The sequence below is a fragment of the Mytilus trossulus genome, unplaced genomic scaffold (genome assembly GCF_036588685.1).
Source record: "Mytilus trossulus isolate FHL-02 unplaced genomic scaffold, PNRI_Mtr1.1.1.hap1 h1tg000138l__unscaffolded, whole genome shotgun sequence".
Classification (NCBI taxonomy): Eukaryota; Metazoa; Mollusca; class Bivalvia; order Mytilida; family Mytilidae; genus Mytilus; species Mytilus trossulus.
This window is the reverse complement of record NW_026963302.1, coordinates 1,451,127-1,595,305: the sequence shown is the minus strand read 5'-3', so window position 1 is coordinate 1,595,305 and position 144,179 is coordinate 1,451,127. Positions and strand designations below refer to the sequence as shown.

Sequence of the window (144,179 nt, the reverse complement as noted above, 5' to 3'; positions counted from 1 at the left end):
TTGTATGGTCAGCGAAAGGTGTCAATTTTGATAGAAGTGAATTAACAAAAATACCAAACTCCAAGGGAAATTTAAAATTTAAAAATATAAATGTCATAATCAAAAGCTCAAGAACATCTAACGATTATGGAAAACAACTGTCGTATTCCTGTTTTGGTACAGGCCTTTTTTTATGCAAACAATTTAATGGTGATTTAAATCTGATTTTATTGCCAGCTAAACCTCTTAATTGTATAACTTTATAAATTTGTTTAGAAATTGAAGTCACATGGTAAAGTGACCATCTTTCAACGGAGGTTGTTTATGATACCATGCCCATCGTTAATTTAGATCAAATTTGAGAAAATTTAGAAGCATTTCTGGAGAATTCCCCCCAAATGCTTCTAAATTTTCTCAAATTTGATCTAAATTAACGATGGGCATGGTATCATAAACAACCTCCGTTGAAAGATGGTCACTTTACCATGTGACTTCAATTTCTAAACACAATTCCTTTACCACATGGCAAAATAAAAAAGCTCAAACGCATCAATCGAATCTGAAACAACTGTCATATTCCTGACATGGAACAGATATTTCCTTAAATAGAAAATGGTGACTTATATTAAATACAATTATATTGACAACAATCTGTGAACAAAACAAACACAAACGAAAGGTAAAATTGTCAAAAATAGGAGAACCGCAGTCAAGATTGTGTTATAATCTTAATCACTATAAAAACAAACGATTGTGTCAACCAAAATGTCACATAAGCGATAAAATAAAAAACAAGACAAGAATCGAAAATTGACCATTTAATGATTTTACTACTTCCTAAATAGCTATCTTTATGATTTGTATACTGTTTGTCGATTTGTATCTGTACATTTTGTTTACAATCAGCCAATATGCTGTCTATATTGAAATACTTATCTTTTCTTTTCTTTTTTTGTTATTTCGCACACAGTTTTTAAAAGTAATGCAACTACTTGTGATATTTGCACTTTCGCTTCAGTTATTTCATAAGCTACAAGATAAAAATACATTATACAATGATTAGGTTATTTCTCGAAATATTGATGTATATCGAGTGCCCCCGTAGAATATATATATGCGTAAATGAAAGCATTATAAGCTGGAAAAAAAACTTTTGAAAAAAAAATGTGTACGTTATTTACATATCATGAACACCTTTTACCTTTTATGATTTTTAAGCCGTATGGAATATTTACTTTCCTGGCATTTGTCTTAAACGGCAAGTATTTTGACACTGTAGTTACCGACCTTGAATCAGCATGCAGCAATATCCGGAATTTCAAATTGTATGTTGGATATACTCAATTACCATTCGTATTAGTATTAATATTAGTAAATATGCAAAACATAAATAAGAAAAATGAATAAAGAGCTGCGCAATGAGCGCATGATTCGCCTGTCGCTTTTTTAAAGAATAAAGTTAATCAATTTCATATCAGAAATTTATAAAAAAAAAAAAAAAATATAAAGGGAGGATATTTAAATAGATATACAACAGTCACCAAAGTTCCATGAACTCCGCTCAAAGCAATTTTGATTTATTGTCCATCAACTGGAAAATTCCCCTTTTTTATGAATAAAATCCCATTACTCGGATTAAAAAAATCTTAAATTTATAAAGATCAAAAGGTAGCTTATGTCAATAAATTTAAACAATTCACAAAAAATTCACGAAAACTGTTCAAAGCATTTATTAGTTGTTATCCGAAAACTGGAAAATATCCCCATTGAATTTTCGCAGAAGTTTGAAACACAACTAACCGGAACGATTATCGATGAACCACATCAACGACCGTCGGAGATTTACATCTCGAGTATTCCAATGGTGAAACCATTACGACTAAGGTAGATTAAAGATAATGTATAACATACCATTTGGTGGGCTTAAGTATTTGTCATCTCGGTCGTACCTTTTGTGCGCTTAATGCCAGAACATAGTCACAATATTGGGTCAGTTTTAACATGTGACCCTTTTCGCTAGCTATTATTTAACATTAAAGCCGTCAAGTGACTAAAACCTTAACTGTCTACCCGTTTCCAGGGCAAAAGCAAAGTTAATCGATTAGAACTCATTTTTCTTTTTATAAAATTCTTATATTATAATGACAGCAACCCTCAAAATATGTCATTAGTAATTATTTCGTTATGATAACGAGGAATTTGGAGTTAAACGGTTTTTTATTCTAGAAAGTTCCTCATTATATATTTGATCAAGTTTGGTAGTCTTGGTTGACCATAGATTTTGCAAATCAAGATGGAAATACATTATTTTTTTCAAACTTTTACGGATTTATATGCTACAACGAACAACAGCTGTGTATAAAATATCCATTTGAATGTATAAATTTAATCACTCTACATATGCATGGATTCAAAATTCGTGTATCCTAGAAATAATGTTCTTTATATTTATCAATAAATCCCAGGACGCAATGCATATTTATATCAAAAGTTTGTTAAGTCTCTAACAAATGATGAAATGAGCCAAGTATGATTGCAGCAACGAGATTTGTCATTATCATTTTTTTTATGAGTATAAATATTCTGTGCCGTTTACATGACGTGTCATATTTTGGAAAAGAAATTGTAAAGTAAATCAATGTGCATTACTGTAATGTAAGTAGATATCACATTTGTTGAGGAATAAAGTAAGCAATCACTTAAAACTTCACTTGATGTGCGTGAGTTAAATATTGAGTTCAAGTTTTTTTTCTTTATTTCAAAGAAATGTTAAGAAAATAGACTGCTGACTGACAAGGGGCCACCTATTCTATAGAAGCTCTATATTGCATAGATGATGTCAATCAAAAAGTCTGGAATCATAGTTTTAATGTAGGTTTATCTTCTATTTTCCCAATGATGAGTATAATAAGCATTTCATTTTACTTTATTTAGTTGCTTGTTTTTATAACATAGTTTATGAAGAAGATTTCATTCGTCTTGAACATTTCAGATTTAGAATGGTTTATTATAACAAATTATTACAAAACAAAGAGGAGTCCGTGTGGTTATATGTTTAGATAATAGCATAGAATGAGATTCATAACAATGTAGCTACGGCCATTTATTGGCTGGACAAATTAGGTGAACGTTCGTCTGTAATGCCCACTGCTCACGACGTACTTATGATAGACATTTAAACTGTGAGGTCACCAAAGGTTTTCAACGCCTAAATAAAATAATTAGAAATATATTATCTGGAATTACCTTTGTGATTTGAATTTAGATAAAAAAAAAAAACACACCCTTCAACACGGAGCCTTGGCTCACAACGAACAACAAGCTTTATGGTTGAATACTTAAACTTTTTTACTTAATTTTTTGTAATGTTTTGACAATCAAGTTTTCTTATATGAAATCGCACGTTCTTTTAGAAAAAAAATGACTTAATAGCTTTAAAAGTTACAATGCATGTTGTCGTCTGTTTATGTAGTTCATAAATAGATTGTTCCCTTGGTTTTCCCGTTTGAATGGTTTTACACTAGTAGTTTTTGAGACCCTTTTTAGCTTGCTGCTCGGTGTGAGTGAAGGCTCCGTGTTGAAGGCCGTTCCTGGACCTATAATGGTTTATTTTTATAAATTGTTATTTGGATCGAGAGATGGCTCATCGGTACTCAAACCACATCTTCCTATATCTATGTGTTGATTGCTCGTCTTTTTGCGGACGTCAAAGCAATTAAACAACTGCGGTTGTCGAATTAATGCATCTTTAAACTTCTATATGGTCTTAAGTTTTATTTTAGAACGAATGCATATACATGTATATAAAAAGAAGATGTGGTATGATTGCCTATGAGGGAACCGTCCACAAGAGATCAAAATGACACATAAATTAACAACTATAGGTCACAATACGGCCTTCAACAATGAGCAAAGCCTATACCGGATAGTCAGCTATAGCTTGGCCCGAAATGAAAATGTAAAACAATTTCAAAGATAAAACTAACAGCCTTATTTATATAAAAAAAATAAACGAAGTTACTGGACAGTCAAAAAGCTATTTGGATGAAACCTTGTGAAATTTGAATTAACGTTAATGTATTTATAAAATGTAAAAAAAAAATGTATATAGGAAACTTGAAATTATTTTGTTATTTTGTATCATAAATTTGTATTGATGCCATTTCGTGTATGTTTTTAAATATGAATAAAGGTGTAGTCAGTTTGTCTCAACGTCAATGAGACACAAAAAAGTGCAACATTCTTTCTTTAAAAAAGAATACATTACAAACTATAAGTTTTGTAAAAAAAAACATGAGAAATTGTTTTGGACTTGAAGATAAGGCAAAGTGACATATATCTGAATGAATGAACCGTTTTATGGTATTAAACCAATTAAATGATTTTTTAATTATCCGGAACTCTTCGCAAACAAAACGCACATGTATATGCATTAAATAAATAGTAGGGCATTCTGTAATGATCACAATGTAGAAGTATTTGTTATGTTAATCAATATATTTTGTGAATTAACTCAATCAACATTTTTAAAATATTTTTTTTAGCAATGAATAAACCTATTTTTTTTATTAACCCAGCTCTAAACATTATTATTCTTATAAATGACACGGTTGTAATTGTGATGAAATAACAAATATTTAAAACAAATTCCTTAAAAACTTTGGAAAAAGAAAGTTTCATTTTATGTATCGAAATGTGTAGTATTTCGAGTCCCCACTGGCAGGCCTCATAAAAACTGGGTGAATATAAAATCATAGTCCTTGGCAAATAAGTTACAACTTACAAACATTTTACCGTCGACCAAACTGTTATGAAATTGATTCTATTAAAATGGGAATGTTATTCGAACTTATCACTTCAAACAGTCATCGTTATATTTCACATGACTACTTGTCAATAAATAGTGGTTTTTTTTTTAATATTTTTCTTGATTTATAGTTGCCTATAATTACCTCAAATGAATTTGCGAAACAATCAGCTAATTTCTTATTTATCGTGTTAAATCCTATATTTTGTCTTTTCTTTATCTAAAAAATGTTGTATAAAGATATAAACGATTATTTTTCGGTAGGTGACTATTCTATTTAAACAAATTTGACTCCGGTCAACTTTGCAATAGGGTGTTAATACCTCAGTTTCTTTAAAATTTAAAACTTGAAACGGAAATTTGTTATAAATCATGTCAATACCGAAGTACTGTTTTCTGAGCTGATGAAACCCTCGTGAACTATTAGTCTACCAGCAGAGGTATCAACACTGTGCGGTAAAAAAATGAAAACAACACTTTATTAATTTAATGAGTTCGAACACGTTTCTGCTTGCAATAAATATGACATTAAAATACAAGATTAGATTATTAATGTTTCACGTCATTTCAGTCTTGCAAAACACAGAACAACAAGAAAGATTAAGAACGCAGAAGGGCTTGTAGATGAAAGCGTTGCCCTTGGGGATTTCATGCTTGTTGTTTTAGAAAAAGACAGTTGTAGGGGAGGTATTTTGCTGCTGTTTTCCACCTTTTGGCAGATAATGTTACTATTACAGGTGCCGTAAGTTTATATATATATTTATAAAACATAAGAACAAATTATTATATGAAAATAAGGTTGCCAACGAGACAACAGTAGTGGACGTAAGCAATTAAAGGTAAATGTGTATTTTTTTGCAAATAAATTCATTCCTCCTTTCAATATGTTATCAATATCTGATTACAAAGTTTGTTTTTCAAAGACTTTAAGACTTTATATTGCTACGGAAATTTGATTTGGATTTTTTTTTTATAACATATTTTCTGTAAGTCTTGCATAAGGTTATTTATTCGTTCTTATTATCAGTTTTTTCAGTTCATTGTGAATATTTTATATAAAACCAGCAAGAAAATGTCCACGACATCTAACGCAAAAAATAATACCATTGTACAGAAAAAAGACAATATATGTATGTATGTACTGGTAAATGCCTCCGTTATCCGAAGAACCCCTCGAAAGCTGCAAGGGTACAATGACATCCAGGTAGACAACCTATCGGGATTAATAGAGATATGTCTGTGTCACTAACGTATATTTATACAACAATTATTTTTACAAGGACAATCAATCCCCAACCAACACAAACGGAGTGATTGGACACTAGGAAGACTGTAATTATGGGGGAGGAAGCCAAAGTACTCGGAGAAAACCACCGGACCACTCGGCGGAAATAGACAAACCAGAGAGATATCAGAAGATTGATCTCCAGGTAAAAGTAGGGGTCAACTTTGACCGACCGAGGCCCAAAAAGTACTCGTTACAGTTTAAACTCCGGTCTTGGTACCAGAGATGTGTGTGAGAAGTTGAAAATTACCCTTCTGATGTGCTGATTTTTTTAAGCACCCCGAATGAGAATCGAACTTGGAACCTTCAGCACTATAGTCATCAGTCTTAACCACTAGACCACGAAGTCCCACTATATATAGCGTTGAGAAACATCACGAGGCACATCTAGACATTTTTTTCTAGTTGACATGAAGATTTCTGACTTCGTGATCCTCACATGATATATATACGAGAACTCGAGTTAAGATAGATCTGAATATATATCAAATTTGATATTTATTTGATATCTTGGTAGAAGACTTTTATATATCTATGGCAAACAAAATTGTGTGTACTCGATCATGCGTTCAAAGAACTGTTGCAGGTCACCGTTGCATGAACGGTTTGTATTTCAGATTCAGATTTTTACGCTTCATACAATGTGTGCTTCGGTTAACGCTTTTACACTCCAGTGAATTTACAAAAAGAATCATTCAATTCTAAAAAGAGAATTAATACTTTTGTTAAGATTCTACCTATTACTCATTGACATTTTCATTTCAGTTTCAAAAACAATTGATAAAGTTAAAAGGACATTGGGAATGTGTCAAAGCGACTAAAACCCGATCATAGAACAGACAACATCGGAGGACCAACAATGGGTCTTTAATGTAGCGAGAATTCCCGCTGTCGTAGGTATCCTTCAGCTGGCCCCTAAAAAATAGGTATACTAGTACAGTGATTATGGATGTCAAACTCCGAATAATACACAAGAAACTAAAATTAAAAATCATACAAGACTAACAAAGGCTCGAGGCTCCTGACTTGGGACTTATACCTGAAGAAACAAATTTAAGCATTTACCAATACTTTTTTTTTAAGTAATGTAGGTTTCAAACGATGGTATGTAAACATATTTCATACGCCAGTAACTTAGATCAAGAGGGACTCCAAACCTATCCAATGCTACGTTTTTAAAAAGTACTAGAACACACCCGTGATATCGCGGGTCCGTGACTGAATTAAAGTATATAACTATGCGTAAGCCTTATTTTAGTATTGGTATTATCATCTGATAAAAGTCGTGCCGATTATATGATACAGTTTCTCTGCTTTCAAATCTTTCTGTTTGAACCCGTCGACCTAGAACTCTTCAATTATTGGTAATATTCAGGTCCTTGAATTGAGTATTTTTTTCAACAGCATTGTCCAATAAAGTTCAATTCTTTGATTCGCTGTTTTACGTCATGTCCGCTAACAAATTGAAAACTGTACCTATACGCCTTATTTCAAGTTAAGTCCACATTTTTAGTATTCGTATTGTTATCTTAGAAAGTCTTACTAATTAAAAAACTACAATAGGGAACAATTTGACAATGATTGAATTTAGTTGTGTCGACCCTGTGATTGCAAAATCAAATACACCATTTGGTGGTGCGCCTGTCAGATGCGGAACGTACATATAAGGTTAAAGTAACAGGTGAATATACTAAATTGGTATCGGTATCGGATTCGACCCGGAACTTGTTAATTATTGGCAATATTAATTATCTGGAAAACAAAAGGGTCTGGAGTGGTGTAATTTTTAATCTACACCATTGTACTTTATTAGTTATAAATAAAGTTGAATTCTTTGATTGATCGTTTTAACGTGATGCCGGCTGATAAATTGGACCTCGTAATTTTAGTATTATAGATATAATGAGTCATAGGAATGTGTCACTGTTTAGGTTACTATACCAAAAGAACAAATAGTGTAGATTTATGATTTCATGTGTTTTTAACTTTTAAGCACAGCTTTTGGTCTATTTCGTAGCAGCAAAATGATATAGATTTAGGCAAATATAATTATAGACTACACTATTTAAAGGAAATTGATGCATACAATGACTGCCTATTACCCATGTGAACTGCTTTTGATATCTAATGATTAAATGAATTTATTAGTTTTTCTTTCTTCTGTTTTAGACATTTATTATGTCATAATTGAGTCTTTTGGTTTTATTATGGTTTTTTTTGTCTGTTTGATTTGTTTTTAAAAGTGTTTATTTGTCCTTTTTACTTTTTATTCCGAGAACCATTAAAAAAACTAATGATTTACTATTTTGTAACATGCTGTTCATTTTGGCGAGTGTAACGGTTGGTTTTGCTATGACTTGGTTTTACAGGGTTAAAGATGTTGTCGCTCATTCCACTTTCACATTGGCGAGACAAATCCATACAAAATGCTGCTAGCTGTTGTAAATTTAATTTTTATTCAGTTAAAAAAAGCAAAATCTACATGTATATATTTCAAAACATTTTTTTCATCTTTAACCCTGAGAAGAGTCTTCGGTTATCTTACTCTTCTTTGAAGCGGCGCCTGATAAATTTTCTGAAAAAGATTGTAAAGTACGTTATATCAAAAGAAGAATGTATTTTTTAGAAACTCACAATGCATTTAAATTTCATATCTCTAGTGAGATCTAGCCTTAAAAACTTTTCAACTGAGCAGCTTTGTGTATGGTCAGAGTAAATTTTAGGTAAAATCCAGCTATTTGTTATGATGAACCTTAAATTCATATAATACTTCAAAGTTAAAAATGCTTAACACGTTTTATCTACACGACTCAAGGAGGAGACCGATTATATTGAGCGTCTACTCTTAAAACATACAAATTCTGAAATATGTGTGATATGACGTACAAATCTAGTGTTTTGTTCTTCAAAATTTTTTCCTTGAAACAACCTTTTTTTCACAGAAAACGCCAATTTGTTGAGAAAATAATCAAATTCGGAGACCGTTTTCGATCCATCGATTTGTGACTTATACGCTTTCGTGCATGATCAGTCGATGAACTGCCAGCAAATTGCGAAATGACCAGTTTGGGAGTTGTTCACATATTCACATAAAGATATATTTATACTATTGCTAATTAAATTGTGCAGCTTTAGTATATGAAACGGTTGACCCCTTTCGGTATTGTCAACAGATTTTCAGTAGCTCATACGGTTATTTAGTTAAAAGTGTTAAAACTACTGATAATCAAAGTTTGCCACACTTTTCATCTTTTTTTCAATGTTGTATAATTTGATTTACACTTTACACTTTTATAAATATAGTACCTATACCTCATCCCGGCCTCATTTACATTCGTATATAGCATATCAGTTGTAATGTTAGTACTTGTTAGTACACAATATATATATAATATTTCACCTAATGATTAAATGCAACTGAATAAAAATTAGATAACATAATAAATTTCATTTCAAGAAGATAATCTATTCTTTTCTGCAACAAAATTATGGAAGTTTTGACACTCGCTTTCTTTATTTGTCAATATTTTGTAATGTTGAAGATATTCCGTTTTGAAAATTTCAAACACATTGATTTTTTTTTTTTTTTTTGCGCGGCTGAATAATATCCTTTGAATACAGTAAAAATATATATTTTGTATCCATACAATAGTGATCAAAGTAATATCATATGATGTCCTATTTTAAGTTTATCAAGTAAAAGTTTTATTTGATCTTAATATTATTTCAGAAATTGGCATGTTAAGAACAACCCTTCATAATCTTAAATGACATAAGATACATTGCATAGCGGAGTTTAAGTTATTTTTCAAGAGAAATGTAATTGTTTGGTTCGTAATCGTAATGCGGAAATTTCCATCTTAATATTTTCAATCAATTGTGTTGTTTAAAGTTAAAGATAAAGTACAGCATTTTTGTCTTTTTATTGTATTGTTTTCTAAAATAAACATGTTGTCCTATTTTTGCAATTATATTATTTATTCAAAATTACTATTTAGGATGGAAATGTAGGTGTCTTTGGAGGAAATGTTTTTGATTGATACCATTTTTCCTTTTCTACCTTTAAATTTGAATTTGGAGTGTGTAGCATTTTTTTTAAATTAAATTGTTTATGTGTCTGTTATTACCGATGTTTTGATATTGCTTTCATCAATTTTAAATATTCCGAAAACCAATAAGCATGGCAAGATAGTCTACCTTAAATCATATTTTGATTAAATTTTGTTATGTCATTTACAAATTAAATTGTATTGTTTATTCAGTTTTTGAAAATGAGACATTTACTGTTTAATTTGATATGTTTATTGCTTCATTTAAGTTGTTGATAATCTAATAGTTGATCTGCTTCTTTTTCAAATTTTGAATTTTATGCATAATATGATTATTTTTCAGTAAAATTGTGGAATAATTTCTTTCAGTTTATTAATCAGATTAATATTGTTGAAATTCACTTTAAATAATAGGAATTCTTGTCAAAATTTATCAAAATATGATTTTTGGTAAGACTTTCCAGTTGGGTGATTGGTCTTTGTTATCAATGAGTTTTTACCATTTGATATTTATCGTTTCGAGATATATATCTATTTCTAGCAATTTGAGCCCCCCAGCAGGGTAGTTCTTACTTATTATAACTCTTTTAACTTTTTAAGGTTTATTGCTTCATATAAAACTATCTATTTATTTTTTTGAATTTGGTATTCTTTATCAATTTCGATTAATGATGCAATATGAGTGATATTCGTTAGGATTGTTGATTTAACAAAGCTACCTTACCTAACATAGATACATTTCTTTCCATACCAAATTCAAAAAAATAAATATATAGTTTTTATATTCTTTAATTATTTTTTTCAAATTTTTTGTATTGTCTTTGCATATTTAATTTTTAAAACCTCATTTTCGTTAAGTCCAAAATAAATTCTCACAACTTATATCGGTTCTTGTATCCACTTATGTTTTCAACATTTTCTTTTGAGGATTTTAAATTGCATAGCCATATTCTCTCTGACTTTTTTTTATTGAGCTTTAAACCTGAAACTCATCCGAATATTTCGATAATAATCAAAGTTAATGAAACTTCATGTTTTAAATTAAAAAAAATCTTTTCTTAATCTTGGTCATTAAATGATCCTGATCACAATTGTCAATAAACTAATATAAAGAATAATAATTTCCTTCCAAACTAGGTTCTGTTCCATTTATCCTTGTATTTAAAAGTAAAGTGACGATTGACAAGCGGAACCTCCCTGAGTTTATGAGTAAATATTTATATTTTGCTCTCTCATAACAACATTACGCTGACTTATAAAATATACTATGTATTTTATATCAAAACCTAGATATGGACGATGCTGCACTCTGTTCTTCTCTGTCGTGTGCATGAATATAATTCTACACACTTTGGATTGACAGTGATGTTTAAGTACAACTTTATATAGTATTGCAATGTCAAAAATGATAAGTTATGTATGATGATCATTCTTTTATTTTTATTTTAAATGTGTACACTTATAGGACTGATATTCAGCAAAATGTTTCCAGTTTATATGGTCACCAAGTTCAACTTTATTATTCCAGTGGTCACCAAGTTCAACTTCCTAAGATATTTGACAATGCTATAAAATCTTATTTGTTGCATAAGGGACATTAAAATATAGCACTACAAACCATCTTTTCCCGCGCGTCTGGCGTAAATATAAAATTGTAATCCTGATATCTATGATGATGGAGTTTCCCGAAGGTACCACCAGCCTTGTTGTCAGCACTTTTTTGTTGACTTGAGTTATCATTGATGTGTTCATAATTATAAATTTAATTAACATTTTTGAAATACTAAGGCTTTTTTATCTCAGGAAAAGAATATCTTAGCTGTATTTGGCAAAACTGTTAGAATTTTTTCCTCCTCAATACTTCGAACTTTATTTGGCCTTTTTAACATGTTTTTTATTCGAACGTCACTGATGAGTTTTGAAGAAGACGAAACGTGCGTTTGGCGTAAATATTAGAGATGAAGCTCAAAAACTGTACGAGATGATAGCCGGACAAACCATGTATCTTTATCCGGACGGACAGTTGGCAGACGTATACGCGTAAGATAATATGCCTCTTGTCATCTTGTCACGGGGGCATAAAAGATGCTGAAAAAGTTATTCTAAGGGAATTGATACCAAAACAAAAGATTGCATAAACTGAAAGTTGCCTATGAATTTCTGAATTCTACGTCGCAAAGTATTGATATTTGACATTAACGAATGTGTTCATCACTTTTGATGAAATATATTAGGCTACTCTCTACGTTAATTTACCACTTATGTTTAACTGATATTTAAAGACAGACACAAAAAGTGGTTAATTTAAATCAATCTTGACTGACTGTATACCGACACACAGATAATCAACGCTTTGCATTATTAAAATGTTGGGTTCTTTTTACAATAAAGTGATTTTTTTTGGCGTTGTCTAACTTTCTGCTGTTGTTTTTTCTATGGTCGGGTTGTTGTCTCTTTGATACATTCCCCATTTCCATCCTCAATTTTATTATTCATTCTATATAATAGGAGAAACTCAGATAGCGTATACATGAGTTTTCTTTTTTACCTTGCAATTTTCATGGAAATAAATCTAAATAACAAACCGTTCGTGCAACGGTTGCTTGAAAGCATTATCGAGTAAACTTAGCGGTTTTTACCTTATATTTATTTGTATATTGAAAGACAAAAACAATAAAAACCGAGGAGTAAACAAAGACTCAAAAAACCAAAAGACATTTACATCAACAGTTATATATAATAAATAAGAAACAACACGAACTCCACCTAAACCCGGGAGTGAAATCATTTGCGTCGGAAGGGTAAGCATTTCCTGCACCGTATACGGCACCTGTCGTGTTATTTCTTTGTTCTGATGCAACCAATTCCGGTAGAATTATTTGCAATATGTATACGAAATTTTCTCCAAAGATATTAAACAAATATTCAATCTGTGTAAAATTCAGATCCATATACTCGTGTCCACGTATATATATATATAATATAAGGTTAACGAATTTAGATTTCTATATTTCAACTAGATTGACAAATATCTTGATGTGCCATGTGTTTTTCTAAATGATATGTATTGATTTTGTACTTCACAATGACAGTATTGGTAACTTTGTTTGTCGAGCAAGTTATTACTGTAATTTTAAGATGTTTTTTTAATTAAAAAATATTGACATGTGCTGAAAGAAAATACAGAATGAATAAACACCGGTATGCAATAAAAAAAACTTAAAGAAAGGGATGAAGAACGATTTAAAAAAATTGTAATCATATGCAAGGCATGTTGCAAAATCAAATGTCTTTTGCAATATAAAGGCTTTAGTTTATGCAAATTAACAGTTTCAGTCAGATCAACATGATATGACAGAATTGATACATCTATTTGCAAAAATCATACATATGCTATAACAAGTTTGTTCTAATGTTTTATAAACTTACGACATGTGTAACAGTAACAACCTCTGGGCTTTGGGAAAAATCGACGGCAAACTCCTCCCTTACAACCGTAATTTTTTACACAACAGTTATGACAACCACAACCGCAACGCTTTAAGTTACCAGCCCCAGAACAGTGCGTCGAAGACCACGTAAGAGAGCTGCCTCCGTTTGTTCCTTGCACAACTGAAATGAAGCATTAATCATATGAGTATAATTGAAAGTTTCTCAAATTACAAATTGAAATATCTAACAGTATGTCTTTTGTGTCATATATTTTCATTTCTTTAACTCTTCCCCTACATCAAATTTTGGAGAGAAAAAAAAACAGTATGCGCCTAAGTATCTAACAAACTATTTATATTTTCGGAATAGGCGGATTCGATCGTTTTACCTTAGTATCTAGCAAACTATTTATATTTTCGGAATAGGCGGATTCGACCGTTTTAGACATAAACATTTGTTCAAAATCTGATATATTTAATAATAATATTATACTGCTAATAGATTAATTGTCAGTTTATTTTAACAGAATGTTGGCTGTGCAGGCGCTTTTCTACCTTTAAAAATCTGATCGTCACGAATTATCCAATAGTGATGAAAGTGGCTTCAAACACCAATAAATCAATCAATCAATCAATCTACATATTAAAGAGCTAAACAAAAGTATGCATTACCGAAACCCTTTATGAGCTAGGATTCGCAATAAAAAAATGACAAAATGTACAATTTAATTATCGTATTATCACTGTGCGGAATAAACTAAGAAAGTCGTATGTGTACTTTGCGTTGTGTTTACTTTGCGTATAATATTTACAATGGCGAAGCCCATACAAAGTGTAAGCAACGTCACAAGCATGTGAACGTAAATACGGGAAACGTAACGTTAAAACTTCGAACTATTCTCAACATACTGGGGCCCGCAAAGTGTATTTATGTACAAAACAATAGACTATTACTTTAAATGTTCATAATTGAAACGAAAAAATATGATTTAAAATATGATGGGCAATTACAGTCTCTATAACGATTTGAAAATCGGACACAGAATTTAATGTCCTCTAAGAATTTGTCCAAAATTTAATGTTCTCCTTTGCACGCATTGCTGCCTTTCGCATAGGCAGTGTTCTTTTGGTATCGACTTCTTTCGTCTCCTCTGATGTATTTGATAGTTCATCTTCGTTGATCTCTAGCGGATAAAGTTTGACGATCGGTCGTGAAGTCTGGCCACTGTTCGTTCTGATTATCGCCGAACGCACTAAACCATCGTTACCAGTAACAACTTCCTCCACTACTGCTGTTTTCCATTTAATTCGCGGTTTATCGTCATGCACTTGAACTACATCTCCTACTTTAATGTTAATCTTATTGTCTCCAGTCTTTTTATGAAATTCTCGAAGTGAGGTTAAGTACTCAAATCTCCAACGGTTCCAAAAATGTTCAATAAGAGTAGATAATCTTTGAGCACGTTTTGAAATATCTGAAGCAGTCAATGCATATGTTTCGTTAATGTTGTCTATTTCGGTACGTGGATACGGTAATGTTGTAACTCGGCGTCCATACAACAGGTGCGCGGGTGTTAACGGTTCACTATCGATAATGTCTGTAGAAACATATGTTAGTGGTCGATCGTTCAGAATTTTCTCTATTTCTGTGACAAATGTCTGTAACATATCCAAATTGATTAACGCACGTCCTAGTGTCTTTTTCAAATTTGTTTTTGTAAGTGCAATTAATCTCTCCCACCACCCTCCGAACCAGGGTGCACGTTTCGGAATGAATCTCCATTCGACTCCAAAAGAAGATAAAGCTTCTTCAATTTTCTTTGACTCACATAGCCGTTTTACCTCCTGTGACGCTGAAATAAAAGAAAGCGCATTGTCCGACATAACAATCTGCGGTAATGATTTCCTACTTGTAAATCGTCTAAATCCAAGTAAAAAAGATTCTTCGTTCATAGTTGGTATAATCTCCAAATGCACGGCTCTTGTCGACGCACACGTAAATAAACATATGTAAACTTTTTTCAATGTACCATCATTTTCCTTGACTTGAAGCGCTGCTGTAAAGTCTATACCTGTAACTGTGAAAGGCGGTGCTTCTTGAAGTCTTATTTTTTGTAATGGTGGAGGGTCTGGTGCCCTATACGGTTTTCCGTTGACCTTTTTGCAAGTTGTACATCTGTGAAGTAATTTTCGGGTGAATTGGCGCAAAGACGCTTTCCAGAATGTTTGACGGATTTGTGTAACGGTGGCATTAACTCCAGAATGCATAACTAGTTCGTGTGAGTTCAACACTATAAGCTCTGATAATCGGTGATTTGCTGGTAAAATATAAGGATGTTTTGCTGATTCGGATAATGGCGCATTATGAATTCTACCTTTACATCTCATTAAATTGTTTTCATCTAAATAAAGTTGAAGTTGTCGAAGTCGTGGAAATTTAGTTTTTTGCGCATTTTTTAATGTGAGTGCGCGTACTTCACCGGGGTATGCCGTCGCTTGGCAACATCGTATCCATAATATAGTTGATTGCTGTAATTCATCTGGTTGTATTTCCCCAGTGTTTCTAATAGACTTAGTTGTCTTACAATTTTGAATAAAACGTTGGACATACGTTGTCACTCGCAAAAGCTTCTTGTAAGCTCCATACCTGTTAACATTTATAATTTTGTCAATTCCAAAATGAAGATTATCATTTTTGTCAGTGTTGCTTTCTTCATCTAATGTCTCCTCATTGTCGTCTGCTAATACGGATAAAGCTGTGTTAATAGGTAAATGTGTTTCCAAGTTGGCTGAATTTTGAATTAGGCAAGTCGGTCCTGTTTTCCATAATACGTTCTCCATAAACTGTTTTGCGGTTATACCACGAGTGAGCAAATCAGCAGGGTTATAATTTGTCGGGCAGTATTTCCATTTGCATTCTTCCGTTAATTCATTAATCTCTTTAATTCGATTTGATACGAAGCGTTTCAACGGTTTTGACGTTTTTAACCATTGAAGTACAATTTGGCTGTCCGACCAAAGTGTCACATCTGTACATTCCAAAGTAGATTTTAGATGTTGTGTTAGGCGAGCTCCTATTACGGCGGCCATTAATTCCAATTGTGGCAATGTCAGCGTTTTAACGGGTGCAACGCGTGTTTTTGCCATCACTAATGCGGCACTATGTCCTTTCGATAGATACATGTATGCTACCGCTCCATACGCTTTCATGCTTGCGTCGACAAATACATGTAGTGATCTTGAGTTTGTATTTCCGGTAAAGTATTGTCTAGGCAATTTCATACTTGTAACGATTCCTATGTCTTTTGCCAGATCCTTCCATTGTAACTGTAGATTTTCTGGTAGGGGTTCGTCCCAATCATAGCGTTGTTTCCACAAATATTGCATCAAAATCTTTGCTCGGATACTAACTGGGCTTAAAAATCCTAGCGGGTCAAATATCTTTGAAGATTCTTTCAGAATTTCCCGTTTTGTAATATTTGACGATACAAACGGTAAAACTCGTTTTGCGTAAGATAATTCATCCGTTTCGACATTCCAACGCATTCCCAATATTTTTGCTTCTTTGTCGGTATCTAACACGTCCTCCTTGATAGCTAGATTTCTCACATTTTCGTTGTTTGAGGTCCATGAGCGAAGGTTAAATCCTGCATTTAACATCAGTTGTCGCGCTTCCTTGAAATAAGTTACGGCTTGAGTTTCATTGCAAATGCTAGATAAAATGTTGTCAACATATAAATCCCTTGTCAGTATTTTAGTAGTTTCATTTTCTGTTTGCTGTAAGTGTTTTAGCAGGACAGCGTTTAAGATAAACGGCGAACACGTCGCTCCAAATAGTACAGACTTGAACCTATATGTCGCTAAATCGCTTTGTGGGTCAACAGGGTTATCTAACCATAAAAATCTTGTGACATCACGGTCCTGTTCATGCAGTCCGACATGTAAAAATGCCTTCTCAATGTCAGTTACTATGGCAACCGGGTTCAATCGAAATCTGATTAAAATCTTTGTAAGGTCGTTTAAAATCGGGGGTGTGTTCATTAAACAATCATTAAGACTCGGTAACTGTGATGACTGTCGGCAGCTACAATCGTAAACTATCCTTATTGGTGTAGTTGTTGAATCCTTTTTAACGGGATGGTGTGGGATATAATGTACAATACCTTTACTAATATCGGGATCCTTAACCTTTTCAATAAATCCTCGGCGTTCTTGATCTTTGATTATCTGTCCATATACATTAAGCATTTTGGGATCTTGACTTAATTTTCGAATGACGTTTTCAGTTCTTCGTTTTGTAACAAAGAAGTTGGTAGGCAAGGGTTCATGATCTGGTTTCCATGGCAACTTTGTTATGTACTTGTTTTCTCGAAATTCGATTGCTGACTTTTGATATGTTTCCATATAATCTACCGTTTCAACATCTGTCGTGTTGCTATCTATTCCTAACGACTCTAATTCCCAAAATCTTTCTAAATTGAACCCCTCTGGTTTGTGCGATGTCAATATGTTGAACAAACCTACATTACTCTGTTGTCGATTAGACGTTGGAATTGGACCAGACAACAAATAGCCAAGTTTGGACTTTACGGCGGTTGGACCATTTCCTCTTAATATTGTATCCTCTACGAAATCCCAATAGAAATCAGCTCCGATGAGCAAGGAAATTTCAAAAGAAGAGTTGTCTTCTGTAAACGGATGAGCTAAACGTAATCCTTTCAGGTACTTTAATTCTCGTATACCATTACCGATGTAATTGGTTAACGGGTTGGCGATGTTCGGTACTACTAGAACTTCAACTGGAATTTTCGTTCTATTTATCGACTCTACGTATACGCGTGCTCTTGACAAATGACGGACTTTGCTGTCAGTACTTCCAAATGCCGATAAATGTATGGTTTCTGTTCCTAGTATTTCTAAATCTATTTTCGATGCTAACTCCTCGGTAACAAAAGAGCGCTGTGCTCCTTCATCAAACAAAATGTGCTTATCAACATATCGATTTCCCCCAACTGGTCCAACGCCAGTTTTTAGAAGCACGTTCGAACGGGATTTTTCTTCAGACGAATGAAAACTTGTGGCGATCAATGTATTTTCGCTATCATCAACTACGGCATTAACTGACATTTGTTGATCACTAGTACATGTATTTCCATGGCAAAGACTTGTGTGGTGCTTTTGATGGCACTGGCGGCAGCGAAATTTCGATTTACAATGTACGGAACGGTGTGATCCTAAACAGTTAAAACATAACTTCTTTTCTTTGACGATTGATAGGCGTGTATCGTGATCTGTAACACTTTGGCATTTTGCAGGGTCATGTAAATTCTGGCAGAATATGCAAAGTTTTTGTCGAATATTTGGTGTTTGTCTCTCACGGTTATCGAATGTAACTACTTTACTCGGTGTACCTTTTCTATCAGCGCTTGTCAAAAACGATGCGGTCATTGCAGTAGGTTGCATTGAATCCATAAACGACGACGAGCGTTGTCCAGCTTCAATTATAGTGATTTCTTTCAAAATTCCACGTCTCAAATCAATCAATTCCCAATTATCGGAACCGTTTTCACGAGCTAAGTGTTGTCGTATTTCTGACGGGAGCTTGTTCAGTATTATCGGAATAAGTAATGCACCATACGATTCTCCGGAACGGCCTAACGATTCAAGACCTCTTATATAAGCCTCTAACTTGTCATAATAAACACGTAGACTGAGTAGGTTATTTTGTGGTGCTCTAAGTTCTAGCATTAAAAGTTTAATAGCTTCCATGTAATTTGAGTTTGTGAGCGGTAACCCGTCAATAGTTCTTGCAGCATCATTAACAAGCTGGGATTTTAAATAACTAAATTTCTGTACGTCTGTGAGTGTTACATTGTAACGGACGGAAGATTCAAAAGAGTCCCAAAATGTTTGCCAAGTCAGAATTTCTCCGTTAAACATAGGTAGTGTAAGTTTCGGCAAATGGTGATTTTGGTTGCTAGGTGGCTGAACGGGATACATATGTGTCGGGTACGGAACAGAACTGTGTTGGTTAATGTTTTCAAAAGTGTAAGAAGGTAATGCGTGATCATGCTGTGGGATATCATTATCAGTACATACTTTGTTTGCGAATGTTTTCCGTAAATGTCGTATTTTGGTGTTCAAAAAGAATTTGTACTCATCTGCATTAAGAATTTCTTCCTCGATGTCCTCCTCCTTTAAAGAATTCATAATATCTTCGTCCAATGTACTAATAATTTTCTGTTTTTGAATTAATGTTTCTAAAAGTTCAGCACTTTCTTCATTGTCCAAGTTTGAATCATCTTCCGTTTTTCGTAAAAGTCTCTTTACTGCACTTTTGTGACCGGCTCTGACTGCTTTCAACTTGCTTTCCATCTTTTCCAATGGTCACGGCACCATAAATGTGCGGAATAAACTAAGAAAGTCGTATGTGTACTTTGCGTTGTGTTTACTTTGCGTATAATATTTACAATGGCGAAGCCCATACAAAGTGTAAGCAACGTCACAAGCATGTGAACGTAAATACGGGAAACGTAACGTTAAAACTTCGAACTATTCTCAACAATCACAGTGAACAACAAAGGTATCGTCCAACGTGAAACAACAATGACAATAATCAGAAATACGACTGTTGACAAGTCTGTTTTCCTGTCCTTTATCTGTTAGGCTCCAACCAGGGTTAAACAGATATCTGTAAGTTCAGAGGAGATAACCAGTCTATGCTGTTTACTAAGAGAGCTCGTATTTACCAGCAACAACAGCCACAATGATAAGGATAATAGCAATTGTTCTCATAATGTTGAATGTTTAAAATTATCAATCCTGAAAAAGACCAATATATCTGTAATCGTTTGAATTTACTTAACTAAGAATTCGACAAAAAATAGAATGTGTTTATTTTTTTTTTTATTTATTTTTTTTTTGTACACACATTCATTTAAGCGGAATAAAAGAACTACATTATATTATTAGTAGACAATTTCGTTCAGTTTTGTCCACATACACCAAAACAAACATGTTTTTTTTTAATTTACTTGCAAATTAATTTTTCAACTTATTTACATACGTATTCATTCAACCTTTTAATTTGACAACTAAAAAAGACGAGTGTGCATGCCAGTGTTCATCATGTAGCTAATTCATTTAAAAGAATAAAATGACAGTACTGAAACAAAGGAACGTTTAAAAGTAACCATTTTGTTGACTGATCAAGCCCAACAAAAGTCATTCTTATTCAGGTAAAACGAAAGTTTACATATTATTTTTTGAACATATTACATGAAATCAAACAGACCTAGATAAATCCAATTGCACATGCTCGCCATCCATGATTTATATATCAACTGTAGCTGTGCTATTTACGCAATCAAATTGCAATGATTGTATTTTCATGTGTGATATGTCACAAGCTGTACATCGCCTTGTTTAAGACGTTGGTAAAGCATTTCCTTGGAGTTCTATTCATGCAGTCAATACAGATTATGGGCTCGCGGAATATTAACTCCGGCGATTCAAATTGAAAAAAAAATATATGGTTTTCTGTTTAAGAATTTTTGTGTGATTCGCTGTAATATATTAAGATATATGACATTTACATACTAGAAATAACATGTTTTCCTATTATATATGCTATTTTTAGTTTACTTTCAATAATGATCACTAACAATCTCTATATTATCAGTTACCGTTGTAAATTAGTATCTAGAATTCATAGAAAAAAATTAACATTACATTTGAGGGATGAAAAGATACAAAAATAACATATCCAATTTAACGCGACAAACCGGATATACTTTGTTTGTATTGTTCGTAAGCCCTTTTGAAGTTAATATAGAAAAACTTGAATTATTCTAGTAGAACGAAAACAAAAGTGACTATTGGTCAATAGCAGTGTGATTTATAACGATGGCATTACTCGAGTAACCGCTTAATTTATTCATAATATATATAATATCCTGGATGTTGGAAATAATACATCCAAATAGCATACCCTTTTTTAGTTTGTATCTTAAAAATATAACCACGCCGAACCAAATTTGTTATAATATGATAGACTAAACTCTCTCTATCAAAACTATTTCTTGCATGAAATTGTTTTCATAAATTTTAGCAATAATTTCCGCGCATGAAAACCTGTTAATTCCTAACAAGGCAAGAAGGCTAATGATAACAGCTTCTTGAACATAGTAATAAAACCAACCAAACACATAAACTATGTGTTACAAAAGTACATAGATGTGAGGTCAATTTCACTTATCTCATACGAAAACAAGAGAGTAAATTGGTTCATGCACCAGATTTTTGGGACGGAAATATGGAGTTTGTTGGTGTAAGAAAAATACAAAGTATTACACAATCTGTTATATTGAAATGACTCTGATCCTCAATTGCCAAATCCAATTAATTATGATAATGGTATAAAATATGACTCAATTGTGCAAATCGTATATCTTTTTGTGCAGTTGATAAAATGGAATTGAAATGAAAACTTTATTTTGAAATTGTGACTTTCAATGTTGCATCTACTGACACAATGTTTATATTTCCTCATCAACGTAGCCTTTCACCTCATTTACTCATCTGTAAATTAAATGTCAAGATGACATATTTTTTAGGACCCTCGATTCTGACTTTTACAGACTGACAAAATATCATTTCTGTACGAGTTGTATCTCAGATATGGACACTAACGCAAACTTTAATCAGTCACTCATTTGTGAAATGTAGGTCAAGATAACCTTATTCTAATCCTGACTTCTTGGTATTTTAAGACACATCCATGAACAAAATCTCAAAAAGAACTATGACTTATACTTCCACAGATAGATGGACTTTAACTTTGTGATGGGCAAATGAAAAACTATATTCCTTCCCTAATTTCGTTTGACAAAACATATAAAAATCTTATAGCAAACAAATGTCAAATTATTCCTCTCAATAAAGACTAAACGTAATGTTTTCATTTCTATTCGGTTTTGGAGAAATTTAAAAGTATCAACAACCAGTCATAAAAATAAGAATGTATCTTTATACGATATTAAACCATCAATTCTGCTCAAACAGATGCGAAGGATCACCTTGAACTTACTACTAGTTATAAGAATTATTGATCATCGTTGAATGCCTCATGGTAACTTGAGATGAAGGACAACAATAAAAACGTTCCATATTCGGGTTTTACCACGCATTGATCATGTTGATATTATTATTGTAACGAAAACCAAGCGGTCAGGCTTTTGTGTTAAACTATAAATGTGTAACCCTTAGTGTGTTGCTATAAGAATGTGTTTTATAACAATATATAGGTATATTTATGAACTAAATGGTAGCGTGGTACTCTTGTATCGTGGTACTCTGTAGTATTCCGGTAGATCTAAGGTTGGTTTTGTATAGGTTTTTGTGGTACTGTGTGGTATTCTTGTAGATCTCAGTTTGGTTCTGTTTAAGAATAACAGACTCGTCAAATAAAAGTCAACTTGTATTTACTTTAAAAGAGGGACGAAAGATACCAAAGGGACAGTCAAAGATGCATTAAATATCAACGTCTCATATAAATAGTATATCTGTCAACAGTATTCTAGTCTAACAAAAAAATACTTTATTTACCTTAGTATATCGTGAATTAAAGAAAATGAATAGCGGAAATATATACACCAAAAGTTTACGAGCTGTAGTCTGGTAATCGGCAAATGGTAAATCAAATCCAATGTCATAAGATAACGTTTCTCTCGAAAGTTATTCTCTAAATGCAACTTGTTCAGGAACTAACAAGCCCACATTATACGGAAATAGTATGGTTACTATTTAGTCTGGTAAATGATTTCGGTACATGTATATTTAAATCGCTTGGAATTAGCATGTGTTACTTGCCTAGGGTAAAGTCGTACTGAAGTCTTATCCATTTTCTCCGCCGTATTTATACTTGGGTAAACCAATCTACCGATTTGGTTTACCAATTACCATTTCGGCTTACCATTTACCATTTAGGCTTACCATTTACCTAAATTACCAAATTCAGACCCGACGTCATAACACAAATAGGTTATGACTTCATTGTGTTGAACGTCGTTTGAAGTAAACAATTCACAGATGTTCCAATTGTAAAAACATAGACAAGAATAATAAAAAGTTAACAAACATGATTAAACAAGAAATATGTAATTAGAACAGTCAATTAACGGTAAGGTTTAAACAACATCATCACACAATTTAAGGGAAAACATGTTCCATTTCAAGGGACCCCCATTTCGTTACAATATTGTCTCGTGTACATTTACTCCATATCCTTTCATATTTTCATTGGGTATACGACAGACTAAAATACTGCTGCATACTTCAACTTAAAATCAGAAAGCTTAAGACAGTAAAGCAAATTATTCTCTTCATGACAATTAACAAATTCTTCACAAAATGTTTTCATTTCAATCTGTTTGGTTGCAGTAAAATTGCAGTATTAACAAACACCGAGTGGTTATTTGAGGAGTTTGAAATTCACTTTCAGTTTCTGAAGCATGATTTCTATAAAAAAAAATCCGGAGATCGTCGTTTAATTTTAATGTACCGGAGAAAATAAAAATATAGATCCGCAGAAACGCATGTAACAATATCAAACCCATATCATATAATGGACCGGCTTTGTGCCGGCACATAATAAATTGAACCAACAATTAATAAAAGAAAGTTTATTTACATCAGAGACCGATTTTATCCATATCAAACTATAGTAAAACATATAACAAGCTTTTTGATACCAGATTTTTTTTATAGACATCATGTACTCAATATAAATGTTCTGTAAAGAATATATCTCAGTTCATTTTCAAAATATCTTTGGACATTGAAAAAAGGTACAAAAACACAAACTCAGCATTCACCAAACACAGAAAGTTTTAAAGTGACTTCTTTCTTATTTTTCAAAATTAGACATTTATTTCCCCCTTCTCTACAATAATGAATAAATCATTTACCTTAAAGTCTGTTCCAATATATGACACGTTAAATAAACTAAACAGTCTATTTATACAAATATTAAAAAAAAAAAAAAAAAAAAAAAAAAAACATGTTGCTACAATAGACCACTTTCGAGTTCATCCGTCACCGGAAAAAACTCGTCAATTATACGCGCCTTTATCATCGTCATTTGTGCGTTTAGGGGCGTCGTCACTTCCTTCCAATGTTGAGAGAGTGGTTGGAAAACTATAATTCTATATTGTACGAATTATTCGGCAAATTGAATTCTCAAAATTGACAATCAACACTGCTGTCATTAGGGAAATGTCAGTAAGTACCTACATAGCAACCATTATTTCTAGTTTATCCTGCACAAAGACGATCACTAAGACGCTTGATGAACGTAAATAGTGCAGGGATACAGGCGAGCCCCTCTATCTGGTAAATGACGTCATAAAGGCGTGTATAATTGACGAGTTTTTGCCGGTGACGGATGAACTCGAAAGTGGTCTATTATGTTTGGATCATTTCGTAATTATTCGTTAGAGATTTAAAAACAAATATAGTGTTAATGCCAACATGCATTATTAAATAATTAGGTCTTTCCACTTTTCTGTGGAAAGACCTATTGTTTTTCTTCTGATTATTTTTTTTTTTTTTTTTTTCTTCCGCCTAATTTTGTTCTTGCAATAAATATTTGTTTCGCAACATGTCGCTTAGATATTTGGTATATTATATCGAACAGTTTATGCGCTTTTGAAATTTACCCTGCGTTAACGAATACTTTTCTTTGTTGGAGTTATCTACCCAAACACTGTTTTCCTTGTTAGCGCAACTCCTTCGCAACCGTAAAATATTATGACAAATTTATTTTACAAAATTGCTCGTTATATCCTTCGCATGATTTGTCCTATTTTGACCGAAGCGATATGAACGCTCCATATGAGAGTTATTTCCCCTCATGCATTTGTTATAAGTGATATGCATTTCTATCTTGTAAACCATTAGTGCTAGAGACCTAGGATCTTTTGATTTGAGGTCCTTGGTCCAAAAAAATGAAAATAAGGTCAAGGTCAAAGGTCAAGGTCAAATTCAAAATTTTGATTTTGGGTTATTTTCACTCTTTTTCATTAACTTTATAAGATTTCGACAAATTATTTTTACTAAATTGTTAGTTGCGACATGTCGTAACTTAAAAATTTTGATTAGAAGGGTGCGTAGACAATAAATGGGAGTTTTTGCCCCTTTTATATTTAGAATTATGCGTAAAGGGATATTACTCATGAACCATACATAATACAGACCTAGGGTCTTTTGATATGGAATCCTTGGTTTATGACCTTAAAATTGAGGTCAAGGTCATAGGTTTATTGGACGTTCTAGATTTTGACCTTTGCTTGAAATTCATATTTATACATCATTAAGCCATAGGAACTGACATTTTCAACTGAATTTTAATATTTTCATATCAAAATAGATACTTATTGGCGGAAAGACCATCAATTGTTCTTTGAATTTATTTTTTTTTTCTTTTGCCTAATTTTGTTCTTGCGATAAACATTTGTTTCGCAATATGTCACTTAGGTATTTTGGTATATAATATCAAACAGTTTATGCGCTTTTGAAATTTACCCTGCGTAAACGAATACTTTTCTTTGTAGGAGTTATCTCCCCAAACACTGTTTTTTTTGTGAGCGCAACTCCTTCGCAACCGTAAAATATTATGACAAATTTATTTTACAAAAATGCTCGTTATATCCTTCGCGTGATTTATCCTATTTTGACTGAAGCGATATGAGCGCTCCATATAAGAGTAATTTCCCCTTATGCATTTGATATAAGTGATATGCATTTCTATCTTGTAAACCATAAGTGCTAGAGACCTAGGATCTTTTGATTTGAAGTCCTTGGTCCAAAAAAATGAAAATTAGGTCAAGGTCAAAGGTCAAGGTCATATTCTAATTTTTGAAATTGGCTTATTATCTCTTATTTCCAGAAATTGTATAAGAAAACGACAAATTATTTTACCTAAATTGTTTGTTGCGACATGTCGTTACACGTAAATTTTGATTGCAAGGGTACATTGAACGTTAAAGGGAGTTTTCTCCCCTCTTGTATTAAAAAATATGCGTATGGTGATATAACTCATTAACCAACTATGAATAAGACCTATAGATTTTTGATTTGAGTTCCCTGGTTTGTGACCTTGAAATTGAGGTCAAGGTCATAGGTTAATAGGACGTTCTAGATTTTGACCTTTGCTTTAAATTCATATAAATACATCATAAAGCCATAGGAACTAACATTATTAATTGATTTTTCCTATATCAATATCAAAATAGTTCTTTACTAGTGGAAAGACCTTCAATTGTTCTCTGAACAATTGGTTTTTAATTATGTTAATGTTTTATACCACGTTACGTTACACGATTATGAAGTTTACAATTCTAGTGTGTGATAACACTTTGTGATTTTGTGATGGAATGCGATATTTGCTATACCACTCTTCATTTCAACGCACTTTATGACAATATCAATCAGAATGATTATTTTTGCAGTATTCTAAGAAATGACTTTATAGTTTTGTATAAAAGAGCGAATTTTCTGTATAAAGTCAATAAGTATGTAGACTTTTGAAGCCTCAAAATTTCTGTTGTCTTAAATACGCAAATCAAAGATGCAAACACTTTATCAATACTGAACGACATTTTTATGAGATAACTTTGATTAACAAATTTGTATTCGTTATTGCAGAAACATTAACTTAAAATATCCGACATTCTCCGCCTCAGAGTTTATCCCTATTACTTATTATGATTTAGATCAATGTGATTGAATAAAGTTATTATTAGTTAACCTTCAAACTGTGCATGCGTTTCATACATGACTATTGTTTGAATCACAATGTGCATAGATGTGTATAGTAACTCAAATGACCTTAAAATGTACACTGGTCGAGAGTCTTATGTTTAATCAATGAAAATAAAGGTATGAAAGGTAAGAACTGCCACTTTCTCTATTTGGACCAAATTTACCGAATACCTAGTATATAAAAAAAGGGGAAGATTACAATGAGACGTTTTATTCCATTAAACAAGTAATTTTTCGAAGAGAAATGCCGAAATTCATTTTACGCACGGCTATGCCAGGTACAATTATTGTTTATCTTATCCAAAAAACAATCTGTCTCATTGGAATGTAATTATAACAATTAATCTCAAACTAAAGTACTCACTTCATTAAAGTCAAAATATGTCTGATATGTCTACTTTTTTACGTTAAAACTCAATACGATTCTTTTAAGGTCAATTTTGTCTACCTCAGATAATCATGTTATAATTATAATTATAATACGTACAGTCGTCAGAAGGGTTTCTTTAATTCAAAGTTCCAGCTCTGCAGTTGAAATTACTTCTTCATAAGTATACAACAAATCATTCGGTAGCATAAAAAATACCACTGACTTTCAATCTCTTATGTATTGCATGTTTTGGGATTAATTTGTTACACTTAAAAATAAATTAATTCATCAGGTGCTCGTATTTGTCTTACCTGTAGCAAAGATCTGACCAGCAAGACATAATGACGATAATCCGGCGTCTGCGTTAATATTGTATCAACTTTCGTATTTTAGAGAGTGGAAACATACAGATTGCTCATAATACGAGGTTTCCGTCTTAGGAATGACAATTTTCTTTGAACTTATTTTCATAGTTCATTGACCATTTAGAAACTGTGTGATTTTTTTTATCTCTTGATTCTTCTATCTGAATTGTTTAAAATTTTCTGAAGAATAACTAATTCAATTTAACAGTGTCAGCTGTAGACGTATTAGTTTATGGTTACCCTTTTCAAATAAACCATATCACAGCTTTGCCTTAAAATTTATGACACAAAATAAATACAGCGCGACCCTCGCCCCATTGTCCCCCTTCCCCATCACCATGATATCTTCTGTTTTGTAAATGGAGTATCATGAGTTGGATTAGGCAGGTGTTAAGTGGGGAAATTAACAATTAATGCACTACTATCAAATGGTGATGTCAAAGATACACGTACACCTCTATTTAAGTATGGAATTAAAACATACAATACCGCGCCTGCTAAGTATTGTTTTTTTTAAGTGAATAAACAACAGGCTCTTTTAGCTCAAAGAGAATAAAATTGAGAATGGAAATGGGGAATGTGTCAACAGGACAACAATTCGACCATAGAGCAGACAACAGCAGAAGGTCACCATCAGGTCTTCAATGCAGCGAGAAAATCTCGCACCCGAGTGCGTCCTTCAGCTGGCCCCTAAACAAATATATATACTAGTTCAGTGGTAATGAACGCCATACTAAACTCTAAATTGTACACAAGAAATTAAAATTAAAAATAATACAAGACTAACAAAGGCCAGAGGCTCCTGACTTGGGTCAGGCGCAAAATTGCGGCGGGGTTAAACATGTTTATGAGATCTCAACCCTTAGTTGTGCCGAAATATCTGTCAATACGATTTTATTGTATCTTGTTCGTAAATACTTTTGAACATCGTTATACTACCGTTTCCTTTATGTATCTTTTATCTGTGAATCCCATTGTAGAAACCTCAATGTTTTTATGTGCAATATATACATGTTCGTATGCAAGGATTCCTTTAAATTTTACCTCATTTCATGTACCAGTGAATAACGTTACTATACTTTTACTTGATTGTGTAAATTTTTTATATATCATTGACTGATTTTATTTGGTATTTAGAATGGTTTTAAGGTGTACAATTAAAAAAAAAAGAAGAAATGTGGTATGTTTTCTAATACAGTGTGCTTCATTGATTTATTTAATCATGATAATGAGAGGTTTGCAAAAAAACTGATAAAAAAGCACAATTATACAACAGATTGTTTGCTGTTGATTTGGGAAAGAACAAAAAGAATAGCAAATATGCATCCCCTTATAGGAAAATTGATACCATTAATGTGATCATATCTTACCTGTAACACATATTTGTTCTTCCCTGTATGGGAATTGAAACATCTATACGAGCGTTACTGGTGAGTCTTAATGTAGACGAAACGCGCGTCTGGATTGCTAAATTATAATCCTGGTACCCTTGATAACTAGGGCATCGAATGGACTAGCATATATTGAAACGAAAACCGAGCGGTCAGGCTTTGGTGTTAAACTATAAATGTGTAACCCTTAGTGTGTTGCTACAAAGATGTGTTTTGTAACAATGTATAGGTATATATATGAACTAAAGTTATAACTGGCGACCCTTCTATGGTAGCGTGGTACTTTGTGGTATTCTGGTAGATCTAAAGTTTGTTTCTGTATAGGTTTTTGTAAGAATAACAGACTCGTTAAATAAAAAATCACTTTGTATTAACTTTAAGATGCACTAAATATCAGCAATACGTATAAATACTAAATAACTTAACAGTATTCTAGTCAAACAAATAAATACCATACTTTATTAACACTCTCATAACGTGAATTAAAGAAAATGGATAGCGGAAATATACAAATATATACCCCGAAAGTTTACGAACTATAGTCTGGTAATCAGCAAATGGTAAAATTTCAAATCAAATTCAATGTCAAAAGATAACGTTTCTCTCGAGAAGTTATTCTCTAAATGCAACTTGTTAAGGAACTAACAAGCCCACATTATACGGAAATAGTATGGTTACTATTTAGTCTGGTAAATGGTTTTGGTACATGTATATTAAAATCGCTTGGAATTAGCGTGTGTTACTTGCCCAGTGTTAAGTCGTGCTGAAGTCTTATCCGTTTTCTCCACCGTATTTATATTTAGGTACACCAATGTACCGATTTGGTTTACCATTTACCATTTCGGCTTACCATTTACCATTTTGGCTTACCATTCACCGAAATTGCCAAATCCAAATCCGACGTCATAACAAAAATAGGTTATGACGTCATTGTGTTGTACGTCATTTGAAGTAAACAATTCACGATTATGAAAACATAGTCAAGAATAATAAAAAGTTAACAAACATAGTTACACCAGAAATATATAATAGGAACAGCCAATTAACGGTAAGATTTCAACAACATCATCACCCAATTTTAGGGAAAACAAGTTCCATTTCAAGGGATCCCCATTACGTTACAATATATTATATTTATATATTATTTATAGCTGTGTCAGCATGCAATGATACTTTAGTTTCAATTTGAGCATATTTAGAATTCTAAATATCACTAATTACTAGTCTTTATAAATTGCCTTTTGCTGCGAAATAATGTGTGCACTAGAATTGATTGATTTATTTTTAAAGAGCATAAAAGGAGAAAATATTAAAATAATCTATTTAAAGATACATTATACTCTTTAAATATTTGCACATTTGTTTAGATACAGTGTAATAAAATTCAAATGCCAAAATGAAATACTTCGTATTACTTTTCGTGTAGAATTGTGTTGTATGGGCAGCAAAAGGTGTTAATTTTTCATAAAATATCACGGAAAGTTTAAATTTAAGAAAATGGATGAAGTATAATATAAAGAGCCATTTTATGGCCCCTGAAATTGAAACAAAATCAAAATCTTCAAACGCATCAAACGCATGGAAAACTAATGTCGTATTCTTGTCTTGTTAAAAGCAGTTTCCGATGTAGAAAATGGTGGAATAAACCTGGCATATATGCTTATATATACAGTCGCATCCAATTCCATTATATTGACAACTTTGTGTGAACAAAATAAACATTTTATGTATACTGTGTATTTTGCAAAAACAAGATTTTATATACTCAATATACCATGTTAATAGAAACAGCGTATTAAACGGGGTATTTTGTATAAATGTTAACCCATAAGTGTTAATTGCTAAACATCAATTTTTACTCCAGCTGCAATCTTGTTGTCATGTAATTACTGTTATGAAAAACACATACAGTTCAACGTCACAGTTCTGCACTAAAATATGTATACAAAAACTCATTTAAAACTGGTATACGATTTGCATGTGTTTGTCTTCCAAATGTAGCCCATATGCCCATATTGTAAAAAGTAAAATAATAAAAATAACGAACTACAAGGAACATTCAAAACGGAAATTCGTCTATCAAATGGAAAAATCAAAACCGTAAACACATAAAAAAAAAATGCAAAACAACTGTCATATTCCTGACACGGTACGGGTACTTCCTTACATAGAAAATTATGGATTAAACCTAGTTTTATAGCTAGCTACACCTCTCACGTGTACGACAGTCGCAAAAAAAAATATTTATTTTGACAACAATATGTGAACATGACAAACAGACATAATAGATAAAATGTAATGTAAAAAAAAATTGTCATTTCACCTGAATAGTAGAGAAAACAACCATCGATAATCCACATCCAGTAACGACTGTCGGAGTGTAACAGGTCGAGTGTTCTAATGGTGAAGACGTAAAGACCAAGGGAAATGAATAAGGGTAACAATAGTATACAGGGTTCACATCTGGAATAAACACATTTATTCTAAAACCAGTTGTTGGCATGATACGGGTTATTTTCTTTTCATATGTTTTATGATGGTAAGATACTAAACCACTATTGACAGGAGGAATTGTGCATCATTGTCATTTTGTTTAGTTTCTTATATTAACACATTGTGACATCGGACTCTACCTTCTTTAAAACTGAGTTCTTCTGTGCGTATTTTGTTTATTTTCTTAATAAGCTAGAGATGTGGGGGAAGGTTGAGAATTCACATGAATTGTTTAACCCCGCTGCAGTTTTGTGTTTGTCCCAAGCCAGAAGCCTCTGTTCTTGTATGCTTTTTAATTTTAGTTTATTTATATGTTTAGGAGTTTAGAAAGATGTCGATTATCACTGAACTAGTACACATCTTTATTTAAGGGCCAGCCGAAGCACGCCACCGGTACGGTATTTTCTCACGGTATTGAAGACCCATTGGTGGCCTTTGGTTGTTGTCTCTTTGACACATTCGATATTTCCATTCATAATTTTATTCAACATTCAAAATTCGATTAAGCAAAAGGAAATCCAGGTTACAAACTAAAACCGAGAGAAACACATCAATTATAAGAGGGAAACAATGGAACTACAGGAACAATGAACTATAACAAAGGAAACGCTAACATACAGATAAAACTGACTGTAGACAACAACAGCAATATTCCTGACTTGGTACAGAAAATTTTAAGAAATGTTTTAAGGTACAGACCAAATATTTGATGGCCTCAAGTCTTTGTTATCGTGTTCGTACATTTTCCTCAGGCTATTAATTTACACTGAATCCGCCATGTGAATTTAACATTTACTATTAACCTTTTTGCAGGTCAATATGATAAAATTAATTGTACCAATTGTCTTGCACCAGATGCGCATTTCGACAATGCCTGTCTTTTCAGTGATGCTCGTGGCCAATCTATTTGAAATCCAAAACTTATGTAAAAGAAGAAGAGCTCTAATCCAAAAGGTCCAAAAAGTATATACTCAATATAAATTACTCGATTAGAACTATGTTTGCCTTTTAAAAATTTCGTATTTTATTATGGAAACAACCCCTAAAATATGATCTCAGTAATTATAACGTTATGAAATAGTTATCAAAAGTACCAGGATTATAATGTTATACGCCAGACGCGCGTTTCGTCTACATAAGACTCATCAGTGACGCTCAGATCAAAATAGTTAAAAAGCCAAACAAATACAAAGTTGAAGAGCATTGAGGACCCAAAATTCCAAAAAAGTTTTACCAAATACGGCTAAGGTAATCTACTCCTGGGGTAAGAAAATCCTTAGTTTTTCGAAAAAATCAAAGTTTTATAAACAGAAAATTTATAATATGACCATATAATTGATATTCATGTCAACACCGAAGTGCTGACTACTGGGCTGGTGATACCCTCGGGGACGAAATGTCCACCAGCAGTGGCATCGACCCAGTGGTGTAAATAGTTATCAAAAGTACTAGGATTATAATTTTATACGCCAGACGCGCGTTTCGTCTACGTAAGACTCATCAGTGACGCTCAGATCAAAATAGTTAAAAAGCCAAACAAATACAAAGTTGAAGAGCATTGAGGACCCAAAATTCCAAAAAAGTTTTGCCAAATACGGCTAAGGTAATCTACTCCTGGGGTAAGAAAATCCTTAGTTTTTCGAAAAAATCAAAGTTTTATAAACAGAAAATTTATAATATGACCTTATAATTGATATTCATGTCAACACCGAAGTGCTGACTACTGGGCTGGTGATACCCTCGGGGACGAAATGTTCACCAGCAGTGGCATCGACCCAGTGGTGTAAATAGTTATCAAAAGTACGAGGATTATAATTTTATACGCCAGACGCGCGTTTCGTCTACGTAAGACTCATCAGTGACGCTCAGATCAAAATAGTTAAAAAGCCAAACAAATACAAAGTTAAAGAGCATTGAGGACCCAAAATTCCAAAAAAGTTTTGCCAAATACGGCTAAGGTAATCTACTCCTGGGGTAAGAAAATCCTTAGTTTTTCGAAAAATTCAAAGTTTTATAAACAGAAAATTTATAATATGACCATATAATTGATATTCATGTCAACACCGAAGTGCTGACTACTGGGCTGGTGATACCCTCGGGGACGAAACGTCCACCAGCAGTGGCATCGACCCAGTGGTGTAAATAGTTATCAAAAGTACTAGGATTATAATTTTATACGCCAGACGCGCGTTTCGTCTACATAAGACTCATCAGTGACGCTCAGATCAAAATAGTTAAAAAGCCAAACAAATACAAAGTTGAAGAGCATTGAGGACACAAAATTCCAAAAAAAGTTTTGCCAAATACAGCTAAGGTAATCTACTCCTGGGGTAAGAAAATCCTTAGTTTTTCGAAAAATTCAAAGTTTTATAAACAGAAAATTTATAATATGACCATATAATTGATATTCATGTCAACACCGAAGTGCTGACTACTGGGCTGGTGATACTCTCGGGACGAAATGTCCACCAGCAGTGGCATCGACCCAGTGGTGTAAATAGTTATCAAAAGTACTAGGATTATAATTTTATACGCCAGACGCGCGTTTCGTCTACATAAGACTCATCAGTGACGCTCAGATCAAAATAGTTAAAAAGTCAAACAAATACAAAGTTGAAGAGCATTGAGGACCCAAAATTCCAAAAAAGTTTTGCCAAATACGGCTAAGGTAATCTACTCCTGGGGTAAGAAAATCCTTAGTTTTTCGAAAAATTCAAAGTTTTATAAACAGAAAATTTATAATATGACCTTATAATTGATATTCATGTCAACACCGAAGTGCTGACTACTGGGCTGGTGATACCCTCGGGGACGAAACGTCCACCAGCAGTGGCATCGACCCAGTGATGTAAATAGTTATCAAAAGTACCAGGATTATAATTTTATAAGCCAGACGCGCGTTTCGTCTACATAAGACTCATCAGTGACGCTCATATCAAAATAGTTAAAAAGCCAAACAAATACAAAGTTGAAGAGCATTGAAACGGGACATTTGGAGTTTACTTTGAAAGGAAATCGTTTATGTGTTTCGTTTTCCCAATTCCTCATTGTATTTTTTATTGTGTTTTTATTATGTGGTCTTGGCTGACCATATATTTTGCAAACAAATAAGGAAATGCATTAATTTTTAAAACTTGATTTACTTAACAACATACAACAGCTGTGAACAAGATTTCCATTTGAATGTAATAATTTAATCACTCTGCATATGCATGGATTCAAAATTATTGAACCCTTGATATTATGTTTGTATGACTGGTGCATTTAACATATTTAGAATAGTATGAAAGTTCATATGTATTTTGCAACTTCCTCAATAAATACATAAATACATCAAAACACCAAAAACAAATTTCTGTGTCATTTGGTCTCTTGTGGAGGGTTGTCTCACTGGCAACCGTACCATATCTTTTTATATTTATACTTATACTTATTGTTAGAATTTGTTAATCATGATGGTGTATATGTTAGCGGCAATTACTAGAATTAAACATTGAGTTTAAATTCTAGGCAATATGCTAACGCATGAGTATTACTTTTATTGTATGAAATATCACACATTAAGCTTATTTTCTGACTTATTTTCTAAATCTGATGAAAATTTTTAACCAGTTGTCAAGCATAATGATAGGCAATGAGTCACCTTTGTTATTTTTGATTGATCTTCCAAGTACAGGTTCATTCAGTTGAATATACTTAGTGTAATGTATTGATTAAAATATGTTCATAATATTGATATACATTAATTTAGTTGATCTTCAATTTTCTTAATATCTTAACATATTCATAACATCATGAATATGTTTTCAGGATTATGACAGTTGTTGTCCATTCGTTTGATGTGTTTTATCATTTGATTTTGTCACTTGATAAAGGACTTTCAGTTTTGAATTTTCCTGGGTTTTTAGTATTTTGTGATTTTACTTTTAACTTGTATTTCTTTATGGTATTATACAAACTAATATGTTTCAAACAAGTGCTTGTATCTGATAGAAAAATAGTAATGATGAAAATCCACATTTTACTGATTGAGCTAGATTTAATCGGGTCACAAATTGTAGACAAATGTAGACCAGATTTTTTGCTGGCATCATCAAACAATAGTTTGATATAATAGATATAAAGTTATGATAAAGATTTGCAATTAAATGCGTTTAAATGCATTTTGAAAGACACTAAAGAAACACTTCTGACTTCCTTTAGGTAGCATTATAACTTTTTGTTGTTGTATTCAACATAATCGTGTAAAGGTAACTTGCAGTTAAACCCCATGCACATTAATGACCGTTATGAAATAACCGTTTCACAAATTATATCGGATATGTTCCTTACGTCGTAACTACAATCCCCTTCCCTTTCATGAATTTGACCTACCAAAGTAGACTATTTACCGGATTTGTTATAACATAAGCAACACGACGGTTGCCACATGTGCAGCAGAATCTGCTTACCCTTCCGGAGCACCTAAGATCACCCCTAGTTTTTGGTGGGGTTCGTGTTGCCTATTCTTTAGTTTTCTATGTTGGGTCATGTGTTCTATTATTTGTCTGTTTGTCTTCTTTCATTTTTAGCTAGGTGTTGTCAGTTTATTTTCGATTTATGAGTTTGACTGTCCCTCTGGTATCTTTCGTCCCTCTTTTAATGATATTTAACACACAATAAAATATTCATATTAAAAGAATTTTCAAAGTTTCTAACAAATAACGACATGAGCTAAGTATGTGTGAAGCAACATGTTTTGTTATTTTTATTCTTTTTTATTGAGTTTTAATAGTCTGTGCAGTTCACATAACGTGTCATCTATTGGTAATTAATCGTAAAGTAAATAAATGATCATTAAAGTTATAAGAAACCTCAAATCAAAACAATTTATTCACATTTTTTTTTAACTCAATGGATGGTTTTCATTATAAAACTTATGTACATATACTTTTTTCTGAAACAAAATCTTTAATTTGTTCATATTTAGAAGTTTATTTTAGGTAAATTGCTTCCTTTCAAGAAATTCCCCAACATATTTTCCGTTTGCAAAGTGACCATAGTGTGACCCATCTCGTAAAAATCCGTTGGATGTGGGCATGGATGTCCTTAGAATAAACTTTAATTATCTGATTGTTCATGTTAAACACGTGCTCAATATCCATGATTGCTGACAAACAGTTGACAATCATTAACCTTAGTCCTCAAAACACAAACTTTGATTACACTGAACGATTGAAAAAAATAATTCACGATTATACGAAATTTATGCGAAAAAAATGATAAAATCGTGCACAGAAGACTAAGTTTATGATGTTCGTATGCATTGGTACAAGAATTGGAATAACATTATTTTTCACCGGTCACTCGCTTCATATGTAGTGTAAGGAAAACTCAAATATGTTGTGGAAAAAATGAAGCAATCACTTAAAACTTCACTTGATGTGCGTGAGTTATATACTAGTAGTTTAGTTCAATTTGTCATTTCAATCTATTTTTCTTTTATTTTCAGAGATGTTTCAGGGAAAGAGATTAGTGACTCACAAGGGGGTCATATATCATTTCACTTTCGCAGTTGATTATCACGACAAATGAAGACTGAATAGTCATATCTTTGGTGAAAGACCATTGCAGCCGTTTACATGCATTCTCGACAGAAATTCTTTATTGAATACAAGATATCTATCAAAAAGTATAGAATTATAGCTTTTAACGTCGGTTTAAGTTTTTGAGTGAGTTAAATTGGTGACCTATGTGAAAAAATGTACTCAAAAGGTTTTCTTTAATAGTGATTCAATATATTTATACCATGAGATGAGTAAAATTAGCGTTTCATTTTATAAATTTGTAACTATTGATTTTTTGTTTGTTTGTTGTTTATAACTACGTTCATGAAGCAGATACCCTTCACCTTATGCCATTTTGATAAACCATAAAGTTCCTATTCATGGGAACATATTACATATGCACGCTGCTGAAATTGAAGATAATATTTTATTGGTTTTATTGTAGGTTTCTACTTTGGTATGCTACATATGCAAAATTAACTATTAGTTGTTGTTTTTTTATTCAATATATGTTTCTGTTAGCTGAGTAAAATTAACGTTCTATATATGTGAATTTGTAACATACTATTTATTCGTTTGTTTTTATTTCATAGTGGATATCATTCGCATTATTGCCTTTGACCAACAGACTTTCATGCATGGAAGTATCTTATACATGCGCGCTGCCGGCTGAAGTGTAAGACAATGAATCGTTTGATATATATCAAAGTATGACAAAACGAGAAAGGATTTTTGTGGCCATATGTTTAAATACAAGCATATGGGAAGGAGAATGTTACTTGGACTTACTTGGGCAACTGGCCAATACATTTTTTGTATCGTTTAACTTGAATTAAAGTTTCCTATATTAACCAAAAAAGAAAATGCGATTCAAACAGTAAAATTCTTAATTCTAGTGATTGTTTTTATTTTTCTGTCTTTCCTTTTTTCTAAAATACCTTATAACAAGAGATAAATGATTATGTTTCCGGTAGGTGACTATTCTAAAGTTTGAATAAAATGCTATCCGCTGTTGCTACAACTGGACGTACTGAAATACATATTTTGAAAAATCATTATCATGCGATATCAAAATGTGCGGTGAATCAAGATCTGTTGCATGCATGTTATGCTATTGTTCGTTTAAACTCTGCCGGTTTCCTTTCTCAGATGTTTTTATCGGATTCACCCAACGGTTGTCGATCGGTTATTCTTCAAAAACATTTTTCGATTTAGGATTTTGATCTTAAAAATTCCCATTCAAAACAGAAACTGTTTGTGTTAGTTCATTATTTCAACGCCATACAAAAAAACATTCGTTGTTGATTTGCATGACGTGTGAATCATACATAACAAGATAGGCTTAAACGATTTGAAGCACTCAGTTCTGATTCCTTGGTAGATCGATTCTGATGTTACGAAAGAGTTGCACGAACTGTTTGTATTTTAAATTTATTTCCCCTATAACTGCAGACCAAGAAAGAAGATAAAAAAGCTTTTAAAGCACATTTATAATATACCTAATTGTATTACATCAGTACTCTAAAAGGTGCATTAGCTACAACATATAAAAAGAAAGTGAAATGGCGCTTTTAGCAGACAGTTAAGTATAATTTTGTCATAATAAGCTAAGAATTTGGTGGGTTTTTTTCAATTCACCTTTCAATAATGCATTTCTTAATTACGAAACAAACTAATTCAGGAAAACTTAAGATTGACCAATGAACCATAAAATGAGGTCATGTTCAGATGATCATTTCCAGACAGACAAACACACCTTGATCACCTCTAGTTTTTGGTGGGGTTCGTGTTGTTTATTCTTTAGTTTTCTATGTTGTGTCACGTGTACTATTGTTTTTCTGTTTGCCTTTTTCATTTTTAGCCATGGCGTTGTCAGTTTGTTTTAGATTTATGAGTTTGACTGTCCCTTTAGTATCTTTCGACCCTCTTTTGCAATCATTCCATACACCAAATATAGTTGACCTATTGCCAATAGTATATTAAAGTCATAAGAAACCTCTAATTAAAAAATATGCATATGTTTTTTATAACTAAATGGATAGTTTTCATTATACAACTTATGTACCTATACTTTTTTCTGAGGAAAATTCTTTAATTTGTCCACATTTAGAAGGAGTTTACTTATTTTTAATTGCTTGCTTTCAGGAAGCAATTCACCGATATAATTTCCGTATGCATAGTTACCCGAGCGTAACCCTCCTCGTAAAAATCCGGTGACCACAATACGCATACATCTGTCATTGAAATAAACAAATATCTGATTATACATGTTAAACACGTGCTCAATACCAATGTTTTTTGTGATTTGTTTACTTTAAGGTGACAATCGATAAAACTCGGCTTCAAAACACGGCATTTAATGAGCAGCCATATTTGTTAAAACATAACAGAGAGAGAAAAAAATGACGATTATATGATATATTTGAGAAAATAATTATACAATCGTGCACAGAGGACTAAGTTTATGATGTATACATGCATTGGTTCAAGTATTGGAAAAACATTATTTTTCACCACTAACTCGTTCCATATGACTTTAATAAAGAAAAACAGACAAAAAACAAAAAAACAAAAAAATAACATTAAGCAATGAGCCGTACAAATGATCGTAGGTCAAATAAAACATGCCAGACTGACATGTATATCGTTAGATATTTGTATACACCAAATATAGTTGATCTATTGCAATCAGTACTTAGTAAAAGAAAGAGAGACAACCAAAACACAAAACCTAACTTTAAAAGTAAAAACACAAAAATACTAAACTCCGAGGACAATTCAAAACGGATAGTCCTTAACAAAATGGCAATATCAAAATCTCAAACACAACTGTCATATTCCTTACTTGTTACATAATTTTATTTAAGGTTAAATTTGATTTTAAAGCTAGGTAAACATCTCACTTATATGACAATCGCATAAATTTCTACTATATTGACAACTAATTGTGAACAAAACAAATAGACACCAAAATATAGTAAGCCTATTGACAAAAGTTTTAGAAAAACGGACCTAAACAACTACTTAACCATGAAAATAAGGTAAAGGTCAGATGACACCAGTTGGATATGTACACCTTACAATCATTCCATACAAAAAATATAGTAGAATTATTGATTGCCTAAAGTATCTGAAATATGGACCTAAACTCGAAAACTTGACCTTGTTCACTGATCAATGCAATGAGGTCGAAGTCAAGTGGAAACTGTCTGATGCCGATGAGGACCTCTCAATCTCAATACTCATAATAAAATAGGAATAAAGAATTCTGAAAATAAAAATTCACCTAGTCACTGAACCATGAAAATGAGGTCAAGGACTATTGACATATAACAGACGGAAACTTCAGAACATAAGGCATATAGACTAGTATTACAATGAATGGGGATCCAGTTCTTGAACCTTCTGAAATATTAAGCTTTTATGAGGTTAGATAACACCTACGCTGGATAACTTTCCTTCTGTCTGCATGTTGACTGCTGTACCAAAATTTGACATTTTTATCAATTATGTCTATTTGTTTTGATCACACATTGTTGTCAATATAAGGGAATTTTTAGGGACTGTCATACAAGCGAGAGGTTTAGCTAGCTATAAAACCAGGTTCAGGGCAAAATTGTCTACAAAAGGAAATGCATGTTCCAAGACAGGAATATGACAATTGTTATCTATTCCTTTGATGTGTTTGCGCTTTTAATTTTGCCATTTCATTGGGGGTCTGTCCTTTTTGAGTATAACTCAGGGTTTGGTATTTTTGAGATTTCACTTTTAGTGGGTATTTGAAAACCTGTTAATCACAGATTTAGGGTCAGACATAGTATTGAGGCTTATCAACCACTGCAGGCTTATTTTGCCAATTTATTTAAAGTATCTTTGATAATTGGCGTGGTTTGCTTGATAGCTTTTACCAGTTTATGGAAATTATCCTTACATTTCAGAAAATGACATATCCTTTGGTTGCGAAAAGAGAAGACCATTTTAAATATAATAGTTTTACACCTTCAAATAAAACAGCCCAGAAGAAAAGTGTCGTAGTTTCAGTAACTACAGAAACCACATTATACTCATTCAAAACCCTGCCTCCATCAACTCTTGAGATGGTGTTACCAAAAACAGTACTGTAAAACAATAATTTTCTAAAGAAAAAGAAAAACAACATATGTTTAAAATAAAACTGATCTTGTGATGTTTATTTTATGTATATCTCAAAATTTATTCAAATGAAAATTTTAAGTCATTCTTTCAATTCAGTAAATATGTTCTAAAACATTTCAAGACTTAACTTAAGATGTTACTATGAAGTGTACTGAAAATGTAAAGAACCAACAACTTTAGAAAAATATCCAAAGTAGCAAAGCAGCTGTAATACTGTTACTTAGAATTTGTTTAACAAGAAAGTTTTATCATTCTTATAAAACAACAACTTCTGTATACATTTGATATAAAAGCAACGGAATAGAACAATATAATATAAAATATAGTGATAAAAATATATTCTTAATATATTCATATTGCAAACAAATAAACAAATAATACTGTGCATGGAAGATAAAAACAGCAGATTAACTAAAACTATCACAGCTTCTGAAATACTGTCCACAAAATACTATGGAACGAATAAGATTCTTTATACATCTCTCAAAAAAATATGATAAAAATATATTATACAAAAACAAAACATACAAAATACTGATATTCAATTTATAACCAGTAACAATGCCACATACAAAAGGAGATTAAAAAGTAAATCACAGTGTCCATTGAAGTGAGATTTAAGTACAAACACAAAAATCAAAACATTAGATGAGACAGGAAGACATTCCTTTTTTTCACAAAAACTGGAATGAAAAACAGGATAATCATTATGTAAGCAGATAAATTCCTGGTTTTCTGAAGTTTTCCCTATATAATTGATCTATAAAGCAGATTTTTACAAATTGTGACAGGTACCATTTTACATATTTTTTAAGGGGAGTCACAACTGCCAAATGGTGCTAAAGTTATAGTGAAACTTGTTTATTTTTTCATGATGAAACAATGCATATATCCAATTATAACCCACAAAGATTAAAAAGCAAAAGCAACATAAATTGCAGTTGGGATTTGAACAAGGAGTAAACTAACTTGCAAATGGTAAACCAGTCAAGGCAGTGGCTGTCATTGTACAACTCCAAACTTATGTGTGGCAGTGATTTCATAAATCCATTTATATAACATAGTTTTCTCTAGACAGAATCTTTCTCATTATTTATAGTACAGTTCGTTTCTTTATATTCGACTTAAATCAAAATTGTGTTCCAGGATAATATCTTAATTGCAAAAAAGTATGTTGGTTATAACAAATGCAATTTTTTCAATCTTAAAATGTAAATAATTATAAACTTTATCAATTACACATAAATAATTTTATCAAATTAATTTTGCAGTATTGGAAAAAAAATATTCAATTCTACAATTGACACAAATGCAAGAAAAGCACCCTTTTCTAGTTCTTTTTAAAAGTTCTTATAATATATTAACAAAGCACTTGAAAATGAATATTAAACAAGCTATCTACTGGTTAAAAGCTTCTCCAAGTCTTCAGAAAAATAAATTTTCTATGCAGCCGTCTTGTTTTTCTGAAAATAAATAAATTTAGTTATAATTAGGTACTTCCTTCTACTTCTTGTTAGGGGGATTTAGAATCAAACTATATTTTCTATAGCCATGTGTGTGAGTGCATTCTAATACTGATTTAAAAAACTACAACCAAATCAGAAAAGTGATTTAAAACAATAAATCAATTTGAGCATTTAAAAATATAAACATATATATGAAGGTAAAAAGAACAAAACAATGAAATAAAAACATGTTTTACATAATACTGAATGGTTTATAATACATTTAAGTAATCACACAACAAATAAATTTGATGAATCAAAATAGGTGTCAACTTCTAGATATCCATGGGGGCATATAAATATTTCAGTTAACTTTTCAATACCAATCCAGATTGGATCAAAATCCCCCATTTGTCAAAAAATGATACCGTTTTCATGTTCACTCATTTTAAACTTTCAGTGAGAGTCCTTTTTCCCCATTTTTTTCAATACCATTCCTGATGTGATCAAAACCCTCTTTATATTTTCACCCTTTATAAACAACAAGTGTGGAGCACTTCTTCTCTCAGAAAAGTTGTCACCTATGGGACCAACAAATAAAATTATAGAAACACAAATAACATTATATGTTATAACAATATGAAATAATATTAAAATTAAATACCATATTTCATTGTATATGTAAATAAATGAAGTGCATGCATACAAAATTAGTTTCTCAAATAAAATTATATTACAGTACTCATGTTGCAGTAAAAGTATTTGTTTAAAGAATACGCCAATACACCAATACCATTTATTGTTTATTGTTTTATGGGTATCTAAAAAGAATACCTTTTTTATGATAGTAAACTGAATGGGATTAATGCTTATCCTTGTTTGCAATTTTAAAATGTTATAATTTTTCAAGTTTTTTAAGTATATATAACAAAAAGGTACAATTGGGCATGATATAATTTTTCAAATATGTTGTTCCTAAGATTTATTTTCTTCAGATTCAAAAACTTTAAATCCAAAGAGAGGCACTAACTATTAAGACCCATCAGAAGCATCAATATTTTTAGTTGCCTGCGAATACAGACAATGGGAGATCAAACTTTAAAACTGGTTAAAAAAAAAAAATTTGCATGTCACAAAGCACAAGATTTATGTTTTTAACTAGGACCCTTATCTTTCTTGTGTATGGAACAAATGCAAGTCTTTTTAGAATTTCTTGTGACAAACCAAAAAAGTTTTGTGCTTTTATACGTTTTTTCTCAAGTTTTTCTCTTCCACAATAACAATATTAAATACACCTATCATACTTTTTAACTGGTAACTTGCCTGAAAATGTAGAAACCTTTATTTTGAAATATTTATGCAGAACAAATAAATTAAATCAAAGAAATAAACAAATTAGGAAATGTAACAATAAACTGGTCTTTAGGGTAAATTCAAAAGGGTAAAACAGGGAAATAAACAAGAAACTGTAATAAAACAGGAATAGAACTTGGATTATTTTAAATCACCGCAATGAAAGGGTGGATATCGCACTCTTTATGACACGATCACACAAACTAAAAATTGTCTAATGAAAATAACTTAACACCACCACACAGAACTACTAAGATATTCTTGTACACAACTAATAAAAAAACAAACTGTAAACATTCATTCTGGATGAAAGATTTTTTCCTCATTTTTTGAAAGATGACAAACATAAACAATAAGAAGTAAGAAATTTGCAATACCAAATTTGAATTCTTTCTAAATACTGAATAATGTCACGCAGCTAAATGTGAAGCTACTAGACTTATTGGGTTCAAATGAATGAACAAATATTGTGGAAATGTTTTAAGTCACTAGCAATGATGATTAGCTAAAAAATGCAAGTTGTGTGAAAAATTTGTGTACATTATTTGCTTATTTAAATTCACTTTCAAATTATGATGTGATGGAATGGATTTTTACATGATAAACACATAATATTGATTGTTTACAATTCTGTCATAAAAAATTAAACATAAAACAGTGTGGAGTGTTGACAAGCAGTGGGTTGGTTGGTGCAGGTTATATTACTGTAACGGCTCGCTGGGACGCATAGTCTCCTCTAGGATTATAGTTCATCTGAGTTTTAGTCCTTTTCATGTAACTTTCTGGTTTTTCAGGTGGTACAAGGAAGACTCTGTCCTCTAATCTAACATCTTTAGCTCTTACTCTTTCTCTGTGAATGAAACATTGACAGTTATTTTAAGAAAGCAAACAAATTCAAAGCAAAACAATTGAAATTTGGCCACTTTATTCAATGATTTCCCCCCACATGTTAAACAATTAGTTAATCAGTGTCCTTTATTTCTTTAATCCTTTAACCATCAAATTAAAATCAGAATTATGAAGTGCAGCCATTATTGAACTATGCAAGCTGGGAAAACATTTTCAGCAGGTGTTGTAAGACTTATAATTTATACAGGTTGATATTGGTTTATACTTGTTTTTCTTCAACCATAGGTGTTTAGTCATACTCTACAAAATCATTGATGCACTAAAAAAACAACCCAAAACAGTGAAACAAAACAAAAAACAAGAAATAAATACAACTTTATTATTAAAAACAATATAAATTATCATAATGAACATCAATTAAGTTTAAACAAATAAACATTAATTCAAAATGATTTTTTCCTGGATTTTCTTTTGTTTTTACCACTCTTCCGTTTGTGTGTCCTGCAAACAAAATGGCTCAATTTTGACTGACTTATAGAGATTTAATACTGATTCCTTAGATTGTTAAGCTGTAAAGGGCATCAGACTTTTAGTTGGAACTTTTAATGAGAACTAACGAAAATCAAAATCAATCTCAGTTTCTAATTCTATATCTGACAAGGATAGTAAAAGATTACATTTCTATAAAGGTTATAAGGAGTAAAATCAGGGATATACCATTTAATTTTGCTTTGGTTCTTAAAATAATCCACAGTCGGTTTCAAATGTGTTTTTTATGGCTTATAAATTCATTGATCAAAGGGAACACCAAATTCACACATAAGAACTCAAGAATTGCTTTTATGGTGGCTTAAAAAACACCGCTACCACTCAGATTACGATTCTACCTTGACAGGTAAGTTTGTATCTAGCCTATAAAATACTTATTTAGCCTTGAGAATTGAAAGGTCAGTTTATCCCATTCATACAAAAGAAGTTTACCTATGAGGTTCAGAATGGGGTTTACAGAATAGAGAATACATGTAATAGCAACAAAAAATAATAGAGAATATAGAAAATGAATATCAAAATAAAGAAAAGAGAATAATTTACTGCATTGCAAAAGTATAAAGAATAACTGTGCAAAATAAAGGGTTACTTAGGTAACTGTAATGCAATACTGATAATATAATCATGATCAATGTACATAATTGATAAATAATCTTGTAACAGAAAGACTAAATTGGAAAATCATTTTCATGAGAATTTTACAGAATGAGTTATTTTAAGGCTATTAAAAGAAAATGCCCTAAAACTTTAAAGAATACAGATATTAAAAAAAACCATCCAGGTCCTCATGTTATTTACATTGTCAAAATATAGGCCACACCATTGTTATTCCAAGAGTAATCTAGACATCTAGTCAAACTGGTTTTTAACTAAAGATCTAGTCAAACTGGTTTGGTATAACTGACAGTTTGCTCCTGCCCTAGATGTCTATTTCACAGTGACCTTATGTGTTTGTGCTTAGAGTACATTGTACTGTCATATTTATTGAGTTTTTTGTTGGGACATGACCTTAACATGCAAAACAGTGGCTTGAGATTTAAATTTAAAAGGAATCAATAAAATCTTAGAAAGTTTATTCTATATGAACTTATTTTAGTATAATAAATTAATATTTGGAATTTTATATCCTGATTGATGATTTTTTTTGGGACAAAGATGTTTTCTTCATTCTAATTCACATATAATTATTCAACCTTCAATTCACATTAAAAGATAAAAAAAAATTTCAGCTCTCTTTTAAAATATTTTGCAACTTAATTTAATAATCCGTTAGAATTTGGTGTAAACAAAAAACAAGAGAACCTGCAAGCATAGTCTATTTCTATTAAGTCAAGCCGATAGTTTTTTTATATCTGAAAAGAAAACTAACACGAAAAAAAAAGGGTGAAAGTAACCCCTAAAATTCAACATTAACATATTTTAAACAATTGAATCAAGCAAAGTTTAAGCATTGGGCAGAATATAGGGTTCTTTTGTACTTTAACAATATCACAATAACAATAAAGTGACCTTAATGTTGGACAAGGTAAATGGCATGAAGCCAATTTTACCAACTTCTTTTGTATGAATGGGATAAACTGACCTTTCAATTCTCAAGGCTAAATAAGTATTTTATAGGCTAGATACAAACTTACCTGTCAAGGTAGAATTGTAATCTGAGTGGTACCGGTGTAATTCAAGTCACCATAATAATGCAAGATTTTTTTTTAATATTCAAACTTTATGATACTTACTGAAGGAATTTACCCATAGCTAGAGACAATTTTCCTGTTTTTGATTTGAACACACTTTCAGTGCCATTACGATGCTGTGCTTCGTCAAACTTCTGTACATCATAACGACCTGGACCCACAGGGTTCTGAAATCATAGAAAGATAAATTTACTCTTTTGTGCACCACCATTTTACCCTAACAATTCTTACAATAGTTGTCTCATTGGCAATCATACCACATCTTCTTTTTTATATTTTTTGCAGGGTTTGTTACTCCTGCTGTGTGGATTCAGTAGAATGTGTCCCCCTGCCTGTAGTGTATGCCCTTATATTTTTACAGTTAGGGGTTTTTTGCTTGTGAGAGAACTGTCTACTTATTCAATTATCATTATTAATGATCTATTTCTTATACCTTATTTTTGTTGATAGTTCTCTTTGGCAATCATACCACATCTTCTTTTTTATATTACAAATTGGGATTTGAAAAAAAAATTCAGCAAGCCTGACCTTTTTTCTATGTTGCTTTTAATCTCTTGCAATTATAAATAAAGACATTCAAACCATAAAGTAATCAAGGACAAGAAATAGGTCATAACATTATAAAAGCATACATTTGTAATATGAGTTCTGTTTCAGGACTGCATCTTCTAAAGTGTGGAACAAAAAATTGTTCTAGTTGTGACTATACACTTCATTTCTAAAATAGCTCTATTTTCAAAACAGCTCAATAAACACTGGTAAGAAAGAATACCTATATTTAAGAAACCCACTCATATTCTCAAGCAAAATACGTGAAATTCTTGAGTTAATATGAGTTCTGTTTCAGGACTGCATCTTCTAAAGTGTGGAACAAAAAATTGTTCTAGTTGTGACTATACACTTCATTTCTAAAATAGCTCTATTTTCAAAACAGCTCAATAAACACTGGTAAGAAAGAATACCTATATTTAAGAAACCCACTCATATTCTCAAGCAAAATACGTGAAATTCTTGTATATTTATCATATTTTCATGTTCAGTGAAATTATACAAATTATTGTACTTACAAAGTTTTGGGTAAAGAATTTCTGTGAAAGTTTGTCATTTCTTTTAGATGTAGATAAAAATCCTGGAGCATTAACTGATTGTGGTTTAGATAGCTCACCAGGCTCATAGCGACCTGGACCTGGAGTATTCTGAAAAGAAAAGATAAAAAAACTCTATAAATCTTGAACATTCTATTTCCATTAAAATGAAGGTGTCTAAAAGCAACTGATAAAAAAGAATTATTTCTAAAGCCTGTAGTTTAAATGATATATTTTTTTAAATGATCTATTTTCCATGCATATGGTTTTCAACAAAATTCAAACTTTCTTTGTTTTCATTTCAATGAATGTCCAATATACTTATATATAACAAACTAATATGTAACCATTTATTTCAAAGCATTTTATTTATGGAAAAATTACAAACTTCTTAAATGTCAGCTATTCTATCACTAATAGTACACCAACATTCTCAACAGTCAAGATCAAAATGTCATCAACTAAGACATGCTTATTGTTTACCTCTTCTTTAGGACATTGCTGAAGGGTACTACAAAATATCCTTTCTGTTGGAACTTTTGGAGTTCTGTCCACTTTACCAAATTTACCATGTCTCTTTCTGTGTATCGTTCCCCAATCATCAGCAAAAGATCTCAGGTTATATTGGCCAGGACCAAGATTGGCTAATTTCTAAAAAAAAAAATCATATATCTATACAGCTTCATTTAATTCACTTCATTTATTTTATCCTCATGTTTTGACAGAAGCCTGAGAAGGTCTTTTAGATCAAAATATTATACTGCCATATTTTTCTTCTTCTCTTTTATTGTTTTGTAGGTGCTTGTTTTATGTTTTTTTAAATTTTAAATTTCAATTACCGTAGCTTTGTACCATTTTCTAGTTCTTTATCTAAGTAAATCCTACATACATTCTATATAATGACCTTATATAAGACAGATGACTCATCATTTTAATTTTTTCAGACTATAAATGCTTATGTATTATTTAAAGTATGTCAACAAATATTCTTCATCACATTTATTTCTTTCATCTTTCTTAACATTCCTGCTGTAAATTGTGAGATTTTGTCTGTAGTCATATATTGGGTTATTTCATACCTAAGATGAAAGTGCTAGAATATAAAAATTGATAAGAATTTTTAATATACATACTGGTGCAGCAAAATGACCATCTGAAATTGGTTTATTCCTATCTCCAGAAAACAGATCATACGGTCCTCGTAAACTGGTCACCTTTCCAGTTGTCTGATCAGCAAAACTTTTAAATTCATAGGTACCAGGACCAAGTTGTGAACCCTAAATTAATATATATAATAATATATAATAAAAAAATAAACAATATACATATATTAAAATTAATATACTGTGGATTCATTATTCCTGAGGTATCCATGAAAATACAATTTTTCATCAAATAGTGAAAACTGGAATATACAAAATAAATGATTCTTTTTTAAATGTTTCAAAGTAAAAAAAATACTAATAACATTTTACCATTAGAATATTTCTTAAGGATTTTTATTCTCCTTTTTCGTTAACTAAAATAATAACTGCAAAAATACCTCCCACCCCCCTCCCCCCAAATTAAAAAAAAAAGTAAGTTGTACATTGCTTTCACAGCCCATTTACAAATTCTTCTTTACAGATTTTCGATAGTTGTATCTGTTAGAATCTTAAACTTACTACAGTTGGTAGATTTCTTTTTGATGAAGATTTAGCATCTAACATTCCGATTGTGCTGGTTGATTTTTGTTCTTTATCTTCCTTGGCAGCATGTGGGACACCACCATCACCATACGTTCCTGGGCCTGGTGTGTCAATCTGGTAAAAGTAAAAATAATATATCTCACTAAAATATTGATGTTTTCTTCTTTGTGAATAAACTAGGTCTGTTTTCATTAGCTTTTATTTTGACCCATACCATAACAAATGGAGCAAGTGTTTGTATTTGTTAAATGATTAACAAAATCATGTAATTTGACTGTTGATCACTGTTTAAATGTTAATTTTTCGCTGCATTTAAAACAATGGTGGCCTGTGGATGATTGCTGTTTTTTGGTCGGGCTGTCACCTATTTGACACATGCCCTGTTACCATATTTTATTATATAACTTTTTCTTTTACATTTTCATCTGAATAATTCAAACTTTCTCCTTTTTCAAAAATGCATATATTTAAATTCAAATATAACATTTTTTACTTTCATAACAAAAATTTATACTTACAACAGTTTTTTCTCTGAATCTTTGTGAGAGAGTTTGACATATTCCAAATTTACTTCTTGGTTTTTCATCTGATGCCTCGACAAAATCTTTGATATCATATGAACCTGGACCCAGTTTCCTCACCTATAACAAACAAAAGATAACAAATCTATATCTTTTTTTAAGGTTGGAAAAATATACTAAAATCTGTCATTCAAAATCTTTTTGTTATTGCCTACAATCAGTACAAAAGCCAAAATAAATGTGATAGTATGGATCATACATTGTTAGATGCTGCATAGGGGCAAGAGGTTTTAAATAAGTTCTGAGTATTAATATCATCCTGTAATTTTTTTTTATAAATAATTTGAAGAGAAACAAATATGGTTGTTGAGGTCCTTTGACTATTGATAAGAGTAAACTAGATTTTGATGATCAAGATTTTGTATTTCAACTTTATTACACAAACTTAAAAATTTGACTCAAGTGAGGGGATGAACAATTCAATTGCTCCTGAAACCTTAAAAGTGGAGGAGCAATTCCCTCCTTTGCCGTCTTTTCTGTTGCCCTTAAACACTTGAGTTGGACATTATGATATTGCTATAACATTACATCTAACGCTGTGAACCATGAAATCTAGGTCACACTATTTTGGACAGTTTGTTTCTGATTGAATTCTGTAACTTTAAATAACACTGTGGTATATCTACATCAATCTAACCCTTTACATTTGTAATATAAACCTGAGGTAAGACAACAAAGATTTATATACAATATATATGTCAAGATGAAGGATTAATAACAAAAATGTTGATTTATAATACAAGTACTTGTAGATCATTGCCGTAAATATGTTAGATGGTATTCTGGTTGTTACAAAATTCTTCAATACAATGAAAGGGTATAAAAATTCAAGTTATTGTATGTTATAACCTGAAATATATTATTACGGTTCTACCAAGGCCCTTCAAGTTCATCAAAATCAGCTTACCGGTATAAGATTATTTTTTTTTTAAATGTACCGGTATTATTATATCAATGCTCATCAAGACAATTATTGTCTCCTATGTACATTTGTAATAAAATATTTATATTTCTATGTAAACTTTTTCTACAAAGAAATACCCAAGTCTTAATTTTAAATAAATAAATCAATCACCCTACATCAAGCTACACGAAACCACATAAATGTTTAATTAGCTAACAACATACATCATTAAAGTGGTATAAATGTTTTATTAGCTAACAACCTGTCATATTAATCAAATACTGTTAAAAGCTACGTAGATCAATACAAACTAAATAACTATTATTGATTGATGTATCTGTTGTGTTGTAATATTTAATACATAATTCAGTTTTCAATCTTTCGAAATACTTGTAAGTGCAATGTATCATGGCGTCCAGGCTTTTAACTGGTGGAGAAAGCTATAGTACCTTGAAGAACCACTAACTTTTGACAGCAAAACTATCCCTTCTCGTCAAGAAAGATCTGAGTCTAACATTTTTGCCATGAGCAGGGTTCAAAAATTAAAATCTTTGATTGGAGATGAAGATGAATTTATAAGGTCGCTGCCAATGAGGTCCCTTAAAAGTTGTGATAGTGGAGAAAACCAGAAGGCCAAAGTACATCACTAACTTATATACAATTTACTAACAACCAATCAATTGTTTATTTTTTTTATCATTGCAAAAAACATGATAGCATAAAGTATGATAATATAAATTCTTTGAGCATTATTTGTAATCTCAGTCTTTACAATTTCAGCAATGGCATATATATTAATCTAACCTTTTTGTCCATTGCTAACAGTTTAAATCAACACTTACATATTTCTGAATTGGCTCAAATTTTTTGTAAGTGACTCAGTTGGGAATCATAAGAAACATAAGTGGTCATAGCAAATAAATTCTGTCAGCTACTATATACAATTCAGAAATTAATAAAATTTTTGGTGAATGGACAGAATTGGGAGATTATTATTGAGATTTCAAGAAAAGCTGCTTACAGATGATATCAAAATGCGAGTTCTCATTATTGTGATACTCTGACACAGGGTCAGAGATGGGTCCGATTACTTTCAATGTAATTGATTAAATTACAATTACTTTGTCATTTGTACGATTAAATTAAATTAATGATTACATCATTTCTGAAAGTGTCTGATTAAATTAATGATTACATTGGCAAAGTAATCATGATTACATCTGATTACAATGAATAAAAAAAATAAAAAATTGCATGATGTGAATGAATAAAGGTTCGATATATAACTATAGCATTTTTTAGAAAGTATTGTGTTTGCTATATTATAAAATGATAACTTCAAACTTCATCTATTTAATAAACCTCAAAAGTTCACTTCATACATACATGAAGATTGTGTCACTAGTTACGACACATTGCACTTTATCATCATTAATCTCTGAATTATTTGACTTCAATTGAATTATAGCTTTATAAAAAGCATTTGCTGTTTGTCTTCTGACATATTCTAGACTTTAATTTATATTTGTTTCAAGTTGCAGTTTATGGGAGTTAAAATATGGATGAAATTGTACCAGTTTAATCAAATTGTAAACAAAATATAAGAGCTAAAAATCATTGCATTTTACATGTCCAGTCTAAATACATACAAAAATTTGTTTATTTTAAACAAGATATGTGTCCAGCTTTTAATTAATTTTGTGCTAATTGAATAAATTATCACATATCTGATTCATCTTTTACCATATATATTGTCCTACAATATATACTCAGTTGGTAATTGCAATAAAAACAAACCTCAATTGGTTTCCTACCTGTCAATTCAAAGATCACAAAAATCACAACATTAACAAAAGATTATAATTTTAAAGGGTTAAAGAAAAGTATTACCGGAACTTGAATATAACAGTTATTATAAAATATATATATATGTACATATTTAAACTGTGAATATATGTACAATATCTTTTACTAAGGCCAGAAACATTGTAATATATGTCTCTTCTTAGGCTATTGATGACTTTTCAAAACTGTAACAGTTTATTTTTACTGAAAGTATACAAACCAATTGTCATGTTTAAAAAAAAAAAAAAAAAAGTAAACCAAACTATCTTCAATATAAATTGAATAAGAATAACAACAAGTTTCCTTTATTGACCATTAACACAGTTTAAGATTTTTTTTATTGTAATCAGAATGTAATCATTAAGTAATCAGGATTACAGGGTATTTTGAAATGTAATTGATTAAATTAAATTACATGTAATCAGATTTTTGGCTGATTAATGATTACAATGATTACTTGAAAAATTATAATCAATTACAGCTGATTAAGGATTACAATTACAATTACCCCAAGTCTGCACAGGGTCACATAATTAAATACATCACAATAATTTTTGAATTTACTATATATAATACATATGTATGTTGGCCTACAACTAAATCCATATAGGCGTCTTGTTTAAATTTATCATACTGTCTGAAATCCCTATGTAGAAAACTTCACTTAGTGGGGGATACAATGAAATATAACATTCTACAATCATCATAAATACCAAACAAAAAAATGTGATACTTTCAAGGTAAAGATCTCTTAAATCAATAAAATTTATTAAAAGATATATAATGAAATTTACTTAGAGAGTAAGTACTTTAAAATCAACAGTACAGGATTTAAATAAAAGCTTACAAAAATAATGTCTCAAACACCTTGTACATTTATATTTAACAAGAAAGCTTCTTTCACATGTTGGTTGGGTACAATTAAAATGTTTCCTTTTTTTGTATACTTTTAATTTATTTCTTTTCATTCCTTTTATTTACTTAAAATAAAAACCAGATTAAATTTTTCAACGTCCACTTAAAGTTAAATACAAATATATATCTATCTTCCATGAATCAATAAAATCATAAAACTTTAAAATCCACTTGAGTTTATCAATGTTATTACTACCCAAGGAGAAAGTAAATATACATGTATATGGAGTAAATAAAATTTGGGTACGTCTAGACTGTCAATGTTAAGAATAAAAGATTATTTATTATTCATTTTTAACAGGCATGTCATTTGATGTGATACATGTTTGATCATTTAACACATTTAAACCATATTACAAATTTAGTTACTATGCAGTAGAAAGTGTAACTTTGAAAAAAAAGTCTTATGGCCATTTATTAGACTGTTGGTTTTCCCATTTGAATGGTTTTACACTAGTAATTTTGGAGCCCTTTATAGCTTGTTGTTTGGTGTGAGCCAATGCTCTGTGTTGGAAAGCCATACATTGACCTATAATGGTTTACTTCTATAAATTGTTATTTGGATGGAGAGTTGTCTCATTGGCACTCACACCACATCTTCCTATATCTATATGGTGAAGCTACATGTATATAGATGCTTATTCATAAGACAATAAATCATTCAAGACTAAGGAAAAGGACATTAAATTACAAGAAACTAGTCATCAACACCGTATCTCATTGGATTGTCCTCAACACCCAAATTCTACCATCAATCAAAGGTGCTAGACACTAAAATTCAAATTCCCTGTTTCAAAATCTTATGCATTCTGGGTAACATTTTTAAAAGCTAACACCAGAATGTTGTGATTGGTTTAAAACATACTTAACAATGGAAGTTCAACCAATGATGTAATGTTATTTTAATTTTGGTGTACGAACAGTGAGATTACCCATAGTCCTGTAGATTCTGAACAAGTCAGATTTATTTTTCCAAAATACCATAACTTACCAGCATCCTCTTCATTTCCCATTGATCTTTATTAAGGAGGTGAGGTAATGCAGCTAATTTTTCTACTTCATACTGTCTAGACCACCCAGGTCCGTCTGCTCGTAATTCAACAGACTTTTTACTAAAACCACCATGGCTGACATCGTAAGCTCCAGGCCCAAGCTTTCTTTTCTAAAAAAAAAACAGTAATTTTTAAAAGACAATTGTAGACAACAAATTTACAAATATTCTGTATTATATACATTTAATTACACCTAATATTTTTCTAAAACAAATTAAATTCTTATTAATGTATGAATTCCAACCTTTCTTTATTTGTTTCTAAATCAAAGACAAGAAATATCTTCATTTTTTGGCATAAAAAAAACAACCAAGGTTAGCATTGATGCTGTCTCGCACATTTCGTTCAAAACCAGCATTTTACCATTAGTTTCTCTGTGATAAATGTACATTCAAAATTAGCAAGATTAAGCTTAAGCAGATTCACCTTGTCTTTAATATGTCCAGAGATGTATTCAGGAAACTGGTATTATATATGTAGTAAAATAGGTACATGTATCATATATTTTTTTTTTTTTGCTTTATAGTTATCAGTAAGTACTAAATACACGGTATTTTCTTTTTCTACAGTAAAGTACTCACAAGTTCATCTGTAGAATATTTATCATATGCAATTTCTGTAAAGGTTCCAGGATATTTACTTTTTGGATGAACACCAGACACGTCAAATCTGAAACAATTCAAAAAGAAATTAAGAAAGCTTAAATGTCATGACCATATGCTTTCAGTGAAAATGTGTACTGCATCAAAATATAAAACTTAGTAATTGACTCATTTACAACTGTAATAACTGTGTCAGAAAAACCAAACACAACAAAGTTTTGTATGATATAGGGATACTAGGTGTAAAATACACTAATCTGACACCAATGCATACAGTGACCTACACATTTTTGTTTAGAGACCAGCTGAATTTTCTGGCTGTGTTGAGGACCTATTGGTGGCATTCAGCTCTTTTCTGCTCAATGTTTGGGATGTTGTGTCTTGACATATTCCTTATTTCAATTCTCAATTTTATTAATAAGTTAAGCATTTAAATCTGTGAAACGTGAAAAAACTGTGAAATTACAAAAAAAAATAAAAAAATCTATGGATTTAAAATAATGCACAATGTAAACATGGTAAAAGAATTAACAAAAGAAGACTATTTCAAAATTAACAATTTATAAACTTTAATGTATAAATTCATTAAATTACATGATGAAAATTATTAGCTTTGGCATACTTCTTTTATAACACACAGATCTTTAACTAAATGTGTGTTATAATAGAAATTTGATAATCATTAAATTGATGACAATAGGTAAATTATAAGACATAAATGTACAAAATGTATCAAACAATGCAATTTAAAACACCTGTTATATATTTCAAATCTGCCTATCAATTAATTCTTCTTATCATTAATCTGATTCAATAAAAAAAAAGACTGAAATAAAATACATGTAACGTAAAATAATCGGTTTTTTAAAGTATGTTAACCAACTTTTATATGAGAAAACTTTATTCTTTTACATCAGAAATTAAGCTAAACATAATTTACAAAAAGGTACATGGATAAATGATTTCAAAAATTAATAAGCATGATAAGTAACCATAATTAGGCCATTAGTTTTCTCATTTGAATTGTTTTACATGTACATTGCCAATTCGGGGCCTTTTAAAGCTGACTGTGCAATATGGGCTTTGCTCATTGTTGAAAGCCGTTTATTGACCTACAAATGTACATATAGCTGTTAATTTCTGTGTCATTTAGGTCTCTTGTGGAGAGTTGTCACATTGGAAATCATACCACATTTACCACATCTTCTTTTTTTATAAATAATCATAATTCATGTATTTAAAACATTTGCAAATTGACGCAATATGATCATTTATCAAATAACTTCCTTTATTCTCATTAAAAAAGGAATGTGTCCAAACATGTACCGGTAGTACACAGATGCCCCACTTTATGGACTATGAAATTGGTGTCAAAACTCTAAGTTTCTAGTTGATTGGACTTCAACTTCATCAAAAACTTTAACCAAAAGCAGGACAGACAGCTGCAGATGGACTGAAGAATGAATGACAGGATGCACAGACCGAAGAAAAAAATGCCCCTTGTATGGGCATAAAAACATGAAGGTTCTTTAAATAAATAAATATTGCAAATGAAAGAAATTCATCATGATTTGGTGAAATTGTAGTTGTTCCAGTATAGAAGAGAATTTTTCAATTTTTTGTTCTTTTAAAGCAAAATGAAAGTCCCTGGCTTGATACATGATTTACATAAGTTACATTTTAACATTGCCATATAAATAATTATGAATCCAAATTCAATTTAAATAGTTCTTTCAAAATAAAAATTCTGGACTTTTACTTTTGGCCAAAGACATGTAAGATGTGACCAAGTCAATTACATTCAATTGCAGAGTCTGACTAGTACATGTAGCTACTAGGTATATATAGGAAGAAGAAATGTCAAAAAGAAAATGAATAATAACTATTTAAAATCCTTCAAGGTAATCAGGTCTTCTATCATTTGGATCCACCTCTTAATCATAATAATTACATTTTTGTACGATGCCTTGAGAGGCTATTCTAATTATGCTGTGAGGCCTTCCAACGATTAAAATTGCCTTTCTTTCAAGACTTCATCAATCATAATTATTTGAACTACCCATTTTAATACTTGATTTTCCAATTTGTACATTTAGCCAGAATAATTTAACTTGTCAAATCAAATTCATGTCACAATGTCCTAATTAAGACATGCTTCCCAACACCACAATAATTCAAACTGGACATTTTGTGACATGGAATGAAAATTTGAAAAGTATTTATCTTGTTTTATGGTCAGATCATCATGAGCATGTGTATTTGTAATAAGAATGCTTTTTAAATGGAAACTGTGATGCCCTACGGTAATGCATTCTTAAGAGAATGAAAACCCATATGAAGATACATTATACATGTAGTTTACACCAAGTTCACACAGAAAAGAACTTAGTCCTAATAATTATGATGTTTTTCAAGGGTATCTTACTTTTTTTTCTGTGCACCTTGGCTATAATACACATAAATGAAGAAATAAATGAAAAATGAACAATTTTATGCCTGATTAATATAATTCCAAGGCCTTCCGTTGGCACCAGAAGCAACGAAGCAGCACATCTATTTTGGATGGGCAAATATTCACTTTTTGATAAGGGATAAGCCACGGTCCCAGCTTTTCTGGCAATACAGCCGTTGGACGTCAGAGTAATCTTGGACTATCATACACCTTATCATTGATATTTGTCAGCAAGTACTGGACATCACACAGGTTTCTGTAAAATTTTGATATCAAAATACAAAATATCTGACGCCACTATGAAAAAGTGATTGTTCTATGACGTCAATAGACAACTTTTGAGTTCAATGCATTTCCGTCAAAAACTCTGGTTTTAGTGAACGTCTTTTGTGCGTTTAGGGGCGTCATCACTTCCGTTGCAATGTTGAGCGAGTGGTTGGAAAACTATAATTCTATATTGTACGAATTATTAGGCAAATTGATTTCTCAAAATTGACAATCAGCACTGCTGTCATTAGGGAATTGTCATTAAGTACCTACAGAACAACAATTATATCTAGTTTATACTGCACAATGACGATCACTAACACGTTTGATGATCGTTAATAGTGCAGGGATACAGACGACCCCTATTATCTGGTAAATGACCTCATAAAGGCGCGTATAATTGACGAGTTTTTTCCAGTGACGGATGATTTCGAAAGTGGTCTATTGTTCAAGCAGTAAAGATTCTCAGGTCAGCTGGGAATAGCAATAAGTGTATTATACACCTTATCGCTAATAGGGCTCTTCACGATTAGTTAGGCCATATTGGATAGGGGCAGATTTTTTAGAAAGAGGTGGAAATAGTATGAAAAAAGTAAAAACACAAAAATACCGAACTCCGAGGAAAATTCAAAAAGGAAAATCAAAAATCAAAAGGCAAAATCAAAAGTCCAAACACATCAAACGAATGGGTAACAACTGTCATATTCCTGACTTGGTACAGGCATTTTCTAATGTAGAAAATGGTGAAAGTATGGGAAGTCCTATGTGTGTTTCCAAGCAACAGCTCTGTTTTAATGATGTGTTCCCGTATTTTTCACACCTTTTGTACATCCATTATGAAAATCTGCCCTATTTAATATGGCCGAACTAGTCCAAATAATTATGACGTCTGGCAAGGCTATTTTAATTTTTTTCTGGGACGCCTTCCTACGACCTAGGAAGGCGTCCCAGAAAAAAAATCAAAATAGCCTTGCCAAACGTCATAATTATTTGGACTATGGCCGAACTAACCGTGAAGAGCCCTATTCCGACTGACCTGGCCGCTTGAACCTTCGGCGCATGCAACAAACACTTTTCCATTGTAGCGTCAGATATTTTGTTGTTTTATGATGTCAAAATTTAATGGGAACCTGTGTGATATTCTGTAAAGGCAGACAAATAGCGATAAGGTGTATTTGGTTTAGACAGTTCTAACTCATTAGAATAATAAAAGTAAAAGAAAGACAAGACAACCGATTAAAACCACCCAGGGAACAATCCATTATAATTGTTGCTGCAGAATAAAGAAGTTTGATACAGTGCAACGCATAGCATGACAATAGCACAAACATCATCCTCCAGACAATCTGAAGGGTGGAAAATTAAATCATATGGATAAAAAAAAGTTTGCAAACTTAAATTGTTAACCTTGCAGTCTGTGTTCCAAATGGTGCACCGCCAAATTTCTTTTCAGCCATGGTTCTTTTTCACTTAATTCCCTTGTTTAGTTAGTTAAAGTTCATATTTAAATACTACATGCTCTTTATTTACATTTTCTTAAACGTCAATAAATTTGTACGGGAACTGGAAGTCAAGTTGTCAGCGGGAACGGTCACATGGCAACATGAAGCGTAGTCTCTAACCGTAACAAGAGCTCTAAATGATAATTTTAACATATTTTTCAGCTAGATTCAAATATATTTACTGTTTACATTGAAATATTTATCAATATAGATACATAATGTTATCAAAATTATAATTTAACACTTTGAAGATAATTTTACTTCAGATAATGATAACTACAGATGGATTCCGATTGTATAAGTAAATTCGGCGGGAAAGTTAAATTTTCCTTTGAAATCCATATTTTATTTTGAATTTTTTACCGTCACCTTAGGCAGCAATCATTTGATTTTTAGTTGCAACTGAGGGTGAAACAAATAACTTTTTTTTCTCAGGGTCAAAAACATTTTTTTTTTCTCAAAAAACTGCCCGGGAAACAAACTTTTGTTCTTGAAAAAAAAATTATGTTATTTTACAAAAGTGAAAACCATTGAGCGAAACAGTGCTTCTTGAGAAAGGTACTTTCCTATGCAGTGTCAATTTTCTTTATGTCTACAAGTCTCTGAAAGGTATGCTTAACCACAAGCAAGACTTGACTACAACGCAAGCTACAGTCAGTATTTCATTACTTTTCTGTAAAATGTACAACTAAATTCTGATATCTGAATATTAACCGGCCAAAATACATATTTAAAATCCTTATGAACAAGTTATATATATAAATCATGTAATGGTGAGAACAGACAATAGACAACACGTTGCAGAGAAGTTTTCTTTAAGACTTTGAAGACTCCTTTAAAGATCTTTAAATGTTTTTACAATTTTCTAATTGTTGGGCAATCCGTTGAAAGCAACTTACTTACTTACTTATAGTTACTTATAGTTGATTTCCAGTACAGGATCCCTCAAGGTTCCTCTTCACCAGACTCGTAATTTAATGTGTTTCTTATACTATTTTGACCGTGACTTCCGGATATTTCTGCTCTATAGTCATTATAGTATAATTCTTCGTCTGACCAATATTTGTCTAGTCGATTTTTGAATGCATTTATCGATGGTGACTTTGTTATTTTATCTGGTAGTTTGTTCCAGGTTTTAGCAATTCTAACAGAGAAAGAGTGTTTACGGATATTAGATTGGAATCTTTGATGAACTACTTTATTACTGTTGGTCCTACTACTACATCTTTGTTGAGAATCGTCTGCCTTTCTTAAAAATGAGCTAACTTCTTTGTCGTAGTATCCGTTCATTGTTTTAAAGGTTTCGATCATGTCTCCTCTTATTCTCCTATAGGATAATGTAGGTAAGCCTAGTTTTTTTAGTCTCTCTGGATAGCTCATGTCTTTTAGCCCTGGTAGTTGTTTTGTTACCCTTCTTTGGACACCTTCTATTTTGTCTATATCTTTCTTTTTGTATGGGGACCATACTGAGCTGGCATAGTCTAGGTGTGTTCTAACCATGGTTTTGTAAAGTGGCATGAATGTTTCTATTCCCAGGTATTTAAATGTTCTTCTAAGAACTGCGAATATGGAGTTTGCTTTGTTCACTTTTTCACTAATGTGGTTTTCGAATGTGAGCTCTGCATCAATGAGAACTCCAATATCTTTTTCCTCTTTAACTTGTGCTATAGGATGATTTAGTAGGCTATAGATTGGTGGATGGTCAGTGCTATTAGATTTCTTACTTATTTTCATATATTTGCATTTTTCTGGGTGAAATTTTAGCAGCCATTTGTCACTCCAGGATTCCATCTTATTAAGATCTTCTTGTAAAATTTGTCTGTCATTTTGTGTTTTAATTATTCTGAAGATCTTAGTGTCATCTGCAAATAGGTATGCATCAGAATCTACTTGGTCTGGGAGATAATTTATATATAAAACAAATAGGAGTGGTCCTAATACTGATCCTTGGGGTATCCCAGATGTAAGTTACGTTAGCCCAGTCTGACTCTTCACCATTCACTACGACCTTTTGTTTCCTGTCTTCTAAAAAGCTCGTTATCCACCCTACTATATCTTCATGAACACCTAGATTTTTGATTTTGGCTATTAATCTTTTATGTGGTACCTTATCAAAGGCCTTCATAAAGTCTGTATAAATGCAGTCTATGTCTAATCCTTGATCTAGTGCCTCTGTCCATTTATCAATCACTTCTAATAATTGGAGACCAGTTGACCTTCCTGCAATAAATCCATATTGCTTTTTAGAGAATAGGTTGTTCTTTTTCATATGCTCTATTATAAATTCACGTAATATATATTTTCTCCATTATTTTACATACTACTGATGTCAAACTGACTGGTCTATAGTTTTTGGCTAGTGACTTGTTACCCTTTTTAAATATTGCACTTATCATAGCATTCTTCCAATCGTTAGGTACGGTCTTACTTTCAAGTGATTGATTATAAATGATACATAGAGGTTTTGCCAATGATTCAGCGATCTCTTTTAACAGTCTGGGGTGTAGTTTATCCATCCCTGGAGATTTGTCTATTTTTAATGCATTTAAATGCTTCAGCACTACTTCTTCCTTAATTTTTTGATATGGCATATCATTAATTACTAATACAGGCGTTGGTGATGGTACCTCGCCATCAGGTTCCTTTGTGAAGACACTGGAAAAGTATTCTACTAGTAATTTGGCCTTTTTGCTGTTATCTTCTGTTTTATCTGATTTTGTGTCTTCTGTATCCAAATGTAAGTCCCCAATTCCTTCTTTGGTTTTTGTTATTGACTTGATATAGCTCCAGATAGCTTTAGGGTTTTCTTTAGCTTTTTGTGATAGATTTTTCTCATATTCCCTCTTCAACTTATTTACCCTACTTTTTACTTGATTCCTTATCTTATTGTATTCCTTCCTCACTTCTGGGTCGTTATTATTGGTAATCTTTTTTGACAGGATGTTTTTCCTTTTTATTTTATCTATGGTGTTCTTATCCATTGGGAAATTATTTTTCCCTCTACCGATTTGTTTCCTTTCTTTTGTTGGTATATACTTTTTGTCCATATCTTGAATTATACTTAAAACTGATTTCCAGTTTTCATTTATATCATTTTCTTTCTGTAATAATTCTGGCCATTTAATTTTATTTAATTCTTCTTTTATTTTTATGTTGTTTCCTTTACTGAATAATTTAATTAATTTAGGTTTGCTATTAATATTTGTATAGCAATTGAAGTCAAATTTCATGGTACAGTGATCACTTTTTCCTAGTGGACTTTGATATTCTAAATTTGAGACCATATTCTCCTCATTGGTTAAAATCAGGTCCAAGATATGTGGTGTATTGGTGCCTCTCCATCTTGTTGGTCTTGTAACATGTTGAAATAAGAAATTTTCTTGTAGATTTTCTAAAAATCTGTATTCATTACTTTCTGTACTATCACCTGGTGAATTCCAACTATCCCAGTTTATTTCTGGATAATTATAATCTCCCATTATTAAGATATGTGAGTAGCCTTTTTTACACGCTTCAGTAGTGAGTAAATTTAATTGTTTAGTGTACTCCTGTGATCTATTTGATGGTGACCTGTATATTAATCCTAATAATAGCTGGTCTGACTGATTTAAATTGATCTTAATAAATAAGTTTTCTTGGAATTCTGTATTCATATGGACCTGTGATGCGTCCAGTTGTTTATCTATGTACAATAAAAGACCTCTGCCTATGTCGACGTCTAGGTTTTTACCAAACATGTTGTAGTCAGATACCTCGGCTAAAGAATATTCTGAGATTCCTGGTTTATAACGATTATTTTTTGGTTTAACCTCTGTGATACCAATTATTTTTGGTTTGTCGTCTCTTGTTCGTACTATTAGTTCAGGCAGCTTGTTAAATAACTGATCTGCATTTGTGTATATACAGCTCAATTTGGGTAAAACTGTAAAATTATCTGTTTTTACATTTTTAAAAACCTTTTTACCATTAAAATTATTTACATCCTCTTTTCCTCTTTTTCCTTTTAGGAGTCTAGCTTCTTTAGTCTGACAACCTTCCTTGCCCAAGGTGGGCCCCTTACTCTGAAGTGGTAGTCCCCCGAAATCTCTTCCTCAGTTTGTTTTTTTGCTTGGTCCCATAATCTTTTCTCTTGCTCTCTTTCTGCTTGGGTTAGGTCGTTACTAACTCCCACTTTTGCGTATTTTGGATTTGTTTTTATGTAGTGTATGTTTCTGAATAAGGTGATCTTAGGCTCTGCACTTGGTAATTTTACTAGGATTGGTCTATTTAGTTTTTCTTTATTAAATTTCCCAAGTCTTTTAATTGTCTTCAAGTTTTCCTTATCCAATTGTATTTTGCAATCTTTAAATAGCTCATTTAGTCTTTCTTTGTCAGTGTTTTCTCTTTCTTCTTTGTTCTCTTCGTCTATTTCCGGAATCCCAAAGATGATCAAGTTATTTTCTCTGGACTTTCTCTCGTTGATTTCTTCAAGGACATTTGTAACAGTCTCCTTCCTTGTTATATTTTTCGCTGCTTTATCTACCTCGCTGTTAGTGGAGTCACTATCTCCTTTAATATCTGGCTTTTGTATCTTGCTTATTTCTTCTGTTATTATGGCTTTCACTTTATCCTCGTCACAACCTTCTTCTGTGATTGGTGCCTCTATTTTGCTCACTTCCTCTTTAACAATCTTTTTTACCATCTCTTCATTGCAGCTCTTAATTTCCTCACAAACAATCTGCTTGACTTTGTCCTCGTCACATTTATTTTCAACTGTTTTTTCGAGTGATGTAATTCTTTCCTCATAACTCTCCATTATCTGTTTGCACCTTTTTTCTATCTCAATATCGGTAACTGCGTGTTGTTCCATGACTATCCTGCATTTTCCACAAAACCACATTGCATCTGTTTTGCATAACATGCTGTATTCCGCTTTTGTTTTCTTTAGACAGGATATGCAAAAATGTTCTTTGCACCTTTGGCATTCCATAAGTTGAGCCTCTGGCTCTTTGAAGATTTTGGTACATTTAGCGCATGTCCATGCTTCCTCCTCGTCTTGATTTAATTTTTGTGACGATTTGGGACCTGTTGTACTACCTTTTCTAGTTGTCATACTTTTAACTAAATAAAATAGGGCTTCCCTATTTTTTTTATTTTTTATTTTTTTTATCTGTTTAAAGATTGTATAAGGCTTCCTTACACCAATTTCTTATGAAATATTTTATTTTGTACTGTTTTTATTTAAAGAACAGGGGTTCCCTATCCTTGATTGTTGTACTTCAGCCGAGGTTAGACTATCTTATGGATTTTTTGTTGTTTTTTTTTTTAAAGGACAAGGCTACCCTATCCTTGACTGTATTTGATTGTCGATTGAAGCTAGACTACCCTAATTTTGACAGGGCTTCCCTATCGTGCGTTTAATTTTTATTTTCTATTTATTTTTTTATTTTTTTATTTATTTTTTTCGGGACAAGGCTTCCTCATCCGTTTGACATAGACTGCACTCTCGAATGATAGAAATAGGGCTTCCCTGTTTCTTCAATAATTATCTCCCTTTCCTAATAGGACAAGAATTCCTTATCCTCCTAGAGTTGATTAATAGCACTGACCTCTTTATTAAAAATAAAAGAAACAAGGCTTCCTTTGTTTTTTTTGTTTTTTTTTTAATTTTCTCCTTGTTATATATATTCCTTTCCTTCTTTCAGAAAACAAGGCTTCCTTGTTTTCTTTTTAGTTGTTGTTTTTTTATTTTGTTTTGTTCCCTTCTTAAATAAAACTATGCTTACCTCTAGTTAATAGGGCTTCCCTATTACTATTTTCTCTCTGTTAGAATATGCTTATACCTTTTAAATCTGGAGACAAGGCTTCCTTGTCTACGGAACTATTTTCCTATCTATAGAGACAATATTTCACTACGGTATCTGCAGAACAGAGCTTCCCTATTCTGTATTACCTCCCTTATATTAACTGTACCTAGACAAGGCTTCCCTGTCTGGTATTATTAATATATATCTGTATAATAACCGTTACCTTATGCAACTAAAAACAGGGCTTCCCTATTTTGTTGATACTTCTTTAACAGGTTTCAGACACTTCTAGGGACAGTTCCACCATTTCATAAACCCAAAGTTTAGCTATCGTTCTATTTGGATGTATGCCGTCTGACAGTAGTTTATAATTTTTCCTATATCTCACCCTGGTTTTGTTTTTGGGTTTATTAGATATTATTTGATCCTGTGAGAATCTAGGTGCTCTATACTTCTTATTTAGTAATATTAGCTGTCTATTGTAGTAATCTACTTGATAGCACAGTTCTTTATCCAGGCTACTTGCTTGCGTTACTGTTCTATACGCTTTTGTCTTGTCGATTACCAGTGCCGGATAGTGCCTTTTGTTTTTGTCCTTTTTAGTAACAATTCTGGTACCCTTATACTTTTTCACTGCTAGGGAGAAGTTTGTTGATTTTGTTTGGTTGTTATTTTGATCTACTTTGTCTTTGTTTTTCTTCCCTTCTCTATCTCTGATTTTTTTGTTAAAGATTGTTATCGAGTAGTAAGGGCAATCCAGAAAGATTATAGTGACATATTTGTATTTTGCCAATATTTTGTCTCTTAAATCTCTGTATCCTGTGAGTATTGTCTCTATATTTTGATAAGGGTAGTTCCTTAAGTATATGTATTTCCCCTTTGTTGTTATTTCACAAGTTCCGAACCAGATTAAAATGATTGGATCTTTAGTTTTCAACTCTTCTAGTTTTGCAAAAAGGGTTTTTAGATGTTCCTCATTGGAGGCTGTAGTTCCACTCTTTGCTACTATGTGAAACTTATCACTGATGCTGTCTGGAACTATTCTATCTAGACTGAACCCCTTGCTATCCGTAAATAGTACGGTATCTCGTGAAAGGCCCTGCCTTTTAAATAGGTTATAAACCCTTTTATATTCTTTTATAATCTTATTCACTGACATGAATTACAGTTAATTAATCAATGTCAATTACGGATATATATATATATTCAAGATTCAATTTCAAATTTCCCGGAGAAAAAAAAAATCCAAAATGGCGGCAACGAGCCTAGTGTCAATGCACAATTTCAGAGGAGATTTTTCACTTTTCTTCGCTGACTAATCCATATTTACATTTATATACAGTTATTTATGACATATATACTGAAAATGTTTGACTTGTTTGACAACTAACTAACAAAAACACACAGAAAACTTATCTTTTCTTGACTTTTTGTAGCAGCAGAAAAAGCTTGACCCAACGTCATATTAGTTTTGATTTGAAAACATTGAACGGAAGCTACTAACTCGCTCCTTGTATCAGTGCATTCACTTTGAATTTGAAGAAGAAGAAAATTGAAGTCAAGTTCATCCGACGAGGCCGAGCACCAAATGAACAATATTGAATTTGAATAAGTTGTTATTGAGGACAACTAATGATCACTAATATGTAGTAAAACTAAATCAGAGATCAATATTTTAATTAGATTGTTATTGAGGGGTGAAACTGGACAGCGCTGTTGTGTTAGAATAACATTCATTTCAAACTTGCATACAAAAAAATCTCGGATTTACTCTTTTCCAGTATGATTTATTCAATGGAGATAGATATAACACCACGACAGAGAAACTATCGAGTTTGTGGACATATTTATTTCCTAAACAGGGTCCGAAGTTAAGCTTTTTTGTGTACTGGCCAGCCGGACCAGTGGACTGAAGAATCTACTGGTCCGGCTCCAAATCTATAATGGGCCTGCAAAAATGACAATTTTCGATCTTTTTTAGTTTTTATATCTAAGTTTCCTTTAATTTGTCAATTTCATAAACTTTATTCCAATCTTCCTTTTGAATGTCACTTATTTTAATATGCTTTTGTCAGGCAGTTTAACTACTTCCCAAAATTTCCGAATTTGAGAAGCTACAACAATTAGTCTCTTTATATAGATATTCCAGATATGCAATCCTGTTACACTTCTTCTATAGTTGAAGTTGCTCTAGTATAGTTGTATCATTCCTCACAAGCGTATTCAAAGACAGGGCGAGCTACATCAAACGCATTTTTCTAAGTTTCGTCTCTTTTTAAATTTATTTGTTTCTGAACTTTGAAATGTTTTGTTAAACTTTTAGCAATATTATATGGGCTCTGTGGAGCATTCACGCAACATTGCCAATTTGATATTTCGGAAAACCGAACTGTTGCTTGACACATACTTGATCCTAATCTGACAAATCGTTTTTTTATGGAACTGACGCGTCATTTTTGGTGGTGTTATCAAGTATTCTGGATTGCAATTAGTTGGTGGATTATACTTTATGATAAAGGAGTAGACGTGGTGTTTTTTTGTGTCTCCTTTGAATGTGTTCATAGTTTCATGTCCTCTAATAAAGATGTGATTATGATTATGCCTTGCCTAATGAGTCTGCTTGCTATTCTTTGAGGTTTCAGGTTTTAAATATATGTATTTCAGGCGCTATTTCATCTGCTGTTTCCATTATTATTCCGCAAGATTTTTGTCTGGACCATTATAGCTTAATTGATATTTAACTGTTTTAGTAGCTTTGTTATTCGCATTTCTTCAATTTCGATATCTACAGTTTACTTGATGGTATTAGATCCCATGTTTGGAAAAGAAGCAATTTAAAACAAAATGGAATTGGTTGTCTCCTTCTTGTGTTTTGGATGTATTGTCTTAATAATTCTATAATATTGATACACCACTACTCCGGTCTCTCCTGTTTTCTCGAATTTTTTTGTTCTTCTCATATCTGTGAGTTTTACCCAGTTTTCAACATTTTTTGTCCTTTTGGCTCAGTTATATAGATGTTGTTTCCTGCGCATAGCTCTTTTTAATATTTCTCGTTTTCCCGAGGGTATGTCCCATCTACTGGTGCATATCGTAATGTTTATGGTGGTAAATGTTCGTCAATAAAGAATAAAAAAAGAATTACCATAAATATTTTCTAACAAGTTTCTAAATGTTTATGATTTCGTCTTCTTTGTATATTCAGTCTGGTTTTTATACATGGTATACTTCTTTTTTTGTCGCTGCTGGAATGTTGCTACATAGAAATGGAAAGTTCACAAATGAGAATCTGAATTCATCTGTTCAAGTTGTCGTACAGTTATGTTTCCAACCGACCCTCATTAGTAATTTCTAGATGAACGATTAGTTACGGCTACGGGGCTTCAAAGTGTCTGTGAAACTGACTAACTGCATCATTTCGACAGATTTCGTAAAAGAGACACTATCAAATTCTGACCCTTTCCCCGTGTAATTGTATTTAACATTTGATTGTTTAGTTCTTTACAGAAGAATTCCTCACTCTAGGAACAAATCATAAAAAATGAGAAAAACTACTGATACTACAAAAAATTCAATGAACTTACATTTTTTAAATTATAAATACTAGTAGTTTACATAGCAAACATTTAGCTAGCCCTGCATCACATTGTGAATTACACCTAAAAATGCTATTATGGAGACAGGGATAATTTTCTCAAAGTGGGCTGTTCGTTACTACAAAACAACTTTCGACCATCACATTGATACAATGTTTACATAGACATGAATAATTAAAGAGCTTGTGTTTCATATCAGAATTTCCATGATCCAAGATTGGTACCTACTAAAAACTACTGAACCAAGTATTGTTTGTGTTATATAGTTTTAGTTTACTCACAGATGACCACATGATTTGTTTCATTAAACATACATGTAGCCACAACCCCTCATTTTTCAGGACTTAATGACGGATTATTTATACTTGTCATGTTTCTCATGATGGTTGCCAATGGTAAATCAATTCTAGATATATCATGTAATAAGGGATTGTTGGATCGATGTTAACCCTATAGTGGCAAATATTACATGCATATTAGGACGAGAAAATATCAAAGTGATATGAACCAACACTGCCTTGTACTAGACAGGCATGTTGAAATTTTAAATGTGCTGGTTCACTGGGTATCTGTCTGCAGGAATACATTTTCTGATTAAGAACCTACCAGACTTTGACCATTGATTCTCATAAATATATCACTTACTTAGCAGAGAAGCAGAAACTACATACAATATAAAGTCTTTTGTTTGATATGGCAGGAGATCAACAAACCTTCTCTAGCACACTAGGCGAGCATGTTAAGCTGATATGGTCATGTTATAAGCCATACAAGGTCAACTATAGGTGACTGAATTGGCTAATTTGCCTTAAACGGTGCATAAAAATAACTACATGGTACCTATTTGTTGGTAGATCTTAAGAAGATTTGCTACATACTTTAGTACATACTTACACATGTTTTTGTTTCTGAGCTTAATTTCTTGGCTAACTAGCATTAAATGTCAAATCTCAGTCAGTACCAGCTTCAGAACTTTTGTGCTTCAATGTATTTCAAGAGGTTCATTGAATTATCTCTAAAGCAGGAACATTCAGCCTGTATCTACTGGTTAAATAAAAAAGTTGTCCATACTTCCAATGGCCTGTTGGGTAATACTAAATACCATGCCAAGTGCCATGTTAGTTAATCATTTTACACTGAAGTAACCCCTCTTAACACTGTGTTTTTGTCAGATGTAGTTGAGCCTTTTTCAACTGATTTTCATAGTTCTTATGTTGTACCGTAACTCCACTGTCCTAGGTTAGGGGAGGGTTGGGATCCTACTTTAGGGAAAGGGTTGGGATCCCGCTAACATGTTAAAGCCTGCATGTCACATTCTGTATGTTTGTGCCTGTCCCAAGTCAGGAGCCTGTAATACAGTTGTTGCCGTTTGTTGCTGTTACATATAAGTTTTTTGTTCATTTTTTGTACATAAATAAGGCCGTTAGTTTTCTCGTTTGAATTGTTTTTACATTTGTCTTTCAGGGCCTTTTATAGCTGACTATGTGGTATGGGCTTTGGATTTGAGGCCAAAATCGGCCTTTACCGGACCTACTCCTTTAATTTGTAAATTTTTACAAAATATTTTCCACTGTCACTTCTGGACCAAGTTCATTATAGGTAACGAATATTGTAAGCAGCAAGATTATTCAGTAAAGTAAGATCTACAAACGTAGCACCAACATCAAAACACAATTTTGTCATGAATCCATCTGTGTCCTTTGTTTAATATGCACATTGACCAAGGTGAGCGACTCAGGCTCGAAAGAGCCTCTTGTTTATATTTACAAGAAATATCTCTTTAATTTCATTAAAACCTCTTTAGCAGTTCTCATTTAAGATTTTCTACACATATCTCAATGGCTTAACAATATGATACATAATTGTAACCATAGGCTGTAATGGGTGGTCACAAACAAACACTTACCAGTAAGCACTTAACATGAAACCTTTTAACCATGTCTTCCTTCTACTGGTTAAGACATTCTAAAGACAACTTTCATTGCTTAAACCTACTTATAGCTGCATTCAACAGTGGGGCAAACTGACTGCCTAAGAGGGGACCTGCTCTGTTCACGCTTCAGTGATTCCCAATATGATTAACCAAATTTTTCCCAGATAAGGGGGCCCCCTCCTATATCCGCCTCTGCTCACTATAGTAATTGTCTAATAAGGACCGCACTAACCACATTCTACTTCTACTAAGATTATAACTATAGGTTATAATTGATGGCTTTTTTACAAACACTATTTCACTTTTCAAGAAACCTTTTTTGCACATCTTGCTTCAACTGTATTTTTAAGATGACTTTCATTTAAACTAAGTCTTGTGTTGAGCTGCATTCAACATAGTAAGGACCACAGTAACAACATAGTTCCAACAACCTTGTATAAATGGCTTAAGGAACATATATTTTAAGATGACCTTGTGTTCCAAGCGTTAATGAACAACAGAAAGATAACAAAAAAGATCACATGGTCATGTTACATAGTAACTACAATGACCATCAATGTCTAAATAACATGCTATGATAATAAAAATTAAATGCAACTGTTTTTCTTAAATTTATTCTATATCTTAAAATTTTTATAAAAATTATGAAAAAATTCATTATATAAAAATTATGTTATAGATAAATGATTTAAGGACCCAGTTGAGGTAAACTAAAAAATATAACAATGTCATAAATAAATACAAATTATTATCACAGAATCACAGTAAACATAATATTACAGTAAATAAGGTATCTTTCATAATTTATTATACAATTGGGATATCTTGAATGCTGAATAAATATAAATATGTTATTCCATATCAATAACAAATTTTGCAAGATCTGCACATATGACCTTAATATTGAAAAATGTGGATTAAACCACATAATGTAGCTTTTAAAAAATTAATGTATACACAAATTCTTGCACTCTCAACATATACACAAGAAATAAATAAAATAATATATAACAAAAACATTTCTGAAAGGAGTTGAATTCTAATACGTTTTATTCTACTACTGAAATTTTATATATTTTTATTTAAGGAGTTTAGGTTATTCTAAACAGACAAGACCAGATATACAAAATATATAATGGAAATTCCTTTTTTCCCTATGAGTTTAATCATTATATTATCCTTTAACATACACATACACAACTCCTGGTTAATTAATACATTATTAGAGGTTGCAACATTGCCTCAACATGTTTGAATACTGCAATTATCAATTAAAGAAAAATGTATTACATTGTAATATTATATGTAATTAAAAAAGAATTTACATTTATTTCAAATTAATTTAGTAGGATATCTTTTTTTGCTTTTTTTTTTTCACTTGATGGCCATGGTCTTATATTTTCTATTTAAAATATCATCCAGGTATGCCATCCAAACATGTATCTTACCACAATAATATTAGACCTGATTATACAAAGAAAGGACTTATATTATCTATATACGTCCCTGTACAAAGTCAAGGAAATGTCAAGACTATTAAAAACATCGGTAAACTTCATAAATATTTTTCTCTTTTCCTAATTATCTAAATTTTTATTGCTGATTTAAATACAAATGTACTTTTTTCAATTTTAAAACATTGCATTTCTCTTGAAAAGAATAACGACATATTTTAAACCAACTAAGACATTTGATTATTGTTGATTGTCATTTGGATTATTGGTATTGATTAAATTCATTTTTAACCTAACTTCTAATTTCTATTAACTATTCATATCAGCATTTTTCCTTGGTTTTCTTGGCTGCATTTCTTCTACATTGTGCTTTGAATGTTGTTTACATAGGGTATTCGTGAAATGTTTTGTATATGGTGGTTTTATCAATTCATTACAAAGAAAACAAAAACTATTTTTACAGTTCCAACATTTTATATGATTGTTTCTGTTTTCTCTTAAATTTCTTTGTCTACAACGAGAACATCTTCTTACATTTTGTTCTGCAACTTTTCCACCTTCTAATATGGCCTCATCTATTTCTCTTACTTTCTGTGTAAATAAAAAAGAAAGCATTTACAAATTAAATTAAGAATATATATAAATCTAAGTGTCAATTAGTTGAATTATCAAGTTAACACTCAAATTAGCTGCATAGCCTGAATTATTAATCTTGGTTAAATTCAATATGCAATCAGTTTAAAAAAAAAAAAAATAGATTGAAACTGATTACTGTAAATTCAGAAATTATTGCGTGTATTTATTATTGCCATTTTGTCATTTTGGACTAAAATATGATCTTAATTTTTGAAGTTATTGAAAAAGTCCTGTTTAATTCATATAAAAAATTCCAAAACGTAAAATTTTTGCGATTATAGCCCTTTCGCATTTTTCGTAATAATAAAAACATCGCAATAATTGATGAATTTACAGTATTCAAGTTTTTGATTCTTTATTTTGACAAGACTTGACTGTATTAGCTGTTAATCACTTGTTCATTTGGCAAGTATTGGACTACAGTCACAAATCAATTTTAGACTTAAATTTTTCAAACTAAATTGTTTTTTTAGTAATAAATCTCCTCCACTTATAAAAGCTGACTGCCAAATTACAACCAAAAGTGCTGAAAGTGGCATTTAACACCAACAATCAACATGATCAATCAATCAATATAATAAGATATACAGCTACTTATATCATAGTTCCATTGTAGTAAATGAAACAATGTAAATAGCTAGTAAAGAATGTTGAAATACTTTACAACTGTAAATTCAACAAGAGTGCACACACTGAAATGTCTCGCCTTCTTTACTAATCCTTGATACTATCTTTATAGACCTAAATATAAAGCCACATAAACTCAACATTAACCAAGAAAATGAAACATTGATCAATGAACCATGAAAATGAGGTCAAGGTCAGAAGAACCATGCCAGGCAGACATGTACAGCTAACAATTCTTCAATACAACAAATATAGTTGACTTATTGCTTATAAATAAAGAAAAACAGACCAAAACACAAACACTTAAAACTTAGCAATGGACCGTGAAAATGAGGTCAAGGTCAAATAAAACCTGCATAACCTACATATAGATCATAAAATATTTCCATACACCAAATATAGTTGACCTTATGCATAAAGTATTAGAAAAATAGACCAAAACTAAAAAACTTAACTTTGACCACTGAACCATGAAAATGAGATCAAGGTCAGATGACACCTGTCAGGTAGACATGTACACCTTACAATCATTCCATACACCAATTATAGTAGACCTATTGCATATAGTATAAGAAAAACATACCAAAACACATAAACTTAACTATAACCACTGAACCATGAAAATGAGGTCAAGGTCAGATGACACCTGCCAGTTGGACATGTACACCTTACAGTCCTTCCATAAACCGAATATACTAGACCTATTGCTTATAGTATCTGAAATATGGACTTGACCACGAAAATTTAACCTTGTTCACTGATCCATGAAATGAGGTCGAGGTCAAGTGAAAACTGTCTGACAGGCATAAGGACCTTGCAAGGTACGCACATACCAAATATAGTTATCCAATTACATATAATAAGAGAGAATTTAACATTACAAAAAATCTTAACTTTTTTTTCAAGTAGTCACTGAACCATGAAAATGAGGTCAAGGACATTGGACATGTGACTGACGGAAAGTTCGTAACATGAGGCATCTATATACACAGCATGAAGCATCCAGGTCTTCTACCTACTAAAATATAAAGCTTTTAAGAAGTGAGCTAACGCTGCCGCCGCCGCCGCTGAACCACTATCCCTATGTCGAGCTTTCTGCAACAAAAGTTGCAGGCTCGACAAAAATTATTGCATGCATTTATTATTGCGATTTAGTCATTTTACACTCAAATGTGGTTTTAATTTTTTGCGATATTGAAAAAATACTGTTAAATTCTTATAAAAAAATTCAAAATGCGAGTTTTAATTACAGTAGTGCGTTTATAATCCTGTCATTTTCGCAATAATAAAAACATCACAATAATTTCTGAATTTACAGTATTATCTAACCTGTGGAATTGGATCTCTGAAAGGAGTCTGCATAACATCCTCATTTATTATTTCTCCACATTTTGGGTTGTCAGAAAAGTGTGCATAAGATATCTTGGTTATATCTCTTCCACAAGCCCAGCACATGGCAGTAGAACACCTTGAACATGTCACTTTGTTGCAGCTGAATAAAAGTGCATTAATGATAAACTTATATCATGATAATCTAATACTTATTCTGTATTGTGAAATTTCAGTGCACACTTTTTATTTCAAAGATTTTTCTCAATGCAATTTCATGTATTGGTATTTTCAGTTTTCTTGGTGAGGCTTCTAAAGCATTTTAAAGATTTAATCTAGACAGTGAAGATGCATTCCTCTGTTCTGCCAGATGCATACGGTAGTTCCACATTCTTAAATTTGACAACAGTGATGTTGAAGTACAACTTGAAATTGTTGCACATAAATGATGTCCCCATCCTGCCACAAGAAATTATAAATTGAACACTATGTATAATGATCTATCCTTTATTTCTATTCTGAAGGTCTACACTTGCAGGACTGATTTTCCAGTCAAAAGGTATAAACTGTCCAGTTTTTGTAGTCCCCAAGTTCAATTTTCTTTTTTTCAGTGGTCCCCAAGTTCAACTTTCTATTTTCAGTGGTCACCAAGTTCAACTTTCTATTTTCAGTGGTCACCAAGTTCAACTCAACTTTCTATTTTCAGTGGTCACCAAGTTCAACTTTCTATTTTCAGTAGTCACCAAGTTCAACTTTCTATTTTCAGTGGTCACCAAGTTCAACTTTTTTTTTTCAGTGGTCACCAAGTTCAACTTCACAGTATTTATTAAATATTCGACAATACTATAAAAATCTTTTTTATTGCATTAAGGACATTAAATTGTAGTAAATGTAGTACAAACTATGTTTTTAATAAATATAGCAAGTGAAAGGGAAATGAGGTCCATCTACAGTTTTTATGAATATCAATTCTGACTTCTAGTACAAACAAGCATTCTGAGAGTATTGCTTTTGCATGGCAATACATAGTCCCCTACTGGTTAAAAATTTATTGTACTGGAACAAAATGCTAACTTGATCTAAGGAAAACTGATTATTTAAGTGAATTTCCAAAATAGTAATACAAGATTAGAACACCGAAAACTAAGACTTAAATTAATCCCTTTAATTTGGTAAAAATAATTATTTTCAATTGAAGATTTTCTATTGCGCAATATTGTGTTATTGTCAATAATGTTGAAATTTCACAAAACCACTTATGTTTTCCAACGGTTTCAATTGATGTAGTTCATTAGAAAATATACATAGGAGTTTCAGAAAGAGACCAGGAATCTGCTTAAAAAAAATTGGCTTGATGTCCGTCACAAAGATGACTATACGCCATAGCATGAAGCAAATGCTTTGAAAAACGAAACAAATTAAAAATCATCTTATATTTAGCTATCAATATACAGTGCATTTACCCGCCATTTTTCTCAATAGGGGATTTACATTTCCAACATTGTCTGGTTCTGGCCTTTATTAGTTGATAACTTAAATTCATTTCCGCTCTTCTTTGCTTGTGCAACCTTTTCCGTTCAGCCTTCTCGCTTTCCTCAACATATTCCGACTTCGTAGATCCATTTTTTCCCTCCTCATCTCCCTCCACCTCCTTTTCAAAGAAACAAGTATCACCCTGGAAAAAATAATGTTTTTTTGATAATTACTAGATTTAACAAGTCTTACCTTGGTTAAAGTTGAAGTTGAATTCGAGGGCATGTCAATCGCCAACGAAAGTTGACATTTCACTGAGGTTACGGTTGCACAGTGTTTCTCATCTGATTACAGAAGTAATATGATGTAATAAAATTGCACATCGGAAGGTAATAATAATTAAAATTGAGTTCTAAAATTAAACAGAGTCTAAAATTAAACAGAGAACAAAAACCGTTTTTTTTCTAAAGTGAACATTGATTGGTTAAATATTTCTCAGTAATGTCCTGTGTTTGAATTTGTTTGTTAGCTTTTTGGTCATGAATGTTTGTCGCTAATATTTAATTAACTGTGCATTTGTATTCAGATATCGCAGATCAAATTTATTCGTTCATTGTGTAATCATACGTTTTTTGATTGAGTTAAGTCTGCCAATTGATATTTTCTCGTATGTTTTTCTATGTTGTGATGTTATGCTATTGTTTCAGAAAAAGGGAGAAGGTTTGGATCCATTTAAACGTTTAATCCCGCTGCAAATGTTTGCACCTGTCCTAAGTCAGGAATCTGATGTACAGTAGTTGTCGTTTGTTTATGTAATATATACGTGTTTCCCGTTTCTCGTTTTGTTTTATATAGATTAGACCGTTGGTTTTCCCGTTTGAATGGTTTTACACTAGTAATTTTGGGGCCCTTTATAGCTTGTTGTTCGGTGTGAGCCAAGGCTCCGTGTTGAAGGCCGTACTTTAACCTATAATGGTTTACTTTTTAAATTGTTATTTGGATGGAGAGTTGTCTCATTGGCACTCACACCACATCTTCCTATATCTATCCTCTTTACAAGCCTGATTTTGACATTTATTTAGAAGTATATGAACAACTTTCCTGCAGTCAATACATGAACATTAAAGGATTGAATATAATGTTAATTTATGTGAATGCAACACAAAGATTTGATGTCATCTGAAACAACAATAGCAATATAAAGTGCCATACATACTGGTATTGTTGTATTTTTAAGAATATCAAAAGATCTGTTAACCTTTTTATGGATTGAAAAATCTCACTGCATAATCTGTAACTATCTATAAAATTAAGTTGTTACAAAACAAACCAAAATTTGTCTTTTATTTTGAATTCAAATGATGTTTAACAAGAGGCTCTAAGAGTCAGACGCAGATTTATAGGTTTTTTAGCCCCCCCCCCCTTTTGTAGTAAAATTTTGGTTCCTTCATGTTAAAGTTTTTGGTCCCTTCAAGTAAAAGTTTTTGGTCCCTTCAAGTAAAAGTTTTTGGTCCCTTCAAGTAAAAGTTTTTAGTCAAGGTACAAAAATTGTAGTTTAACATGAAGTTGAAGTCCAATCATCTTGAAACTTAGTACACATGTTGGTTGATTATATAAGGAATCACTGAAGCATGACTGGAGCGGGCCCCCTATTTAGGCAAGCCCAACTAATGATAATTTCGGGATCCCCCACTGAGAGTGACAGCAAACCGGATTTGCTTGCAGGGGTTGAACCCTGAACAGTTATAAAGCAAGTATTGACACAACATTTAGACATTTAGGCTTAAATCAGATCGGATTGTGATTGAATATTTGACACAGCATATGTTTGTGACACAAAATGAATGCGGCCAAAGAACTTAACTAGGACCTTTACCTATTATTGTCCAATATCCAAAGTTCAAGTACATTGTTATAAAGAGCTATGCTTTGAGCACATAACGCCTGTTGCTTTTTCTAAGAATAAAGTTCTATAACTCCTCCTAGTCATATCAGAAATTTATAAAACAAAATTAAAGAGAGGTTATTTCAATACATATAAACAAGTCACCAAAGTTTCATCAAAACTGCTAAAAGCACTTTTGAGTTATTGTTCTAAAACTGGAAAATACCCCCTTTAACTCATAAACTTGAAATCTAGAATTTAAAAATTAAAATGGAGCTTATGTCCATAGATTTTATTAATTCAACACAATGTTTCATGAAAACAGCTCAAAGCATTTCTGAGTTATTTAAGGAATGAATGTAATATTGTTTCTGTCTATGAAGAAATAACATCAAAAATGTTGTGCACACTGAATTACCTGAGTAACAAGTATGCACCACATTTTTTATGTTTTTTTGAAAATAGACAGAAAAAATATTACAGTAATTTCTTATCATTTAATTCTAAATTCCATCTTAAACCGGAGAAAACCATGAGAAAACTTTTTCTATGAGCGAGCTGGTAAACAAAATAAAGTCAGTTAATCAGAAGGTGTGTTACGTCCAAAATTAAATTATTGTCAGATAACTTGAAAATGTAACATCTAAACTTAATAAAAATCTAGAGGAATTTCACTCACTGTATTAGATAGATGTCAACAATTCATCAAAGTTTCATGCAAATTGGTAAAAGTGTTTTTAATTATTGTCTGACATGTTGACAACAGACAGACGGACAACTGTGTCTCATATTTTATCATTATAAAACCCTGTAAATGGGCGTATAAAAATGCATTTTTCTGCATACAAGACTCTAGAATTTTTGTACAGAATTAAACATTTTAATTTGTGTATATTAAACCAGGAATCACAAGAATTGGTTCCACAAATAATGATGAATCAAAAGAAACTCAAAAGTAAGACGGCTGATTTTTCAATTATTTCACATAATAATACATTTCAATTATTTCTAATAATACATTTTCCATTATTTCTAATCACACATTTCTATCATAAGCAGTTTACCTGATGCCATTTCTCTAAGCACTTTGTACAGAATGTAAACAAACATGACAAACAATGTCCTAAATCCTCCTCCTTGACCACAACATTCTGACATCTTGGACAGTAAATAATGTCTCCCATTGTATCTAATCCATACTGAAAAATAATATACATTGTATAACTTTTAATATTGAAAATAAATTTATCTTTTGAGTCTAAAAATGGGGAAAATTAAAGGTCAATTTTAAGAAAAACTAGGGGTTTCTTGTACATGTAGCTTTGAATCCATTTTTCAAGTATTCAATGTCTTAAGATTAAAAAAAAAAAAGAAGGTTGGAGCTTAACATTTGAGAGGGATTAAAAAAGGCAAAAAATCTGTTTGGAAACTCAAAAAAGTAATATGTTGTTTCTATAAAATTACATATTTTGATATATCATAGCAGCTCATTATCTGCAATGAAGGATGTCAATGAAGATTAAATAAAATCTGTTTCATGGAATAAGCAAAAGTAAGGTCAAAATTATATCAACCTAGAAAATATTTCATTGTGTAGGCGACTTCAGTTTTTTACAGATATGATTATAATCCTGATTGTGTATTGAATATTTGACTTTTGACTTTAATGAGATAACAATTTGAAATTCTTTAACAATTTTTTGTGAGCAGCTATTTTAGAAATCACATGAATGAGTCTTGCATTTATATTCACTGTTCTAAAAAAAAAAGGCACACAATGATTTATGAATTCACAAGGAGGTGTTCAATATTTAAATTTCAGGAATCATTTCATTAGCATGTTCCCCTTTCTCAATATTAAAGCATTCTCCTGTGAATAACTACACAAAATTTGACCCCAAATATGTTAACCAAGAGCTGGTTAAGCTAAACGTGTGAGCTTGACAATAAAGTATACATGCTTATATTGGTGATTTTGAATCTGTTCAAAGTTTTGATTTTTCTACCCTGTATACCACATTGCCTCACATTCTCATTAAGAAAAAAATCACCCACCTAATTAAATGGGCATTTAAAAAGTCAGAATGTGAATATATATGTTCAAACTCTTTTACGTCATTTTTAAGTAGCAATAAACAAAACCAGATGCTCAGCAGGGCGCAGCTTTATACGACCGCAGAGGTTGAACCCTGAACGGTTGGGGCAAGTATGGACACAACATTCAAGCTGGATTCAGCTCTAAATTTGGATTGTGATTTTAAAAATAGTTGACACAGCATAGGTTTCTGACACAGACTCAAAACTGATCTCAATTCAAATTTCTAATGAAGTGTGCGACAATAACTACTCATTTAAATACATCATAAAATATTAAAATGTAAAAAAAGTGCTCGTCATCACTGACAATGACTGAATGGTAAATTTTTTTTTAATCTATCAGTTGGTAGTAAAAGTGAATATATACATCGTATATTGTATAAAGCAATGATTTAAGTTGATTCAACTACTATTCTGGACAAAGAAAGATAACTCCAATTGAATTCCAATTGGTATTTCTTGCTATTGCACAATATTGTGCAATTAGATATTTCTTGCTATTGTGCAATACTGTGCAATTGAAAATATTTGCTATTGCACAATACTGTGGAATTGAAGATTTCTTGCTATTGCTGAATTTATAACTGTGCAATTGAAGATTTCTTGCTATTGCTGAATTTATAACTGTGCAATTGAAAATTTCTTGCTATTGCACAATACTTAATATAATAATTTTGGATCCTGATTTGGACCAACTTGAAAACTGGGCCCATAATAAAAAATCTAAGTACATGTTTAGATTCAGCATGTCAAAGAGGCCCAAGAATTCAACTTTTGTTAAAATCAAACTTAGTTTAATTTTGGACCCTTTGGACTTTAATGTAGACCGATTTTAAAGCGGGACAAAAAATTAAGAATCTACAAACACAGTAAGATTTGGCATATCAAAGAACCCCAATTATTCAATTTTTGAAGAAATCAAACAAAGTTTAATTTTGGACCCCGATTTGGGCCAACTTTAAAACTGGGCCAATAATAAAAAATCTAAGTACATTTTTAGATTCAGCATATCAAAGAACCCCAAGGATTCAATTTTTGTTAAAATCAAACTAAGTTTAATTTTGGACCCTTTGGACCTTAAGGTAGACCAATTTGAAAACGGGACCAAAAATTAAGAATCTACATACACAGTTAGATTTGGCATATCAAAGAACCCCAATTATTCAATTAAAGATGAAATCAAACAAAGTTTAATTTTGGACCCTTTGGACCCTTTTTCCTAAACTGTTGGGACCAAAACTTCCAAAATCAATACAAACCTTTCTTTTATGGTCATAAACCTTATGTTTAAATTTCATAGATTTCTATTTATAAATACTAAAGTTATGGTGCGAAAACCAAGAAAAATGCTTATTTGGGTCCCTTTTTGGCCCCTAATTCCTAAACTGTTGGGACCGAAACTCCCAAAATCAATACCAACCTTCCTTTTGTGGTCATAAACATTGTGTTTAAATTTAATTGATTTCTATTTACTTAAACTAAAGTTATTGTGCGAAAACCAAGAATAATGCTTATTTGGGCCCTTTTTTGGCCCCTAATTCGTAAACCGTTGGAACCCAAACTCCCAAAATCAATCCCAACCTTTCTTTTGTGGTCATAAACCTTGTGTCAACATTTCATAGATTTATATTAACATAAACTAAAGTTATAGTGGGAAAACCAAGAAAATGCTTATTTGGGCCCTTTTTGGCCCCTAATTCCTAAAATGTAGGGACCAAAACTCCCAAAATAAATCCCAACCTTCCTTTTGTGGTCACAAACCTTGTGTTAAAATTTCATAGATTTCTATTCACTTTTACTAAAGTTAGAGTGCAAAAACTAAAAGTATTCGGACGACGACGACGATGTCGCCAACGTGATAGCAATATACGACAAATTTTTTTCAAATTTTGCGGTCGTATAAAAACTATGTCAATTGAACATGCTTTGATTCTATACATTTTTGTTCGCTTTGGAGATTCCGTATATCGTCAGGTTATCGGAATTCCAATGGGGACTAACTGTGCACCACTTGTCAGTATTCACCTCAGAAACTCACAAAATACTTTAACTAGACTTATCAAGAAGGGATATAGTTACGATACTGTTGTCAGGTCATTAAAGATTGCATATTTTGGCGTTAATATTGATTCACTTGTAGGGTCTTTGCATCAGAACACATTTATTAAAAAAAAAAAGTTGTTGGAATGACACGGTTTATGTTCTTCTCATATATGTTATGATGGTATGATACTAAACCCCTAACGGGAAGGATTGTGCCTGATATTCATATGATGAAATCATAATCTTTCAATCAGTTTAATTGAAGTCTGGACTTGGCATGTCAGTTAACTGCTAGTAGTCTGTTGTTATTTATGTATTATTGTCATTTTGTTTATTTTCTTTGGTTACATCTTCTGACATCAGACTCAGACTTCTCTTGAATTGAATTTTAAATGTGCTTATTGTTATGCATTTACTTTTCTACATTGGCTAGAGGTATAGGGGAGGGTTGAGATCTCGTAAACATGTTTAACCCCGCCACATTTTTGCGCCTGTCCCAAGTCAGGAGCCTCTGGTCTTTGTTAGTCTTGTATTATTTTAATTTTAGTTTCTTGTGTATGATTTAAAAAAAAGTATGGCGTTCATTATCACTGAACTAGTATATTGTATATATTTGTTAAGGGGCCAGCTGAAGGACGCCTCTGGGTGCGGGATTTTCTCGCTGCATTGAAGGCTTGTTGGTGACTTTCTGCTGTTGTCTTTTCTATAGTCAGGTTCTTGTCTCTTTGACACATTCCTCATTTCCATTCTCAATTTAATAGTAATGTAGATTCATTAATATTTTCGTTGGATACCAATATTTGTGGATTTCATGGGTATAGGAGAACCATGAATCTAAATTTTCAACAAATTACATATTTCTAAAGGAATATATGCCTACTATGCCAAATCCACGAAATTAAATATCCATGAATATGCAAATTTTTATCAAACCACAAAAATTGGTACCCATGAAAATAAATGGATCCACAGTCAGTAAAAACCTGTAATATAAGCCTTTCCCATCTTTCATAATCATCATCATTCAGCACTTCCTTTAAAATGTATGGTCTGATTTCTGTTTCACATTTGGGTTCTGGACATCTAGAATTGAAAAAATTAAATGTCTCGTCACATTATTATTAGTAAAAAAAAGATATTTCTATTCATCAGTGATTGATTGATTGATCATTAATGTTTAACACCACTTTCAGCATTGTTGGCCTAATCATGGTTACCAGTTTTTAGAGGCGTAGGAAACAAGAGAGAACCTGGACACGCAGCAGAAAATGTGACAAAACCCAGTTATATTTCTTTCAGTATTCAATTTTATCTAAGTTTTGATCCATCATTCAAGACAATTGTCAATACTTCTCAAGGTTTTGAAAATACATTTAAATTCTCAAGCAATTAAAATATATTTAGGCAGCAAAGTTTTTTTGAGTTACTTCCCATTTAGCAACCAGGGATTTTTTTTCACGCTTGAACACATGTTACCTGAGCACACAAATTTAATCTGTAGTACTTACAATAAATGTTGAACAGTCCCCTCTTTAACATGAATTGAACAATGTTCTGCCATACACTCTCTACAGAAATGGTGTTTACATGGTAGTAATCTGTCAAAATCTCTCCCTGACTTCTCACAAAAACAAATACCACATTCCTGGTCATATCTTAAGAATTCTGTCATCTCTTCTTGCATATTATGCCTGTAATAACAAAATATGTTTTGTGGTATATAGTTCCATGTTTGGAATAAGATGTGATAAAAAAAACTTTTTTTTTTTAGGAAGTACACCACTAATTCATGGTCCCATTGCTTTCTATGTTAAATTCCTCCGTTTCAAGCAGGCACACCTCTTTTATTTTAAGTTCAAATAAAGTGGCAATCATTGCATTTCAAAGCAACACTTTATGGTGTCTTGTACTGAAAAAATCAACATACCTTGCATGGCATATAAGAAAGAACTGGTTCCCGGAACTTCAGATGTACCAAAACAGGTACTTCAGATCTGACAAACAGACAAAATGTACCCTCTTTTTAAAATTTGGTGCAGTTTTTTTAATATTCAAAACTAAAAGTCCAAAAGTGTTCTACAATGATCACCAGTCCTTCAGCTTTCATTTGATACCAAAAATACCTAAATATTCTACATATTTTGAAAGTTACACTCATGCGTAGGAACTATTTTGTGTTAAATATGTACTACTTTCTGGTATGTGCTTTCTGGCCGGGCCTGAATTAGTGGTGTTACACCTATAACAGAACCAAACTTGCTATATTGACTTGAGCATTACTTTTTTTCATTGTATGATCTATTTCAAGCAATAAAAAACATATAAAGCTTTAGTCCAAAGACTATTTTATTACTTCAACGCTCAAATTGGACTGGTAGTAACATATGGGTTATTCAAAGAAAACTGCATATGTATATTACCAGTGACCAATATACTTTTTTTTCTCTCAATATCATTATTTTATTTATTAATTTCTATTAGGAAAGCTATGCGCTTACTAATAGTCATATTTTTATCAGAGGTTCTTCATTAAATAAAAATATATTAGTCCAAGCTTAAGACATAGATGAGAAATTATCCCCCCTTTTTTCTTAAAATTCAAAAAAAGCTTTTTTTTTGTATGAACCATTAATTCTGTGGTAAAACATATATAAAAAAGAGCAATTTATATATCCCTCAGCTATATAACTTGCTAAACTGGTTCAAAATTGCATGCACAGTGAGATTTTAGAATTCTTATATGAGTATATACCATTTGCCTACATTGTAAAAGGCTACCATAAGAAAAACAAAAAATCTTGAAAAATCAGAAAATCATTTTGACCAAGAGCTATTCTGTTCCATATACAAGTCATAAATTACATGTTTTATGGATTTCAATCAGAACAAATGCAAAAATAAGAACTTGGAGTCAAGTCCTAACTGCATGCATGTTGTATGACCATAAAAGGCTAACATACTTGAGTATGCCAATTTAAGAGCTTAAATTTCCCATAAGCAGGTTGGTTGACAAAAAAAGATGATTAAACATGATTACTAACATCATATTTGACTTATTTTCATTGGAATAGGTACAACTTCTAAAAATTGGATTTCTGGTGATTCTCTGTAATAGGAAGTACACCACTAATTCATGGTCCCATTGCTTTCTATGTTAAATTCCTCCGTTTCAAGCAGGCACACCTCTTTTATTTTAAGTTCAAATAAAGTGGCAATCATTGCATTTCAAAGCAACACTTTATGGTGTCTTGTACTGAAAAAATCAACATACCTTGCATGGCATATAAGAAAGAACTGGTTCCCGGAACTTCAGATGTACCAAAACAGGTACTTCAGATCTGACAAACAGACAAAATGTACCCTCTTTTTAAAATTTGGTGCAGTTTTTTTAATATTCAAAACTAAAAGTCCAAAAGTGTTCTACAATGATCACCAGTCCTTCAGCTTTCATTTGATACCAAAAATACCTAAATATTCTACATATTTTGAAAGTTACACTCATGCGTAGGAACTATTTTGTGTTAAATATGTACTACTTTCTGGTATGTGCTTTCTGGCCGGGCCTGAATTAGTGGTGTTACACCTTTAACATTTGATCATTTATCAAGGTAAAAATAAGACAAAATGCATATATATTTTGTAAAAGTTCTTGAATTTCTTGTTTTGTATCTTTTTTTTTGTTTTTGTTTATTTTATTACCTATTCTGACAACAAGCTCTGACTTCTAATAAACTATTTTTTTCTGTGGGTATTGCTGTGTGTTTCTTTATTCTACATTGGCTAGAGGTATAAGGGTAGGATTGAGATCTCACAAAAACATGATTAACCCTGCCGTAATTTTGCGCCTGTCCAAAGTCAGATGCCTCTGGCCTTTGTAAGTCTTGTATGTTTTTTTAATTTTAGATCACTCATATGTTTTGGAGTTAAGTATGATGTTCATTTTCACTAAACTAGTACACACTTTTATTTAGAGGCCAGGTGAGGCCCACCTCAATCTGCAGGATTTTCTTGCTGAGCTGAAGATCCATAGGTGGCCTTTTGCTGTTATCTGCACTTTGGTCTAGTTGTTGGTCTATTTGACATATAAAAACATTTCCATTCTCAATTTAATTAAGCTAAATTTCACATTTCCCAATCCATCATGATCTAAAACCATGTAACAACTCAACACTTAAGTTAATATACTTCTTTAGTTGATAGTTGTAAGTAAATGTACTCATGAGGGCAACTATAATGCAAATGATTTAAATTTAAAGTAAACACATTATTAGACATTCTTATTAAAGATACTGTGGATAAATTATTATTTGTGGGATACCAATTTTAGTTCATTTCGTGATCCACAAATTTAGATGTTCAGTGAAGAGCAAATTTTGTAGGTGTGTATGCAGACTTTTGTAAAACCACAAAATCAAATATTCAAAAAAATACATAGTTACCTCAATCAACGAAAATTGGTACTCTCGAAAATTAGTGAATCCACAGTAGATTCATTTTTTGTATAATACCTGAGCATCTCATTAACTGTGTCATCTATATTATCACAATCAGGAACAGCTCTGGTGTCTATATCATCATCTGTCACACACTGTTGGACAAACACTTTATCACTGATACCTAAATAACTGAAATACAGATATTAAAATAAGTCAATTAATACATCCTAGCAATCTCATACTCAATCTCTCTATGATGAGTTTATATACACTTGCATTTCTAAAAACTTCTCAAATTCAAAGTATGCATTAATATGTTAAGGTCAAAGTTTGAAAACTAACTCAATGTTAATGTTGGATTTTCTCACTGTGTTGAAGTTGGACTGTTTCTACTCTTTGGTCTGGTTGTTGTCTCTTTGACACATTCCCCAGTTCAAATCTCAATTTTATAACCCTTGTGTTTTGAATAATTAAAATTCTTAGGCCAGGATTTTTTAATTTGTTGGTTTACGGATCCGCCGACCCGATTTTGCCGATTTCCAAAATAAAAATAAAATCGAATTTCAGGCTTTTTTTTATTCTCGCCGACCCTAACAAATGCATTATCCCTGAAAAATAATTAAAATATCCTTTTTTATAAAATGAAATGCATTAATCACTAACAGAAGTGATGACACTTTCTGTTGTGAAAAAGGAAACTTTCAGTTTACGTTTCTAAAAATAGAAAAATCAATTATTAATGACCTTGAAATGTCGTTTGCGCAAATAATTTTGCGGAACGAAACCTGTGTTTAAAACCAATTAAACAATAAGTTCGTTTCCCTTATTTGTCACCCGTCCGTAAGATGATTACAAAACCATTGATATGATACCTTTTTAACTTTTAAAGATTTCAGTCTGAAATTTTTAATCTGTATATATTAACATTTAAAACTTATGATAGAAGTTTTAAAATAACGTTTCATGGAATACTTTTAAAATGGATTATATTGTGCCGTGTAACATAAGCCTCACATTCTATATTGATATTTGTGCCCGTGTAAATAAGCCAATTAATTCTTATAATCCGTTTGGATGTGCTCCTCATTAGCAGGAGGAAGATACAGAAAAGAAGAAGAAGAAGATGCATGTTCTCATATAAATAGACTTGTCCAAATGTGGACAGGTGGTAGTTCAAGACATCAAGTTAAAATAGTGAATTTTAACAGAGACACAGTGTGTATATATGTCTCTGATTTTAACAAATCATTTGATATTTTCTTGTTTGAAAGATAGTAAAAAAATATCGTCCATTTGGATAAAAAACGGGAATGCATGACAACAGATTATTTAACCTGATATTCTCGTTTTCCAGTGGACGAGTCTATTACGTTTTTGACACGTGTGTTGAAACTTATTTTTGTACGACGTTTTTACTTTTTTTTTCTTTATCAGTTTTCACCAAGTTTTGATTAAAAGCTTAGTCAAATAACTGACGTGAATCTGTTTTTCTTGTTTGTGAAATGACGATTTAATTTCGTCTTTGTCAGTGTACCCCCCTTTTTTTACGGGAAGTTATTAGACTATGTCATGCGATGTTTACAGCTGAGCAATTATATTTCATCAAACTTAAATTTAAGAACGATGAAAAAATAGTATGACAAACAAATTAGAAAGGTGAAATATATTTTTATTTTGCATATCAGTTTTCTGTCTTGAAAGGTCTTTTTTTTCTTTTTTTTTCCGACCGACCGACCGGACTTTTTTATGGAGAAAATCCGTAAACCAACAAATTAAAAAACCGTGGCCTTAGAAGAAAAAGAGCTTTTTCAAAGAAATAAAAAAAATATGACTTACTCAAAAGTATTATGTTCAAGCCAATCAATCCATGAGAAGAGTATTGGCATTGATGGACATTCATTCCATAATTTATCCAGTTGTATACACAAAGAGGTCAGTTGATCCCCATTCAACCATGATGAAGACAATGTAAAAATAGGTGGTTCACATGAAGGATATCCTGGTGTTAATACAACTGTTAGCCTCAAAGGAGTTAAAAATTTCACAGAAAATGAAGCAAATACTGTATTCCCTACAAAAATAAATACAAAATTTATTAAAATTTCCCTAAAGAGAAAATGCCTTTCATCATCAAGGACCAAATACTGAATTCCTTCGGAAATTATTTACCTTACCATTGTTATAGATACTAAGTAGTACACATTGGTCATATTTAATATCTAATTTAATAGATAATTATCATATTTATTTCTGAGTACTGCTTGATCACATTGATGTTTCATAAATATTTTTTTTTTACAAACAGACATTGCTGTGATGTCATTTTTTCAAAAACTCCCTACAAAAATAAATACAAAATTTATTAAAATTTCCCTAAAGAGAAAAATGCCTTTCATCATCAAGGACCAAATACTGAATTCCTTCGGAATTTATTTACCTTACCATTGTTATAGATACTAAGTAGTACACATTGGTCATATTTAATATCTAATTTAATAGATAATTATCATAATTTTGTAAATTTATGTTTAAAACAATTTTAAAGAGTATATTTGAAGGACAAGAACAAATATGTGCAACCATCGGAGAACTTCCTCTGCTCACCCTTATATACTTTTTGTTCAGTGAACCATTAAAATTTGGATCATAACCATAATTATGTATATATATATAAAGTTCAAATCATAATGAAAATGCAATCTATATTTCAATTTAATATGAATGCAACTTCTATGGTAAATGACTTTAAAAAAAATAATTACATATAATCAGTCAGGGGCGTTACTTAAACAAGTTATTTTTTTTAATTACTTATATAAGTAATTTTTTATTTTAAAAATAATAAAATTACTTAATAAAGTTATTTTAATTTTCAAAAGAAACATAGACTAAATGTAGTTTTCATGATTTTAAACAACATTTCATATCATAAAATAAAGAATTTATCAGATTTGAGAGGAGTATAGAGATAAAGGGTTACTTTGAAAATAATGACAAAAATATTACTTGAATAAGTTATTTTAAACATTTTTGAAAAAAATAGCAATTACACTTATCTAAGGCACATATGCAATTGATTAAGGTCAAAATTATAAATAACTTCAGGTCTTAATTAAATCACAAGTATCTATCTATTTATATCAGTCTACCTTCAAGATTTTAGAGGAAAATGATAATTTAATAGTCCCAAGAGACCAATCTTTGACTCAGAAGCGTCGGTATGAAAGATAAGTGCGTCGGAAAGTTAATTAGTGTTTCTGAAGAATTAGTTTTTATATATTAAGGGAAAAATAACCAGATAACTGTGAAAATTATTTAAAACTAGTAAAATCTGTATTCTTGGACACCTATAAAAATAATATTCAGAAAAATAACTTATATAAGTTATATTTAAATTAGCCTCGTTTTCAACATTACTTGTATAGGTAATTTTAATTGTTACTTGTTTAAGTAATGCCCCTGACTGATAATTATATTTACATACTTGATTCTGATCTCTGTAGAACTACATCTTTATTGTTAACATAATTTTCTCTAAAATCTTGTTCAGGTATACATACATTTACAGTCATAACATCATAAGGTGATTTCACTGGGACAAAAAACTATAATAAATACAAAACATACTTAAATATTTAAAACCCAAAAGTGGCTAAAATTAACATGAATAAAGTGAAAAAGTATTCCCACTTTGTAACTTTAAAGAATAAAATTCAATATGGGTCTGTCCTATTTAAGAAATAATTCTTTCATGCCATGCTCTATGCTCATTTTAACATGGGTAGGCATTATATTTGTTAATATCTTAATACCGAGCATTAGCGAGGTATTAAATGTTTACAAATATAATGCCTACCCATGTTAAAATGAGCATAGAGCATGGCATGATAAAATTATTTCGATTCTAATATGAATATTTTGAACTTTTGTACCTCAAAGCGGACCTATAGTAGACCCTCAAAAATGTCGCCATTTTGATTTGATGAACCAAAAACGTTATAGAAAATCAACAGTTTATCAATAACAGAAACATTTAAACTTACTTTTAAAATGTTTTTATTTAATTTCCTAGTGAGCAACAACAACGAAAATGTCCATTTTGATCTTTGACGTTGTTCAAAATTCATCTGACGTTGCAATTTCAATTGTGACGTTAATCACGTGCAGCCCATGTTCTATTCAAATTAGAACATGGCTTTGTATCCAAAGCTAAAGAAGAACGTCATATTAGAATTGTTATTTTTTACTGATTTTAAGCATAAATTACCTCTTGTTAACATGGTTAATTAATTTCTCGGGTTAATTGTTTTACAATGTAATTTTGGGGCCTTTAATAGCTGACTCTGCAGTTTGGATTTTGCTCATTGGTGAAGGTCATAAAGTGACATATAGTTATTAATTTCTGTGTCCTTTTGGTCTCTTGTAGAGAGTTGTCTCATTGGCAATCATACCACATCTTCTTTTTTATACTTAATGCATAAGTTTTTTGAATTTGCAATGCTGGGGCCGTTTAAAGCTGATTATACAATACAGAATTTGTTTTCTTCATTATTGAAGGCCTAACATTAATCTATATTAGTTGTTTACACTTCATTCTTTGGTCTCGGGTGGAGTTTTCTCATGAGCAAACATACCACAATACATGTGTACCGTATCTTTTTTAAAAATACATTTGTTGGTTTTTTTAAATCAGTCAGTTCCTAATAGGACTATAAGTATATTTTTTCTAATGTTTGAAATTTTTTATGAATTTTAATTCCCTTTCAAGATATGAAAATAAGATCTGCATCCCACAATATCTGAACATTTTGTATATAGGCGTAATCTATGATTCTTTTTAAACCAGAGTTGTATAATTGTATGCTTATAAATGCAACAGATAGTTTTTCAATTATTTTTTTTAATTAGTAATGTATTTATGTAGCCAAATACTTTTTGTCAAGCAGCAGTCTTATTATATAGTTGATTCATAAACTTAAATTTTCTGGTGAAGTTTAGGTTTACTACATTCTTTTTCTTTCTACTGTCATCACTAATTTCAATAAGGGAGCTACCATTTGATTTTTAGGGGGGGGGGGGGGGGGGGGGGGGGGGGGGGGGCTAGGATGAAATTTGAAAAAAATAGGCAGGACAGGAGTTTTGAGTTAAAAAAAAAAGGCAGAATGAGACACTTGCAAAAAAAAAAGTCAGGACGACAATTTAGGTAAAAAAAAGTCAGGATAATCTAAAAAAAAAAGAAGACAGGACCAAACAGAGTGAGAAATAAAAAGGCAGGACAGAGATCCTAGCCCCCCTCCATAAAAAAACCAAATGGTAGCTCCCTAAACTGCAAGTAAATATTATTTTGATACCTGAAGAGAGAACATCTGATCATCTGTTAAATCTAATGGTCCATCACTTATTATACTAAATCTCTGGTCTCCCTCTACTTCAAATAAACACTGAAATGCTGACACCTGTACAAAATAAATTTGAACAAATTTTATATGTATGATCTTTAACATTATTTTTTTGCACAAAATATCAAAACTTCCATGACTTCATAATTAAACAAATAATATTAAAGGTCCAGGCCTTTGATCAATTTTATCCATCATAATCCTAGAAACTAATTCATCTACATGCTTGTCTTAGCACAGTGGGCTATACATTTACATAAAAAATATACATAAAATAGTTAAAAAAATCTTCAAATGTATGCATGTGTATCATATGTGTATATTTTTAATATTAAGACCGAATAAAAAATGTGTCCAATCCATGTATTTTTTGTTGTCGATAATTACATGAATTATGTACACTTCCAATGTTTCACAGGTCATTCAAAACTGTGCCTCTTGTAGTTTTGTCACCTACAAGATGTATTCATTCTCAACACCAGGCATGAGAATGATAATTGTGTATGGCAATTTATTATGAAAAGATATCAAAATGTTTTGGACCCTGGCTTTAAAATATTTTCCATAGATATAGGAAGATGTGGTGTGAGTGCCAATGAGACAACTCTCCATCCAAATAACAATTTAAAAATTAAACCATTATAGGTTAAAGTACGGCCTTCAACACGGAGCCTTGGCTCACACCGAACAACAAGCTATAAAGGGCCCCAAAATTACTAGTGTAAAACCATTCAAACGGGAAAACCAACGGTCTAATCTATATAAACAAAACGAGAAACGAGAAACACGTATATATTACATAAACAAACGACAACTACTGTACATCAGATTCCTGACTTAGGACAGGTGCAAACATTTGCAGCGGGATTAAACGTTTTAATGGGCCCAAACCTTCTCCCTTTTTCTGAAACAATAGCATAACATCACAACATATAAAAACATACGATAAAATATCAATTAGCAGACTTAACTCAATCAAAAAACGTATGATTACACAAAGAACGAATAAATTTGATCTGCGATATCTGAATACAAATGCACAGTTAATTAAATATTAGAGACAAACAGTCATGACCAAAAGGCTATCAAACAAATTCAAACACACTGAGAAATATTTAACCAATCAATGTTCACTTTAGAAAAACCGTTTTTTTATAATCTTGAAGTTTATACAAATGTTGTAAGAATAAGTGAAAAATTGAAGATATTACAAATAATCAAAGCTGGTATACAGCCAAGATCCATATAAATAAAAAATGACAAAAAGCATTATAAACAGTATCAACAGGTCGAATTAACAAGAAAATACGATTTGAGAGTACTCGCAGTTACTGACAGCTAGTTAAAAGCCAAAACCAATTAATAGTAAAAAATCATGCATCAGAGACTAAAATCGACTAAAACACATCACAGGGATTTAGTATTTTAACGTCATTAATAGTCAAAGAAGACATGACTTGTGCAATGCCAAAAATAAATGTATCGACAGGTAGAAGTATAGTGAAGAGCGACTTCTATAGAAATAAAAGTTAACGTGGCTGTGTCTCCTATACATCTCGCCTCAAAAGATAATGAAATTTAGTTATGTTTTAATTTGCTAATGACAAAATCAATATTAGTGCCAATGTGAACTATATTCAGAGATCTAATTACAATATTGGTACGATAACCCTTACTTATAAGTTTGTTCAAAGGTTCGATGAGTTTACAAGGATCACATAGTGATTTCCTCGCTTTAAGTACAATATTACCATAAAATTTAGGATGAGAAATACCATTTTTAATAAGCTTTCTACAGGTATAGCCAAATTTACTAATCAAATCTTTGTATCTATGAAAGAATTTAGTAAAAGTTTTAAGTAATTTATGGTATCGAAATCCCTGACACAACAATTTACCAGTGATGCATTGATTACGTTCGTTAAAATCTATGACATCAGAACACACACGGGCAAACCGAACGAGTTGCGATATATAAACACCGTATGAGGGAGCCAAAGGCACATCGCCGTCTAAAAAAGGAAAATTAACAATAGGAAATAAAAATCGTCTCTTTTGTCGTAAATTTTAGTGTGAAGTTTCCCGTTTGAAATTGAAATGTCTAAATCTAGAAAAGGACAACTGCTGCTGTTTATGTTAGATTTAGTTAAAGTAAGTTCGTTTGGGTAAATTTCTGAAGTATATTTAGAGAACTCTGGATTATTCAACGAAAAAATATCATCCAGATAACGGTAGGTATTTTTGAATGTATCAACCAAATGTAACAATGATGGGTCTTTACTGAGTTTGGTCATAAACTGAGATTCATAGCAATATAGAAATAAGTCTGCTATTAAAGGGGCACAGTTGGTGCCCATAGGAATACCTACTACCTGACGATACACTTTATCGCCGAAACGTACATAAATGTTATCAAGCAGAAAGTTTAAAGCTTCAATCATATCCTCACATTTCCAGTAAGTGTATCTAGCATACTTTCCTTTTTCGTTACAGAAAAAGGCCTTAAACGAGTTACAGCAAATAAAATTACAATGAGATTTTTCGAAAGACCATTTTATCAAATACAAAAACTTTTTCTTTATAAGATTGTGTGGAAGTGTAGTGTACAGAGTAGAAAAATCATAACTGTCAACAGAATTGTAAGGACCATTGAAAGCATGTATTTTATCTAAAACCTCTAAAGAATTTTTAACACTCCAAAAATAATTAATACCATTATTTTCATAAGCTTTATTACAAAAGTTAATAACCAGTTCTTTGATAGTAGTAAGGGAGGTGGTTAGAAGCACTGATAGATTAGTAGTAGAACACTTACTCGAAGCGGAGATGAAACGGAATTTAAATGGTTTTTTGTGTAATTTCGGTAACCAGTACATGGTAGGGACTTTCAAATGTTCGGAAGATGCTTTAAGCTGGGCAGTGGCAGTGGTATGCTTGTTAACGATTTGACTCTCTGTGGTGCGCACTGACCTGAATGTAGAGGAATTTATTATTTCGTTTTGAAGAACTTTCGTGTAGTATATGCGTCACACCACCACTACATTATTTGCTGCCTTGTCTGCCGGTACGAACACAAACCGCTCTGCGAGTACCTTGAGTTTGTTTTTTATTCTAGAAATGGGTATATCATGGTTCCTATTATTAATTTCAGAATTGTTTTCTAAATGAGATATTCGAATATCAACAGTATTCATAATTTTATTCAAATAACTGTCTAAAGATTTTTTATCGGATTTTTCACGTTTGCACCAATTTTTACAATAGGCAGACAGAGCGTCTTTAATGACCTGACGACACTGTTTCCAATCTATTGTAGATGGAGGACGGTATTTCGGTCCTTTCTTTAGAAAAGTTATGACTTCACGGTCATCGACTATGTTGAGGTCTCCTGTGATAACATGACCATAGGGAACATATTTAAAACTAGATGTTTCGCAATCTCAAGTGGAAGGAACATTATTTTCTATATTGACGTCTGTTGTAATTGACGTATAATTGAAAATCAAATTTCTGCTCGTTTTTTTATAAGAATACGAAATAATGGGTTGTTCTATATTATCAAAATATGGAGGTATTAAGCTATAGACAGAAGAGTCATTGAATATGCTAGACAAATTAATAAAATCAATACCTCTATTTATATATTTTAATTTGAGAAAATGTCGTTTACGATTTTCAGGTTTATCAATAATAGGAAAAAGCCTGTGATGACAAAAGGCTGTAATAATACGGGTGTATTCATAAAATGGACTAAAAAAAGAAATTTTATCACACTCAAGAAAAATAGCATATAATTTACTTATAGGTATCTGACCCAGTTTGCATAATACTTGATGTCTGCCATTATTCTTTATTATAGATAACAGATCAGCAAGTGTATAATTTATACGATGTTTAATACGTTGATTGCGGTTCTTGCGTTTACCATGAGACCTATTATTTCTAAGTCGTTTATCAACAATATTAATGACATCGATATGAGTTTTAGATATGTTCCCCTGCCCTAATATTTTATCATTTAGACCGAGAGGATAAGCTGTTTGAAGTCTTTTTATCCAAAACAATTCGCGAACTTCGCGTGATTTTTCAAATTGCTTGTGTGATTCACCTGGTCCATACCTTTTTAAAAAAAGAAAATAGCAAAACCAACATTGACCAATAAAAAGGAAATTTATGCTTTATAGGGACAGAAGAACTCGGTCTAAAGTAGTACATCATATATACATATATCGGATTATATACATTAATATTGTATTCATAAATATTTATTTTTGATCATTATTGTTTACAAGTACAAAACCTCGTCTTTCTGTTCTTGAAGATTTTCTACATGTTCTGGTGACCAGCTGAAATTAGAACCATACTCCCCGCCGCCTTCCGCCATTGAAAAAATTATTTATTGCAGCTTTTGGGAAATTATATTGGGGAGAAGAAAATTGTTCAAGTTTGTTATTGCAACACCACAGATATATCTAAAAGCCAGAAGAGGAATCTTGGTAGAAAAGGAAACTAAAAATAATGAAATACATAATGTGCAATGACAATATTCATCAGGATATGTCATAAATATAATTTTTATTCCATTTATATTTCAAAATTGTAGAACTATACGAAAAGGAATAAAATAACCTTCAAAGTATTGTACTTCGTGGTGTATTAAAGTTTATTTCTTTCTGGTAGTTAACTTTAGACCGGTGTTGATTCCTGAATTACAATATTAACAGTCGTTTCCGGTTGACAACACGAAAAAGTTTAATAATTTGCAATGATAAATTCTGATATAATCTGACACTAGTTTTGATAGACAAGTTGAATATTCATTTACGATGATATCTGACTTAATCCTCTTTGGGTAGAGTATTGTAGTTCATTAGAATATTTAGTAATACAAAAACATGCATGGATTCTTTTATAGAAATATTTACAGTTGTAGTTCTAACTTCTAGAATAAAAACAAGAAAATTATAGATTGGCATATATACTATATTTTAAAGAAAATTTATTGGCCTTTATTTACATACAACCCTCAACACTTTAAAGATAACTTTCTTGTGACACACGTTTCAAACTAATTGTGTCTTCATTATACAAGATAATTACACTAAATTCTGAGATTACTCTTGACTTATGTCCAACAGCTGTCTTGCCAGTCAACCTGGGGCCGGGGGACGTCAGAGCTTGTCCCATATCTAAAAGCGGATATTTAGCTGTCCAAAGTTGATGCTCTGCTTTGTTACTGACAACCTTGGATCAATATAAATTGGGCGTCAATTTGTTCATTTTCATTAATCTCTTCATCATTTGTTCATTTATGTAAGTTTGATATGGGATGAGCTTGGACGTCTCAAAGCCTTGTCTATCAAAACAGCTGTTGGAAGTCAGAATAATTTTGGACTGAAAAACATCAACTGGTTGGTGATTACCTTCTGGTGATAATAATGTGACAAAAATAATGTAATATATGGTTTAGTGTTATTACACTGTAATAACACTAAACCATATATTACATTATTTTTGTCACATTATTGTAATAACACTAAACCATATATTACATTATTTTTGTCACATTATTATCACCAGAAGGTAATCACCAACCAGTTGATGTTTTTCTGTATACTTGTAAAAAGAGGATAATAGTAATACACTTTAATGGTTGAAATAGAAATGAATATTGTTTCTACATGTTCAAATCGACAAAATTAATTTATTGTACTGTTTCTGAGCAATTTTTTATTTGGCTACCAATACTGCAATAGTTCAAGTAGTTATGATGTCTTGAAAGGCTTTTCAAGATGTCATTATTAAATGGACAGGGCTACCCTCAGAGACGATGTTTTTTTTTACCATTAATCTCTCTTCAGTGGAACTTGTCACAGCTCCTTATATGATTACAGTCCTCACACCTTAAGCTTTCTACACAGCATGGATCCTTAAATAGAAATAGACTAATAGTTGACCAGTGCTTATACATGTACATGATATACACTTTTCTAATGCAGATTTTCTTTTTTTTAGGACCTTAATGGTAAATGCAGGAGCTGTTCTCAATTTTAAGTTGTAAGTTTGAAATTATGAAAAACAGGAGGTGTACAAAAAAATGTAGACATGGTAGAGTATATATATATGTATGTCAATGACATACCTGCCAACTATTCAAAATGCACATGTGGGTTTAACGTGCAAGGTGGCTCTTAAAAAGTCTTACAAAACCTTCAAGAGGGGCTTCAAATACATTTTAATATTGTTTTGGTTGTTTTGCTTCTTCATACTTTTACAATCATTCAGCCAATATATACAATTTATATGCATTATGTTCATAATTTTAAGACATCCTTTAAGTAAACGATGTAAAAAAAAACCATTTTTATATCTGTTCCTTTATTAAGAGGATTTGCTCATCTTTTCTTTGGCGTTTCCTTCTGAATTTTTTAACCTACAAATGTACATGTGTATATCCAAATTTATGGTTTTGTGACAAAGATGTGTTCCATTATGAATTGATTGATGAAAATGAAAAGCTAAATATAATTCCAGGAGAAAAGGTAAAGAGGAAGCATTTGGAGCAAGTCTAGAGCCATCTGCTGGTAGGTTTTATTAAATGATGTGAAGATGTGAAATTGAGAATGGAAATGGGGAATAATGTCAAAGAGACAACAACCCGACCATAGAGCAGACTGCACCAATGGGTCTTTAATGCAGTGAGAAACTCCCACACCTGGAGGAGTCCTTCAGCTGGCCCCTAAACAAATATGTATGTATATAGTTCAGTGATAATGGATGTCATACTAAATCCGAAATTATACACAAGAAACTAAAATATTGTTTTTGTATTTGTTTCATCCAGTCATTCCAGTTGAAAGCTAAAGTATTAATTTAGACAACATCAAAATTTAAATGTGCAAACTTGTTTAATGGCATTGGTTTAAATGCTAATATTCATGAAAAGACATTTTTATATTCCAGAACTTCATAATTTTATTTTCATTTTATACAAAGTACATGTATTATATATTGTTATATATGTATATGTGATGGTTAATAATGGTTTATATATTTTGTACAGGAGATAAAGTGAGAGAGTTCCTGTTGAGCCTGAGATACTTTAGAATCTTCATAGCTCTTTGGAATATGTTTGTCATGTTTTTAATGATTGTGTAAGTTATTTTACCCTATTTAAATTCTTTCGAAAAAAGGGAATGGGATATAGGCCTTTGCTAGAAAAAATATGTTCTGAATTTCTTTAAACATTTGTCTACATCTGACAGTGATTCATTTTTGGGGGTTTTGTTTGTCCGTTTCAAAATTTAGTTAAAGTTACTTTTCTACATAAGAAAATGCTTGTACCAAGTCAGGAATATACAGTTGTTATTCATTCGTTTGGTCTGATTTTGCCATTTGATAAGGAACTTTCTGTTTTAAATTTCCTCGTAGTTCATTATTTTAGTGAAATATTATTTTGTACCAAAAAAACTATCAAAAAATTTGTTGACATGATTTGAGGAAACAATCAAGAGTGCTTTTTTAAATTTTTAAATCATACTGAGTTTTAGTTTCATTGACATTTAAGACTACATTTTATTCCTTTTAAACAAAATATGCTTTTTTATGAAATAAAAATAGTAGACTAGTAGTATCTTAAAGCATTATAAATTTGACTATTTTTTGCTTTCTATGTGCTTCTTCACCTTATAAGAATGCAGATAAAACACCTTTAATACCTCAGTACCCATGTTCAAGCTGTCGGAAATACAGAACTACATGAATATACATTTTGCCATGCAAAAGACATTTTATCAATTTCATTCTTACTTTAAATACTTACTTATATCCTCTTCATCCCAAATGGTAAATAAGACTACCACAAGCTTCTATTTTTTCCTGTTCTTTGCCACATTCTGAGCTTTCCTGCTGGTGTACCAAATCTCGTGTAGCTCACTTGCAACATTTCTCCCTCCGGTTGTGCATGGTTGGCCTAGTTTTCTCTTTAATGTTGCTATCCAGTTGAGAGCTACTTTAGTATTCTTTCAATTGGCATTCTCAAAGCATGGCTTAGACATCTAAATTGTCTTTGCTTTATCTCATTTGTGATGTTCTCACTATTGCTTCTTTTCAGTAAGTTTTTATTGCTGATCTTACTTGACCAAAAGATTTCATAAGGTGTTGATGGATATAACATAAGTTTTTAGATGGTAATATTCAGACCATTTTTCTGTGCAAAATGGCCGTTGGGGCTTCTATTGCAGCTGATTTTGAGTTGTTGTTTTTTCTGCAGGATCATTTCCAAAGTCTTCCAGTTGAGTGAAAAGGGTTCGTTAAATTTCAATCTATTTTTATCTGTTTCTTTTGTTATATTCAGTCAATAACCATAAGAAATAGTATAGGTGATAGGATACATCCTTGCATTATGTGTGATCTTAGTTTAAAGGACTTGGTGGGATGATGCTGCACTCAAAGTTTTGATAAAAGAATTTTAGTGTATCTACAGAGGAATTTCGTTAGTATTTTCCACAGTTTTTTTTTGCAGGAATCGTATTTAACCATATCTCAGTCAGCCTCTCCCTTCACACACTTGTATTTAAAATCAGATATGATGTGGTGGTGTTTTCTTGCAGGAATCGTATTGTTTTGAGACAGCCAGTATGTGATATAAGTACATGATAATAATTTCTTGCAGGATTTGTTTTTACCATATCTCAGTAGGACTCTTCCTTCAGACACTTGTAATATAGACAGCCAGTGTGTGATGGTGGTTTCTTGCAGGATTTGTTTTTACCCATATCTCAGTAGAACTCTTCCTTCAGACACATGTAAATATAGACAGCCAGTGTGTGATGGTGGTTTCTTGCAGGATTTGTATTTACGAATATCGCAGTAGGACTCTTCCTTCAGACACTTGTTATTATAGACAGCCAGTGTGTGATAGTGGTTTCTTGTAGGATTTGTTTTTACCCATATCTCAGTAGAACTCTTCCTTCAGACACATGTAAATATAGACAGCCAGTGTGTGATAGTGGTTTCTTGTAGGATTTGTATTTACCAATATCTCTGTAGAACTCTTCCTTCAGACACTTGTAATATAGACAGCCAGTCTGTAATAGTGGTTTCATGCAGGATTTGTATTTACCAATATCTCAGTAGAACTCTTCCTTCAGACACTTGTTATATGAACAGCAAGTGTGTGATGGTGGTTTCTTGCAGGATTTGTATTTTCTGATATCTCAGTAAGACTCTTCCTTCAGACTCTTGTAATTAGAGTCAGCTAGAGTGTGATGTTATTTTTTTGCAGGAATTATATTTACCCTTATCTCAGCAAAACTCTTCCTTCAGACACTTGTTATTATAGACAGCTTGTATGAAATGGGTGTTTTCTGCCATTATTCATAATGACCAATATCTCAGTATGACTCTTCCTTCACACTTTGTATTTAGAGATTGCCAGTATGTGATGAATGTTTCTTGCAGGAATTGCATTTAACCATACCTCAGTAAGACTCTTCCTTCAGACACTTCTAATTATAGACAGCCAGTGTGTGATGGTGGTTTCTTGCAGGATTTGTATTTACCCATATCTCAGCAGGACTTTTCCTTCAGACTCTTGTAATATAGACAGCCAGTGTGTGATGGTGGTTTCTTGCAGGATTTGTATTTACCAAAATCTCAGTAGAACTCTTCTTCAGACACTTGTTATATAGACAGCCAGTGTGTAATAGTGGTTTCATGCAGGATTTGTATTTACCAATATCTCAGTAGAACTCTTCCTTCAGACACTTGTAATAATAGACAGCCAGTGTGTGATGGTGGTTTCATGCAGCATTTGTATTTACCAATATCTCAGTAGAACTCTTCCTTCAGACTCTTGTATTATAGACAGCCAGTGTGTGATGGTGGTTTCTTGTAGGATGCGTATTTACCAATATCTCTGTAGGACTTTTCTTCAGACACTTGTAATATAGACAGCCAGTGTGTAATAGTGGTTTCATGCAGGATTTGAATTTACCAATATCTCAGTAGAACTCTTCCTTCAGACACTTGTAATAATAGACAGCCAGTGTGTGATGGTGGTTTCATGCAGGATTTGTATTTACCAATATCTCAGTAGAACTCTTCCTTCAGACTCTTGTATAATAGACAGCCAGTGTGTGATGGTTGTTTCTTGCAGGATGTGTATTTACCAATATCTCTGTAGGACTGTCCGACTCTTTCATTATACTCTTGTAAAATAGACAGCCAGTGTGTGATGGTGGTTTCTTGCAGGATTTGTATTTACCAATATCTCTGTAGGACTCATCCTTCAGACACTCGTAATATAGACAGCCAATGTGTGATGGTGTGATCCTTGCAGGATTTGTATTTACCAAAATCTCAGTAGAATATTCCTTCAGACACTTGTAATAATAGACAGCCATTATGTGATGGTGGTTTCTTGCAGGATTTGTATTTACCAATATCTCAGTAGGAGTCTTCTTTCAGGCACTTGTAAAATAGACAGCCAGTGTGTGATAGTGGTTTCTTGTAGGATTTGTATTGACCAATATCTCAGTAGGACTTTCCCTCAGACACTTGTAATATAGACAGCCAGTGTGTAATAGTGGTTTCTTGCAGGATTTGTATTTACCAATATCTCAGTAGGACTCTTCCTTCAGACACTTGTAATAATAGACAGCCAGTGTGTGATGGTGGTTTCTTGCAGGATTTGTATTTACCAATATCTCAGTAGGACTCTTCCTTCAGACATTTGTAATTATAGACAGCCAGTGTGTGGTGGTGGTTTCATGCAGGATTTGTATTTACCAATATCTCTGTAGGACTCTTCCATTATACTCTTGTAAAATAGACAGCCAGTGTGTGATGGTGGTTTCTTGCTAGACTTGTATTTACCAATATCTCAGTAGAACTCTTCCTTCAGACACTTGTAATAATAGACAGCCAGTGTGTGATGGTGGTTTCATGCAGGATTTGTATTTACCAATATCTCAGTAGAACTCTTCCTTCATACTCTTTTAATATAGACAGCCAGTGTGTGATGGTGGTTTCTTGCATGATTTGTAGTTACCAATATCTCAGTAGAACTTTTCCTTCATACTCCTGTAATATAGACAGCCAGTGTGTGAAGGTGGTTTCTTGCAAGATTTGTATTTACCAATGTCTCAGTAGAACTCTTCCTTCATACTCTTGTAATATAGACAGCCAGTGTGTGATGGTGGTTTCTTGCAGGATTTGTATTTACCCATATCTCAGTAGGACTCTTCCTTCAGACACTTGTAATATAGACAGCCAGTGTGTGATGGTGGTTTCTTGCAGGATTTGTATTGACCAATATCTCAGTAGGATTCTTCCTTCAGACACTTGTAATATAGACAGCCAGTGTGTGATGGTGGTTTCTTGCAGGATTTGTATTAAGCAATATCTTAGTAGGACTCTTCCTTCAATCTCTTGTAATATAGACAGCCAGTGTGTGATAGTGGTTTCATGCAGGATTTGTATTTACCCATATCTCAGTAGGACTCTTCCTTCAGACACTTGTAATATAGACAGCCAGTGTGTGATGGTGGTTTCTTGCAGGATTTGTATTTACCCATATATCAGTAGGACTCTTCCTTCAGACACTTGTAATATAGACAGCCAGTGTGTGATGGTGGTTTCTTGCAGGATGTGTATTTACCAATATCTAAGTAGGACTCTTCCTTCAGACACTTGTAATATAGACAGCCAGTGTGTGATGGTGATTTATTGCTGGATTTGTGTTTACCAATATCTCAGTAGGACTCTTCCTTCAGACTCTTGTAATATAGACAGCCAGTGTGTGATGGTGGTTTCTTGCAGGATATGTATTTATCCATATCTCAGTAGAACTCTTCCTTCAGACTCTTGTAATATAGACAGCCAGTGTGTGATGGTGGTTTCTTGCAGGATTAGTATTTACCAATATCTCTGTAGGACTCTTCCATTATACTCTTGTAAATATAGAGAGCCAGTGTGTGATGGTGGTTTCTTGCAGGATTTGTATTTACCCATATCTCAGCAGGACTCTTCCTTCAGACTCTTGTAATATAGACAGCAAGTGTGTGATGGTGGTTTCTTGCAGGATTTGTATTTACCAATATCTCAGCAGGACTCTTCCTTCAGACACATGTAATATAGACAGCAAGTGTGTGGTGGTGGTTTCTTGCTGGACTTGTATTTACGAATATCTCCGTAGGACTCTTCCCTTAGACACTTGTAATATAGACAGCCAGTGTGTGATGGTGGTTTCTTGCAGGATTTGTATTTACCCATATCTCAGTAGAGCTCTTCCTTCATACTCTTGTAATATAGACAGCCAGTGTGTGATGGTGGTTTCTTGCAGGATTTGTATTTAAAACAATATCTCAGTTGAACTCTTCTTTCAGAACTTGAAATATAGACAGCCAGTGTGTGATAGTGGTTTCTTGCAGGATTTGTATTTACCAATATTTTAGTATGACTCTTCCTTCAGACTCTTGTAATATAGACAGCCAGTGTGTGATGGTGGTTTCTTGCAGGATATGTATTTACCCATATCTCAGTAGAACTCTTCCTTCAGACTCTTGTAATATAGACAGCCAGTGTGTGATGGTGGTTTCTTGCAGGATTTGTATTTACCAATATCTCTGTAGGACTCTTCCATTATACTCTTGTAAATATAGACAGCCAGTGTGTGATGGTGGTTTCTTGCAGGATTTGTATTTACCCATATCTCAGCAGGACTCTTCCTTCAGACTCTTGTAATATAGACAGCCAGTGTGTGATGGTGGTTTCTTGCAGGATTTGTATTTACCAATATCTCAGCAGGACTCTTCCTTCAGACACATGTAATATAGACAGCAAGTGTGTGATGGTGGTTTCTTGCTGGATTTCTATTTACCCATATCTCAGTAGAGCTCTTCCTTCATACTCTTGTAATATAGACAGCCAGTGTGTGATGGTGGTTTCTTGCAAGATTTGTATTTACCAATGTCTCAGTAGAACTCTTCCTTCATACTCTTGTAATATAGACAGCCAGTGTGTGGTGGTGGTTTCATGCAGGATTTGTATTTACCAATATCTCTGTAGGACTCTTCCATTATACTCTTGTAAAATAGACAGCCAGTGTGTGATGGTGGTTTCTTGCTAGACTTGTATTTACCAATATCTCAGTAGAACTCTTCCTTCAGACACTTGTAATAATAGACAGCCAGTGTGTGATGGTGGTTTCATGCAGGATTTGTATTTACCAATATCTCAGTAGAACTCTTCCTTCATACTCTTCTAATATAGACAGCCAGTGTGTGATGGTGGTTTCTTGCATGATTTGTAGTTACCAATATCTCAGTAGAACTTTTCCTTCATACTCCTGTAATATAGACAGCCAGTGTGTGAAGGTGGTTTCTTGCAAGATTTGTATTTACCAATGTCTCAGTAGAACTCTTCCTTCATACTCTTGTAATATAGACAGCCAGTGTGTGATGGTGGTTTCTTGCAGGATTTGTATTTACCCATATCTCAGTAGGACTCTTCCTTCAGACACTTGTAATATAGACAGCCAGTGTGTGATGGTGGTTTCTTGCAGGATTTGTATTGACCAATATCTCAGTAGGATTCTTCCTTCAGACACTTGTAATATAGACAGCCAGTGTGTGATGGTGGTTTCTTGCAGGATTTGTATTAAGCAATATCTTAGTAGGACTCTTCCTTCAATCTCTTGTAATATAGACAGCCAGTGTGTGATAGTGGTTTCATGCAGGATTTGTATTTACCCATATCTCAGTAGGACTCTTCCTTCAGACACTTGTAATATAGACAGCCAGTGTGTGATGGTGGTTTCTTGCAGGATTTGTATTTTCCCATATATCAGTAGGACTCTTCCTTCAGACACTTGTAATATAGACAGCCAGTGTGTGATGGTGGTTTCTTGCAGGATGTGTATTTACCAATATCTAAGTAGGACTCTTCCTTCAGACACTTGTAATATAGACAGCCAGTGTGTGATGGTGATTTATTGCTGGATTTGTGTTTACCAATATCTCAGTAGGACTCTTCCTTCAGACTCTTGTAATATAGACAGCCAGTGTGTGATGGTGGTTTCTTGCAGGATATGTATTTATCCATATCTCAGTAGAACTCTTCCTTCAGACTCTTGTAATATAGACAGCCAGTGTGTGATGGTGGTTTCTTGCAGGATTAGTATTTACCAATATCTCTGTAGGACTCTTCCATTATACTCTTGTAAATATAGAGAGCCAGTGTGTGATGGTGGTTTCTTGCAGGATTTGTATTTACCCATATCTCAGCAGGACTCTTCCTTCAGACTCTTGTAATATAGACAGCAAGTGTGTGATGGTGGTTTCTTGCAGGATTTGTATTTACCAATATCTCAGCAGGACTCTTCCTTCAGACACATGTAATATAGACAGCAAGTGTGTGGTGGTGGTTTCTTGCTGGACTTGTATTTACGAATATCTCCGTAGGACTCTTCCCTTAGACACTTGTAATATAGACAGCCAGTGTGTGATGGTGGTTTCTTGCAGGATTTGTATTTACCCATATCTCAGTAGAGCTCTTCCTTCATACTCTTGTAATATAGACAGCCAGTGTGTGATGGTGGTTTCTTGCAGGATTTGTATTTAAAACAATATCTCAGTTGAACTCTTCTTTCAGAACTTGAAATATAGACAGCCAGTGTGTGATAGTGGTTTCTTGCAGGATTTGTATTTACCAATATTTTAGTATGACTCTTCCTTCAGACTCTTGTAATATAGACAGCCAGTGTGTGATGGTGGTTTCTTGCAGGATATGTATTTACCCATATCTCAGTAGAACTCTTCCTTCAGACTCTTGTAATATAGACAGCCAGTGTGTGATGGTGGTTTCTTGCAGGATTTGTATTTACCAATATCTCTGTAGGACTCTTCCATTATACTCTTGTAAATATAGACAGCCAGTGTGTGATGGTGGTTTCTTGCAGGATTTGTATTTACCCATATCTCAGCAGGACTCTTCCTTCAGACTCTTGTAATATAGACAGCCAGTGTGTGATGGTGGTTTCTTGCAGGATTTGTATTTACCAATATCTCAGCAGGACTCTTCCTTCAGACACATGTAATATAGACAGCAAGTGTGTGATGGTGGTTTCTTGCTGGATTTCTATTTACCCATATCTCAGTAGAGCTCTTCCTTCATACTCTTGTAATATAGACAGCCAGTGTGTGATGGTGGTTTCTTGCAAGATTTGTATTTACCAATGTCTCAGTAGAACTCTTCCTTCATACTCTTGTAATATAGACAGCCAGTGTGTGGTGGTGGTTTCATGCAGGATTTGTATTTACCAATATCTCTGTAGGACTCTTCCATTATACTCTTGTAAAATAGACAGCCAGTGTGTGATGGTGGTTTCTTGCTAGACTTGTATTTACCAATATCTCAGTAGAACTCTTCCTTCAGACACTTGTAATAATAGACAGCCAGTGTGTGATGGTGGTTTCATGCAGGATTTGTATTTACCAATATCTCAGTAGAACTCTTCCTTCATACTCTTCTAATATAGACAGCCAGTGTGTGATGGTGGTTTCTTGCATGATTTGTAGTTACCAATATCTCAGTAGAACTTTTCCTTCATACTCCTGTAATATAGACAGCCAGTGTGTGAAGGTGGTTTCTTGCAAGATTTGTATTTACCAATGTCTCAGTAGAACTCTTCCTTCATACTCTTGTAATATAGACAGCCAGTGTGTGATGGTGGTTTCTTGCAGGATTTGTATTTACCCATATCTCAGTAGGACTCTTCCTTCAGACACTTGTAATATAGACAGCCAGTGTGTGATGGTGGTTTCTTGCAGGATTTGTATTGACCAATATCTCAGTAGGATTCTTCCTTCAGACACTTGTAATATAGACAGCCAGTGTGTGATGGTGGTTTCTTGCAGGATTTGTATTAAGCAATATCTTAGTAGGACTCTTCCTTCAATCTCTTGTAATATAGACAGCCAGTGTGTGATAGTGGTTTCATGCAGGATTTGTATTTACCCATATCTCAGTAGGACTCTTCCTTCAGACACTTGTAATATAGACAGCCAGTGTGTGATGGTGGTTTCTTGCAGGATTTGTATTTTCCCATATATCAGTAGGACTCTTCCTTCAGACACTTGTAATATAGACAGCCAGTGTGTGATGGTGGTTTCTTGCAGGATGTGTATTTACCAATATCTAAGTAGGACTCTTCCTTCAGACACTTGTTATATAGACAGCCAGTGTGTGATGGTGATTTCTTGCTGGATTTGTGTTTACCAATATCTCAGTAGGACTCTTCCTTCAGACTCTTGTAATATAGACAGCCAGTGTGTGATGGTGGTTTCTTGCAGGATATGTATTTATCCATATCTCAGTAGAACTCTTCCTTCAGACTCTTGTAATATAGACAGCCAGTGTGTGATGGTGGTTTTTTGCAGGATTTGTATTTACCAATATCTCTGTAGGACTCTTCCATTATACTCTTGTAAATATAGAGAGCCAGTTTGTGATGGTGGTTTCTTGCAGGATTTGTATTTACCCATATCTCAGCAGGACTCTTCCTTCAGACTCTTGTAATATAGACAGCAAGTGTGTGATGGTGGTTTCTTGCAGGATTTGTATTTACCAATATCTCAGCAGGACTCTTCCTTCAGACACATGTAATATAGACAGCAAGTGTGTGGTGGTGGTTTCTTGCTGGACTTGTATTTACGAATATCTCCGTAGGACTCTTCCCTTAGACACTTGTAATATAGACAGCCAGTGTGTGATGGTGGTTTCTTGCAGGATTTGTATTTACCCATATCTCAGTAGAGCTCTTCCTTCATACTCTTGTAATATAGACAGCCAGTGTGTGATGGTGGTTTCTTGCAGGATTTGTATTTAAAACAATATCTCAGTTGAACTCTTCTTTCAGAACTTGAAATATAGACAGCCAGTGTGTGATAGTGGTTTCTTGCAGGATTTGTATTTACCAATATTTTAGTATGACTCTTCCTTCAGACTCTTGTAATATAGACAGCCAGTGTGTGATGGTGGTTTCTTGCAGGATATGTATTTACCCATATCTCAGTAGAACTCTTCCTTCAGACTCTTGTAATATAGACAGCCAGTGTGTGATGGTGGTTTCTTGCAGGATTTGTATTTACCAATATCTCTGTAGGACTCTTCCATTATACTCTTGTAAATATAGACAGCCAGTGTGTGATGGTGGTTTCTTGCAGGATTTGTATTTACCCATATCTCAGCAGGACTCTTCCTTCAGACTCTTGTAATATAGACAGCCAGTGTGTGATGGTGGTTTCTTGCAGGATTTGTATTTACCAATATCTCAGCAGGACTCTTCCTTCAGACACATGTAATATAGACAGCAAGTGTGTGATGGTGGTTTCTTGCTGGACTTGTATTTACGAATATCTCCGTAGGACTCTTCCCTTAGACACTTGTAATATAGACATCCAGTGTGTGATGGTGGTTTCTTGCAGGATTTCTATTTACCCATATCTCAGTAGAGCTCTTCCTTCATACTCTTGTAATATAGACAGCCAGTGTGTGATGGTGGTTTTTTGCAAGATTTGTGTTTACCAATGTCTCAGTAGAACTCTTCCTTCATACTCTTGTAATATAGACAGCCAGTGTGTGATGGTGGTTTCTTGCAGGATTTGTATTAACCCATATCTCAGTAGGACTCTTCCTTCAGACACTTGTAATATAGACAGCCAGTGTGTGATGGTGGTTTCTTGCAGGATTTGTATTGACCAATATCTCAGTAGGATTCTTCCTTCAGACACTTGTAATACAGACAGCCAGTGTGTGATGGTGGTTTCTTGCAGGATTTGTATTAAGCAATATCTTAGTAGGACTCTTCCTTCAATCTCTTGTAATATAGACAGCCAGTGTGTGATAGTGGTTTCATGCAGGATTTGTATTTACCCATATCTCAGTAGGACTCTTCCTTCAGACACTTGTAATATAGACAGCCAGTGTGTGATGGTGGTTTCTTGCAGGATTTGTATTTACCCATATATCAGTAGGACTCTTCCTTCAGACACTTGTAATATAGACAGCCAGTGTGTGATGGTGGTTTCTTGTAGGATGTGTATTTACCAATATCTAAGTAGGACTCTTCCTTCAGACACTTGTAATATAGACGGCCAGTGTGTGATGGTGGTTTCTTGCTGGATTTGTGTTTACCAATATCTCAGTAGGACTCTTCCTTCAGACTCTTGTAATATAGACAGCCAGTGTGTGATGGTGGTTTCTTGCAGGATATGTATTTACCCATATCTCAGTAGAACTCTTCCTTCAGACTCTTGTAATATAGACAGCCAGTGTGTGATGGTGGTTTCTTGCAGGATTTGTATTTACCCATATCTCAGTAGAGCTCTTCCTTCATACTCTTGTAATATAGACAGCCAGTGTGTGATGGTGGTTTCTTGCAGGATTTGTATTTAAAACAATATCTCAGTTGGACTCTTCTTTCAGAACATGAAATATAGACAGCCTGTATGTGATTGTGGTTTCTTGCAGGATTTGTATTTATCCATATCTCAGCAGGACTCTTCCTTCAGACTCTTGTAAATATAGACAGCCAGTGTGTGATGGTGGTTTCTTGCTGGATTTGTATTTACCAATATCTCAGTAGGACTCAACCTTCAGACACTTGTAATTATAGACAGCCAGTGTGTGATGGTGGTTTCTTGCTGGATTTGTATTTACCAATATCTCAGTAGGACTTTTCCTTCAGACTCTTGTAATATAGACAGCCAGTGTGTGATGGTGGTTTCTTGCAGGATTTGTATTTACCAAAATCTCAGTAGGACTCTTTCTTCAGACACTCGTAATATAGACAGCCAGTGTGTGATGGTGGTTTCTTGCAGGATTTGTATTTACCCATATCTCAGTAGGACTCTTCCTTCAATCGCTTGTAAAATAGACAGCCAGTGTGTAATAGTGGTTTCATGCAGGATTTGTATTTACCAATATCTCAGCAGGACTCTTCCTTCAGACTCTTGTAAAATAGACAGCCAGTGTGTGATGGTGGTTTCTTGCAGGATTTGTGTTTACCAATATCTCAGTAGGACTCTTCCTTCAGACATTTGTAATTATAGACAGCCAGTGTGTGATGGTGGTTTCATGCAGGATTTGTATTTACCCATATCTCAGTAGGACTCTTCCTTCAATCTCTTGTAAAATAGACAGCCAGTGTGTAATAGTGGTTTCATGCAGGATTTGTATTTACCAATATCTCAGTAGGACTCTTCCTTCAGACACTTGTAAAATAGACATTCAGTGTGTGATGGTGGTTTCTTGTAGCAATCGTATTTACCAATATCTCAGTATGACCCTTCCTTCACACACTTGTAATTAAAGACATACAGTTTGGAATGGTGTTTTCTTGCAGCAATTGTATCAACAAATATCTCAGTAAAACTTTTCCTTCAGACTCTTGAAATTATAGTAAGTTTCTTCACCCACTTGCATGAATGGTGTTATATTGCAGTAATCGTATCTACCCATAACTAGTAAAGATCTTCCTTCACACACTTGCATGTACAGGCAGCTAGTACATAATGGGGTTATCTTGCAGTTATCGTTTTGGATGGTGTTATCGTGCAGTTATCATATCTACCCATATATCAGTAAAAAAATTCCTTCACCTACTTGCATGTGGAGTCAGCTAGTACATGATGGTGTTACCTTGTAGTCACCGTATCTTCCCATATCTCATTAAAAATCTTTTTTCAAACACTTGCATGTAGAGTCAGCAAGTACATGATGGTGTTACCTTGTAGTCATCCTATCTACCCATATGTCAGTAAAAATATTCCTCCATACACTTGAATGTACAGGCAGCTAGTACATGATGGTGTTATCTTGCAGTTATCGTATCTACCAATATCTCAGTAAAAATATTCCTTTACACACTTGTATGTAGATACAGCTAGTAAATGATGGTGTTATCTTGTAGTTTTCCTATCTACCCATATCTCAGTCAAAATCTTCCATCACACACTTACAAGTAGAGGCAGTTAGTACATAACAATGTTATCTTGTAGTTTTTGTATTTTCCCATATCTCAGTAAAAATATTCCACCACACACTTACAAGTAGAGGCAGTTAGTACATGACGAGTCAATGTTATCTTGCAATTTTCCTATCTACCCATATCTCAGTCAAAATCTTCCTTCATACACTTGCATGTACAGGCAGCTAGTACATGACGAGTCGATGTTATCTTGCAATTTTCCTATCTACCCATACCTCAGTTAAAATCTTCCTTCACACACTTGCATGTACAGGCAGCTAGTTCATGATGGGGTTATCTTGCAGTTATCGTATCTTCCCATATTTCAGTAAAAATATTCCTTCACACACTTGTATGTAGATACAGCTAGTAAATGATGGTGTTATCTTGCAGTTTTCCTATCTACCCATATCTCAGTAAAAATCTTCCTTCAAACACTTGCATGTAGAGACAGTTAGTAAATGATGGTGTTATCTTGCAGTTTTCCTATCTACCCATATCTCAGTCAAACCTTCCATCACACACTTACAAGTAGAGGCAGTTAGTACATAACAATGTTATCTTGTAGTTTTTGTATTTTCCCATATCTCAGTAAAAATCTTCCATCACACACTTACAAGTAGAGGCAGTTTGTACATGACGAGTCAATGTCATCTTGCAATTTTCCTATCTACCCATACCTCAGTCAAAATCTTCCTTCATACACTTGCATGTACAGGCAGCTAGTACATGACGAGTCGATGTTATCTTGCAGTTATCGTATCTTCCCATATTTCAGTAAAAATCTTTCTGCACACACTTGCACGTACAGGCAGCTAGTTCATGATGGGGTTATCTTGCAGTTATCGTATCTTCCCATATTTCAGTAAAAATCTTTCTTCACACACTTGCATGTACAGGCAGCTAGTACATGATGGGGTTATCTTGCAGTTGTCGTATCTTCCCATATTTCAGTAAAAATATTCCTTCACACACTTGTATGTAGATACAGCTAGTAAATGATGGTGTTATCTTGCAGTTTTCCTATCTACCCATATCTCAGTCAAACCTTCCATCACACACTTACAAGTAGAGGCAGTTAGTACATAACAATGTTATCTTGTAATTTTGTATTTTCCCATATCTCAGTAAAAATCTTCCATCACACACTTACAAGTAGAGGCAGTTTGTACATGACGAGTCAATGTCATCTTGCAATTTTCCTATCTACCCATATCTCAGTCAAAATCTTCCTTCATACACTTGCATGTACAGGCAGCTAGTACATGACGAGTCAATGTCATCTTGCAATTTTCCTATCTACCCATATCTCAGTCAAAATCTTCCTTCATACACTTGCATGTACAGGCAGCTAGTACATGACGAGTCGATGTTATCTTGCAGTTATCGTATCTTCCCATATTTCAGTAAAAATCTTTCTTCACACACTTGCATGTACAGGCAGCTAGTTCATGATGGGGTTATCTTGCAGTTATCGTATCTTCCCATATTTCAGTAAAAATCTTTCTTCACACACTTGCATGTACAGGCAGCTAGTACATGATGGGGTTATCTTGCAGTTGTCGTATCTTCCCATATTTCAGTAAAAATCTTTCTTCACACACTTGCATGTACAGGCAGCTAGTACATGATGGGGTTATCTTGCAGTTGTCGTATCTTCCCATATTTCAGTAAAAATCTTTCTTCACACACTTGCATGTACAGGCAGCTAGTTCATGATGGGGTTATCTTGCAGTTATCGTATCTTCCCATATTTCAGTAAAAATCTTTCTTCACACACTTGCATGTACAGGCAGCTAGTACATGATGGGGTTATCTTGCAGTTGTCGTATCTTCCCATATTTCAGTAAAAATCTTTCTTCACACACTTGCATGTACAGGCAGCTAGTACATGATGGGGTTATCTTGCAGTTGTCGTATCTTCCCATATTTCAGTAAAAATCTTTCTTCACACACTTGCATGTACAGGCAGCTAGTACATGATGGTGTTACCTTGTAGTCATCGTATTTACCAATATCTCAGTAAAAATCAACCTTCACACACTTGCATAAAGAGGCAGCTAGTACATGATGGTGTTATCTTGCAGTTTTCCTATCTACCCATATTTCAGTAAAAATATTCCTTCACACACTTGTATGTAGATACAGCTAGTAAATGATGGTGTTATCTGCAGTTATCGTATCTTCCCATATTTCAGTAAAAATCTTTCTTCACACACTTGTATTTAGAGACAGCTCGTAATTGACGGTGTTTTCTAGCAGGATACAATCCAAACTGGCAATTTTTCCTATAAAATGAAAGTAAATCCTCATCCTTTTACTCAATTTTGAATAATATTTGATCGGAGGTTAACTACGGTGACCTATCGATGTTAATTTCTTTGTCATTTTGGTTTCTTGTGGAGAGTTGTCCTATTGGCAATCATACCACATTTTCTATTTTTATAGATTGATTATAAACAAGTGTAAAATTTCGTTGATTGGAAAGCCTATTTTGTAGATGGCAAGGAACTCGAATGACAGATGGCAATTTTTAGGCTTAATGTGTAGGATTAGGTGATGATGAATGATTGCCATTGAGACAATTACCTAACTAATGTAGGTATATGCTTTTCACAAGTAACATCAAATACACAGGTATCAAATACTAGGCATATGGTGCAGTTTAGTATTGTACACCCTTTTTATAATGAATTAAATGATATAATTAATTATATAATATTTCTATATTTTATTCAGATTTTTTAGCCACTAGGGAATCTGCATTTGTTGGATACATCATTTGGATCAGTAACTGGAACATTGATCATTTCATTGGATGCTTGATATTGGGACATTTTTTTATGGATGATTGACCTTCACCATCTGATACTGTCATGTTTATTACTGTCGATCAGTTTTAAGAAATCATTAAAATATTTATGTACATATGATATTTGCTACTTCAATAACAACATAACAGGTACCAATATTTCTGCACCCGATGTGCATTTGGACAATTTATGCCTATTCAGTGATACACAAGTCAATATATTTGAAAATAAAAAGCTAATTGAAAAGTTGAAGAGCTATAAATTACAAAAGGACAAAAAAAGGTATAGCCAAAGCTAGGCAAGAAATCAGAGTTATGCATCTCGGAGTTAAGAACATATAAGGATAAACGGACAACTTACCCCCTTAACAGTGAAGTCGTTTTTCTGAGGCTAATACTTCCGACTTATCTGGTGTTCAATTCTTCGTTTAGTGCCTCTAATTCCTGCTTTCCTGCTTCTGTGTCCATTGTAGGAAATGTGTATTGGATACTGGCTGCCTGGTATGCGTTGCTTGTTCCGTATTCTCTTTCTAAGTATTCAGTGATTTGTGTGATGTTTGAAAACGGAACAGCAAACGCCTTACCAGTACCCAAAGGCACGCACTTTTCGCCATTATCACCCCTGCAGTGGCTGTCAAATAACCAAATGTTACCACCTTCCTTGATGAACGCCAATGAAAATTCGCCTATGGTGACGATCATTGGTGCTCGTTCTGTAAGGTGGGCTGCCATAACACTAGATAAAAGAGGAATTGAAATTTTATCTAGTTCGGTTATTTGCATGTTGTCTGGGTAAAACAACATACCTTGCCACATATCCAGTATTTTAGCAAATGCTACTATTGTAGGCATAAATACAGGGGTGATTCCTCTTAAAACGAGATCGTCGAGGGAAATCCGATCATCGTTATCAGAGGAGATTTTGAAAAGTGATCTGCAAAGAAAAGAAAATTAAGAAGAGTTGAAACCAAATGAAAAAGAAACTCGACAATTGTTAGTAAATAAGTTAAAAGTAGTACATGTGTTCTATTCATAGAGAACTAGCGAAACTTCGAGATAAATAAATCGTAACCTTTATAACAAGTAAAGAAGTTATTACTGTTAAAAAATGCACAATTTCAACTGATAAAAGAGAAAAAAACGTTATGTATAATGTTTAGTTCGTTGAACTTCTAGACAGCCTTTTAATCTTTTACACTGTTTTATTACTTTTTTAAAGTGTTTCCGCTAAATGATAGACCTTTAACTTACAACCCCTCCAAAAAAACAACAACAAACAACATAAAAAAACAAAAAACAATAAAAATTCCACCCAAATTAAAATAAAAATTATTAATAAAAAGAACATAGAAAACTTAAATATTTTTTTTATTCAGACATTCACAGTGTGGGAACGGAACTGTACGGTTTTCTTATAATTTGGTCATTCGGGAGACTGTCAAGCGAAAAATAACAAGTTGCGTGATGGAAACTTTGACGAACTCTTATGTTCCTATATAACGTTTCTGCTTCAAGTTTTGATAGCTAAAACATTCTTTATGTAAATATGAAGCAATAAAATAATAAGAAAGATATATGCATCAAAACGTTTTCCTTAGAATGGTGGAGCTCCGTGTAAAACAATCAAAATGGTCACACAACAGCGATCAAAAATGTCAAATAAACATCGAAAAATCAATGTTTGCTACCTGGATTTTCACATGTACCTTTTCTGATATATAGTATTACCTGTCTGAAAGTTTCAAAGCCATTGTCCCTCTAGAAATCCAAATATATTCATTTTCTCCATGTCGGATATTTTTATTGACTGTACAATCGCTCGCAAGTTGACTGTAATATCACTCGGAGCCTTCCTGTACAATCAATCGGAGCTTTTCTTTAATTTCATCGTTTGGCCAACTAGACTACTCCGAAAGGAGGATAACCTACTTAACCTTCTTATGACTTCACGGTCCAGCTAGCAAGCAAGCTAGTCAATGCATTTTGTTGTAATAGTGGCATATGACTAATTATAACTCTTAAGTAGATAATGCTAAACTTCTTCTGCCACATTCATGATCAGTTTATGTTTTCCATGATACTTTTGTCATCTAAATATTTATTAAAACTACTGCAATCCAATACAATATATGTCTGGCATGATTTTTCTCTCCTTTTTCTGTTACGATTTTTGGTATTGTTATCGATTTTTGTTTTAACCTAAATTACACACTCAAAAGTGTTAATGATTTTTGAACGTTTTATTTGAATGGCTGCAGCCTGCATTAGCGGATCTGGTATGCGGGGAGAGGGAGTTTTTGGTGGTTGAAGCCTATTTTTTTTCGATTTTATGGTGTTCCGTGGTTTGGATCCCCCTTTGTCATTGTTTGTAGAAAGGCGGGATCCGCACCTGGTCTGATATCGTCAATGATAGTATGATGATCCGATTATTCATCTGATTTTTTATAGTTTGGTCTTGTGCTGTGATAGTTTTGGGGAGAAATGAGCGCACACAAACATTTTTACCCTTTCCAAATTCTTTATGTACCTGCTTTAAGTCAAGAGCTCGTAGTTCAGTGGTTGTCGTTGGTTCGTGTCTGACATATATGTTTTTCGTAAATTGTTTTATTATGAATTAGGCTGTCAGTTAAATTCGAAAGGTATTGATTCTTATTTTTCTTTTCGGGACCTTTTAAAGCTGATTATAATTGCTTAAATCCATTTATTTTCTAACTTTGACAATCATATCACATCTCCTTGAAAACATAAATGTGGTTTGAGAAAATGTTGCTTTGCTTTGAAATTTAGTTCATCCTATGGTGTATCTACACATATATCCAATCACTTTTTTATTTGGTAAATGACATGTGTCAAAGTTCTGAACTGATATCACAGGAAAGAACATGTGTTACAATGTAGTTTCTTGCTAAAAGTGTGAGGTATCTAACATACACGACATGACCATTTTCAATCTTCAGGTAAACCAATCAGAGGGTTAATATGGAACTGTGGTGTATGTGTCGATTCCCTCACACTTTTTCAAACAAACTATGGTACATATCAAGTTACAATATCCCGATCCTGTGCTGACAAATTCTTTGTTGTATTGTTCAAATATGTATTAATTATTTTTCTAAAATTGCTGGTGAATAATATATTAAGTAAAATTCAAAATATGCCAATTAACTTTCCAGAGAATCTTTTCGGTATATATAAATATTTATTTTCTACGAGGATTATTTTCATTTTTATTTAAGATTAGATTCTTAACACATTTTGTACTGTCCTTTTCTTTTTGTCTTGTATACTTATTCAGTGGTTGTTTGTTTATGTGTTACATATTTGTTTTTCGTTCATTTTTTGTACATAAATAAGCCGTTAGTTTTCCGAAGTCGTTTTCCATTGTTATTTCGGAACATTTTAAAGATGACTATGCGGTATGGCCTTATTCATTGTTGACGACCATACGGTGACACATAGTTGGTAATTTCTGTGTCATTTTGGTCTCTTGTGGAAAGTTGTCTCTTTGGCAATCATACCACATCTTTTTTTTTATGTGTAGTGTACACGTTTTGTTTTTGTCTCTGATATAGTCACCTTAAAAGGGTTCCTTGATAGACTCTTAATTGTCAAAATGACTGGTTTTGTGCTTATTTTCACTTCAAATACCATAGATGAACAAATAGGACAGCAACAAACAACCAATGCAATGCATATGCAACGTATTTAATGGCCAAGCAATTCTACAGGAAAGCTCCAAGTGATTTACAGGAAGGTACATGTGAAAATCCAGGTAGCAAACATTGATTTTTCGATGTTTATTCGACATTTCTGATCGCTGTTGTGTGACCATTTTGATTGTTTTACACGGAGCTCCACCATTCTAAGGAAAACGTTTTGATGCATATATCTTTCTTATTATTTTATTGCTTCACATTTACATAAAGAATGTTTTAGCTATCAAAACTTGAAGCAGAAACGTTATATAGGAACATAAGAGTTCGTCAAAGTTTACATCAAGCAACTTGTTATTTTTCGAATGTCGGAGCACCGCTTGACAGTCTCCCGAATGACCAAAATATTAGAAAACCGTACAGTTCCGTTCCCACACTGTGACATTTACAGGACATGATCCATTACTTTGATTTAGCTTTAGAACAACAGAGCGACAGCTAGACCTATAGTGTACTGTTGTATAAGCCTACAGTTAAGCTTAAAGACCTATCATGTAACAATAAGAGTTAAATAATACTGTAAACAAACTTATTTTCGCGAGCGATTTATTTTCGGCACTTTCGCGAGTAGAAAAATAACGCGAATATGTGAGACTAGGATCTTGACTAACTAAACTACAGCATGTTAATTAAAAAATCGCAAAATTAAAAAGCCGCGAATTGTTCTAGAAAGGGTAAAACGCGAAATTAAGTATCCGCGAAAATAAGTTGGTTTACAGTACTGATTTTGATTAAGTTTTTGGAAGTAGATTCGAAGTGTTTACTTCAATTCTGACAGCGAAAGGTAAAGAAGAGGAGGTAACTATTCAGGAGGGTTAGTTGATTGTGTAAGATAAAATTATTGCCATGTAAATACCTGTAAACGCCATGGTTTTCATCCCCTTGGTACAAAACCATGTCAATATCTACCGAAACCCAGGTTGATATAGATTTGACCTCGTGTGTACCGGCTGCAGTCAAAGCAATGGATGTGCACTGGTTATTTGCATGTTCACTAGATATATCAGCCTGGCTGATGCTACCCCTTGTGATGCTGTCCCATACTGTCCCTACAACTAAACATTTTAAAATACAAATCTTGATATTCTGTATACAGAAAGGTGAGTGAAAATGGTGTAAAACCTACCATTTGATTTTTAGAGGGGAGGCTAAAACTGAACAGTTTTGTACTGCATTTTTAGTTGTAATCTCTGTCCTGCCTTTTTAATTTTCCATTCTATACGGTCCTGTATACTTCCATTGGTTTATCCTGAGGTTTTTTATTTATATGAATTGTCAACCTGACTTTTATTTTGGAACGTTGCTCATCCTGGTCTGTTTTACCCAAAATTTCCGCCTTCTTTTTTTTTTTTACAAAATTCATACTAGCCCCTCCCCCCCCTTTCCCCCCAAAACTTCTCCCATAAAAACCAAACGGTAGCTCCCTAAAAATTTACCTTCTTTAAAACAAAAGTGAACAGTGACCAATCTGTGCGCATTTCTACTCAGTTATAGCCCTGATGTCTGAACATCACATCGCCATTAATTCGTGAATGGTTTTAAAAAAAGTGTTGTATAATTTGAAAATAATTTCATACTTGAACAGCAACAACATAATTGAATGATTAAAGAATCGGATTCTATATTTTCTACTGAGCTTTAAATCACATACAATTATGCGCATTTCTTTGAAATTGCAAAATTATAGATCTATATTGATTTTTAGCAAGTCCCCTACCGTCTTCTGTTGGTTCCCATTGTTCGCCGTCTATTTCTTCTTTCCTTTCACCCTCTATTTCTTCTTTCCTTTCACCCTTTAGTTCTTCTTCCGATGACTCAAGATTTGGCTCATTTTTCTCCTCGGAACTCAATTCTGTGACAGACTTCGACACGAATTCCTCGTCATGGTTCAAATCATCTATCGGACTAACTGCTTCTTCTGTCGTTTCTTGAAATACACTGGTATTTTCTGCTACTTTACCTACTTCTGTTGTTTCCCTATGTGACATGAAATATTATTTCAATCTTATATGTAAACATCATTTTTTGAACATTTAATTTCAATTTTTATCTTATAAATAAGAATTGGTATTTTAACTTCAGATTTGTTTTCTTACTGCAGAAACACATATGTTTCTGGTTAAAGCACAAGAACTAAAGAAAAACATTGGATAATTTTGCACTTTAGTAAAACTTTTTTACGTAAAAATAAAGTAAGTAGAACGCGTTTTCAACTTCGTACTTTATTTGGCCTTTTTAACTTTTTTGGATTCGAGCGTCACTGATGAGTCTTTTGTAGACGAAACGCGCGTCTGGCGTATATACTAAATTTAGTCCTGGTGTCTATGATGAGTTTATTTTAACAACCACTGGGTCGATGCCACTACTGGTGGAGATTTATTTCCCCGAGGGTATCACAAGCCCAGTAGTCAGCACTGTTTGTGCTGACATGAATTGTCATTGATATATATGGTTATATATTTAAAAATTTACTGTTTACAAATTTTGAATTTTTTGAAATACTAAGGCTTTTCTACCTCAGGCACAGATTACCTTAGCTGTATTTGGCAAAACTTTTAGGAATTTTGGTCCTCAATGCTCTTCAACTTCGTACTTTATTTGGTCTTTTTAACTTTTGGATTCGAGCGTCACTGATGAGTCTTTTGTAGACGAAACGCGCATCTGGCGTATATACTAAATTTAGTCCTGGTATCTATGATGAGTTTATTTAGTTACTTGAATCTGCCCTTGCTGTTTTAAAGCACCTTCTTTACTTGGTTTTTTTTCGGAAACCATACTTTATCATGTTTATTCAGTGGCGGATCCATAAATTTTCATAAGTGGGGGCCCGCTGACTGCCTAAGAGGGGACCCGCTCCAGTCATGCTTCAGTTTTTCCTTATTATTCAATAAAAACAGAAAAGGGGCGGCCCCCTGGGTCTCCCCCTAAATCCGCCGCTATTATTGTATTAATATAAGAGACTCACCTATCATAATCTGTCCCGAAGTCATCAGACGCAACTTGGGTCTTCTGTAATAAAAAAAACAAACATCAGAAATTATAAGTATCATTTAATATGTTTTAGCCTTACATTTAGAATAATATACCGGTAAATGTCTTTTCCTCTCAACCCACATTTTGAAACAACCAAATTTCTTCTTCTTTGCTATGGACTGTAAAAGAATGTTATAAGTCCATAGACGGAGAATGAGACAACATTATCCTTCAACTATTTACAAATAAAACGTTCCGAATATATACAATTTAAAACTATGTACACTTGGCTGCTGTCTATGGTGTTGGTTTCTTGTGTGCACTATTGTTGTCTAGTGCACTCTGGAACCCCCTTTTGTCAGAGCTTCAGTTGTAGCTGTTGGAAGGTGGTTCCACTCTTGTAGAGTCCGTGGAAAGTATGAGTACTTATATACTCTCTGGTTTGCTGGTGGTTGTATAGGCGTTGTTTGCCTCTAGTACGCCGATCGTTTGGACGTAAGATTTGTCATGGTGATAGTACATGTCGCGGGAAAACATCATGACAATTACATATTTAACAATAGATTTAATATAAAAAGAAGATGTGGTATGATTGCTAATGAGGCAACTCTCCACAAGAGAACAAGACGACACAGAAATTAACAACAATGGGTTACGGTACGGCCTTCAACAATGAGCAAAGCCTATACCGCACAGTCGTCTATAAAAGGTTCCGAAATGACAATGTAATACAATTCAAACGAGAAAACTAAGTCTTTTCCTCTCAACCCACATTTCAAAACTTCCAGATTTATCATGATGGTAGTATTGGCAAACTTGATCAAATGGAAGTTTTTAACGACCTTGACTGGCTATACAGCCCTTGCACGGCCGACTTGACAGATTTAACAATAGATTTAAATCTTCTTACCTCTTTTTTCCAGTTCTTGTAATTTGGACAACACTTCCAGCACTTGAATTTCCTCCAAAATGACTTTCCCATATTTTTGTTTAGCTTTCTAATATTAGTAAATATTAAAAAATAGTATTGCAATAAATTGCGCTACCGAGTTAGGAAATAAATATTTCGTAACTGGGCATCGTAGCTAACGACGTTAACGTCACAATTGGACATTGAATCAAACTAACAATTCACTCGGCGATTTTCGTAACAAAAAAAGACGTTACTAACCACAATTAAAAGTGACCAACCCATAATTCTACTGGATCTTTTTGTGTTAAAAAGAAAATTGAAAAAAAAATATTTTGACCGTCCCTGATTTTTTGTATATTTCGATGGTATACATTTTTATAACGAGTGGATCCGATATCCCTTTTCGCAAATTCGCGGAAAATAATAAGGTCCCCCGATGTTTACATCGAAATTTGCCCAAAATAGCTTCTGTTCTATTTTATAGTTCGAGAAAAAAAGACATGTAGAAGACAAGTATCACCAACACTGATCTGTGTCCACACTAGTTTCCTATATATAGCTAAATCATTAACATAAACAATCAGTTCAAAATTTGCATAAATTAATCTTTTCACTGCAAAAATTGTTAATATTGAGTTTATCTGTTACACATCATTTAATGGGGGGGGGGGGGGGGGGGGGGGGAAGGCGCGAGAAAGAATTGCAATAAAAATTTATTTGGTGCATACAAAGATGATGCTCGTGCTATAAAGTCTTTATGATTCTAGTGAGAAGTTGAAATACATGATAATATTACTTTTGTTAAATCATTATATTTAACAAGTATTTTAAACTTTATGAAATATAGTTTTCTTTTTATGTAATGCTGTATAATATAAAAAGGTTGGTTTTATTGTAGCCGCTTCTTTGGTCTTGTGGTAAACACAAGAATGAAAACGAGGAATTTGTCAAAGATAAAAAAAAATCCGACAAAAGAGTAGAAAACAGCCCAGTGACACCAGTGGGTCTTCAACACAGCGAAAAATTCCAATTCCAGAAGCGGGCTTCAGCTGTTCCCTGTATGATTAAGCAAAAATGGACACCACGCTTAATTTGCGAAACATATAAATGAACTTAATTAAATACAAAAAACACTAGACTAACAAAGGCTTTAGGTTCTAACTTGTAACTCGCTCTTCTCGTGCAAAGTGTCGTGGATTCGACTGCGGGCTTAGTAAATCCAAAAACTTCAAAACTTATATCTGATAGTGTCAGAAAGGATATGGAAACCAATACAATCTACATGTATCTTTAATAAGATCGGTGTATTAATATTTGAAACATGGCTTAAAGTATCGTTTCTCTGGCTAAAGTCTTTTTAGATCTGGGTGGCCAAGCTTAATTTTTATTTATATGACTGTTTTCTTTTTTACGTAAGTATATAAGATATCAAATATTGTTTTATCGTACAGTTGGAACATATATATGATTTCAGTTTCACGAATCAAAGAGTTATTGCCATATTCATATACCAACGATCAGATAAAAAAATCTGCTACCAGTATTATACACTTCTAGGAATTCAAGTTATTTTCTCTCCTGCAGTTACCTATGAATGAACATCCATTTGTTCAATTCGGTATTTATCAAAAACTGTCTCGATGTAAACTATTAGGAAACTAAATATACGAGAGGGCCATTGACTTCCAAATCAAAATAATTCAATAACTGGTTATGTAAAATACAGTGGTATGTTTATCGAAGCCCTCTTAGGATTAGGACGTGTCCTAAAGACCAATTAAGGATATATCTTATTCCTAAGTGTGGTGGTTTATCAAACATGTCGTAAATTAGAAAACTCCTAGGAATTGTCCTAACTTTAGGATATACCAATATAGGTGTCTTAAGATGGTCTTAGGATGGTCCTAACTTTAGGATATATAAGATTAGTTTTTTATATATATATTTTATATAAACAAATATGGCATGTATAGGTTCCATTTCACTTTTATGGCCGGGTGGGATGGGGCTAGAATAAAACATTTAGCCATGCTTTCCTCTGGTTGTAATATCCGCTTGAAAGTTTCCCGAATGTCAGACCAAACTATTATTAAACTGTACAGTTCCATTCCCACACAGTGTGATACATCGATTCTTTATATATTCATTATAATATTTCGATAATGCTTGGTAACACCAACATCTCAGTTTTTTCCCGGAAATAGATGTCCACACATTTGTTCATATCGTTGATGTAAGTGTGACGTAGAATACTTTTTATCCAAAATGTTATTGTTTTTTGTATTTATATTCAAGCATCCATTTTCTATATGTTTTATTTAATTTATTTAATTTTTTTATGTTGTCTCAGAGAGGTGAAAGATACCAAAGGGGAACTCAAACTCATAAGTTGAAAAAACAAACAGACAACGCCATGTGTTGTCGAACTGTATCAGTTTTATACATAACGATCCAACGACTTCGTACGAATGGTCGTTGACTATTATAGAGACATTCAATATAAAATCAACTTGACTTCTGAACATGAAATAAATAATGATAAGAAGGCTTTGACTGTTTACCCCACTGAAGGAGATGCAATCATAATTTTGAATGACATATTTCACACTTGAAATACAAATATTTGACATGTTTGGGAAAATAGTTTTATTGTGACGAGATTTATCACCACTGATGATTTATTAGATAAAATAAGATGAAGTGTTGTTTAATGACAATAAATTAAAAAGTTTGAAAAATATATATAAAACTGAAACTACAAAAATCAGCCAACCAGATCAAAGTAATAGGAAATGAATTGCCATGTAAATGAGACGCTACACAAACTTACGTCTAAGGATTTGTGGATCAATTCCGATTGTAATAAATAAAATCATGAAAGCATGTCGTATATTCATTTTTGTTTATACTTATATTTATATATATTTACACATTTACAAAAAATCGTAAAACATCATTGAAAAGCAAAGTTCCAAACAGAAATCAAGATACTGAAGAAGATTTGCCATATAGGGAAATATCTTGTATAGGTTGAATTTTAAAGTTTAATAACTTTTAACTTACCTACTTTCTTTAGTTTTCGGTAAAATTCCTTTAAAAATATGATGATTTCAACCTTCCCATTTCGTAAAAAGTCCATTTTTCGGTATTTTCTCCGTGCAGTAGAATAGTAGCCTACACAACTTTTTTTGTAAATATCCGCCAAAGGAAGTTTTCAAAGACACATTAGTTTTAGATCCATGACGGGAAAGGACGGGATTATCCGCAAATTTGATATAAATTATATTTTTAATAACTAATTGTGAAGTAATTTAATCAACAGGGCTAAAGTCACGTGGTGCAAATATTCTGAATAAACTCTTCATAGAAACTGGACGATATACCAAAATACCACGAAATGAAAGAAAATGTAAAATATGTAATATCTTAGACGATGAATATCATTTTTTCTTCAACTGTAAAATAAATAAAAATATAAGAGAAATCTTTCTAAAATATTATATACAAAAATATGTAAATTTTAATACACTTAATTTTACTGATAAACTCGTGATAATACTTAATCCATCAAGAGTCATTAGAACTGAGGAAAGGAGAACTGTAACTGTTTTTATCATATTTCTTATAATATTGTCGAGTTTTCATTATGTTTCATTTTGTTTGCTTGTCAATGTATTTGCCACAACCAATTGGTTTTTGTATGTTTTGCAAATAAAGATTGTTGTTGTTAAAATAAAGTACCCTTGAGTTTTCCATATGTAAAAGACGGGTCTGGGATAACAATACTGTGAACGTTCGACTGTCTCGTAATCACCAATAAACCCCTTTGAGTTGAAATTATTTTGAGTCATAAAACTTTCGAGTACTCAGACTCGAAAATCAACCAATCAAATTGCTGGATTTCATGTTTCGAGCATGATTTTTGTGCTCCGAGCACTGAGCAAAGTTTTAAGCCTTCAAGGCCTTACCGCTATTCCCGGCTGACCCGAGAAACTGTCCCACTTGAACTATTGACGTCATACAACAATCACTTTCCAATGTGGCATCAGATATTTTGTATTATGATGTCAACATTGTACGGGAACCTGTGTGATCTCCGGTAAGGGGACGACCATTTGATATTCTCGGGGGGGGGGGGGGGGGGGGGGGGGGGGAGGAGGATTTGATTTTGATCGGTTATTTATTTTTGTAAACCAAGAGGACAGATTATTCATTTTCTGCGCTATTGAAGCAAGATTTTTCATTTTCATTAAAGCAAGGGACTGATTATTAATTTTCACAACTACATTTTTGATATACGAAAACATACAATTTTGATATGATTTGTTTATTATAAATAATAAATATATAGTATAGTCGAGTTTTATATACCATTTAATTAGATGAACCATCCCCCTCTGCAGAAATGAATTAAATTCCCAACTGCATATACTTGTATTACATACATACATAGTATTAAAGTTGTGCTATAACTAGGCACTTTCAAATGTATTGGCAAACAAACTATGCCGAGCAAATTTTTTTTGAAGGGTTTTGTAGCCACTGAAGACCCAAGAAGCTATAGAACAAATGATGCAACATCATGCTTTCTGGGTGTTCCGAAGACCTTTTCATAATCTGAAAATGAAGTTTTGTTTGAGATGAAATTATTTGGTATTGGTTTCTTTAATTAAAGAGTCATTGGGACTGAAGAAAGGAGACAAAAATTATAACTGTTTTAAACATGTATATTACTATTGTCCAGATTTTTTTATAACTGTTTTGTCTATATGTATTTGCTATAACCAGAATTGGTTTGTATTTGTTTCCCAAATAAAGTTATTTTTAAAAAGTTCAGTATAACTGAAGCTTTTCACTTAACCAAACCGCAGACGACCTTGTTATCAAAGTCATTTGATCATGTAAGCGCTTATTGTTATTTGAAAGAATAATTTCAATAAAATGTGCATTATTTAATCGATATAAACCAATGAATTGCTTTTTACATTCATGACATCCACTCTTGCATGACTTTGTAACCATGTTGCAGTAAAAGTAGTTTAATACTTATCTTTATGTCTGGGATTTTACCTACCTATTTTTATCAGATTTATAGAAAAACAATTGATGATGATGTGATTAATCATGGTTAGGGTGACTGCATTCAATCTCGTATTATGAACGCAAACATTCGATTGTTATTGTAACGTAAAACTGTTTGATAAACTAAACTCGTATAATCTACATTTCTCTGTCTTTAAAACCTACTTACTTTCAAAGTAAAGTATTGCTGAAATACAATTCAACAACCATAATATCAAATTATATAAACAAGTAGCATGACACTGTTGACTTGTATTATGAACGAAATGATATTCAACAACATCAACGTTTAAGGTTGTCACTAATCAAACAGAAATATTTTTTTTTGGGGTGTATGTAATAAACGAGGACAGACACACAAACATGAACTGATTTTTAACCAATTTTCATAAAGGTCCCAAATCTCCCCTCTTTAACTTCGAATAATAATATCACAGAAATCACAAAAACAATCACAGTAAAAAAGGTTGCAGAAACAAGATCGCCGTAATACCAGTATAACACTAATGCAAGCAAACAAACCCCTAAAACAACAACAATACAACTGATACAGTCTCAAAGAAGGCTTGCAGTTATTAAAACCAACCTCAAAGAACTTAATGACATGCTTATACAAAAGCATTCGATCCTATAATGTAAAGCATGGTGGTTTGTATACTGGTCATGCACAGTTTTTTAGATACAATAAAATTAAAAGTAGTAGTACAACGGATATAAACCGATCAATTCCCAAATAGTTATAGTCAGAATGAAACCTAACAATTGATAAATATTTACTGTCAGAATGAAAGAATGCAACATTTGAATGGTGTGCACCCCTACAATGGATTGTAGTCAATAAATATTAACAATTGACAAATCCATAGATTGCATGACATAAGCTATAATCAAATGATTTTTATCTTCACCTCTGACATAATTCTTCTCAAATTATTGACACCATCAATACATAACGTGCTGTACGAGACCTCATTTGACACGGATTGAACAAGAATTTTGACATAATGACAGAATATCAAGATAAAGAAACAAAAAATGTACAACTAAGTCGTAGGGGTCCAGAGATGATACCAGTGGCGAGGCCAATCCAACATATACTTGAATTTCGGTTGAGATTCTTTATCATTTTAATTAAACAAGAATGAAATTCAATATTGGAACAATTGAAAATATTTTGTAATTTTTTTATTTGATTTTGATTTTCATTTACAACTGTTTTGATACTTTTTACGTCCTAACAATTCTTTATTATTTTGATTATAAATAAGAATGAAATACAATATTAAAACAATTGAAAACATTTTGTAAATTTTGTTATTTGGTTTTCTTTTTCTCTTACAACCATTTTGATACTTTTTTACGTCCTAACAACTTAATTCCTTCTATGATCTAAACGTGGATACAAATTGTTACATAATAAATATGTCTCCCTACTTGCAGTAAAATGGTAAAACAAAGGATTATCATGTATCAGTTAAAGTGACTATATATTAGATTTATGTCGTTTGTCAAGTTGTCTTAAAACAAGTCTTATATCAAGTCATTTCACGAGTAGTTCAAAAATTTAAACAAGAACAATATACAAACATTCCATTTCACCTTTCACCAAGGGCGCAGCAAAATCATAAATGTCTAAGACTGAAGCCCTTTTGTGGATGGATTTACGAGATTATTCTTTCGGTTTCAGTTGACGTACGAAGAAATTTCTATATCGGAAAATATAAAATTGCGGAACAAAAAGGCATTGTTTTACATGAATGTGTTAAAGGCATACACTGGAGTTGTCTCATCGACAATCATAACACTTCCCCTTATTCTTAGATACAAAAAAGGGCACTGTATATATATTATTTCAGTGGCTGCTTATTTTCTAAAAATGACTGTTATTTTGGCCTTTTGGATGTTTGTACCAATTCTTGAAACAAAATCATCTAATATTCATTCAAGCAAGTTTGATATAGTATTTTTTTCCGAATGCGTTTTGCCTCCATAAGGTAAATTGGGGTAAATCAACAATTTCACTTCGATTTCAGGCTTATTCCTCACAGTTAACATGTACACGCTATTGTTCTGGAATCACTCCTATATACATTTGTTTAAAGCAATCACATTCTCTCAGGTTTTCTCTATGACATCTTAAAATATACATGCAAGTATAACGATCTCCAATTCTCAAAACGTCCATTGCATACGCGCGTGTGTTATCAGACTCTGCGTGTGTTATCCGACACCTCATCCGGGACACTTTCCGCGTCACATGACACTTTTGTTGATATTGAAGATTTGCGCATCCGCAGACGGATGGCCGGACGAATAGAGATTTTTAACTATTCGTCCGGCTAGCCGGACGAATAGACACTCCGTATTATAAAAGCATTAAAAATTCTCTCTTTGTTATGATACATAAGAATATACAACAGCTTTCAAAGGCTTAAACATTGAAGAGTTTTTGGTATTTAGATGTCAAGAAATTGTAAAATACACCAAGCCATTGTAAATCAAGTATACATTAGGCAATAACCATATTTTCAAAATTTAGCAAGTAAATGATATACTGCTTTATCTATCGAGAGCATAGAAAGACAATTTGGGTTTAAGTTTAAACATCACGGATAACCATTGTCACAATTTTGAGAAGATCACCTTTACAAAGTATTTTTTTATTGTTCAATAGAAAAGATACAATATGTAGAGTAAAGAAAGTTTATTATGCTCAATTGTTTGGTTTTGCAATTTTACAGAAGATGTCTGTCGTCTAAATGTGCATTCACCTTGAACAATTTCTCAAAGGTTATTTCTTCGTTCAGAATCACTGTACAAAAAATTCACATAACAAGAGCTTTTTACCTATAGATTTTACGTTTATCAAAGTATAAGAACAGCCTAGAACAATCAGAACAAATTACAAAGTGATTCCAAAAATGAAATCCAAGAGAAACAAGTCCACCAACAGAAAAAGGACGAAAAAGACAAACAACCGAGCTTACTAAAGATAAACAATGTCTTCAACGCTTTCGCTCTCATTCTTGAGTTCAAAGAAATGCTGTGTTGACATTTCTATCTCTTCTAATCATATTTTGTTTGGCACAGTTTGTATTTTGGTTCGCTTGCTGTACGTTTCGTCTTTATTTCATTTCTCAAAATTAAGAATATATGATGTCATGTGGTCAGAATTATGGTCGTTAATATCTAGATCTAGTAAAATAAAGGCAACAGTAGTATACCGCTGTTCAAAACTCATAAATCCATGGACACAAAACAAAATCGGGGTAACAAACTAAAACTGAGGGAAACGCATTAAATATAAGAGGAGAACAACGACACAACACTAAAATGTAACACACACAGAAACAGACCAAACATCAGACAAAATCCCACGAGAATAACAAACATAACACTAAAACCAAATACATGAATATGGGATAGACAAGTACCGTGACACGTCTTATCGCAATGTGAGTTTACACTCAAAAATAAGAGAAAACAAACGACGCAGCGTTAAAATGTAACACACACAGAAACGAACTATAATATAACAATGGCCATATTCCTGACTTGGTACAGGACATTTTTAAAGCAAAAAAATGGTGGGTTGAACCTGGTTTTGTGGCATGCCAAACCTCCCTCTTTTATAGCCATGTGAAATATAACATCAAAATGACAACACAACACCACAGGACTACAATATAAATAAATTGGAGAACACAATTGACAAAGAAACACACGAACAACAGCCAACAAAAAGCAACAAGTTCAAATTTTTTTTTTTTTTTTAAATTTTCAGACAAAAGCTTTCATATTACTCAGACATATAATATACCTAAGATTAATTTGGCTATTATGAATAGGTCCTTTTGATCATGTAGCTCTTCAATTATTTGGGTTCTTATACATTCTTGGCTTTTCATTATTTGGTTGGAGCATTAATTACTGCTGATAAAAATAAACACAAAAGTCACTTCGGACGCATGATATTCATTAAGTGTTGTTTACTTTTTTACAGCATCAAGTCGATACCTCTGCTTTACTTCTTCAGGCAAAGTTTACCCTAGATGGATATGTATATTACCTTGAGGTCGACTTTATTCATATAGCTCTCCAACTGTTATGGCTTGTATAAATCGTTAGCTCACCCAGGGTGCTATAAACAATTTCATATAAAAGAAACTAGTGGTTATTCCCCAACTAAAAATAACCATAGAGGGAAACCCCTGTTTATTTACTCAACTGGTGAAAAAGTATCATGTTTTTTTGTATTTGATTGTAAAAATTGGTTAATAAGCTTTCAATTAAAACAGGTTGAATGATTGAAATAGTTTAAAAAAATCATATTAAATATACATGTTTTGAGGGGAGACAACACTGTTAACATCCTGTTTTTTTGGCAGTGAAAATTGAAAACTTTCAGCCACTGTAGCTCTTTTTCGGAGCAGAAGAACGTACCCTGAAACAAGATTTTGTTTTAAAAGCCAGGTAAAAACCTACAAATTTCTTACAGTTTTGATTATGTAAATGTGCACGGATCATGCTTTCATGGGTGTGCACATGACCTGAATTCAAGTTTTTTATGTTCAAATAAGACCTTTTTTCTCCATGTTCATTGGATGATTTTTTTAATATATTAAAAGTACACATTATTTTCATTTCATTATAAACTAGAGAACATTCTGATTCCAGTGATATCTAGATTTATACAAATATCTTTATTGATCAGTCCACCACTAAGGGTCACTTATGCATGGTCCCTCAAAAAGTGACGTTATAAAAAAAAACATGTTGATTGCACCCTCATATTTGAATGATCCAGAAAATCTCTGGATCCCAGTCACCATTTTGGTTAACGAGCTCTATATTAAGCATTTTCTATACAACACAACATGAATTTCAAGGACACTGCTATCAGCTTTGATTCTTCTTTAGAATTTCTAGCTTGAAGTTTCTCTCATACGAATAAAGATACAAGGTTGGTGAGAACTGGCACAGCAACAAAAAAATCAAAACGGAAACTCCCTACTCAAATGGCAAAAATCAAATGATAAAACCCATCAAACGAATGGGCAACAACTGTCATATTCCTACCTTGGTACATGCATTTTCAAATGTAGAAAATGGTGGATTGAACCTGCGTTTTATTTTTTTTTTGGGGGGGGGGGAGGGGGCAATAAACCTTTCACTTGTATGACAGTTGCTTCAAATGTTAATTTCAATCTCAGATCACTTCTACTAAATCAAATATTGAAAGTGATCGATGTCTTTTCCATACTATGTTATTCATATTTTTACCAGTAATCTTAAAACATACACATGTATTTTAAATAGAACAGCTTTCTTTTCCTGTTGTTAGGTTTCCTCTCGTGTGTTTGCGGTGAGGTGTCGGATGTCAATGTCAAAATATGTAGATTTATCGTGAAAGTATAAATCCACCAGAAAGAATTAATTTTAAGTTGTGTATACTTGTTGATTTTATGGTTATATTACTGTGCGTTCATGTAATTTCATAAGCATCATTTTCTGTCGATTGTGGAACAAATGTGTTTTTGTGGATATTGAGTTAGTTGTCATGCCAGCGTTTAATTACAAGTCTGTAAACATTAGTTCTTCGTTGAACTTTTAAACTCGTGGTTGACCTTTACCTCAACGAAAATTGGTATCCCATGAATAACAAGAGTCCACAGTATTTATAATACTCACAATTTAAGGGATTGTCTATCATATATTTATCCTTTGGATTTATAGGCTCATTGATATAGATTATAATACAACTGTTACTGTTCATTCTCTACGTTTGGTATTGTTGGGGATAAACACCGATTCGCTTATTTAGTTTGAAGCATTGATAAATAGTTTTTTCGTTATTCTGCATAGTAATCCCTTACAATTAGGCCCTGTTCAAGATAATGCCTTCCTGTTCTGTCTATGACGTTGCCGAATGAAATATTTTATTAAGTATAAAACGTATATGACGGCATGCTTTCAATTTAACTGATTTAGTACCTTGAGTAATCAACTATTAATATGGTTCTCCCAAATCACTAACATTTTTAGAAAATGGTTTTCTCTAAATTGCAGATTTTGATAGTCCTTTTTATTCTAATTAACGTGTTCTACACTATATTTATGACTTGGTTAATTATATTTTTATGCCTAAATATTTCTTCCGTTGAGACTGAATGCATTCATGTCGCAATCTAAATGCCGTTTGGGTAGATAATTAAGTCATTTAGTTTCCGCCTCATTTATTATGTTTTCCTATAAATTTGGTGCAGAGCAAGTATTACTGTTAATGTTACTACTACCACTAGGCCTATACATTTACTGGTGAACTGTGAGTCCCTGAATGTATCACAAGTCCAGTAGTTATGAAAATACGGATATTGTTATAAAAATTTGCTGCTACAAATTGATTTAAAATCATATATTATTTGAGGAATATATCTGTCTTGTATTCCATGTCCGGCTTTGGCTATAGTTTATGTCTTTTTTGGTTCAAAAACTCTTAATTTTGAACTTTTTGAATTTTTCACATTTTCAAGTATCATCAAAGAGACATATTTTGTCGTAATTTCCAACTAGTGTAGACGAATTGGTACCGTGTTGATATTCCTCAGCTATCATGTTGATAATGACAGCTTCAGAGAATCTTAGTTTGAATCTGTCATTTTGCAGAGTATGATCTCTCTCTGTTTTAGTTTGTAACCCGAATTTGTTTTCTCTCAATCGATTTATGACTTTAGAACACCGGTGTACTACTGTTGTCTTTATTTCCCATTCTTTAAATAAGAATGTATATATATGTCGAATTCATTTTAGGTAAAAATAATCGCGTACTCCTGTATCTAAGTTAAGAATATAAAAGAAAATGTTCATGGTGTTGATAGGTTATTTTCGTAATGCTGTTACAACATCGTCCAAGCTAAGAGTGTTGATAATTTGTAAAATGTCTTACCCTGCGGCATTCTGTATATGCCTGTCATAATTCACGAACCGTTAATTCACTGGTTGTCGTTGGTCAATGTCTATCATTTTGGTGTACTTTAGCCATATTTTTGGCTTTCTAGCTTTCTATACGATAGGGATGTTTCTCACTGTTAAAAGATGTATGATGACCTACAGTTGCTAACATCTATTAATCTATGTCATATGGTCTCTGGTGGATAGTTTCTCATTGGCAATCATACCACATCTTCTTTTTTTTTGCAATAAATTGTATGCACTCTAAAGTCATGATTTCACTGTACAAATACACAATATGCTTATTTTTCTAGAGCACCTTATGTCACCACGGGTATTTCTACGAGGTTTGTGTTTCTCATTCTTTAGCCTTTTGATGTGTTGCTGTTTAGACCGCTGATTACCTTTCCGTTGTTATTTGTTGTTTTTCGTTTTTTATCATATTTTTTTTCTGTTTGTTTTCAGCATATAAGTGTTGATTCTGTCTTTGGTATTTTCTATCTCTTGTTTTTTTCACTTTTTCTTTGTCTACGAATTAAATCAATTTCTTTTCATGCCATTTATCAGTGACAATTACTGAAATTCATCACTTTTGTTCGACAGTTTTTACCTTGTGCTTTCGGTTTGAATCAAGCCTAAGCTAAACCATGAATGGCTTATTCCAATTAAATACCATTCAAGAAAACATAGGACGTGATTCCAGTCTATAAATGTTGTTGTTATTATTTTCTTCAAATATTTCGTTGACAGTTTTCCTTGTCGAAATTCTTTCAAAAACTGTGTCCATGTCACAGAAAACTTTGATAGTGACAACAGGGCTTAACATATATTTCAAACTTCTGAAGGTCTACATGTGGTTCACGATTCCCTAGATTAGACAGTTAAGTGTGATTTTAAAGCCAGGTGGTGATTGCTTATAAAACTAGTTTAGTTATTTTTAAAAGACGTTTCGTGGAGCGTTTGTGATATAATTCATTTTAACATACTGATGAAAAAAGTTAAATCACAAAAATACTGAACTCCGTGAAATTTGCGTATACAAACAGTGAAAGACGATCCAGTTCTTCAACTATGGTTGGAATTCCAAATCAACAAAAATAAGAAATATGATCCACCAGAATTTCGACTTAACAAGTATCGTTGAAAAAAATAGTCCTTTCCAAGTTAATTGTCAAGACCTTATTATCTTAGCAGTTTAAACAATAAAATTTCTCTGTAGCAGCTTTGTCTTTCGTAACACAAGGAACAATTTTACAATAATTGTATATGACTTGTTAGTTTACAGTGCCATAGCAAAGTAGTTATACATCGACTTATGTATAAGATTGTGGCAGGGCTAATAGATAAGGTGGTAAAAAACTTAATGTCAAAATCATTTCAGTTAAAGATTTGTCTAAGTTAGAAGTTAGTGACATATTTGCAGAAATATTATCATTTTGACACATTTTTTTGTTTGTTATATATCCTTTTAATATCGTACATATACTATCAACGATATTCATGGGGTCTTCTATAGAATTCTCTCATTATCATGATTTAAATGCCCATTACAAACTGATATGCTATGATCTCCTCTATAGACCTGAATTTGATATCAATTATATGATGGCCTTTTGATAAAATTTGACATACATTTCATACTTTTAGCTAAATAACTTATTCAATTACCACCGTCTGACGTGCTACTCAGTTGTAAATTAGAGTCTTTCATAAATCACATTCAAGATGTTCATTCAATGAAATATCATACTACAAATTCAAACCGCAATTTCAAATCCACCTGGTCATAACATGGCATAGGTTTTCCCAAAAGACATATCTTGTTCTGTTTCTTATTGTTTCCCATCCTCTTTACTATCTTTTCTTGTCATTTAGTTTATATCTTTGAATGACTGATTTAAAAAAAATCTTAAACGGTTGTTCGTTTTTTTATATCTTGTAGGTGTGATTATTTAACGGTTCATTTTCTTGGACAATTATTCTCAGTACCTGAATGCAGAATGGACCTAGTTAAAAATTCATTAAGCTTTTGGATTTGCAGGTGATTTTCGTTTTTCAGCATTTGTATATTTTATGTCCTTTTTATAAGATTAGGTGAAGATTTCATATCCTTATCTAGCTACAGGTTCCGCAAAATTTACTCACAATCTTCATTGTGAATGATGTTTAAGACTAGGAAAGCAGAAATTATAAAACAAAATATTTTTTTTAAATGATGTTTTATATGGTAAAGGTATATATAAGTGTAATAACACCTTTAAAAAGAACATTTCTCATTAGAGTTAAATCTGAATATCTGAATAAACCGAGTCCCTATTAGACTGTAATTTGTTAAGGGATAAAACATTTTTGAGTCTAAAACGTTTAATTACTAAAAACAAAATCATATTTCACTTTCAAATTTACTTTTTGACGAGCTTAAGAGTTGGGAAGGTTCACAACACAAAACAACCTTTTTTTTTTTTTATAAATTAACTATATCTAGCGTCTAAATATCGACATGCTGCAAACCACCTAATTTGCTTAGTTTTTTCCCCGCAGAAATTCACCAAGATATGCCATATACATAAGACTAAACGCATATCTGGTATAATAACTTTAAACTTGGTATTTTTGATGAGTTTTTCATAATATAACTTATATATTATTTTGTCTAAATCTGTTAATATGAAAGATAAAAGTTCAAGATGCCCATATATGTATATATAAAGGCAACAGTACTATGCTGATGTTAAATGCTAAATATAGTGTCTAGTGGGCATGTTTTGCTGACGAATCTTATGCAGACGAAAAGCGCATATGGCGGACCAAATCATAAGCCTCACTGGGTTGATTCCACTGCTGGTAGAAGATTCACCCCCTGAATTGGAAGTACCAGCGAGGTAATCAGCAGTTCTTTCTTGACATGAATTGTCAATGATTTTTTATTGTTGTTGTTGTAAATTTACTTTCGTTCAGCTGTCTTATTATTTCGAAACAAACTGGTTTTTTTTCTACCAAGATGCAGAATTGGCAAATTTATTTTGGGGGAACTTTTAGTTTTCATTGCTATAAATCTCCTTTAATGAATTGGTATTCAAACTGCTTTGTTTCGGGCAACACTGCTGAGATTTATGAAAACGAAAAGCTCGTCCTGCGTACCAAATTATAATCCTGGCATTAACTACTGGATCCATACCACTGCCGCTGCTTTTGATTCGGGATCAGTTTGCTCCTTCTGCATGCTCTGGGGAATGTTTTGAAATATTTTTCTTTTCATTTGATTGTGTAGTTTTCTGTCTTCCTTCAACTTGTATACTTTTTTTAAGTTTTTTTTTATGATGTATCTTATTGTAACTGACAAATGCCTGGAATTTCGATTGATATATCTGACTTTTGCTGCTGAGAAATGAAGATGATTTACTAATATTGGGAATATAAGGGGCGCTTAAATTCATTATCCCGAATTGGTGAAAAGAACTACAATAGAGACATGTTTTCAAGATCTTGGATCTCAGTTACCTTCGTTTTTTTTGGTTTCTATAGACATCAAAACTCGAGCTAAAGGATCAAGTAAAGCGTAGAAAATGTCACTTAACCAATCTTTCGTGGGGTTTTGAATGAGTCCGATTTTGTCTTTGGGGAGATGCATACATTGCAGGTGATGTTAATAACTTTATATTGTGCACACATCTGGTCCATCTTCGTATGTGAATCCCTTCAGTGTTTTAGTAATCTTGATTCGTTTACTTTTTATCATACTAGAAAGTTGAATAGATAGTTTTCTTTGCAAATTCATTTCTTATTGCCCCGCATGGATTCAATTGATGGATGTTAACGTGCTAAGTACTTATACATAAGCTTTTATGATATAGGGTATAATTTCCCAAACAATGTCTTTATCATATCAGTGATATCTCTTGTAATAAATACATAGGTTGTTTCCGTCGATCAATCACTCGTCGTAACTATAAATAAAAGTATATAGAAGGTGAACGCAAAGTCTGCGGTTAAACAGTTTATAAGTATGAGGACCATGTGTGTGCCAAATATGCATCGTTTGTTTTGATATATTGTTGACCCTTGATTATTGTACGGCTAGTTAACCGGTCAATTCAACCGCATGTTTTCAAAGGTGCCTGTCGAAAGCAATAAGTAAACATCTTTGTTTATTTTGGGATTTTTTTTCGTGACTGTTATTTCTATACATTATTATTTTCTAGTCATACTATTTTTCAACCCAAGATTTTATGTTATATTTTAGCCCTCTAAACTTTATGAATTTATTTTATTTTCTTACAGAAAAACGGAAAATTTTCGCTTGGGGAATTGTTTGCACTATTTCCGTATTCATGGTTAAATCGCAAAAAAAAACCCCTCTCTTTCATTATGGAAGATCAAAATCGGGAAAAAGAAAAACAAAATAAAAAACACGCAAACCAATTTTGATATAGAAACCGCAAATTTGCAAACTTCGCTAAGATAAACCTCTTTATACCAATTGGTGCAGGCAAGGGATTATCAAATATACCGAATTCCAAGGTCAAATCAAAAAGGGGGAATTCCATAAAACCTGACAAAACTAAATGTTAAATCAACGGAACGAATAGAAAACCGTCATATGCTTGACTTGGTACATAATTAAACTTGGTTTGATAGCCAGCAAATCTGTCGACGTCACGATTGTTTTTACAAAAGTATATATGTATTCATATCTTAAACTGCTATCTATATCGATCTTAATTCACTGGGGCTATTTACCAACGATAAAGTTGTATATGTTCAATATATATATGCAATTATTCTTTTCAAAATACTTCAAGGTCATTAACAGAGTCAATACGACCCTTACTTTAATTGATGCAAATTCTTCTTGACGTAACAATACATGTTATAAATAGAGGCTTTTGATGCATTAAAATAGTATATTCTTGTATAGCATAACACTTCGCTTTCTGACTTTGCAATAAAACTTATTCAAGGGCTTACAATTTCGTTGTCATATATAATTGATTTGAGAATTTAATGTCTGCACTTACAAGTACATATTTCTAATAAAACAAACATTAAGACAGAAACCAACTAAGTTGGAGATGTTTATTTTTCTGTCTACATTTCATTTGTGTGTGAAACATCAAAGATGTTATGGTATTTTTAATAATTGTCTTTCTGTGTTACTCTTTGATGTTGGTTTATAAAATCTATATGATTTTTAATGAAAGGTATTTGTTTTATATCAGTCTCCAACATTACTAGTTGATATTAATCCTTGATTCGACATTTGTAATACTCCATGAACTCAATTTCGTCTCACATTTGTTTTGTTTTTTTCATTCACTCTTTTAAAGTTTTGTTGTGGACGTAATAGTCGAGGTTGAACAATGGTTGGATGAAAAAGTCATATCATGTTGTCTACCCTTTTAATGATATACAATTAAAGTCGTTCTAAGATATCAATATGGGTTTTTATGTACCAAAAGAAATCAAAATTGACAGATGGTATAGATCGAATTATATATGTTCACAGAAGCATGGATTCAAAGTCCACTGAAGGAAGCACAAACGTTTTTTATCGCAAATTTGCAGATCTCATTGAGGAAATATAATTGTTTTGGTGGTAGTCATACCTTTTAGACCATAGGTTATTTAATAGAGAATGTCTGCACAGTAAGTGCTATCATCCTTCAAACATCTGACGAAAACAGCCAAACTCCGAAACATTGGTGACGTTGTTCGCTAAACTATAATCAAAGCCAACGAAGCGTAATAAACAGAACGTAGCCGCTGTTTCGGAGTTAGGGAAACAGCTAGTTTGAAATGCACTTACACCAAATGCAACCAGACATCATGAACTGTTACAATGCTAGATGAAGCCGACGAGGATATGCGTTATAACTTATTAATAAAAGCTATACTTTATAGCATTGTTGGTCAGGTGGAAAGGCGGTTAGAGATGGTGTAGTAGAATTTGCCATGTTTTTACGGAATAAAGATGTTAAGAGAAAGTGTATACGACCAATAGTTAGTACATGAGTGACAAAAAAAAAATAGAATTTGCTGGATGGAACGCACGAGAAAAGTCTCATCTCGCATGATGACAGCTGGTGATAAGCTGATGACGTATATAGACGCTGCCACTATGATTAAAGCAAGTACGAAGCTATTTATGAATTACTGGTGCAGTTTCATATGTGATATCGGCATGTGTGATGAGATAATAGTTTAAGTATCGGACATTATGCGTTGATCAACTATCATATATGATAATATAGGGTTTTAACCGGATTTTTGTGACAAAAATGTCGTTTTTTTTGGTTTACGGATGTGAGGCGGGCGGCCAGACGGGCGGGCGGCGACCCAATTATGTTCGTGTATTAACTCATGAACCGTTTACCCAAAGCTTTTCAAAATTTTAATATGGTGTTACTGATAAAAAAAAATGGAGGTAAAGTTCAATAATGACGATTTTGACTTGTACGGTTGTGGAGTTACGGTTCTTGAAAGATTGAAAAATGGCGTTTCCAGTCCTGTCCGTGCATTAACTCATGAAAAGTTCAACCAAATCTTTTAAAATTTTAATATGTTGTTACTGATGACGAAATAGAGGTCAAGTTCAATAATGACGATTTTGACTTTTACGCTTCTGGAGTTATGGTTCTTGAAAGATTGAAAAATGGCGTTTCCAGTCCTGTCCTTGCATTAAGTCATGAACCATTCAACCAAAGCTTTTAAAATTTTAATATGTTGTTACTGACAACAAAACGGAGGTCAAGTTTAAAAATGACGATATTGACTTTTACGGTTCTAGAGTTATGGTTCTTTAAAGATTGAAAAAAAAATGAGTTACCAGTCATGTTGGTGCATTTATTTATGAACCATTCAACCAAAGTTTTGCATATTTTAATATGTTGTTACTGATGACAAAATGGAGGTCAAGTTTGATATTGATGATTTTCACTCTAACCGTACATCAGTTATGGTTCTTGTGATTCTGAAAAATGCCAAGACACAAATAAATATTAATAAATCCGGTTTGCTGTCGCTCTAACAGCCTCTTGTCAAAGAATAGGATATATATACTTTCAAATGCATGACATATAATTAAGAATTAACTTCACGATAATGGGAAAGGGGGACTCAATATCGAGCCTGATTAGTCATAGACTTGAGTTACCCAGGTAAAAAAACTGATTTACTCGGAGTCGGAAAAATGTGTTTGAATAGACTGGCATGTATTCCAGTGGACTGTTGCATTGTGATAAAGTAGATATCAAATCCGCCCTGTTCCATTGTATATTCATATGACATTATAATTATCGTCTTGAATTTGCGTGTTACATTTACAGCTCGGCGTGGAACAAACATTAATGAATCATTCCAAGGAACACTAATATATATGTGCAACATTGCAGTTTTAAAATGCTTACGTTTATAAATATCATTATAGTAATCTAATTTCACCATTAAAGAAAACACATGACCTGAGATTGACTGGACATTATTGTAACGTTTTCAATTAACAAATAATGGGATATGCAGTCAACGTAATTATATGTTCCTGGATTTCTTAAACGCCTCTTCATTTGAATAACAGTAATTTGATTTGAACCAATAAAGCATCCAATAGTTTAATTTTTATTTATGTTGTTTTTAAAATAAGTTCACATACCTTCACCGTACGCTGACACTGCAATCCTACACGTTTAACAAACTTAGACACGGTTAAATTAAAAATTTTAATGGTTAAAATTTAAATTTGGTAACATTTAGAGATTTTTATTTAAATTAAAGACGTTTGGGTTTGACTGAAAGCTAACATTGAGAATGGAAATGGGGAATTTGTCAAAGCTTCAACAACCCGACCATAGAACAGACAACAGCCGATGGGCACTAATTGTTTTCAAAAATATCTCGAACATTTTATCATACTTTCGGCACCTTTTGCAAGGTAACGATCACGATGATTATAAAAATCATCACTTTTTCTTTATCTTCTATGATTTTTTATTTCAATATTTGATTCCTTTTCTGTCGCACATAACTTATATAAACATATCACATATATGACACAATAACACAATGACGGGATGTATTAGTACAGAGTCACGTCATATTCACAAAAAAGGCATAAAGACTAAAGTATGTTAGCAAAAATGAAAGATAAGAATACACAAAAATCATCATAGAACAATAACACAGTGACGGGATGTATAAGGACAGAACCACGTCATATGTAACAAAGAAACACAAAAAGGCATATAGCTTAGTCTTAGAGGCATGATTTTTTTTATTAGTTGTTAATGGCTTTGAACTAGCTGTCAGATAACTGCGAGTACTCTCAGACCTGTTCATTGTGTCTTTTTGTGTCGGGATGTAAAAGTACCCGGCCACGTCCACTTTTATTTTTTGTCTATCTGATGAGTTAAGCCTTTTTCAAATGATTTTTATAGTTCGTTCTTATGTTGTACTGTTGTACCACTGTCCCAGGTTAGGGTAGGGTTGGGATCCCGCTAACATGTTTAACCCCGCCACATTATTTATGTATGTGTCTGTCCCAA

At 32.6% G+C, this 144,179-nt stretch overlaps 4 protein-coding genes across 5 annotated transcripts; 1 reads left to right on the top strand and 3 right to left on the bottom strand.

Moving 5' to 3' along the window:
• Window positions 1–41,699: 41,699 nt before the first annotated feature.
• On the bottom strand, window positions 41,700–60,617 carry LOC134700391 (ciliary microtubule-associated protein 2-like). The gene is made up of 10 exons (XM_063561777.1): window positions 60,378–60,617; window positions 56,231–56,318; window positions 55,589–55,759; window positions 50,871–50,993; window positions 50,329–50,466; window positions 49,798–49,941; window positions 49,148–49,315; window positions 48,647–48,775; window positions 47,622–47,746; window positions 41,700–45,340 (listed from the first exon to the last, which is right to left on the bottom strand). Exons 1-10 carry the CDS (start codon window positions 60,425–60,427, stop codon window positions 45,187–45,189), a joined length of 1,290 nt encoding a protein of 429 aa, XP_063417847.1. The 5' UTR covers window positions 60,428–60,617; the 3' UTR covers window positions 41,700–45,186.
• A 1,734-nt stretch (window positions 60,618–62,351) lies between these two features.
• LOC134700417 (uncharacterized) lies at window positions 62,352–62,741 on the bottom strand. The gene has a single exon (XM_063561813.1). The coding sequence runs from the start codon at window positions 62,739–62,741 to the stop codon at window positions 62,352–62,354; it is 390 nt and encodes a 129-aa protein (XP_063417883.1).
• Window positions 62,742–72,841: 10,100 nt separating this feature from the next.
• LOC134700403 (E3 ubiquitin-protein ligase RNF14-like) lies at window positions 72,842–99,112 on the bottom strand. Of its 2 annotated transcripts, none has more exons than XM_063561802.1 (11): window positions 97,467–97,585; window positions 93,119–93,223; window positions 91,252–91,372; window positions 89,604–89,838; window positions 87,840–87,956; window positions 84,840–85,022; window positions 84,315–84,414; window positions 80,256–80,390; window positions 77,297–77,508; window positions 75,834–75,996; window positions 72,842–73,832 (listed from the first exon to the last, which is right to left on the bottom strand). In XM_063561802.1, the coding sequence occupies exons 1-11, from the start codon at window positions 97,548–97,550 to the stop codon at window positions 73,551–73,553; spliced, it is 1,737 nt and encodes a 578-aa protein (XP_063417872.1). In that variant the 5' UTR covers window positions 97,551–97,585; the 3' UTR covers window positions 72,842–73,550. The 2 variants fall into 2 exon arrangements, with proteins under 2 accessions (XP_063417872.1, XP_063417873.1); XM_063561803.1 differs by lacking the exon at window positions 97,467–97,585 and adding an exon at window positions 99,011–99,112 and having other exon boundaries at window positions 72,843–73,832.
• Window positions 97,863–116,126, top strand: LOC134700405 (protein SMIM7 homolog). The gene is made up of 5 exons (XM_063561804.1): window positions 97,863–98,018; window positions 99,182–99,223; window positions 99,701–99,750; window positions 100,230–100,320; window positions 115,938–116,126. Exons 1-5 carry the CDS (start codon window positions 97,993–97,995, stop codon window positions 115,951–115,953), a joined length of 225 nt encoding a protein of 74 aa, XP_063417874.1. The 5' UTR covers window positions 97,863–97,992; the 3' UTR covers window positions 115,954–116,126.
• Window positions 116,127–144,179: the final 28,053 nt, after the last annotated feature.

Coding starts and splice junctions, on each gene's coding strand:
- LOC134700403 (XM_063561802.1), bottom strand. CDS start 97,550: ATGGCGGAAGGCGGCGGGGAGTATGGTTCTAATTTCAGCTGGTCACCA. Junction 87,957..89,603: donor CTTGAACATAATACTTTTGA/GTAAGTCATATT, acceptor TCTGTATTTCAG/TTATTTAGGTATCAGTGATA. Junction 73,833..75,833: donor TCAGAGATCCAATTCCACAG/GTTAGATAATAC, acceptor TTATTTACACAG/AAAGTAAGAGAAATAGATGA.
- LOC134700417 (XM_063561813.1), bottom strand. CDS start 62,741: ATGAAAAAGAACAACCTATTCTCTAAAAAGCAATATGGATTTATTGCA.
- LOC134700391 (XM_063561777.1), bottom strand. CDS start 60,427: ATGGCTGAAAAGAAATTTGGCGGTGCACCATTTGGAACACAGACTGCA. Junction 49,942..50,328: donor AAAGAAATCTACCAACTGTA/GTAAGTTTAAGA, acceptor ATATTAATTTAG/GGTTCACAACTTGGTCCTGG. Junction 49,316..49,797: donor ATGGTCATTTTGCTGCACCA/GTATGTATATTA, acceptor TTTTTTTTTTAG/AAATTAGCCAATCTTGGTCC.
- LOC134700405 (XM_063561804.1), top strand. CDS start 97,993: ATGATATCTGACTTAATCCTCTTTGG. Junction 98,019..99,181: donor TCTGACTTAATCCTCTTTGG/GTAGAGTATTGT, acceptor TCTTTTTTTTAG/GACCTTAATGGTAAATGCAG. Junction 99,751..100,229: donor AAGTCTAGAGCCATCTGCTG/GTAGGTTTTATT, acceptor TATTTTGTACAG/GAGATAAAGTGAGAGAGTTC.